We start from the raw sequence: 105,685 nt of genomic DNA on the forward strand, positions 1-105,685 counted from the left end.
ACTCTGCAGCTCAAGTAAAATGAAAAAATACACTGATCTTCAGCAAAAATAAGGCCTGCAATACAAAATATTAATTTATTTGTTTTGCACATAGCTTTTTAAAAAGAAGGAAAAAGAGGAGAGAAAACCAATTTTGCTTGCACCTTTAGGATCTAAATGGGAGATTTACAGTAGGGCCCGATATACTTGCTTCTTGAAAATCAGATTTTCTTACTGTGCCTTGGCTGAAACTTCTTGATATCAAATGCTTCCACATCATTAATCTTGTTTAAAAACATTGGCTTAAACTTTTTAAGGTGTGTGGGGTTTTCTTATGGCATTTTAAGTTAATAAATCAGTCATGGACAAACCTGTGAATTTCACCTTAAATTGAGATATGTTGTTACGAATATTATATATATGAATTCCTGACAGCTCTTTCTCTCTCTACATAGATGTCTGTCTGTAAAGATTACTACATGCTTGTTTTTCTGTTTTAAAGAATATGGACACAATTCTTTAAGCATATTTAAAATGGAACAAATCTTTTCTGTATTAGACAAACTCAGGCCTGACAGAGGGGGAAGTTAAGAGATTATTCAGCCCTGGTGTTCCCTACAACAATCCCTGATTCCCAGGGTTTAAGCTGGCTGCTGTCCTCACTTGCCCTGTAGTCCCAGTGCTGGGGGGAACCAGCACACTGCTCAATACTACTGCAATGTCATTTTTGATCTGTGGCAAGGGCAGAAAGCAAGCATCAGGGACCCCAAGGGATAAAACAATCCCCATGGCTGCTCCATGACCTCTAACCCCCCCCCAACCCAGCTCAGTCCAAAGTGCCAGCTCTCCGCTTGCAATCTCACCACCTCACTAATGACCTCATAACTCCCCTTTCTCTCCAGCCTCCTGCTTTCAATCTCAAACTCTTTCCATCTGAATTTGTTTCCCTGGATCTCAGTGTGCAGTCCTGTCCCCAGAGCACCGAGCAGCACAATGGGAGCCGGGTCCTGTGGACAAGGATGCTGAGAAATAGATAGAGAGATAGAGAGATGGATAGATAAATGGATGGATGGGTAGGTAGGTAACTAGATGGATAGGTAGGTAGATAAATAAATGACATAGATGGATGAGCAGATAGATAGATAGATAGATAATAAAGAGACCTGCCTCTGTCCGGGGACCGTGTCTCTTGCCCCAGCCGGACCCGAGTCGCTGCCGAGCCCGGCTGTTTCTCAGCCGTTTGCTGTCGGTCCTTTCCGTGACTTGCACATTTCTCCGCTCGTTTTTTTTCCCTGGTCCCGGCTGCCCTCCGCTGGCGCGGAGCTGGGATTGCAGCCGGATCCCAGCCCGCTGCTTCTGCTCCTCCCCGGGCAGAACTCTTTGCAGGGGCAAACTTGCTGGTGGACTAAAAACTGCATTTAAGTGATCCCAAGGTGTGCCCAGGTCTCATCACCTTTTTTTGTGAGGCTTGAGCAGATAATATTTTTGTATGTGAGAGTGCTAATGGACTACAGGTTGTTTTCTATTTGCCTTCCCCATCATTGATGGAATCCACTATCTTCACAATAAAAATAGATTACTTTCTTATTTTTATTCTTTATTATTTTTTATTTTTCCCCCAGATTAGTGAACCCAGCAGTAGGAGAATCTTGACATCAGAAGTGTGCTGCACCTGTCCAGGTATAAACTCTTTAGAAAGTAAATCAGCTGTGATGCAGCTTCAGCAGTACCTGCTAAATGCATTGCTTTTGTAACTGTGTGATTTATAATTATTCACTAGGAATTGTGTGTGTGCATCTATCTTTAGGTTGCTGTTCATTTTTTCATTGCTAGTCTGTCCACTCCATCAGTAAATGTGATATTGGTGTGAGTATATGTCTGTCGCCTAAGCAGTGAATAAACCCTTTTGGGATTTCTCCCCACAGGATGAATATTTTCTGTTCTGGAAGTCTCCCTTTTTTTCAGAGTATCTGTGTGTCTCTGGTCAGCAGTTTTGAACACATCAAAACACTGTCTGACAGAAATACTGCTTTTCATAGCTCAGCTTTTAGAAGATGCAACATGTATAAAACAAAACAGTCCAGACGCAAAGGCATGTTAGGATACTGAGAGCCTAAACTCCACTACTTTGTGTTACAGGCATCCCGGGAAGTTCACTGATCACTCGGTTTTTCTGGGAATGGCTTAGTTGTGTCAGAGACACAAGAGTCATCTTGTTGGCCTGGTCTGCAGTTGCTGGTGGAACCATAATGTGAGAGGAAGGGACCTGCAGCTGAGGGCAGAAGGTGTTAAACAGAAGGTATAAAAGCCTTCTTTTTTTTTTTTTTTTTTTTTTTTTCCCCCTCAGGTATCATCCCAGAAAGTCTCTGCTGCTTCTGTAAAGCATAGGCCAGGTTTCTCTTATGCTGGGCTGATACCGCCCGTATCATTTAGCTGGATTTAGTTTACTAACTGTGCTGGCCACTTAATTAACCACTGGACTGGTCACTGTGTTTTCAGAAACACTAGACGTGAAGTGGGTGGTGGTCCCTCACATTGACCCAGGTCCCTGTTCATCTCTGACATGAGTAAACATGACAACTCCCTCGATCTCCCTGTCTCCTTTGAAAGCCTCAGTTCAGAAACTCTGTTTTCCTCCCAGGCAGTGACCACACTGTCCATGAGGTTCTACTTGAATCACTTCTCCATTGATTTCCCTTTTAGGTGGCAATTGGACCAGGTGTTTCCACCTTCTCAACATGTTCATACCATCTAAGGGTTACAGCATTGGGACCTTGGCTCAGAGATTTGCCAAGCCTGGCATTAGGAGACAGAAAGTTGGGCACTGAATATTGGTTTCTCTGGGCATTTCATCCTGTTAAATTCACAGAGATACCAGGATTCCCTTTGGTTTGCTGCTACCTTCTGATAATTTTCTTGCTTCCTGAGTGGAAAGGGAGGCATTCTGAGGAAGAAAGGTGGAAAAGAGGAAATCTAGGTCCTAAGCCAGACACTGAGAGTAGTAGAAAGATAGACACAAATGTAAAGGACCGTATCTACCCCTTTCTTCCTCTTACCTTCCTCTCCTGCCTGTTTTGTTTCTTCCTTGTTTATGGCCATTTTCACTCCTTTCCTGATCCATGCACTTTGTTTGTCTTTGAGCTGTATCTACCACCCTTCCTCATTTTCTCCAGAATTCCCCATACCCTTTTCACTCTGGCAAATTGGACCTCATTTTCCTTTTACTAGTGCCCATTCTGATTCTTTTCTTGTAAATGCTACACCAACAAGCTTCTCCTAAGTTGCCCTCAGGATTGATCCTACATGTATTTCTCTGTCCTTACCCTCCTTGGTCAGCTTTGTCAACAGAACAGATTCATGCTTGCTGACACCCTTTTCATAGCATTTTTCCCTCTTCTAACCCTTGCTCTTGCTCTTCTTGCTCTCTCTTTCTCTCCTTTGCTTCCAAATCTGCTTCTCAGTTCAAGTCCTGCTCCTTTCCTCAGGTGCCCAGCTAGAATTTCAAAATTAGCCCATCCAAGGCCAACCTCTCCCCAGATCCTTTCTTTTCTAGCCTATTAAAGAGAAAATGTATTATTCCTCTGCCCAGAACAATGTGTAGTCTGGCTATTTCTCACCTTACTAGATCACTCAACTGTTTTCCTTCAGTCACTTCTATTCATTATCTTCTGGTAGCCAACTGAAGAAACGTTTCATCACCAGCTGGAACTTTCTTGCTCTTGTTCACAAAATGCTTGTGTGGCACTTCTGTCCCTGAAGTCTCTTTTTCAAGGCTATCCAAATGTCACTGAGAAAATCACGTTATTCTTCTCTATTGCTTCATGAAAAGCACACAGAAAGCCAAGATTATTCACACAGTAGATTTGAATTGCCTGACAACCTTCTGTGGCTTGACTGTTCATCATGTGACTTTTCATGAGTATTTATCTCCTCCTAGTCAAAGAAAACAGCTACTGCAGAAAACTGGAAGGAGTCATACAGAAGTTGGACACAAGAACGTGAAAAATTAAATAGATGACACTTTCTCCCATAAAATACATCAACTTAGACCTAAAAATCAAAATATTATTTGTGGGCCATTTGAGACCTCAGGACACAAGAAAACACACAGTTCTTGGGATTTATGAAGAAAATTGCCTGCTGCATATTTGACCTAGGAGTCAGGTTGAGGATGGAAAAACTGGATCCCACTGGGCACAAGGCTTATGAAGATAACTACTTAGTTGGCTTCAAAGGCATTCATAGTAGCACAGTGTTGAAGCTGTGAAAGATTTGTTTTCAAGTGAGAAGTATTGAGATTGTCATGGCTGGAGAGAAGAGAGGAAGAATTCCTTGTCTTCAAATACATAGGATTGCAAAGGTCTGGGTGGACATCTGGCCACCATCTCCTGTCCAGCATTATCTCCGGAGACCAGAGAGTGAAGAATGACTCTGAGAAGGTTTGTGAACTCAGACTTTTGAAGCAGGGAATTTCCTTTTGTTCTTCTAAGTTGGCAAGTATGAAGGGGAGATTTTAGAGCATATAAGCTCACAAACTGATGTTAGTAGTAGGAAGTACTGTTACATAGGAAGAAATGTGGTCCACATTGTGTCTCAGGATAAGGAGCAACATGTCTGCCACAATCAGGACACGAGAGTCTGGATGGCAAAGGAGTTGCTGGACTGAGAGGAGATCTGTCCACAGAGCAATACCTGCACACTCTTCTCTAAAATATTATTTGAAAATCCATTGCAGCTGGTTTAAAGGGCAGTGGAGGTTTGTGCTGCTCTTAAGGCTGGATTGGCTCTTCAGATTATCCTAGGAGACCACATACAATAGCTGGAGATCTCCTTGCAAAACAGAAACCAGCCTGTGCTTGAAAACACCTCGATTGTTCCTCTGACTTCTGGAACATGTAGTGCACAACACATGAGCAATGCTTGCTACATTTGCCCTTAGCTTTCGTCTTTGTTAAGCACACTTAACAGAATGTTTGAATTGGACGCTTTCTGGACATTTCATACCTGCCTGGACTATTAGTGCCGAACCAAAAGCCTCAGTAAATACTAAGAAAGTGCGTTTATTTGTCAGAAGCTTCAAATGGGAAATATGTTGCATAATTTGCCCCAGCAATAGCCAGAACCTACCGGAGACAATTCGTTCTGAGACGGGGGGGGCGGACGCCCATGTGCAATTCCTGCGTTGGACGCCCAGTGCCGCTGTTGCCCAGCGCTGCATGCGTACTGGTGCTGCTGGGTGGGGACCAGTGAGCACCAGTCAGGTGCTGCATGGCTGACACTAGCCGAGATCCCAGCCGAAATGTCCAAAGCCTTTCCAAGGGATGTGATGGCAATTGCTGCATCGAGAACCGTCTGGAAACGCCAAAAGCACAAGGCAGAGCCGGGAATGTGAAGGAGGGAGATGGTATCCCAGGTCCATCCCTGGGGGATTTGGGAAGATTTCATTGCACGTCTGGGGTGACTCAGGCACAGCCCGTTGATCGGTAAGCACCGACTTAATACCGCGAGAAAAAAAACCTGTTTATACTTAACAGAGCGTTGCGGAAAGCGTTAACTGCATTGAATGCAGACAGACAGAGGTGGCCGGTTTTATCTCTCAGAAAACGAACCACAAATAGGACATGTACCAGTGGTATAACAGAGAGCCAGAAGGTTGGGAAACGGTTCTCCCGGTTTTTCTCACGTTTGTATCCAACTGAGAGCTCAGTTCCGCGGGAGAACTGGGAATCCAGGCGCTGATGCTGGAGGAGAGAGAAGTAATGCGTCCTGGCAGCTGGCTGGAAACCACAGGGACTGGGGGAAGCTTCTGTGCTTTTGATATGCAGCCAACTCCTCCTCTCAAACCATGTCATCCTCAGGGTTTGCTGGGGATGGATGGGCAGTGACCTCAGGGGTGGGGAAGAAGCCTTTATCCAGGGAGGAGAAGAACAAAACCCGGCTTGGAGCCTCTGAGATTTCACTCGGCGGATCCGAATTCCCAGCTGGAAGACCAAGAAGGTGATTTTGGAAACGGAAATTGCTCAGGCTACAGAAATCTGGGCAGAACCTTGTTTTCTGAAACACGCGGACACACCAGGAACTGAGCAGAATATGTTGCTGTAGCTCTTTTCTAGCATTAAGATGTTAATCTCAAAGAGGAGAACCGGGTTTCAGTCATTTTAAGCTACCTTCTTAGGATAAAGACATCATCACTAAACAAAAAACGAGGAAGCCTGCAAAATCACTACGTGCTCAAGGAAATAAGTGAATTCCCTGACACATTTATGCAAATTACATTCTTATTACGGCTATAGTTCCTTAGTCTGTCCTAAAACACAGTGTGCCTTCGCCTGGCAGTATGCATCTTATTTTTTCCATTCATACACGTCCATTTTAGTGTTGTGACTCAACAGAAAACACCAGCATTAGCTATCCAGTGGTGCACGGTAAGTGACCTTCTTTATTTCCCATTTCTCTAAAATCTGAAAGAATATGAGTTTCACTCTGAGAGCAGCGTCTTCTTATGTGCGAAGTTACTGTTATAGCCAAGACCTCCTTCAAGGATCACTGTTCCTCTTACACCTTTTTATACCTGAAGCTGAAGGACACCACTTCCCTTCTGAAATGAGGGAAGCAACAATTACCGAGTTACTGCAGTCAAGGTGGGAAGTGACTTTGCAATCTCTTCTCAGTTTGTGGCTGTTCCCTGCTGCACAATGGTGTTAAAGATTAGGTTATGGAGAAGCAAATCCACCTTCCTCTCTTGCATGTGCCGAGAGCTGAACAGGAGCACTGGCAAGAGAACATAGCAAATGCTTTCCAGGTGTCACTAATTTCTGCACGGCACAAATGAGGAGAGAAACCAAATTCCAAATGCATCTACTACTGTACGTGGCCTATGGTTTTTCCATCAAGCTTCTGTGTTGGTGATAACGACAGAAACTCGAGAGAGAGAGACACATCCCTGGAAGGAAAGAAAGGAAGGAAGATCTGACCTGGCATTTGATTCTATCACGCTTCCAAGTCAAAGGGTTGTAAAAAGAAATCACCAAAAATGGCTGCACCTGTGCAAAGTCCTCTAGTAGGTAAAATTCTGGGGAATCCTAAAGTCAACCCTGGTTGTTAATCTGGTCAGTATTGTGTGACAGTGTCAGCCCTTTTAGCAAACAAAAATAAGGGGGAAACATCCAGGAAAATAAAGGAAAGGTGTCCAAACCGAGGAGGTTAGGATACTTTCTGTATTAAAAAATAGCGTGGTTTCTTTTATAGTAAAAGCTGAATTAAAATTGTTTGAACCAACAGTAAGTAATGCAAGCCGTATTTTGACTTGCGCCTTTTACCGAACTTGCTCCTGCCTCTAATCATCCCTTAATAAGCTTTGCGTATTCCTAGAGCCCCCTTCAAACATCTCATAATCAGTTTGCTCTTTCCTATGAGCCTCTTTCTGTTAATCAGGTTTTTTTTTCCCCCTTATCGTTTACAAAGTTTCTGGTTGAACCTCTTGGGCTTTAGACTTGAATGGTTCCTTTAATCACGCATCGATCGGTGTCGCCAGATCCCTGGTCTTTGAAATTGTCTCCGTTATCTACTGCTCGTTAACATTTGCGTATCTGGGGGGTTAACTTATGAGGTCTCCTGTTTGTTTCTTTGTCTTTTATATTTAACAGCTATTGGCTGTATATCCATACACAGGTAGAGGAATTCAGTTTCGACCTCTAAGTACAGGGACCTTTAAAGTATTTCTAAAGCTGTGTGGTAACATCAGAGGAGAAAAGACTGTATACTTCCAAAACATCAATACAGCTTGCAGCATTTCGATGTTCGTGTGCATGTTTCACGAAGGTTTATACCTTATAATGGGTGCAAGGGTTAGCAGGCGTCAGGGGAGGATACTCCTGTCAATTAAGGAGAAAAACGCTTTTCATACAGACAAGCATTAAAGTTGTGTGTCCTTTGGGGGAGGTGTGATGCATAACGTGAAGAAAACAGTATTAGGATGATGTGTCCTAGAACAGCATTGTCATCTAGGGTGATGGTGAGCTAAGTAAAGATGAAGCATTTGATTCCGGGAACTTTCCCTGACAACAGCTCTCATACTTAATAGCGGTGCTTCTCTGACCCGCCCTACTTGCTCACTCTCCTTAACAAGTGGGGAAGAGAAGGAAAATCGCGCCATGGATTCTGTGGAAGTGGCAGATCTTGCGCTGCCTTCACAATGCAGAGGAAAGCCAGGAGTTGGGTATGGAGAGTTGGGCAGTGACACCCAGAGCAGCGCTCTGTATGGGGGGAGGGACCTTGCTTCTAGGCTAGGAGAGCATTAACACCGTACCTTTTGGCTTCGGTTAGGGATGGACAGTGCAGATTAAAATGCAAACTCCAAACCAGCAGCTCTGCCCCGAATAAGGCAGAAGAAATATTCCCCCTTGCGACGCTGGGTGGGGATGTTGGCCATGGAGAGGCTGGTTCCTCTGTCTGCACCGGATTTGCAGACACAAGGAGACAAAAAAATCCCTGTGAGCCGCTCGGGAAGGGCGGCGGGGCACGGAGCCGGGGTGCTCGGGGGCTTTCAGACCCGGATTTCTGATAAACACTGCTTTGCCTCGGACACTACATAAAAATGCTGGGAACCACGGAGGACGGTGGATGGCTTTTCTGGAGACTAATGGCGTGTGGGAGACAGAGCAGAGGCAGAAAGAGGCAAGTGATCTTGTTTATTCTGAGCGTTTGCGTGTGTCAGAGCGGGGCCGAAACCCTCCGCTATTCTCTGGCGGAGGAAATGGAGAGGGACTCGTTTGTCGCCAATATTTCAAAGGACCTGGGGGTTTCTCCGACCCAGCTCGCAGCTCGCAAGGCCCGCGTTGTGTCCGAGGGGAACGAGCAGCTTTTCCACCTCAATCAGAACACCGGAGTCCTGACGGCAAAGGAGTCTCTGGACCGAGAGGAGATCTGTCCGCAGAGCGATACCTGCACGCTCTTCTTTAAAATATTCTTTGAAAATCCGTTGCAGCTGATCCGAGGGGAGGTAGAGGTTCTTGACGTGAACGACAATTCCCCTGTGTTCCCGGAGAAGGAGATGGTTTTAGAGATTCTGGAAACGACACCTCCAGGGTTCCGTTTTCCTTTGCAAAGTGCCAGGGACAAGGACGTGGGTACTAACGGTTTGCAGAACTACAGCCTTGGGCCAAATTCGCATTTCTCCCTCGCTCTTGGATCAGGGAAAGACAGAGTAAAATATGTGGAGCTCGTCCTACAGCGCCAGTTGGACCGCGAAGAGCAGCGGGAGCTGAATTTACTCCTCACCGCCAGCGATGGAGGGTCGCCACCCAGATCGGGTACGGCTCAGGTCCGGATCGTGGTGCTGGATGCCAATGACAACATCCCGATCTTCGGCCGGGAGGTCTACGAGGTGCGTCTGGCCGAGAACAGCCCCGCGGGGCTGCTGGTGCTCCGAGTCGCGGCCGCGGATCCCGACGAAGGGTTCTACGGGAAAGTGCGGTACACCTTCACCCAGACACCGGAGCGGTCCCGCCAGCTCTTCGAGCTGAACCCGGACACCGGGGAGATACGGGTCGCGGGCAACCTGAACTTCGAGGAAGCGAAAAGCCATGAGATGGTGGTGAGAGCCACCGATGGCGGAGGACTGTCTGCGCATTGCAAAGTGCAGGTGGAAGTCCTAGACGTGAATGACAACGCCCCGGAGATAGCGCTCACCTCCCTCACCGCCTCCATTCCCGAGGACGCCCCGCCCCGCACCGTGGTGGCCTTGTTCAGTGTGCGGGACCGGGACTCCGGGGACAACGGCAGGACAGAGTGCACAATGGACGGAGACTTGCCCTTCAGCCTCACCCCCACTTTTGATAATTACTACGAGCTGAGGACAAATGCCGCGCTGGACAGGGAGAGGACGGCGGAATATAACATCACCATCACAGCTATGGACTGGGGAACGACGCGGCTGAGCTCTCGGGAAAGCATATTCGTGCAGATATCCGACGTAAACGACAATTCCCCAGAGTTCACCCAGGAGATTTACACCATGTCGGTCACGGAGAACAGCAGCCCCATGATCCGGATCGGCAGCGTGAACGCCACGGACGTCGACGCGGGAAAAAACGCCCAAGTGAGATACGCGCTGGTGCAGCAGGAGGGCAAGGAGCAGCTCGAAGTGTCGGTCAACTCTGAAAACGGGGACGTTTACATCCTCCGCCCGCTGGACTATGAGGAGGTGCGCGCCTTCGAGGTGGCGGTGCGCGCTGCCGACGGTGGCTCCCCGCCGCTCAGCGCCCAGGCGCTGCTGCGCGTGATAGTGCGGGACGAGAACGACAACGCGCCCGTCGTGCTGTACCCGCCCCACGACAGCAGCGCGGCGGCGGGCGAGCTGGTGCCGCGCTGGGCGCCGACAGGCTACCTGGTGGCTAAAGTGGTGGCGGTGGACGCGGACGCGGGGCAAAACGCGTGGCTGTCGTACGAGCTGGCCAAGGCTACCGAGCCGGCGTTGTTCCGCGTGGGGTTGCACAGCGGTGAGGTGCGCACGGCGCGGCCCGTGGCGGAACGCGATACACCCCGGCAGAGGCTCGTTGTGCTGGTGCGAGACCGCGGGCAACCGCCGCGCTCCGCCACCGTCACACTCGGCATCGTCCTGGTGGACGGCTTCTCCGAAGCCCATTTGCGAGTCAGCGAGGAGGCGCCGGCCGCCGAGCCCGACGGGCCGCTGACTTTGTACCTCATCGCCTCCCTGGCCTGCGTGTCGGCGCTGTTCCTGGCCACCGCGGTGGCCGCCGTGGTGGCGAAGGTGCGGCAGGCCAGGCGGAGCGAGGCGGAGACCTTGCCCACGTTCCCCAAGGCTGTCACGGAGAGCGACGCGGGTTCCCTGCCCCGCAGCTACGTGTACGACGTCTGCTTCGCCGCCGGGACCGTCAACAGCGAGTTTCGGTTCCTCAGGCCCCTCTTCCCCTGCTTCCCCGCCGGGCTGCCCCCCGGCCCGGGCGAACAGCGGAGCTCGGTGTGCTCGCAAGAGGCGGCCAACCTCGGAGCAGAAGGCGACTGGGCTGCACAGGTGAGGGACCTGGCCGGGCCGAGGCGATGGAGGAGAGGGGAGGGAGCAGCGCGGGATGTGTGTGTTTGTGGGGGACTGTTCACCCCGGCATTAAAACTACCAATGTTGCGGAGCTGGTGATGGAGAAGCCACTGGGGTTGGAGTAGAGGGTAGAGAGGGTGTCAGAGCCTTTAGCCCCCCAGGAGGATCCGTCACGGCTCAGCTGCTCCCCAAGTGCTTACTAACCTCACCCGCCACACCCTACTCTATGCTCTGAGTATTAGCTTTAGATCGTTTTTTGTGCGACCACGAGGCGGGACAGCTGGACCACAAGAAGATGAGAAGTATAGGTATAGATGTGTGAGGCACACAGTGGGTCCTGTCCACGCACGGTGTAGAACACGCAGGCACCCAGAGCAGGAGCAATACCGCTCCCAGGGACGCGTCCTCCCGGAGGCGGCAGCACCAGGAATGTAGTGGTCCTGCCCACTACTCTCCCTTTTCGGAGCTGGTGCTCGGCACTAGCAAGTGCCATTCACCAGGGTGGTGGCAAAGCTTAATTCAAGCTGTCTTCCAAGCTGTTGGAAGCCACGGGGGTGGGCACCTCTGCCATTAAATCCCCGTATTTTTGTGTCCCTTATTTTTCTGGCATTGGCCAGAAAACTCTGGTTATCAGGACTTTACAATGCAGTCCTTTCCTGACCCAGTTGGGTTCTCCCAGATAGTACCAGCACCTCTCTTATCAGTGCTGCTGTGAACTTGGAGTTACGTCTGAGACGTCCTTTAAACTTCCTTAAACGTCCTTTAAACTTGGGGACAACAAGAGGTGATAAGTGAAACGACTTCTTCTCCCCTCACTCTCCCACTGAGTTCAAATCCCCTCTAAACATGAGGTTACTAGTTTCCGGGGATCCACCCAGCAGTTCACAAGAGTCCGGACGATGAACATATATGATGCTGAAGACCCACAAACACCATCTTATGTTCCCTTAACATTTTTGTATTTCATAACCACTGATGACTTGGCCTCACTTTACTGCAGGTTCTCAGAACCACAGTCACAGTAGCCTCAGGGGACACAATGACCTATCTTGATACATCAATATTAAACCACATTTACTGTTTGTGAGAAAGTGGTTTTATTTTGGGCTCTTAACATCTTAAATGAAATTCAGACTCATGAAAGGTTTGCAGTAGTGCCTTTGTGATGGCCACAGTGGAGGATGGATTCTGGCTTTAGGTTTTCCCTGTTCAGGTCAGAGGCTCGCTTCCTGGTCCAGCCTCCTCTTTGGCTCTGGGTAGAGAACAATGATGTCACACCCGCAGTGATGTGACCATCACCTTCTCGCTGATGCCTTCTTACCTTCAACGCCCAAATAACAACATCCACTCTGTTCTTTCCAGGGCAGAACTCCCCTCTCTGAAGACATGGGTCGCAGAGCTGCAGAAGCAGCTTGCACTGCAAACACGGGCATGGAGCTAAATGCCAGTTCTGGTCAAAACCCTTGGCTCACCCATCAGTAAATGAAGAGTAAGACAAGCATGTCTGTCCTCACAGGCTAACGTCCTCACAGGGAAAAGAGGACGAAGAGACCAAATACCCACAAAAAAGTACCAGGGAGTTACAAGGCTTCTCTGTGAGGGAGTAAAAACTCTTGAGCAGTACTTTATTCATGTAGGTATTTTGTAATTGTGATATGGATGGAGGAGGAGGATTGTGTTGCATGTTGATTACAGAGGCTTGATGTACGATTGTGAGAGTGCTACTGCTTCTAAATGTTAAGGGAAGTACTGAAAACTGGAAGCAGACCTTCAAGATAACCCGTTAACCTTCTTCCTACATCACCTTTTCTCTCTTCTGTTGTTGTTGGGGTTTTTCCTTCGTTTTTTTTTTTTTTTTTTTTTCCCTTGGGAAGAGGGCTCTGTAATAATGTCTTAACTTTCTGCAGTTTGTTCAATGCCAGGCCAAACAGACATTAAGCAAAATTAAGTGGTGTTTGCAAAAGAAATCCTTAATAACAAGTAGAAGCTGATTACATTAGAAACAGCTGATACTGGCACACTTCGCATATATGACCAGGAGTTTTCAGGTTCTCCATAATATAAAGAGTGGGCTATGAGCAATAGTGTTTGGTTTGTTTGGGTTTTCTTTGGTTGGTTGCGGTTTTTTTGTGTGTTTTGTTTGTTTATTTGTTGTAACATAAGGTTGAAATGTACATTTCAGGATTTTTTGAGCATAAAGGTAGTAGAGAATTGAAAGTACTGTTTGTGGTTTTACAGTAAAATAGGCTAAACCATTTACAATAAAGTTAAGGCACTGTAGAATATAGAGCGTCAAGAAGCTTTCTGTTTAATTGTGTTCATCTATAGAGTAATGTGATATTTCCTGTCGCTCACACGTTTTTAAGAGTCAAATGCCTAATGACAGAAAACAATAAAACCTACTTGGAACTCCGTTGAGTGAGTGTGCTGTCTCGAAGATCACTTGCCACAGCCATTGCCGAGGAAACAGCCATCCCAAGAGCAGGATTTCGGGAATAAATCCGTGCTTCAGAGTGGATTTCATGCAGGGGAAATCACAGCGACCTGGAAAGTTGTCCATTCGCAGAAGACGGAGCAAGCTGGAGTAGGATGTTCTGAGCCAAGAGAGATGCTGCCCTTCTTGAAGGCTCCCAGCCTGAAACGTCGTGAATTGGGGGAACAATCTCGGTCCATTCCAGAAACACACCCGAGAATTACTACGGGGAACTACATGGCGATCACTGCCGTGGTTGATGGATCAGCTCACTCATGCTAGACATCTGCAACAATACGCAACTTCTAAAGCTAAACAGCCTGAAAGTAATTCCTTCACTCTGTACAAACCGTTATAGAGAGCGATATTAGTAAAAGCAGCTTTAAATAAATCTCGTTGTCAAATGAAAGGCAAACAGAAGCATTGCTCATTCAAGTGGTGGCCGTACTTCGAACAGGCTGGTAGGGTCCAGCCTGTATGCCTGGATTTCGAAAAAGAGAAATCGAGCGGTTTCTCGCCGTTTTGCAGGGTTTGCTCTGGGAAATCTCCACGTACTTCTGCAGATCGGCCGCCCGGTGCCGCTGCTGACCGCCGAGGCTCTGCGCAGCAGCCGGATCCGCCCCTCCCGGGACTGCGGGGCTGCACCAGCCCGGGCTGCTCCGCTCGGGGCTCGGCAGCTCCATCCAGCTCACAGGGGGAAGAGATCGGTTCGCTGGAAGAGAATGGAGCTGAGCAAGAGGGAAGAACCGCTCTCAGGGCGAGTGGTGGCTCTGTTCATGGTCCTCTGCGTGTCGGGGATGACAGCAGAAACCGCCCGGTACTCCGTACCCGAAGAGGCGGAGAGGGGCTACTTTGTGGCGAATATCGCGAAGGATTTGGGACTAACCGGCGAGGAATTATCGGCTCGACAGGCTCGGCTCGTTCCTGAAGGAGAAAAGCAGTATTTGCAGCTGAACCAACACACCGGGGACTTGGTAGTGCGAGAGCAGATGGACCGGGAGGAGCTGTGCGGGCAGAGCGAGCCCTGCCTGCTGCGTTTCGAGGTGCTGCTGGAGAGCCCACTGCAGTCCTTCCGAGCCGAGGTAAGCCTCATCGACATAAATGATCATGCTCCCATGTTCTTAAATAAAGAGATAGTTTTAAAGATTCCGGAAACCGCAATGCCAGAAGCTCGATTTTTATTGGAAAGCGCTCAGGATCCAGATGTAGGGAACAACAGTCTTCAGCATTACAGTATCAGCTCGAACGAGTATTTCCATATCTATACCCGGAGTCGGAGTGACGGCAGGACGTACCCCGAGCTGGTGTTGGACCGAGCGCTGGACAGGGAGCAGCAGGCAGAAGTGGCTTTCATTGTCACGGCTGTGGATGGTGGGTCTCCACCGCGCTCTGGTACAGCCTTAATCCGCATCGTAGTCCTAGATATAAATGACAACATCCCGGTATTTACCCGGAGTCTGTATAAAGTCCGGGTATTAGAAAATAGTTCCCCGGATACCTTAGTGGTGGCGGTGTCTGCTAGCGATTTAGACTCAGGAACGAACGGGGAAATAGCTTATTCCATAGTTCAAAATTCAGAGGAAAGTCACCAGACGTTTAAAATAAATTCAGATACAGGGCAGATTCGAATCAAAAAGCCGGTGGATTATGAAGAAACAAAAACCTACGAGATAGACGTGCAGGCCACAGACGGAGGAGGTCTGTCTGCACACTGCAAGGTGGAGGTGCAGGTGGAGGACATGAATGACAATGCCCCGGAGGTGATCATCACCTCCCTCACAAGCACCCTCTCAGAAGCTGCCCCGCCGAACACTGTGGTGGCCCTTTTCAACGTGCAGGACCGGGATTCGGGGGATAACGGCAGGACGAGCTGTGAGCTGGCAGGCGAACAGCCCTTCAGCATCACGCTGCTGGCGGCCGATGCGTACGCGCTGGTGACATCGGAGGCGCTGGATCGGGAGCAGGTGGCGGAGTACAATGTGACGGTGCAGGCCCGCGACGAGGGCCTCCCCGCGCTCTCGGTGTCCAAGACGCTATTCGTGCGGCTCTTGGACACGAACGACAACGCGCCCACCTTCACTCAGGCCATATACACCATGGTGCTGAGCGAAAACGAGCCAGCGGGTACGAGCCTGGGACGTCTGAGCGCTACGGACGCCGACGAGGGAAAAAACGCCCGAGTGAGATACACGCTGGAGCGGCCCTCATCGAAAGGCCACCCCGTCGCATCCTTCGTGTCGGTGGAGGCGGAAACTGGAATCGTGCGGGCGCTGTGCCCGCTGGACTATGAGGAGGTGCGCGCCTTCGAGGTGGCGGTGCGCGCTGCCGACGGTGGCTCCCCGCCGCTCAGCGCCCAGGCGCTGCTGCGCGTGATAGTGCGGGACGAGAACGACAACGCGCCCGTCGTGCTGTACCCGCCCCACAACAGCAGCGCGGCGGCGGACGAGCTGGTGCCGCGCTGGGCGCCGACGGGCTACCTGGTGGCTAAAGTGGTGGCGGTGGACGCGGACGCGGGGCAGAACGCGTGGCTGTCGTACGAACTCGCCAAAGCGACGGAACGGGCGTTGTTCCGCGTGGGGTTGCACAGCGGTGAGGTGCGCACGGCGCGAGCCGTGGCGGAACGTGACACACCGCGGCAGAGGCTCGTTGTGCTGGTGCGAGACCGCGGGCAACCGCCGCGCACCGCCACCACCACCCTCGGCATCACCCTAGTGCGCGACTTTTCCGACGCCTTCCTCCAGCTCAACCACGGTACTGAGAGGAAGAGGCAGCAGCAGCCGCAGGTGGCCGAGGAAGAACTGCTCACCACCTACCTCATCGCCTCCCTGGGCTGTGTCTCCTCGCTCTTCCTCCTTTCGGTCCTCGCTTTTTCGGCAGCCAAGCTCTGTCGTGGTCGCCTCCGGCCACGACCTCCTTCTGCCCGCTGCTACGCTCACGGCAACTTCCCCACCGACGGCGTGGACGCGTCCCGCACGGGCACTCTGTCACCGGCTTACCACTATGAAGCGTACCTGACCAGCGCCTCGGGGAGGAGCGAATTCCAGTTCCTGAAGCCCGACCTACCCTGCCCACCAAGCAGTGCTGAGGTGGGGGCAGGCAAGCAGAAAGAATCCCTGTGCAGATCGCGGCCGGCTGGCGAGAGGGAAGCAGAAACGGGCAGCTCAGACCTTCCTCTCGCTCAGCCGTTTGATTGTTCAGCCGGCAGGCGCGTCCATGCCTGAGCCTCGCCGGAACCCGTCTCCGTTCCCCGCCCTCAATCTGAGATTCACGTTTCCGTGTAGCTCCGAGTCCTGTTGTTCACTGCATGCTGCCCCGGCGGAGGCTTTTACACATTTTCTCCGGCCGGGGAGGGCGATTACATCCCACCGAGCTCAGCGCCGCCGAATGGTGTCATGAGAAACGCAATGTACTCGTCGTGCCGAAGGGCAGGGATTGGCCTCCCGGGAGCCAGGTGCGCACACAGCTGCTCCCGGGCTCGTGGCAGCGGGGGGTGGGGGATGATGCGGGGCAGGTGTCGGCGCTGTCCGTGCACTCGGGCTGACGCGGCGGCCCCGCAGGGCTCTCGGCGTTCCGGCCCTGCGCTTCTCCTGCGCTGTGTGCCCGTTCTGCCGCGGGACACCCAGGCGGGGGAGTGGCCGCGGCCGCGCGTGTGTGCGCGGGTACGTGTGCATGTGCGAGGCGGCAGCACGGGCAGCGAGCGGCGGCGGGCGCAGTCTGGCGGCGGGCCGCAGGGTGGCGCTCCCGGCCAAGGCGTCGCCGAGAGGCTGCGAGCGGGGAGACGGCCGAACTCCATCCGGCCCTGCTCAGCCCAGCCCGGCCGGGAAGCAGCGGCGGTGGCGAGCGGCGGTGAGCGGTGCCCCGTGCCATCCCCTGCCGGACCCCCCAGCCGGACTCGGCGGGAAGGAAGAAGGGAGGACGCCCTCCCGCCGCCGCGCTGCTGCCGGGCGCCGCTTTCCGCGGAGGGCTGCGCGGGCGATCCGCGAAACGGAGGCTGTACCGGGCTGGCCCGACATGGCGATCGCAAGGCAAGTGCTTTGTCTCTCTGCTTTCCTGTCCCTGCCGCACATTCGCTCCGAGCCCCTGCGCTACTCCGTAGCCGAGGAGAGGGAGAGCGGCTCGGTGGTAGGCAACGTGGCGGAGGACGCGGGGCTGGCCCCGGCGCAGCTCTCGGCTCGCCGCGCCCGCCTGGCCTCGGAGGACGGCCGGCAGCACTTTCGCTTAGAGCGCGGCACCGGCCGCCTGGTCCTGGCGGAGAGGCTGGACCGGGAGGAGCTGTGCGGGCAGGCCGCTACCTGCACGCTGCCCTTCGAGCTGGTGCTGGCCAACCCGCTGCAGTTCTTGCGGGTCGAGGTGGCCGTGGAGGACATTAATGACCATGCGCCCGTTTTCCCGGAGGAAGAAGTCACTTTTAAGATCCCGGAAAGGAGTGACCCGGGCTCGCGTTTCCCATTGGTGGGGGCTCGTGACCTGGATATTGGCAGCAACAGCATCCAGGCTTACAGCATCTCTCCCGAGAACGAGTACTTTAGTGTCAATTTTGGGAGTCGGATTAAGGGCAAGAAGTATGTTGAACTGGTCTTGCAAAAGCCGCTAGACAGAGAGGAGCAGGCTGAGATGGGTTTCAGTGTAATTGCAACAGATGGGGGCTATCCTCCCAGGAGTGGGACCACCGAAATCCGGATTGTTGTTCTGGATGTAAATGACAACTCTCCCATATTTGCGCAGGAGCTCTATGTTGGGCAGGTTTTGGAAAATGCACCAGAGGGCTCTGTAGTTCTCAGTGTGCTGGCCACTGACCTGGATGTTGGACCTAATGGGGACATCTCCTATGAGTTCAGCCAAGGAATGGGCCAGAGTGACTCTGCATTTGTGATTGACCCTGTCAGTGGGGAAATTAAACTGACAAAGCCTCTGGACTTTGAGGATGCAGAGAATCATGAGCTCCTTGTGCAGGCCAGGGACGGTGGTGGTCTGTCTGCAATCTGCAAGGTGTTGGTGGAGGTGGTGGATGTGAACGACAATGCACCGGAGCTGGTCGTCAGTTCCTTCAGCAGCCCCCTTCCTGAGAATGCATTGCCTGGGACAGTGGTCACCCTCTTTACTGTCAGGGACAGGGATTCTGGAGCCAACGGGAAGATCTCCTGTGCCCTTGAGGATCAGCTGTCATTTTCCCTGCGTCCAGCCTATAAGAATTATTATGAGCTGGTGACTGTGAGCACGTTAGATCGGGAAGAGACTGCACAGTACATCCTCAGTGTCACAGCAGCAGACGCGGGGTCACCTCCTCTCACAACCACCCAGACCTTCACAGTGGACATCTCAGATGTGAATGACAATGCTCCTGTCTTCAACCAGACATCATACACCATGTATGTGCATGAAAACAATGTCCCCACGGTGCTTGTTGGAGCTGTTAGTGCTGCAGATGCCGACCTAGGGTCCAATGCCAAGGTGACCTATTCCCTTTCACTGGCCCACCTCACAGAGCAGCCTCCCTGCTCCTGTATCTCTGTGAACTCTGAGAATGGGGATGTGTTTGTCCTACGGCCTCTGGACTATGAGCAGGTAAAGCAGATTGAGGTCTTGGTGAGCGCCTCCGATGCTGGGTCTCCTCCCCTCAGTACCAACGTCACTGTCTGCCTCGTCGTGGTGGATGAGAATGACAATGCGCCACTGGTGCTGTACCCCTCGCAGGATAGCAACCCACCATCCAGTGAACTGGTGCCCATGTCGTCTGAGGTGGGGTACCTGGTCACCAAAGTGGTGGCTGTTGATGTCGACTCGGGGCAGAATTCGTGGCTCTCATACCACCTGTTGAGGGCCACTGACCCTGGGCTGTTTGTGGTGGGTGCCCAAAGTGGGGAGGTGCGGCTGAGGAGGGTTGTGACAGAGAGAGATGCTGTGAAGCAGAAACTCATTGTCCTGGTGCGAGACAACGGGCGGTCACCACTGTCAGCCACAGCAACACTGAGTGTGCTCTTGCTCAGTGACTTCTCAGATGTCCGCCTGCCGCACAGCAGCCTGGCCACAGAGGATGAGGCTGATTCCTTAACAATGTATTTAATAATTTCATTGGTCTTTGTCTCACTCCTCTTCCTCGCATCCATGGCAGCCTTTGTCACTCTCAAGGTGTGCAAGAGAAAGGAGCTGAAGGGTGGGCACATGCTTTATGGTGCTGGCAACTTGCAGAGTGACCTGGCTGATGTGGCTGCTGCAGGGACCCTTCCTCACCCCTATTGCTATGAGATCAGCCTCACAACAGGTTCGGGCAACAGTGAGTTCAAGTTTCTGAAGCCCATCCTTCCCAGCGTGCCACCACAGCATTGCACCATGGGCAGGGGAACTGACTATGAACAGGATTTCCCCCATGGACCTATCACCATGGAGGAGGTGGCACCAGACAAACCAGGGACACTCTCTGCGGAGCAGTTCAGTAGTCTTTCCTTTAAGTAGTGTGGAGTCAGCACAGCCAGAGGCCTCTTGCCTACCGATACAAAGAGACATGGGCTATAACATGTGGAAATGATTCCTTCGAAGTAACCTGCATTATCAGTTGGCAACATTGTTTTCCTTTAAATTTTTCGTCAGATGAAGACTTGTCTCCTCCTTGAAAAACAAACCTGAAGGCTTTGTCAGACAGTTCATCATATGTGTCAGCTCTGTTACAGCCATTTCTGAAATCTTTCAAGAGTGGGGTTAGTTCTAGAGTCCCTAGCTAACTTCTTGTCTCACTTGCTGTTAGGCAAGACCATGGCCCTCTTCTCCTGTGCTGTAACTCAAAGCGAAGGTCGAACAGACAATTCACCTGCTTGCTGAACTGCACGTACACTTTTTCCAGGTCAGGAGGGCAAGGAACTTGTGAGTACTGTGTTAAGATGTGGTGCTGAGATATGTGGGCTCTGTGTGTTTTGCCTTCTGGTCACTATATCTGTCTCTACAGCCATTCTGTGTCTGCATATGCTGCCCTAGTGCTGCCCTGTGCAGCAGGGAGTTGGTCACATCCAGCCATTATGATTCATGCAATTTCAACTCAACAGGCAAAAAAGATATTTTGACCCTTGGAGAACAACAGTCTCATCTTCTAGAAGGGCAGAACAACAAAATACACCATGAGATTTTCCTTTACTACATGAAAGAGAGGTGGGTGGAAGGGCTTTCTCCCTGGAATTGCCTTGAAATTACAGCAGCACAGATGATCTTGACACAGACTGTAACTGTAGAGAGTTGTGAAAACACATTCATTGTCTTTGAGTGTACTGCAAGGAAACTGCCCAAGTCACTTCAAAGGGCCTTATCTCAAGATAGATTCCAGATGAACTTGGAAATGGCCATTGAGTTTGGTCCTGTCATTGTTGTTCCTGAATTCAGAGTCTTCTTGATGGGAGTGAAAAGTTGTTCTGAGAATATTTTTTGGGTTTGTGTAGAGCTTTTGCATGCTCCTTTTTGTCCTCTCTCCTACTCTGTGAACCATCTTGAGCATTATCTGACATATTCCTCTTAAGGTGGACTGTCACCCCATGTATAATAACAGATGGTTTGAGTGAAGGCAGTGTGGCAGAGTATTTGGAAACCCTTGTACTGTCTTGAGCTTAATTTATAAACTCTGCCTTTGTGAATTGTGATACATTTGTGTGTAAAACTTCAATAAAAAGGACACCCACTTGTGTTGAAAGAGTAGTCTTTGTAGAGATGTTCTTTTTGGGCAAGCTCTGTCAAATTTTTCAACAGGCCTGGCGGGTTTTTTTCTATTTTTCCTCTGAGGTTTGAGTGGGTAACTTTATGTAGTTTGGAGATGCACAGATAGAGCTCTCAGGCAAATTGTAGGGAGAATGGAATTGCTGGCAGGTCTCTGGATCTTCGAAGCACTGAGCTTTGGGCTGCAAACTCAAGCAGTGAATTATCGACTATCCAATTTATCCGAGTAGAATAATAAAATCATTTAGGTTGGAACAGGTCCATGAGACCATCAAGTCCAACTGTTAACCTTAAGACTACCAAGTCCACCACTAAATCATGTCCCTGAGCACCACGTCCTGGGATGGTGACTCAAAGACTTCCCTGGGCAGCCTGTGCCACTGTTTGACAGTACTTTCAGTGAATAAATTTTTGCTCACATCCAATCTAAATCTCCCCTGGCAAAACTCAAAGCCATTTTTTCTCATCCTATCACTTGTTACTTGGGAAAAGAGACTGACAACAACCTCACAACAACGTCATTTCAGCACTGGCGTGTGCTGTCTCATGCTTGTTGTTCTGCACAAATTTTGTAGCAGAACAATAAACTCAAGTCATTGTAACAGAGGGATGTGCAGGCAGCTCTGATGTTGTACAGGTGAGAAAGCCACATATGAACGAGAAGTCTGCATGCAAATTTGTTCTATGGTGACAGTAGAAAAGATGAATAGCATTGCTTTCCTGCAGGGAAGTTCTATAATAACTTGAAAGACTGAAATGGGGCATCCTTTACTATGACCAGGATCTGCATGTCTTGCTGTGTGTGTGGAGTCCTGCGTGAAGTTCCTCTGCTCAGGGTTCTCCTCATCTAAAGGACATAGCATTGTCTGTGCTAATCTCTTTCAGCAGTGTGAGCTGCTTCTCCTGGGAACAAGCGTTTGAAGCTGCTGGAGTCCATTGGTGTTGGTCGCTTTTAAAGTACCACATTCTGAAAGTGCAGGACCAGCCAATTCCAAAATGTCAAAATTCAAGCAAGTGAGGCAAAAAGCTATCTTGGATGAGCAGGGCTCTTCTTGAACTACAGTGAGAAAAGGAATTACATGGTCAGTGGACACAAGGTCAGGCAGCATGGGAGGACTAGAGAGAGATGCTGTTCTCCACTGTAGGGAGGAAATGCATGTGGACAAAGCTCAATTAGAATTGGAGCTGGCCAGTAATGTGAGGGACAATAAATGCGGGTTTTCAAAATATGTTAACGGCAAAAGTCAAACCAGAAATAACATTTGCCCATTACTTGATGAGCATGGTGACCTTATAAACAGGGACATCGACAAATCTGAGACATTTAATGCTTTCTTCGCCTCGGTCTTCAACACTGAAGGTGGACTCCTGGGACACTATAGCCCTGAGCTAAACAATGATGGCTGCCGGAATGACAAACTCCCAATTAATCCAGAACTTGTGCAAAAAATGCTATTCCAGCTAGATCCCTACAAGTTGATGGAGCCTGATGGGATTCATCCAAGGGTACTGAAAGAACTGTCTGATGTCACCGTTAGACCTCTCTTCATGATTTTTCAGTGTTCCTGGGAATCAGAAGAGGTCCCAGTTGACTAGAAGCCAGCAAACATTGTTGCAGTCTACAGGAAGGGCAACAGGGATGACCCTGACAACTGCAGGCTACTCAGCCTCACCTCTGTGCCTGAATGACAATGCTGTCATTGGTCCCAGCCAGCACGAGTTTGTGAGGGGAAAGTCTTGCTTGACCAGCTTAATTTCTTTCTACAACAAGCTTACCCACCTAGTTGACCAAAGGAAGCCTGTCAATATGATCTTTTTGGATTTCAGTAAAGACTTTTATACTCGCTATCACAGTGTCTTCCCAGACAATTTGTCCAGCATGCAGCTGCATGAACACATAATGCAGTGGGTGGGCAATGGGCTGATGAGTCAGGCTCAAAGCGTTCTAGTAAATGGGGTTATATCAGGCCGGTGACCAGTCACTAGCGGGGTTCTACAGAGATCCATCTTAAGCCAGTGCTTTTTGATATCTTCATAAATTACTTGGACAAAGGCCTTGAGGGAATAGTAAGTTCACCAATGACACAGAATTGGGAGGAGCTGTTGACCCTCTCAAGGGCAGAGAGGCCCTGCAGAGGGCTCTAGACAAATTAGGGAACTGGGTAATCACCAACCACATGAAGTTTAACAAGGGCAAGTGCAGGTTTTGCACCTGGGACATGGCAACCCTGGCTTTACATACAGACTGGGGAATGAGATGCTGGAGAGCAGCTCTGTGGAGAGGGATCTGGGGGTTCTGGTCGATGGCAAGTTGAACATGAGGCAACAGTGTGCCCTGACAGCCAAGAGGGCCAACTGTGTCCTGGATGCATCCAGCAAAGCATTGCCAGTCAGGCAGGGAGGTGATTGTCCTGTTCTGCTCTGCACTGATGCAGCCTCACCAGGAGCACTTGGTGCAGTGCTGGGCACCACAGTATAAAAAAGATAAGCTACTGGAGTGTGTCCAGAAGAGGGCCATGGCGTTGGTGAAGGGTCCAGAAGGGAAGCCATATGAGGAGCAGCTAATGGCACTAGGTCTGTTCAGCCTGGAGGAGACCGAGGAGAGACCTTGTTGCAGTCTACAGCTTCCTCACAAAGGGAGGAGGAGGCGCAGGCCCCAGTCTTTTTTGTCTGGGAACCAACAATAGGACCTGAGGGAATGGCAGGAAGATGTGCTAGGGGTGGATTAGGTTAGACATTAGGAAAAGGTTCTTGACCCAGAGGGTGGAGGAGCGCTGGAACAGGCTCCTCAGGGACGTAGTCACGGCCCCAGTCCTGACAGTATTCAAGAAGAGACTGTAAAAGGCCCTAAGACACATGGTGTGAACAGTGGGGTTGTCCTATGCAGGGACAGGAGACGGACACGATGGTCCTTGTAGGTCCCTTCCAACTCAGGACATTCTATAATTCTATGAGCTATAATAGAGTTGTGCATAACATTTTAGAGAATCTGTGTGTCTGTCTGACATGACAAGGAACCAGACCCTCCTGGTGTAAAACTGCTGGCCTTTCGGGTTGTTCCACCTCGAGGATTCATGTGTCTGACGCGGTTCATCACTAGATGGTTTATTATGCTTTTTATGAGACAGGGAGGATGGTTTATTAAGGTTTTCACCCTGTGAGAGGGGGAGGCTGTTTCCGGCAGTGGAGGGCCTGAACATGCTGCTGAGCTTTCCCGAGGGGCTCATCAGAGGCGCAATTTAGAAAGCAATACAGTGGGCATGACTTGTAAGACAGACTCTTTTGGATGCACGCATGTCCCTGACTCTGTAAGCATTGTTGTCAGGGATGCTGCCTAGCGTGGGGCTGCAGTAGACGCTGTTGGCTGAGCAGGGGTGGGAGGGTGTCAAAGCGGAGGCCACCGCCAAGGGCCAGAACGCTGCAGTTGTTGTCGGCAGATGCGAGTGTCGCTCCCGTTACGTATGGAAAAGCCCTTCGAGGAATGTTACCGTAAGGTGACGGCGAGAAAATGGATCGGCAGAAGGTGTCAGGTACAACGTGACGGTGCGGTACGCGGCTGGCGGGTCGCCGGCGCTGTGGAGCAGCGCGGCGCTGTGGCTGCGAGTGCTGAAAGTGAACGACAACGCGCCGGTGTTCGCGGAGGCGCGCTACAGCGCCTGGCTGCCCGAGAACAACGCGGCGGGCGCACTGGTGCTGAGGGTGCGGGCGTGGGACGCGGACTGGGGGCAGAACGCGCGCGTGCGGTACCGGCGGGGGGAGGGGCGGGTGCAGGGCGCGCCGCTGTCGTCGTACGTGTCGGTGGAGGCGGAGACGGGCGCGCTGTACGCGCTGCGCTCGTTCGACTACGAGGAGGTGCGCGAGGTAGGGCTGTGGGTGCGGGCGGAGGACGGCGGCGCGCCGGCGCTGAGCAGCAACGTGTCGGTGCGGCTGGTGATCGTGGACGAGAACGACAACGCGCCGCAGGTGCTGTACCCGCCGGCGGCGCCGCTGCTTGTGCCGGGCGCGGGTTGGGCGGGCGTGGAGCCACCTGAATGCCCGGCCGGCAGGAGCGTCCACGCCTAAGCCTTGCCGGAACCCGCCTCACACTTCCTCAGGCTGAGACTCCTGGGTTCATGTGGCGCCGAGCCCTTCTGTCCCCTGCGTGCTGCCCCGTCGGAGGTCCTTACCCGGTTTCTCCAGCCGGGAAAGGCGGCGCCGGCCGGCCGGCCTCAGCGCCCATCGCACCGTACCGTGGGAAACACCCTGTGCTTGTCGTGCAGAAAGACACGAATTGGCCTCCCGGGAACCAAGCGCACACCCTTCTGGGCGCTGCAAGGAGCGGGGGAAGAGGCCGGGCACGTGCCGGCTCTGCCCGTGCGCTCGGGCTGAGCAAGCGGCCCCGCAGGGCTCTCCTGTCTCCGTCCCTGTGCTTCCCTCCCCGGCGCGCTGTGCTTGCGTCCTGCCGCAGGACCCCAGTCGGGCGAGCAGCCGCAGCCACGCGTGTGTGCGCGGGTCCGTGTGCCGGTGCGAGGCGGCAGCGCGGGCAGCGGGCGGCGGCGGCGGGCGCAGTCTGGCGGCGGGCCGCAGGGTGGCGCTCCCGGCCAAGGCGTCGCTGAGAGGCTGCGAGCGGGGAGGCGGTCGAGCCCGACCCGGCCCTGCCCAGCCCAGCCCAGCTGGGAAGCAGCGGCGGCGGTGATCGGGGGTGAGCGGTTCCCCTTGCCGACCGCTGCCGGGCCACGGCGGCCACGCTCCGGACCGCCAGCCGGACTCGACCAGAAGGAAGAAGGGGGAGAGGGAGGGCAGCCACTCTCCGCCGCGCCGCGCTGCTGCCGGGCGCCGCTTTCCGCGGAGGACTGCGCGGGCGATCCGCGAAACGGAGGCTATACCGGACAGTCCCGACATGGCGATCGCAAGGCAAGTGCTTTGTCTCTCTGCTTTCCTGTCCCTGCCGCACATTCGCTCCGAGCCCCTGCGCTACTCCGTAGCAGAGGAGGGGGAGAGCGGCTCGGTGGTAGGCAACGTGGCGGAGGACGCGGGGCTGGCCCCGGCGCAGCTCTCGGCTCGCCGCGCCCGCCTGGCCTCGGAGGACGGCCGGCAGCACTTTCGCTTAGAGCGCGGCACCGGCCGCCTGGTCCTGACGGAGAGGCTGGACCGGGAGGAGCTGTGCGGGCAGGCCGCTACCTGCACGCTGCCCTTCGAGCTGGTGCTGGCCAACCCGCTGCAGTTCTTTCGGGTCGAGGTGGCCGTGGAGGACATCAATGACCATGCGCCCGTTTTCCCGGAGGAACAAGTCACCATTAAGATTCCGGAACCGAGCAACCCGGGCTCGCGTTTCCCATTGGTGGGGGCTCGTGACCTGGATATTGGCAGCAACAGCATCCAGGCTTACAGCATCTCTCCCGAGAATGAGTACTTTAGTGTCTCTTTTGGTATTCACAGTGAGGATGAGAAGTATGTTGAACTGGTCTTGCAAAAGCCACTAGACAGAGAGGAGCAGGCGGAGATGGGTTTCAATCTCATTGCCATGGATGAGGGCTCTCCACCCAGGAGTGGGACCACCGAAATCCGGATTGTTGTTCTGGATGTAAATGACAATGCTCCAGTCTTCACACAGAAAGTGTATGTTGCGAAGGTATTTGAAAATGCACAAGAGGGTTCTGTGGTTCTCCGAGTGGTGGCAACTGATCTGGATGCGGGATCTAATGGGGACATCTCCTATCAGTTCAGCCAAGGAATGGGCCAGAGTGATTTGGCATTTGTGATTGACCCTGTCAGTGGTGAAATTAAACTGACAAAGCCTCTGGACTTTGAGGATGCAGAGAATCATGAGCTCCTTGTGCAGGCCAGGGACGGTGGTGGTCTGTCTGCAATCTGCAAGGTGCTGGTGGAGGTGGTGGATGTGAACGACAATGCACCGGAGGTGGTGGTCAGTTCCTTCAGCAGCCCCCTCCCTGAGAACACATTGCCTGGGACAGTGGTCGCCCTCTTTACTGTCAGGGACAGGGATTCTGGAGCCAACGGGAAGATTTCCTGTGCCCTTGAGGACCAGATGTTCTTCTCCCTGCGTCCGGCCTATAAGAATTACTATGAGCTGGTGACTGTGAGCACGCTGGACCGGGAAGAGACTGCACAGTACATCCTCAGTGTCACAGCAGCAGACGCGGGGTCACCTTCTCTCACAACCACCCAGACCTTCACAGTGGACATCTCAGATGTGAATGATAATGCTCCTGTCTTCAACCAGACATCATACACCATGTATGTGCGTGAGAACAATGTCCCCACGGTGCTTGTTGGAGCTGTGAGTGCTGCAGATGCAGATGTGGGGCCCAATGCCAAGGTGACCTATTCCTTGGCCCTGGCCAATGCCACGAAGGAGCCCCCCTGCTCCTGTATCTCTGTGGACTCTGAGAATGGGGACGTGTTTGTGCTGCGGCCTCTGGACTATGAGCAAGTGAAGCAGATCGAGGTCTTGGTGAGCGCCTCCGATGCTGGGTCTCCTCCCCTCAGTACCAACGTCACCATCCGTCTTGTCATGGTGGATGAGAATGACAATGCACCACTGGTGCTGTACCCCTCACAGGACAGCAGCCCGCCGTCCAGCGAGCTGGTGCCCATGTCGGCTGAGGCTGGGTACCTGGTCACCAAAGTGGTGGCCATTGATGCTGACTCAGGGCAGAATTCATGGCTCTCGTACCACCTGCTGAGGGCCACTGACCCCGGACTCTTTGTGGTGGGTGCCCAAAGTGGGGAGGTGCGGCTGAGGAGGCCTGTGACGGAGAAAGACACCGTGAAGCAGAAACTCGTTGTTCTGGTGCGAGACAACGGGCAGCCACCACTGTCAGCCACAGTGTCACTGAGTGTGCTCCTGCTCCATGACTTCTCAGATGTGCGTCTACCACATAGCAGCTTGGCCATGGAGGATGAAGGTGACTCCCTGACAACCTATTTAATAATTTCATTGGTCTTTGTCTCAGTCCTCTTCCTCGCATCCATGGCAGCCTTCGTCGCTCGCAAGGTGTGCATGAGAAGGGAGATGAAGGGTAGACACATGCTTTATGGTGCTGGCAACTTGCAGAGTGGCCTGGCCGATGCAGCTGCTGCAGGGACTCTGCCCCACCCCTATTGCTATGAGATCAGCCTCACAACAGGTTCAGGCAACAGTGAGTTCAAGTTCCTGAAGCCCATCCTTCCCAGCCTGCCACCAGAGCACTGCGCCACAGGCAGGGGCACTGATGATGAACAGGATTTCCCCCATGGCCCTATCACTATGCAGGATGTGGCAATAGACAACCCAGGGATGCTCTCTGCGGAGCAGTTCAATTGTCTTTCCTTTAAGTAGTGTGGAATCAGCACAGCCAGAGGCTTCAGACCTCATGATAGGAAGGGATGTGGGCTTCAACATGTGGCATGATTCCTCCGGAGTAAATCTGCATTTGCAATTGGCAACATTAATTTCCCTCAGATTTTTACTCAGGTGAAAACTCGTGTCCCCCTCAAAAAAGGAAACACAAGAATGTAAAGTCTTTCTCTGACAGTTAATGATATATTCCAGGTCTTTTTCAGCCATTTCTTTAGTGTTTCAAGAGTGGAGTTAGGTCCAGACCCCCAGCTGAGTTCTTGTTTTTCTGTTAGGCAAGACCATGGCCCTCTTCTTCTGTGCTGTAAGACAATGGCACAGTCATGCAGACCAATCACCTGCTCAATGAAATGCACTTAGCCCTTCTCTTGGATCAAGGGAGCAAGGAAGTTGTGAGTACTGTGTTACAATGTGGTGCAAGCACGGGGCTCTCTCTGCTCTGGGTTCTGGATGTCTCTGTCTCTGGGCTGTGTGAGCCTGTGTGTTTTGCCTTCTGGTCACTATGTCTGTCTGTACAGATTTTGTGTGTCTGCATATGCTGCCCTACTGCTGCCTGCTGAATCAGGGAGTTGCTTGCATTCAACCACTCTGATGCACAGAGTTCCAGCTTATCAGGGAAGAAAGGTATTTTGACGCATGTAAAAAAGCAGTCCCAGGTTCTCCAGGGGAGAGCAGTAACATGTAGAATGACAATTTGCTTTGGCATATGAAAAGGGAAGGATGAGAGGGCTTTCTCCTTGGGATTTCCCGGAAATTACAGCAGCACAAACAATGTTTGTATAGACTGTAACTGTACAGAGTTGTGAAGAAACACTTTGTTGTTGAGTACATTGTAAGGAAACTCCAAAAGTCACTTTGAAGGAGTTTGTCTGAAGGTAGAATCAGATGAACTGGGAAAGGATCGTTGAGTTTGGTCCTGTCATTGTTGTTCCTGAATTCAGAGGCTTCTTGATGGGAGTGGAAAGGTGCCTCAAGATGATTTGCAGAGTTTGTGTAGAGCTTTTTGCATTCTCTCTTTTGCCCTTTCTTCTTCTATGTTGTGAACTGTGTTTGAGCACTATCTTACCTATTCCTCTTAAGAATGACCGTCACGCCATGTAGAATAAGAGATTGTGTGAATGAAGGCAGTGTGGCACAGAGTATTTGGAAACCCTCATGCTGTATTGTGCTGCAGTTGTAAACTGTACTGTTGTGAATTGCGGTACATTTGTGTGTAAAAGTTAAATAAAAAGAACACCCAATTCATTTGAGTTGAGAGTGTAGTCTTTACAGAGATGTTCTTTTTGGTGAGGCCCTGTCAAAGTGTTCAAACAGCTGGGAGTTCTTTCCTGAATTTGTCCCCTGACTGAAGTAAGGTTGAGCAGGTACATTTCTGCAGTTTCGCTACGTGGCAAATAGAACATTGAGGAAAATCACAGGAGCAGGGCATTTTTGGCAGGCTTCTCTGGGTCATCTGAGTATGGATCTTATGTCTGCAACAGGGCCCAGTTTGATCAAGGTCAGGAGAAACACGCCCTTGCCCTAACAGTGGTCCTGGGTGTGCAAAGGCCTTGTCAAAGCAGTGAGGTGGGGAGAGTGACCTTTGGAACTCTTCCAACAGCTCCAGCTGCAGATGGGAACTGGGAGATGTTTGAGCACAAAACATTTGTGAAACTAAAGCTGTAGGAGTTTCAGAAGGTGGATGGCAGATGGACAGCACACTTGTTTCTTTGGGAAGCATTGGGGGAATGCCAGGAGGTAGCATTTGTTGGGTGAAGACAGCTACCAGGGAGACGATTTTCTCTTGAAAAATGCAGAGGACTACAGCCATCCCTTCCACAAGGCCTTGATGAAAAGCTAAGTCATGAGGTCAGCCTGATGTAGTGCTGCTGACCAGAAGATGGCTGTACATGCAGGAGTGAATATTCTACTATCCAGTTAACCTGAGTAGAACCACAGAATCATCTAGGTTGCAAAAAAATCCTTGAGACCATTGAGTCCAACTGTTAAGATAGCACTACCAAATCTCTGGGTTCTGGATGTTTCTGCCTCTGAGATGTGTGGGCTCTGTGTGTTTTGCCTTCTGATCACTATGTCTGTCCATACAGCCATTGTGTGTCTGCATATGCTGCATTAGTGCTGCCTGGTGAAGCAGCAAGCTGCTCGCATCCACCTATTTTGATCTGTGAACTTCCAGATCATCAGTATGAAAGACATCTTGACCTTCGAGTACAGCAGTCTCATCTTCTCTAGGGGAGAGCAGCAACATGCTGAGTGGGACTTTACTTTGGCATATGAAAGGGAGGCAGGTGGGTGGACTTTCTCCTTGGGATTGCCTTGAAATTACAGCAGCGCAAACAATGCTGGTAGAGACTGTAACTATAGTGAGTTGTGAAAATACATTCTTTGTCTTTGAGTGCATTGTAAGAAAACTCCACAAGTTGCTTGAAAAGAGTCTGTTTGAAGGTAGAATTGAGATGAACTGGAAAAGAGCCAATGAGTTTGGTGCTGTCATTGTTGTTCGCAAATTCAGAGGCTTCTTGATGGGAGTGGAAAGCTGTCCTGAGATGATTTTCTGGGTTTGTGTAGAGCTTTTGCGTTCTCTCTTTTGCCCTTTCTCCTTCTTTGTGAACTGTCTCTGACCTATTCCTCTTAAGAAGGACTGTCACCACATGTATAATAATGGATTGTGTGAATGAAGGCAGTGTGACGTGGAATATTTGGAAACCCTCATGCTGTCTTGTGCTGCAATTATAAACTCTACCATTGTGAACTACAATACATTTATGTCTAAAACTTAAATAAAAAGAACAACGTTGGCACAGACTGTAACTGTACAGTTGTAAAAACACATTCATTGTCTTTGAGTGCGTTGTAAGGAAACTTCACAAGTCACTTCAAAGGAGTGTGTCTGAAGGTAGAATCAAGATGAACTTGGAAAGGGGCTGCTGAGTTTGGTCTTGTCATTGTTGTTCCCTATTTCAGAGGCTTCGTGATGGGAACGCAAAGCTGTCCTGAGATAATTTCTGGGTTTGTGTAGAGCTTTTGCATTCTAATTTTTGCCCTTTCTCCTTGTGCTTTGTGAACTGTGTTTGAGCATTATCTTACCTGCTCCTCTAAAGAAGAACTGTCGCCCCATGTATAAGAACAGACTGAATGAATGCAGTGTGGCATGGAATATTTGGAAACCCTCACGCTGTGTTGTGCTGCACTTATAAACTGTACTATTGTTAGCCACAATGCCATTGTGTGTAAAAGTGAAATAAAGAGAACACATAAATGCCTTGTGTGGAGACAGTCTTGGTAGAGATGTTCTTTTTGGGAAAGTTCTCAGGAGGCTGCATTTTTTTTTCTCGTTTTGTTCCCTTATTGAGGTAAGGTTGAGCAGGTACATTTCGGCAGTTTGGAGATGCAGCCGATAGACCATTCTGGAAAGCTGTGGGAGAGGGAATTGCTGGCAAGTCTCTACAGGTCTTCAGAGCACTGAGCTTCTGGCTGCGACAGGGCCCAGTTTGATCCAGGTCAGGGGAAACTGACATCTGCCCTAAGAGTGACCCCAGGTGTGCAAAGGCCTCGTCAAAGCAGTGAGGTGGGGGTAGTGACCTTTCCAAGTCTCCTGACAGCTGCAGCTGCAGATGGGAACTCTGAGGTGTTTGAGCACAATTTTTTGGTGATGCTAAATGTGTAGGAGTTTCAGAAGATAGATGGCAGATAGACAGCACACTTGTTCCTTTGGTAAGTATTTGGGGGAGCACCAGGAGGTGGCATTTGGTGGGTGAAAGCAGCTACCAGGGAGAGGCTTTGCTCTCAGGAAATGCGGAGAACCACAGCCATCCCTTCCACAATGCCCTGATGAAAAGGTAAGTCCTGAGGACAGGGTGGTGAAGTGCTGCTGACCACAAGACCACTGCATATGGAGGAGCGAATGGACCACTATCCACCTAACCTCAGTAGAATCATAGGATTGTTTCAGTTCAAAAAGATCCTTGAGACCATTGAGTCCAACTGTAAACAGAGAACTACCAAGACCATCACTAAACAAGGTGCCTGAGTACGACATCGAGGGATTGTGACTCAACTGCTTCCCTGGGGAGCTTGTTCCAGTGCTTGACAATCCTTTTGATGAAGAAATTTTTCTTAATATCCAATCTAAACTTCTTCTGGTGCTACTTAAGCAAATTTACTCTTGTCCTATCACTTGCTACTTGGGAAGAGACTGACATCCACTTCCTTACAGCCTCCTTTCAGGCGCAGACCCTACACTGTGCTGTCCTGTACTTTGTTGTGCTGCACAAATCCTGTGGTGGAAGGATAAACTCAACTCATTGTAACCAAGGAATGCGCAAGCATCTCCCATGAGTGAGAAAGCCCTCTGCAAGCAAAAAGTCTACATGGGAACTTCTTTTACTGTGACATCAGAAATGACAAAGAGAATTTCTTTCTTGCAGGAAAATCCTAAAAGTGCATGAATGACTGAAACAGGGGAACTCTTTCTTTTCTATGATGAAGGTCTGCATCTAGATCATTGACGAAAATATTAAACAAAGCTGGGCCTAGGCATGTACCCTAAGGAACACCTGTGCCAACTGGTCACCAGCGAGAGATCACCATAGTTATTACAGCTCTACACTTCAGCCACTTCTTCACTCAGAGCACCATGAACCTGCTTATCTCACAGTTGGACAATGTATCCAGAAGGATGCTGTGAGGGACAGTATCTAAAGCCTTACTAAAACCTAGGAAAACTAAAGCCACCACCTTCATCCATGAGGCAGGTGAGCTTATCATAAAAGATGTCAAATTAAACAGGACCTTCCCTGGGTGAGCCCATGTTGACTGTGCCTGAACATTGTGTTGTTCTTTAAATGCGTTTCAGTAGTACCCACTATGATTGTCACCATAATTTTTCCAATAACTGAGGTTAGACAAACAGGTCTGCAGTTTCCTGAGTGTGCCCTCACGCCGTTCTTGTAAATTGGAAGAACACTGGCCAGCTTCAGGTCAGCAGGGACATCTGCAGACTTCCAAGACCTTTGGCAGATGATCAAGAGGGGTCCTCCTGTAACATCCACCAGCTCTTTCAGTACTCTGGAATGAATCCCATCAGCCCCATGGACTTATGAACATTCAGCTGATAGAGCAGGTCCCTTACAACTTCAGCGTCTACCAATGGCAAGTCACTGTTCCCAAACTTGTGGTTCTCCGACTCAGTAGATGGGACAGCACAAGGTCTATCAGTATAACTGAAGCCTGAGGCAAGAAAAGCATTCGGTGCATCCACTTCTTCTTCATCCCTGCTAGTCAAGTGACCAGCTTCAACAACTATCAAGCCAATGTTTTCTTTAGACCTCCTCTTGCTATTAGTGTACTTTAAAAAGCCTTTCTTGTTGTCCGCACACCTCTGGCCAGTTTCATCTCTACTCATCTGTGGCCTTTCATGTCTTTTCCCTGTCCCACTTGTTAAATTTTGATGCACTGGAATTGCCTGCTAAAAGGTGGTAAGTATACAGAGTTGTGAAAACACATTCATTGTCTTTGACTGTGTTTTAAGGAAGCTCCACATGTTCCTTCAAGGGATTTTGTCTAAAGGCAGAATCAAGATGAACTTGGAAAGGAGCCATTGATTTTGGTCATATCATTGTTGCTCCCAAATTCAGAGGCTTCTTGGTGGGAGTGGAAAACTGTCGTGAGATTATTTTCTAGGTTTGTGTTAGAGCATTTGCATCCTCCTTTCTGCCTGTTCTGCTTCTGCTCTAAGAACCATCTTTGAGCATTGTCTTACGTATTTCTCTTAAGAATGACTGTCACCCTGTGTATAATAACAGATTGTTTGAATGAAGGCAGTGTGGCACAGAACATCTGGAAACCCACATGCTGTGTTGTGCTATAGTCATAAACTGTGCCCTTCTGAACTGCAATAGAGTTATGTGTAAAAGTGAAATAAAAAGAACACCCACTTGAGTTGAGATTCCCTCTTTGTAGAGGGAATCTTTGTAGAGGGAGTCTTTGTAGAGATGTTCTTTTTGGGAAACCTCTGTCAAAGCTTTCAAGAGGCTGGGAGTTTTTTTCTCATTTGGTCTCCTGGCTGAGGAAGGTAGAGTGGGTACATTTCTGCAGTTTGGAGATGCAGCCAATAGAATATCGAGGATAAATGTGGGGAGGAGGGAATTGCTGGCAGGCCTCTACAGGTCTCCTAAACCTTGAGGTTCTGGCTGTGACATGGAGGTGTAAATGATACACTAGAGACTTAGACGTAGTAGAATCATAGAATCATTTCAGTTGGAACAGGTGCCTGAGATCACCAAGTCCAATTGTTAACCTGAAGACTACCAAGTCCACCGGTAAACCATGTTCCTGAGCATCACATCCTGGGAATCCATGTGAATGAAGTTTCCTTGGCATCTAATCTAACCTCCCCTGGTGCATCTTGAGGCTATTTCCTCTCATGCTATCACCTGTTCCTTGGGAAGACACTGACACCCAGCTCCTTCCAACCTGCATTCAGGCACAGACCTGAGATGTCCTGCACTGTGTTGTGCTGCAGAAATTTTGTAGCAGAACAATAAACTCCGCTCATTGTAAACGAGGAAAATGGAGGGAGCTCCCACTTGGTTCTGATGAGACCACCACCTGCGATAAAGGGATCCATATGGGAACTTCATTTAATGTGACACTCAAAATAATTAAGAGAATTCCTTTCTTGTAAGGAAGTAGTGTAATATCTTGAACGACTGAAATGGGGATGCTCATTATTTTCTATGACCAGGGTCTGCATGGTATGCTGTGTGTGGCTGGAGCCCTGTGTGATGCTCCTCTGCTCAGGTTTCTGCACATCTAAAGGAGCTTTGGTTTATCTGTGATAATCTCTTCCGATGGTGTGAGACAGAGATGTGAATGAGACTTAATCAGACTTAATGTGTCCCTTAGAGAGATGACAAGGAACCAGCCCCTCCTGGTGTAAAACTGTTGGCCTTTCAGGTTGTTCCAGCTCAACAGTTCGTGTGTCTCATAGAGTTCATAAACAGATGGCTTATTACTATCTTTACCCTATGAGAGAGGGAGGGTGTTTTCTGCACTGCAGGGCCTGAACACGCTGCTGAGGTTTCCCGAGGCGCTCGTCGGAGATGCCGTTTAGGGAGAAACGTGGTGGGCAGGACTTGTCAGAGAGACTCTCCTGGATGCACGCATGTCCTTGCTTCTGTAAGCAATGTTGTCAGGGATGCTGGGAAGTGCAGGGCTGCAGAAGGCGCTGTTAGCTGAGCAGTAGTGGGAGGGCGGCGAAGCAGATGTTGCTGCCCAGGGCCTGAGCGTTGCAGTTGCTGTCGGTAATGGCGAATGTTGCTCCCCTTCCGTCTGGAACAGTCCTTCAAGGAATTTTCCCTGTGATGATGGCGAGAAAATGGACCGGGAGGTGTCGGAGTACAAGGTGACAGTGCGGGCGGCGGACGGCGGGTCGCTGGCGCTGGGCAGCAGCGTGGTGTTGTGGCTGCCAGTGCTGGACGAGAACGACAACGCGCCGCAGGTGCTGTACCCGCCGGCGGCGACGCTTGCGCCGGGGGAGGGCTGGGCGGGCGTGGAACAGGAGTCGCGCTCGGCGGAGCCCGGGGCGCTGGTGGCCAAGGTGGTTGCGGTGGACGCGGGGCAGAAGGCGTGGCTGTCGTACGAGCTGGCCAAGGCGACGGAGCCGGGGCTGTTCCGCGTGGGGCTGCACAGCGGCAAGGTGCCCACGGCGAGGCGGACCGCCGATGTGTCCCGGCAAAGGCACTGGTGCGTGGCTTCGTTTTTCTTCAGCTCAACCGCGCTCCTGAGCGGAGGAGGCTCCAGCAGCCGCTGGCGACCAGGGGCACTTGCGCACCCTCTACCACATCGCCTCCTTGGGCTGAGCCGACTCGCTCTTGAACCTCTCTGTCGTCGCCTTTTCGGCGGTCAAGTAGTATCAGTCTCACCTCTGCGCACGACTTTTGCCTCCCTCTGCCCTCTGCGACACTAACAGTGACTTCCACACCGACGGCGTAGGCGGGGTTGGCACGGGCACTCTGTCTCCGGCTTACCGCTATGAATCGTGCCTGACCAGCGGCTCGAGGAAGAGCGAGTTCCAGTTCCTTAGCAGCGCTAAAGCAGATGCGGGCAAGGACGTAGAACCGCTGCGCAGCTTCAGGCTGCTGGTGAGAGCACAGCCCCTCCTCCCTCTCAGTCACTTCACTGGCCGGCTGGCAGGCATATCCACTGAGCCTTGCTGGGACCCGTCTCCGTTCCCGGTTAGCAGCCTGAGATCCCTGTGTCCATCTAGCGCCGTGCTCAGCTTTCCCTGGGTGCTGCCTCAGCGGAGGCTCTTGCCCAATTTCTCCGGCCGGATAGAGCAGCGCCCTCCCTTCGGGCTCAGACTCCGCTTCACGATGCTGTGGGAAACGTCCTGTGCTGGCCTTGTCCCCGTGTTTCTCCAAGCACACGGATTGGCCTTCCGGGAGTCAGTCGCACACAGGCGCCCACGGGCTCTGGGCAGTGGGGGGGGACTGGGAGCAGGTGCTGGCGCTGCTCATGCACACGGGCTGATGCGGCGGCCCGCTGGTCTCTCCTGTCTCCGTTCCTGTGCTTTTCTCCCCGATGCGCTGTGCACCCGTTCTGCACCGGAACCCCAGGCGGGCGAGCGGCCGCAGCCGCGTGAGTGCGCGCGGGTCCGTGTGCCGGTGCGAGGCGAGCAGCGGGCGGCGGCGGGCGCAGTCTGGCGGCGGGCCGCAGGGTGGCGCTCCCGGCCAAGACGTCGCGGAGAGGCTGCGAGCGGGGAGGCGGCCGAGCCCAGCCCGGCCCTGCCCAGCCCTACCCAGCCCGGCCAGGCAGCAGCGTCGGCGGCGAGCGGTGCCCCTTGCCGACCGCTGCCGGGCCACGGCAGCCGCGCTTAGGACGCCCCAGCCGGACTCGACCAGAAGGAAAAAGGGGGAGAGGGAGGGCAGCAGCTCTCCGTCGCGCCGCGCTGCTGCCGGGCGCCGCTTTCCGCGGAGGACTGCGCGGGCGATCCGCGAAACGGAGGCTGTACCGGACCGGCCCGACATGGCGATCGCAAGGCAAGTGCTTTGTCTCTCTGCTTTCCTGTCCCTGCCGCACATTCGCTCCGAGCCCCTGCGCTACTCCGTAGCCGAGGAGGGGGAGAGCGGCTCGGTGGTAGGCAACGTGGCGGAGGACGCGGGGCTGGCCCCGGCGCAGCTCTCGGCTCGCCGCGCCCGCCTGGCCTCGGAGGACGGCCGGCAGCACTTTCGCTTAGAGCGCGGCACCGGCCGCCTGGTCCTGGCGGAGAGGCTGGACCGGGAGGAGCTGTGCGGGCAGGCCGCTACCTGCACGCTGCCCTTCGAGCTGGTGCTGGCCAACCCGCTGCAGTTCTTTCGGGTCGAGGTGGCCGTGGAGGACATCAATGACCATGCGCCCGTTTTCCCGGAGGAACAAGTCACTTTTAAGATTCCGGAAAGGAGCGACCCGGGCTCGCGTTTCCCATTGGTGGGGGCTCGGGACCTGGATATTGGCAGCAACAGCATCCAGGCTTACAGCATCTCTCCCGAGAACGAGTACTTTAGTGTCAACTTTGGTAGTCGGAGTAATGGTGACAAATATGTGGAACTGGTCTTGGAAAAGCCGCTAGACAGAGAGGAGCAGTCAGAAATGGGTTACATTTTCATTGCCATGGATGGTGGCTCTCCACCCAGGAGTGGGAGCACCCAAATCCACATTATTGTTCTAGATGTAAATGACAATGCACCAGTCTTCACACAAGATCGGTATGTTGGGAAGGTTTTTGAAAATGCGCCGGAGGGCTCTGTGGTTCTCAGTGTGGTAGCAACTGACCTGGATGCGGGATCTAATGGGGACATCTCCTATCAGTTCAGCCAAGGAGTGGGCCAGAGTGACTCTGCATTTGTGATTGACCCTGTTAGTGGGGAAATTAAACTCTCAAAGCCTCTAGACTTTGAGGCAGCAGACAAATATGAACTCAGTGTACAGGCCACGGATGGGGGTGGTCTGTCTGCAATCTGCAAGGTGCTGGTGGAGGTGGTGGATGTGAACGACAATGCACCAGAGCTGGTCGTCAGTTCCTTCAGCAGCCCCCTTCCTGAGAACGCATTGCCTGGGACAGTGGTCGCCCTCTTTGCTGTTAGGGACAGGGATTCTGGAGCCAATGGGAAGATCTCTTGTGCCCTTGAGGACCAGATGTCATTCTCCCTGCATCCGGCCTATAAGAATTACTATGAGCTGGTGACTGTGAGCATGCTGGACCGGGAAGAGACTGCACAGTACATCCTCAGTGTCACAGCAGCAGACGCGGGGTCACCTTCTCTCACAACCACCCAGACCTTCACAGTGGACATCTCAGATGTGAATGACAATGCTCCTGTCTTCAACCAGACATCATACACCATGTATGTGCGTGAGAACAATGTCCCCACAGTGCTTGTTGGAGCTGTGAGTGCTGCAGATGCCGATGTGGGGTCCAATGCCAAGGTGGCCTATTCCCTGGTACCAGCCCACCCCACAGAGCAGCCTCCCTGCTCCTGTATCTCTGTGAACTCTGAGAATGGGGACGTGTTTGTGCTGCGGCCTCTGGACTATGAGCAGGTGAAGCAGATAGAGGTCTTGGTGAGTGCTTCTGACGCAGGGTCTCCTGCCCTCAGTGCCAATGTCACTGTCCGCCTTGTTGTGGTGGATGAGAATGACAATGCACCACTGGTGCTGTACCCCTCACAGGACAGCAACCCACCATCCAGCGAGGTAGTGCCTCTGTCAGCTGAGGCAGGGTACCTGGTCACCAAAGTGGTGGCCGTTGATGCTGACTCGGGGCAGAACTCATGGCTCTCATACCACCTGTTGAGGGCCACTGATCCTGGGCTGTTTGTGGTGGGTGCCCAAAGTGGGGAGGTACGGCTGAGGAGGCCTGTGACAGAGAGAGATGCCGTGAAGCAGAGGCTTATTGTCCTAGTGCGAGACAATGGGCAGCCACCACTGTCAGCCACAGCATCACTGAGTGCGCTTCTGCTCAGTGACTTCTCAGATGTGCACCTATCGCACAACAGCCTGGCCACGGAGGATGAGGGTGACTCCCTAACAACGTATTTAATCATTTCATTGGTCTTTGTCTCAATCCTCTTCCTCGCATCAATGGCAGCCTTCGTTGCTCTCAAGGTGTGCAAGAGAAATGAGCTGAAGGATAGGCATGTGCTTTATGGTGCTGGCACCTTGCAGAGTGGCCTTGCTGATGGAGGTGCTGCAGGGACCCTGCCCCACCCCTATTGCTATGAGATCAGCCTCACAACAGGTTCAGGCAACAGTGAGTTCAAGTTCCTGAAGCCCATCCTCCCCAGCCTGCCACCACAGCACTGCACCACAGGTGGGGCCACTGATGATGAACAGGATTTCAGCTGTGGCCCTATTACGCTGGAGGAGGTGGCACCAGCCCAGCCAGGGATGCTCTCTGCAGAGCAGTTCAATAGTCTTTCCTTTAAGTAGTGTGGATTCAGTACCCCAGAGGCTTCAGACCTCACAATAGGAAGGAATGTGGGCAAAAACATGTGGCAATGATTCCTTCATAGTTAATTTGCATTATTAATTGGCAACATTGTTCCCCTTTAAGTTTTTAGTCAGATGAAACTTGTCTCCTTGAAAAATGAATCTAAAGCCTTTGTCAAAAGTTCATCATATGTGTCAGGTCTGTTACAGCCATTTCTGAAGTGTTTCAAGAGAGGTTTATTTCCAGGGCCCCTCGCTAAGTTCTTGTCTCACTTGCTCTTAGGCAAGACCATGGCCCCCTTTTTCTGTGCTGTAATGCAATGGCAAGGTCAGGCAGACAAATGACCTGCTCACTGAAATGCACGTATGCTTTCTCCTGGGTCAAAAGAACAAGGAAGTTGTGAGTATTGTGTTACAATACGATGCAACCATGGGGCTCTTTCTGCTCTGGGTTCTGAATGTTTCTGTCTCTGGGATGTGTGGGCTCGGTGCGTTTTGCTTTCTGGTCACTACATCTGTCCGTACAGCCATTTTGTGTCTGTATATGCTGCCCTAGTGCTGCCCTGTGCAGCAGGGAGTTGGTTGCATCCATCCACTGTGATTCATGCAATTCCAGCTCATCAGGCAAAAATAAATTTTGACCCTTGGAGAACAACCATCTCATCTTCTGTAGGGGAGAACATCAAAATGGACCGTGAGATTTTTCCTGCATGAGAGAGGTGGGTGGAAGGGCTTTCTCCCTGGGATTGCCTTGAAATTGCAGCAGCACAAACAATGTTGGCATCAGCTGTAACTGTAGCGAGTTGTGAAAGCATGTTTGTTGTCTTTGAGTGCACTGTAAGGAAACTCCCCAAGTCACTTCAAAGGGCCTTATCTCAAGGTAGTTTTGCAGTGAACTTGGAAAGGGCCATTGATTTTAGTTTCATCATTGTTTTTCCTGGATTCACAGTCTTCTTGATGGGTGAGAAAAGGTGTTCTGAGATGATTTTCTGGGTTTGTGTAGAGCTTTTGCATGCTCCTTTTTGCCCTCTCTCCTACTCTGTGAACCATCTTGAGCATTATCTGACATATTCCTCTTAAGATGGACTGTCACCCCGTGTATAATAACAGATGGTTTGAGTGAAGGCAGTGTGGTATAGAATATTTGGAAACCCTTGTACTGTCTTGACCTTCATTTGTAAACTCTGCCTTTGTGAATCGTGATACCTTTATGTGTAAACCTTCAATAAAAAGGGCACCCACTTGACTTGAAATAGTAGTCTTTGTAGAGATGTTCTTTCTGGGCAAGCTCTGTCAAATTTTTCAACAGGCCTGGAGGTTTTTTTTTCTTTTTTTCCTCTGAGGTATGAGTGATTAATCTTCTGTAGTTTGGAGATGCAACAAGGAGAGTACTCAGGCAGATTGTGGGAAGGATGGAATTGCTAGAAGGCCCCTATAGGTCTTCGAAGCTCTGAGCTTCTGCTGCAAACTCGAGCAGTGAATTATTGACTATCCAGTTAACCTGAGTAGAATCATAGAATAATTTTGATTGTAAAAGGTCCTTGGCACCACTGAGCCCAGCCATTATCCTAGCACTACCAAATCCACTACTAAACCATGTCTCTGAGCACCATGTCCTGGGATGGCGAATCAAAGACTTCCCTGGGCAGCCTAAGCCAATGCCTGGCAATACTTTCAGTGAAGAAATTTTTGCTAATATCCAATCTAAAACTCCACTGGCACAACTCAAAGCCATTTCTTCTCATCCTATCACTTGTTGCTTGGGAAAAGAGACTGACACCAACCTAACTCCAGCCTCCTTTCAGCATGTCTCATGCTTGTTCTGCACAAATTTTGTAGTGAAACGATAAACTGAAGTCATTTTAACTGAGGGATGTGCAGGCAGCTCTGATGTGGTAGAGGTGAGAAAGCCACCTACGAGCAAGAAGTCTGCATGCAAATTTGTTTTATGGTAACAGTAGAAATGATGAATAGAATTGCTTTCCTGTAGGAAAGTTCTGTAATAGCTTGAAAAACTGAAATGGGTGCATTCATTCTTCTCCATGACTGACTGCAGTCCTGCGTGAAGCTCCTCTGCTCAGGGTTGTCTTCATTTAATGGGACTCAGGTTTATCTGTGCTAACCTCTTCCAAGAGTGTGAGGTATAATAGACTGAATTGTGAATGACACTTAGAGGGTTGCGTCTCTGTTACTGACATGACGAAGAACAAGCAGCTCCTCATGTACAACTGCTGCCTCTTAGGTTGTTCCAGCTCTAGGGTTTATGTATCTCATGTAGTTCATCACTAGATGTTTTATTACGGTTTTTGCTGTATGAGAGAGTTGGGGCTGTTTCCTGCACTGGAGGGCCTGAAAACACTGCTGAGCTTCCCCGAGTGGCTTGTCAGAGATGTCGTTTAGGAAGCAATGCGGTGGGCAAGACTTATCAGAGAGACTCTCCTGGATGCACGCATGTTCTTGTAAGCACCTTTATCAGGGATGCTGGCAAGCGCGGGGCTGCTGCAGGCGCTGCTGGCTGAGCAGGAGTGGGAGTGTGGCGATGCAGAGGCAGCTGCCCAGCGCCAGAACGCTGCCGTTGCTGTCGGCGGTTGCGAGTGTCGCTCCCGTTCTGTCTGGAGAAGTCCTTCGAGGAGTGTTACCGCGTGGTGATGGCGAGAAAATGGACTGGGAGCAAGTGTCGGAGTACAAGGTGACAGTGCGGCCGGCGGGTCGCCGACGCTGTGGAGCAGCGCGGTGCTGTGGCTGCGGGTGCTGGACGTGAACGACAACGCGCCGGTGTTCGCGGAGGCGCGCTACAGCGCCCGGCTGCCCGAGAACAACGCGGCGGGCGCGCTGGTGCTGAGGGTGCGGGCGTGGGACGCGGACTGGGGGCAGAACGCGCGCGTGCGGTGCCGGCTGGGGGTGGGGCGGGTGCGGGGCGCGCCGTTGTAGTCCTGCGTGTCGATGGAGGCGGAGACGGGCGCACTGTACGCGCTGCGCTCGTTCGACTACGAGGAGGTGCGCGAGGTGGGGCTGTGGGTGCGGGCGGAGGACGGCGGCGCGCCGGCGCTCAGCGGCAACGTGTCGGTGCGGCTGGTGATCGTGGACGAGAACGACAACGCGCCGCAGGTGCTGTACCCGCCGGCGGCGCCGCCGCTTGCGCCGGGCGCGGGCTGGGCGGGCGTGGAGCTGGCGGCGCGCTCGACGGAGCCCGGGGCGCTGCTGGCCAAGGTAGTGGCGGTGGACGCGGACACGGGGCAAAATGCGTGGCTGTCGTACGAGCTGGCCAAGGCGACGGAGCCGGGGCTGTTCCGCGTGGGGCTGCACAGCGGCGAGGTGCGCACGGCGGTATTCGGGGAGGAGCGGGACGTGCCCCAGCAGATGCTCGTCACGCTGGTGCCTGACCGCAGGCAGCCACCGCTCTCCGCCACCACTACCCTCGGCATCGCCCTGTTGCGCGGCTTCTCCAACGGCTTCCTCAAGCTCAACCACGTTCCCGAGCGGAGCAGGCAGCAGAAACCTCTGGCGGCCTGGGGGACCTGCTCACCACCTACCTCATCGCCTCCCTGGGCTGCGTCTCGTTCTGGGCTCTTCTTTCTCTCCGTCCTCGCCCGTTCTGCAGGCAAGCTCTGCCAGGCTCGCCTCCGGTCACGCCCTTTCCCCCCCAACTGCCTACTCCGACGCTCACGGCGACTTCTAAACTGACGGTGGGCACGGGGGCGGCAGCGGGCACTCTGGAGCCGGCCTACCAGTATGAATAGTGTATGACCAGCGTCTCGGACAGGAGCCAATATCCGTTCCTGAGTAGCGCTGAATCGGCATGGGCAAGGACGAAGAATCGCTGTGCAGGTCGCAGCCCGCAGGCGACAGGGAAACCGACCCAGGGAGCTCAGCCCTTCCTTCCGATCAGCCGATTGACTAGCCAGACGTCAGGCGCGTCCACGCCTGAGCCTTACTGGGACGTGCGTCCCTTCCCCTTCCTCAGGCTGAGACTCTTGAGTTCATGAAGCGCCGAGCCCTTCTGTTCCCTACGAGCTGCCCGGGCAGAGGCCCTTGCACGGTTTCTCTAGTCGGAGTAGGCTGTTCTGTCCGTCCGGGCTCAGCCTCCGTCTCACCGTACCGTGGGAAACACCTTGTGCTTGTCGTGCAGAAAGGCACGGAATGGCCTCCTGGGAACAAAGCTTATACCTGTCTGGGCGCTGCAGGGAGCGGGGGAAGACGTGGGGCAGATTTCGGCTCTGTTCGTGTGCTCGGGCTGACGCGGGGGCCCCGGAGGACTTTCGGTGCCGGTCGGTGCGCCTGTGCGAGGCGGCAGCGCGGGCAGCGGGCGGCTGCGGGCGCAGTCTGGCGGCGGGCCGCAGGGTGGCGCTCCCGGCCAAGGCGTCGCCGAGCGGCTGCGAGCGGGGAGGCGGCCGAGTGCGACCCGGCCCTGTCCAGGCCAGCCCGGCTGGGAAGCAGCGGCGGCGGCGACCGGCAGTGGGCGGTGCCCCGTGCTATCCGCGACCGGATCACGGCAACCGCACTCCGGACCGCCAGCCAGACTCGGCGAGAAAGAAACGAGGGAGAGAGAGAGGGAGCACGACCGCGCCCGCCGCGCTGCTGCCGGGCGCCGCTTTCTGCGGAGGACTGCGCGGGAGATCCGCGAAAAGGACGCTGTCCTGGGCAAACACGACATGGCGATCGCAAGGCAAGTGCTTTGTCTCTCTGCTTTCCTGTCCCTGCCGCACGCTTGCTCCCAGTCCCTCCGCTATTCCGTAGCCGAGGAGGGGGAGAGCGGCTCGGTGGTAGGCAACGTGGCGGAGGACGCGGGGCTGGCCCCGGCGCAGCTCTCGGCTCGCCGCGCCCGCCTGGCCTCGGAGGACGGCCGGCAGCACTTTCGCTTAGAGCGCGGCACCGGCCGCCTGGTCCTGGCGGAGAGGCTGGACCGGGAGGAGCTGTGCGGGCAGGCCGCTACATGCACGCTGCCCTTCGAGCTGGTGCTGGCCAACCCCCTGCAGTTCTTTCGGGTCGAGGTGGCCGTGGAGGACATCAATGACCATGCACCCGTTTTCCCGGAGGAACAAGTCACCATTAAGATTCCGGAGACGGGCAACTTGGGTTCGCATTTCCCATTGGTGGGAGCTCATGACCTGGATATTGGCAGCAACAGCATCCAGGCTTACAGCATCTCTCCCGAGAATAAGTACTTTAGCGTGTCCTTTGGGGGTCGGAGTGAGGGTGAGAAGTACGTTGAACTGGTCTTGGAAAAGGTACTAGACAGAGAGGAGCAGGCAGAGATGGATTTCAGTGTAATTGCCATGGATGGTGGCTCTCCACCCAGGAGTGGGAGCACCCAAATCCGCATTATTGTTCTAGATGTAAATGACAATGCTCCAGTCTTCACACAGAAACTGTACGTTGCCAGTCTTTTTGAAAATGCACCAGAGGGCTCTGTTGTTCTGCGAGTGGTGGCAACTGATTTGGATGCAGGACCTAATGGGGACATCTCCTATCAGTTCAGCCAAGCAGTGGGCCAGAGTGACTCTGCATTTGTGATTGACCCTGTCAGTGGGGAGATTAAACTAACAAAGCCTCTGGACTTCGAGGCAACAGAGAATCATGAGCTCACCGTGCAAGCCAAGGATGGTGGTGGTCTGTCTGCAATCTGCAAGGTGCTGGTGGAGGTGGTGGATGTGAACGACAATGCACCGGAGCTGGTGGTCAGTTCCTTCAGCAGCCCCCTCCCTGAGAATGCATTGCCTGGGACAGTGGTCGCCCTCTTTACTGTCAGGGACAGGGATTCTGGAGCCAATGGGAAGATTTCCTGTGCCCTTGAGGACCAGCTGTCATTCTCCTTGCATCTGGCCTATAAGAATTACTATGAGCTGGTGACTGTGAGCACACTGGACCGGGAGGAGACTGCACGGTACATCCTCAGTGTCGTAGCAGCAGATGCGGGGTCACCTTCTCTCACAACCACCCAAACCTTCACAGTGGACATCTCAGATGTGAATGACAATGCTCCTGTCTTCAGCCAAACCTTGTACACCATGTATGTGCGTGAGAATAATGTCCCCACAGTGCTTGTTGGAGCTGTGAGTGCTGCAGATGCAGATGTGGGGTCCAATGCCAAGGTGACCTATTCCCTGGTACCAGCCCACCCCACAGAGCAGCCTCCCTGCTCCTGTATCTCTGTGAACTCTGAGAATGGGGATGTGTTTGTGTTACGGCCTCTGGACTATGAGCAGCTGAAGCAGATTGAAGTCTTAGTGCTTGCCTCTGATGCAGGTTCTCCTGCCCTCAGTGCCAACATCACTGTCCGCCTTGTTGTGGTGGATGAGAATGACAATGCGCCACTGGTGCTGTACCCCTCACAGGACACCAGCTCACTGTCCAGTGAGCTAGTGCCCATGTCGGCTGAGACTGGGTACTTGGTCACCAAAGTGGTGGCCGTCGATGCCGACTCAGGGCAGAATTCGTGGCTTTCGTACCACCTGCTGAGGGCCACTGACCCTGGGCTGTTTGTGGTGGGTGTCCAAAGTGGGGAGGTGCGGCTGAGGAGGGTTGTGACAGAGAGAGATGCTGTGAAGCAGAAGCTTGTTGTCCTAGTGCGAGACAATGGGCAGCCACCACTGTCAGCCACAGCATCACTGATTGCACTTCTGCTCAGTGACTTCTCAGATGTCCGCCTACCACACAGCAGCCTGGCCACGGAGGATGAAGGTGACTCCCTAACAATGTATTTGATAATTTCCTTGGTCTTTGTCTCAATCCTCTTCCTCGCCTCCATGGCAGCCTTTGTCACTCTCAAGGTGTGCAAGAGAAAGGAGCTGAAAGGTGGGCACGTGCTTTATGGTGCTGGCACCTTGCAGAGTGGCCTTGCTGATGGAGGTGCTGCAGGGACCCTGCCCCACCCCTATTGCTATGAGATCAGCCTCACAACAGGTTCAGGCAACAGTGAGTTCAAGTTCCTGAAGCCCATCCTCCCCAGCCTTCCACCACAGAATTGCACTGTGGGTGGGGCCACTGATGATGAACAGGATTTCCCCCGTGGCTATATCACTATGGAGGACAGGGCACCAGCCCAGCCAGGGATGCTCTCTGCAGAGCAGTTCAATAGTCTTTCCTTTAAGTAGTGTGGAGTCAGCACAGCCAGAGGTTTCAGGCCTTATGATAGGAAGGGATGTGGGCTTCAACATGCGGCAGTAGTTCCTCCAGAGTAAATCTGCATTTGCAATTTGCAACATTGATTTTTCTGAGATTTTTACTCTGGTGAAAGCTTGTGCCCTCTCAGAAAAAGAGACAATATCATCTAAAGGCTCCCTCAGACAGTTAATATGTTCCAGTTCTCTTGGAGCCATTTCTTTAGTGTTTCAAGAGTAAAGTTAGTTCCAGGCCCCCAGCTGAGTTCTTGTTTTTCTGTTAGGCAAGACCGTGGCCCTCTTCTTCTGTGCTGTAAGACAATGGCACAGTCATGCAGACCAATCACCTGCTCAATGAAACGCACTTAGCCGTTCTCTTGTGAGTTCTCTTGTGAGTACTGTGTTGCAATATGGTGCAAGCAGGGGGCTCTTTCTGCTCTGGGTTCTGGATGTCTCTGTCTCTGGGATGTGTGAGCCTGTGTGTTTTGCCTTCTGGTCACTATGTCTGTCTGTACAGATTTTGTGTGTCTGCATATGCTGCCCTACTGCTGCCTGCTGAATCAGGGAGTTGCTTGCATTCAACCACTCTGATGCACAGTGTTCCAGCTCATCAGGCAAGAAAGGTCTTTTGATGCATGTAAAAAAGCAGTCCCAGATTCTTCAGAGGAGAGCAGCAACATGCAGAATGAGACTTTGCTTTGGCACATGAAAGGGAGGGGAGCGGGAGGGCTTTCTCCTTGTGGTTGCCTTGAAATTACAGCAGCACAAATAATGTCGGTAGAGACTGTAACTGTACAGAATTGTGAAGAAACATTCTTTGTCTCTGAGTACATTGTAAGGAAACTCCAAAAGTCACCTCAAAGGAGTTTGTCTGAAGGTAGAATCAGACGAACTTGGAAAGGGTCATTGAGTTTGGTCCTGTCATTGTTGTTCCTGAATTCAGAGGCTTGTTGATGGGACTGGAAAGGTGTCTTGAGATGATTTGCAGAGTTTGTGTAGAGCTTTTTGCATTCTCCTGTTTGCCCTTTCTCCTTCTTTGTGAACCGTCTTTGACCTATTCCTCTTAAGAAGGACTGTCATCCTATGTATAGTAACGGATTGTGTGAATGAGGGCAGTGTGACACAGAATTTTCGGAAAACCCCAAGCTGTCTTGTGCTGCAATTATAAACTGTACCATTGTGAACTGCAATACATTTATGTCTAAAACTTAAAAAGAACTATGTTGGCATAGACTATAACTGTACAGTTGTAAAAACACATTCATTGTCTTTGAGTGCATTGTAAGGAAACTCCACAAGTCATTTTAAAGGAGTGTGTCTGAAGGTAGAATCAAGATGAACTTGAAAAGGAGCTGTTGGGTCTGGTCTTGTCATTGTTGTTCCCTATTTCAGAGGCTTTGTGATGGGAATGCAAAGCTTTTCTGAGATGATTTTCTGGGTTTGTGTAGAGCTTTTGCATTCAAATTTTTGCCCTTTCTCCTTGTGCTTTGTGAACTATGTTTGAGTATTATCTTACCTATTCCTCATAAGAAGGACTGTCGCCCCATGTATAACAACAGCCTGTTTGAAAGAATGCAGTGTGGCATGGAATATTTGGAAACCATTGTGCTATGTTGTGCTGCACTTATAAACTGTACCACTGTTAACCATGATACCGTTGTGTGTAAAAGTGAAATAAAGAGAACACCTAAATGCCTTGTGTGGAACAGTCTTTGTAGAGATGTACATTTTGGGAAGGATTTCAGGAGGTTGGAATTCTTTTTCTCATTTTGTTCCCTTTCTGAATTAAGGTTGAGCAGGTACATTTCTGCATTTTGGAGATACAGCCGATAGAGCATTCTGGAAAACTGCAGGAGAAGGGAATTGCTGGCAGGTCTCTACAGGTCTTCAGAGCACTGAGCTCCTGGGTGAGACAATACCCAGTTTCATTCACATCAGGGGAAACTGGCATCTTCCCTAAGAGTGGACCTGGGTGTGCAAAGGCCTCGTCAAAGCAGTGAGGTGGGGGTAGTGACCTTTCCAACTCTCTTGACAGCTCCAGATGCAGATGAGAACTCTGAGGTGTTTGAGCATGAAGTGTTCGTGACACTAAAGGCATAGGCATTTCAGAAGATGGATGGCAGATGGACAGCACACTTGTTCCTTTGGGAAGCATTGGGGGAGCGCCATGAGGTGGGCATCTGGTGGGTGAAAACAGCTACCAGGGAGTGGCTTGTTGCTTGGGAAATGCAGAGGACTACAGCTGTCCTTTCCACAAGGCCCCAATGAAAATGTAAGTCCTGAAGACAGACTTTTTAAGTGCTGCTGACAACAAAATGATTTCACATAGAGGAGCAAATGGTCCAGTATCCAGTTAACCTGAGTAGACTCATGGAATCATTTAGGTTGGAAAGGATCCTTGAGACAATTGAGTCCAACTGTAAACATAGATCTACCAAGTCCATCACTAAACCATGTCCCTAAGTGTTACATCGAGGGATTGTGACTCAACTGCTTCCCTGGAGAGCTTGTTCCAGTGCTTGACAATCCTTTTGATGAAGAAATTTTTCTTAATATCCAATCTAAACTTCTCCTGGTGCTACTTAAGCAGATTTACTCTTGTCCTATCACTTGCTACTTGGGAAGAGACTGACATCCACTTCCTTACAGCCTCCTTTCAGGCGCAGACCCTACACTGTGCTGTCCTGTACTTTGTTGTGCTGCACAAATCCTGTGGTGGAAGGATAAACTCAACTCATTGTAACCAAGGAATGTGCAAGCATCTCCCATGTGGTACTAGTGAGAAAGCCCTCTGCAAGCAAGAAGTCTACATGGGAACTTCTTTTACTGTGATATCGGAAATGATGAAGAGAATTTCTTTCGTGCATGAAAGTCCTAAAATGGCTTGAATGACTGAAATGGGGGGCACTCTTTCTTTTCTATGACAAGGATCTGCATCTAGATCATTGATAAAAATATTAAACAGAGCTAGGTCTAGAAATGTACCCGATGGAACACCTGTGGTGATTGGTCAGCAGCGAGAGATCACTTCATTCCTTACAGCTCTCTATGAGCTCTACACTTCAGCCACTTCTTCATTCAGTGCACCATGAACCTGCTCATCTCACGATTGGACCATGTGTCCAGAAGGATGCTGTGAAGCGCAGTATCTAAAGCCTTACTAAAATCTAGGAAAACTAGAGCCACCACCTCCCCTTCATCTGTGAGGCAGGTGAGCTTATCATAAAAGATGTCAAATTAAACAGGACCTTCCCTGGGTCAGCCCATGTTGACCATGCCTGATTATTGTGTTCTTTAAATGTTCTTTCAGTAGTACCCACTATGATCATCACCAGAAACTGAGGTTAGACAAACAGGTTTGTATTTTCCTAGGTCTGCCCTCACACCTTTCTTGTAAACTGGAAGAACACTGGCCAGCTTCCAGTCAGCAGGGACCTCTGCAGACTCCCAAGAACTTTGGCAGATGATCAAGAGGGCTCTGCAATCTTCCTGCATAAGCCTGACCTTGTTTCTAGAAATGATACGATTTCTTTTTCCTCATTAGCTCTATGAGGAGTTCCCTGCTTTGCCAAGCTGTTCTTCTGTCCCACTTGTTACATTTTGATGCATTGGAATTGCCTGCTAAATGGTGGTAAGTATACAGAGTTGTGAAAACACATTCATTGTCTTTGAGTGCATTGTAAGGAAACTCCACAAGTTGCTTTAAAGGAGTTTCTCTGAAGGCAGAATCAAGATGAACTTGGAAATGAGCCATTGATTTTCGTCTTGTCATTGTTGTTCCCAAATTCAGAGGTTTCTTGATGGGAATGCAAAGCTGTCCTGAGATTATTTTCAGGGTTAATGTTAGAGCATTTGCATTCTCCTTTCTGCCTGTTCTGCTTCTACTCTAAGAACCATCTTTGAGCATTGTCTTACATATTTCTCTTAAGAATGATTGTCACCCTGTGTATAATAACAGATTGTTTGAATGAAGGCAGTGTGGCACAGAACATCTGGAAACCCTCAGGCTGTGTTGTGCTATAGTCATAAACTGTGCCCTTCTGAACTGCAATAGAGTTATGTGTAAAAGAACGCCAACTTAAGTTGAGGGAGTAGTCTTTGTAGAGAGGTTCTTACTGGGAAACCTCTGTCAAAGCTTTCAAGAGGCTGGGAGTTTTTTTCTCATTTGGTCCCCTGGCTGAGGAAGGTGGAGTGGGTACATTTCTGCAGTTTGGAGATGCAGCCAATAGAGCACTGAGGAAAAATGTGGGGAGGAGGTAATTGCTGGCAGGCCTTTATATGCTAAACACTGAACTTCTGGCTGTGACATCGAGGTGTGAATGATTGACTATCCAGTTAGTCTGAGTAGAATCATAGAATCATTTCAGTTGGAAAAGGTCCCTGAGATCACCAAGTCCAACTGCTAACCTGAAGACTACCAAGTCCACCAGCAAACCATGTCCCTGAGCACCACGTCCTGGCATGGCAACTCAACCACTTCCCTGGGCAGCCTGTGCCAATGCTTGACAATACTTCATGTGAATGAAGTTCTCCTGGCATCCAAATCTAAACTTCCCCTGGTGCAACTTGAGGCTATTTCCTCTCATGCTATCACCTTGGGAAGTGACTGACACCCAGCTCCTTACAATCTCCATCCAGGCACAGGCCTGAGATGTGCTGTACTGTGTTGTGCTGCAGAAATTTTGTAGCAGAATGATAAACTCAGCTCATTGTAAACAAGGAGCATTGCAGGGATCTCCCATTTGGTACTGGTGAGAAAGCACCTGTCATAGAGAGGTCCATGTGGGAATTATTTTACTGTGACAGAAAACAATTAAGGGAATTGCTTTCTTGCGAAGAAGTATTGTAATGTCTTGAATGACTGAAACACGAGTGCTCATTCTTTCCTGTGACCAGGGTCTGCATGGCATGCTCTGTATGGCCAGAGTGCTGTTTGATGCTCCTCTGCTCATGGTTCTGCACATCTAAAGGGACGTTGGTTTGTCTGTGCTAATCTCTAGTAATGGTGTGAGCTATAATAGACAGAGATATGAATGAGACTTAATCAGACTTAATGTGTCTCTTAGTGAGATGACAAGGAACCAGGCCCTCCTGGTGTAAAACTGCTGGCCTTTCGGGGTGATCCAGTTTGATGGTTTGTATATCTCTTGAAGTTCACAACCCGCAGGCTTATTCCTGTTTTTACCCTATGAGAGGGGGAGACTATTTTCTGCACTGCAGGGCCTGAACACACTGTTGACCATTCCCGAGGGACTCGTCGGAGGTGCAGTTTAGGAAGTAATGCGGTGGGCAGGACTTGTCAGAGAGACTTTCCTGAACGCACGCATGTTCCTGGCTGTGTAAGCACTGCTGTCAGGGATGCTGGCAAGCGCAGGGCTGCAGCAGGTGCTGTTGGCTGAGCAGTAGTGGGAGAGCGACGATGCAGTGGCCGCTACCCAGCGCCAGAGCGCTGCAGTTGCTATCGGCAGATAGTATTTCCACCATTCCCTCTGGATAAGTCCTTCGCGTGGTGATGGCGAGACAGCTGGACCAGGAGGAACTCTTGTGGAACAACGTGCCAGTGCAGACGGCGGACGGCGAGTCTCCAGCGCTGTGGAACAGGGTGGTGCTGTGGCTGCGGGTGCTGAACGTGAACGACAACGCGTCCGTGTTCACGGAGGCGCGCTAGAGCGCCCAGCTGCCCGAGAACAACGCGGTGGGCGCCCTGATGCTGAGGGTGCGGGCGTGGGAAGCGGACTGGGGGCAGAACGCGCGCGTGCGGTACCGGCTGGGGTGGGTGCGGGGCGCGCCGCTGTCGTCCTACGTGTCGGTGGAGGCGGAGACGGGCGCGCTGTACGCGCTGCGCTCGTTCGACTACTAGGAGGTGCGCGAGGTGGGGCTGTGGGTGCGGGCGGAGGACGGCGGCGCGCCGGCGCTGAGCAGCAACGTGTCGGTGCGGCTGGTGATCGTGGACGAGAACGACAACGCGCCGCAGGTGCTGTACCTGCTGCCAGCGTCGGTTGTGCTGGTGCAAGAGCGCGGCCAGCTGCCGCTCTCCGACACTTTCTCCGGCATCACGCTGCTTTCTCCAGCTCAGATACGCTACTGACGAAGCAGTAACAGCTGGCGTCCACCGCTCAGTGGGGACGGGCAAGGACGAAGAATCGCTGTGCAGCTCGCAGCCCTCTAGTGACAGGGAAAACGACCCAGGGAGCTCAGGCCGGCCTCCCTCTCGGCCGCTTGACTAGCCAGCTGGCAGGCGCATCCGCGCCTAAGCCTTCCCTTCCCGGTCCTCAGGCTGAGATTCCTGAATCCATGTGTCGCCGAGCCCTTCTGTTCCCTGCGTGCTGCCCCGGCGGAGGCCCTTGCTGGTTTCCCTAGCCGGGGAAGGAGGCTCCGTCCCTCCGGGCTCAGCCTTCGTCGTACCATGGGAAACACCTTGCGTTTGTCGTGCAGGAAGGCACGGACTGGCTGGGCGCTGCACTGAGAGCGGGGGTCCGGGCTCGGGCTGACGCGGTGGCCCCGCAGGGCTCCCGTATCTCCGTCCCTCTGCTTCCCTCCCCGGCATGCTGTGCGCGCGTCCTGCCGCGGGACCCCAGGCGGGCGAGCAGCCGAGCGTGTCCGCGCGGGTCCGTGTGCCGGTGCGAGGCGGCAGCGCGGGCAGCGGCGGGCGCAGTCTGGCGGCGGGCCGCAGGGTGGCGCTCCCGGCCAAGGCGTCGCCGAGAGGCTGCGAGCGGGGAGGCGGCCGAGCCCAGCCCGGCCCTGCCCAGCCCAGCCCGGTCGGGCAGCAGCGGCAGCGGTGAGCGGCCGAGAGTGGTGCCCCGTGCCATCCGGTAACGGACCGCGGCAGCCGCCCTCCGAACCCAGCAGCTGGGCTCGGCGAGAAGCAGGAAGAAGGAAGGGAAGGCGGCCGCAAGCCGCCCCGCCGCGCTGACGCCGGGCGTCGCTTTCCGCGGAGGACTGCGCGGGCGATCAGCGAGACGGAGGCTGTCCCGGACTGGCCCGACATGGCGATCGCAAGGCAAGTGCTTTGTCTCTCTGCTTTCCTGTCCCTGCCGCACGCTCGTTCTGAGCCCCTGCGCTACTCCGTAGTCGAGGAGGGGGAGAGCGGCTCGGTGGTAGGCAACGTGGCGGAGGACGCGGGGCTGGCCCCGGCGCAGCTCTCGGCTCGCCGCGCCCGCCTGGCCTCGGAGGACGGCCGGCAGCACTTTCGCTTAGAGCGCGGCACCGGCCGCCTGGTCCTGGCGGAGAGGCTGGACCGGGAGGAGCTGTGCGGGCAGGCCGCTACCTGCACGCTGCCCTTCGAGCTGGTGCTCGCCAACCCCCTGCAGTTCTTGCGGGTCGAGGTGGCCCTGGAGGACATCAATGACCATGCGCCCGTTTTCCCGGAGGAACAAGTCACCATTAAGATTCCGGAACCGGGCAACCCGGGCTCGCGTTTCCCCCTGGAGGGAGCTCGTGACCTGGATATTGGCAGCAACAGCATCCAGGCTTACAGCATCTCCCCCGAGAATGAGTACTTTACTGTCTCCTTTGGGAGTCGAACCAACGGTGACAAATATGTGGAACTGGTCTTGGAAAAGCCACTAGACAGAGAGGAGCAGGCAGAAATGGGTTTCACTGTAACTGCAATGGATCGGGGCACTCCTCCCAGGACTGGGGCTACACAAATCCATATTGTAGTTCTAGATGTAAATGACAATGCGCCAGTCTTCACACAAGATCGGTATGTTGGGAAGGTTTTGGAAAATGCCCCAGAGGGGTCTGTGGTTCTCAGTGTGGTGGCAACTGATCAGGATGCAGGATCTAATGGGGACATCTCCTATCAGTTCAGCCAAGGAGTGGGCCAGAGTGACTCTGCATTTGTGATTGACCCTGTCAGTGGGGAAATTAAGCTCACAAAGCCTCTGGACTTCGAGGCTGCAGAGAAATACGAGCTTAGTGTGCGAGCCACTGATGGTGGTGGCCTCTCAGCAATCTGCAAGGTGCTGGTGGAGGTGGTGGATGTGAACGACAATGCTCCAGAGCTGGTGGTCAGTTCCTTCAGCAGCCCCCTCCCTGAGAACACATTACCCGGGACTGTGGTTGCCCTCTTTGCTGTCAGGGACAGGGATTCTGGAGCCAATGGGAAGATTTCCTGTGCCCTTGAGGAACAGATGTTCTTCTCCCTGCGTCCGGCCTATAAGAATTACTATGAGCTGGTGACTGTGAGCACACTGGACCGGGAAGAGACTGCACAGTACATCCTCAGTGTCACAGCAGCAGATGCGGGGTCACCTTCTCTCACAACCACCCAGACCTTCACAGTGGACATCTCAGATGTGAATGACAATGCACCTGTCTTCAACCAGACATCATACACCATGTATGTGCGTGAAAACAATGTCCCCACAGTGCTCGTTGGAGCTGTCAGTGCTGCAGATGCCGATGTGGGGTCCAATGCCAAGGTGACCTATTCCCTGGTACCAGCCCACCCCACAGAGCAGCCTCCCTGCTCCTGCATCTCTGTGAACTCTGAGAATGGGGACGTGTTTGTGCTGCGGCCTCTGGATTATGAGCAGGTGAAGCAGATTGAAGTCTTAGTGCGTGCCTCTGATGCAGGGTCTCCTGCCCTCAGTGCCAACGTTACTGTCCGCCTTGTTGTGGTGGATGAGAATGACAATGCACCACTGGTGCTGTACCCCTCACAGGACAGCAACCCACCATCCAGCGAGCTGGTGCCCATGTCAGCTGAGGTAGGGTACCTTGTCACCAAAGTGGTGGCCGTTGATGCTGACTCGGGGCAGAATTCATGGCTTTCGTACCACCTGCTGAGGGCCACTGACCCTGGGCTGTTTGTGGTGGGTGCCCAAAGTGGGGAGGTGCAGCTGAAGAGGCCTGTGACGGAGAGAGATGCCGTGAAGCAGAAACTAGTTGTCCTGGTGCGAGATAATGGGCAGCCACCACTGTCATCCACAGCATCACTGGGTGTGCTCCTGCTCAGTGACTTCTCAGATGTGCACCTATCGCACAACAGCCTGGCCACGGAGGATGAGGGTGACTCCCTAACAATGTATTTAATCATTTCATTGGTCTCTGTCTCAATCCTCTTCTTCACATCCATGGCAGCCTTCGTTGCTCTCAAGGTGTGCAAGAGAAATGAGCTGAAGGATAGGCACGTGCTTTACAGTGCTGGCACCTTGCAGAGTGGCCTTGCTGATGGAGGTGCTGCAGGGACCCTGCCCCACCCCTATTGCTATGAGATCAGCCTCACAACAGGTTCAGGCAACAGTGAGTTCAAGTTCCTGAAGCCCATCTTCCCCAGCCTGCCACCACAGCACTGCACCACAGGTGGGGCCACTGATGATGAACAGGATTTCAGCTGTGGCCCTATTACGCTGGAGGAGGTGGTACCAGCCCAGCCAGGGATGCTCTCTGCAGAGCAGTTCAATAGTCTTTCCTTTAAGTAGTGTGGATTCAGTACCCCAGAGGCTTCAGACCTCACAATAGGAAGGAATGTGGGCAAAAACATGTGGCAATGATTCCTTCATAGTTAATTTGCATTATTAATTGGCAACATTGTTTCCCTTTAAGTTTTTAGTCAGATGAAACTTGTCTCCTTGAAAAATGAATCTAAAGCCTTTGTCAAAAGTTCATCATATGTGTCAGGTCTGTTACAGCCATTTCTGAAGTGTTTCAAGAGAGGTTTATTTCCAGGGCCCCTAGCTAAGTTCTTGTCTCACTTGCTCTTAGGCAAGACCATGGCCCCCTTTTTCTGTGCTGTAATGCAATGGCAAGGTCAGGCAGACAAATGACCTGCTCACTGAAATGCACGTAGCCTTTCTCCTGGGTCAAAAGAACAAGGAAGTTGTGAGTATTGCGTTACAATATGGTGCAACCATGGGGCTCTTTCTGCTCTGGGTTCTGAATGTTTCTGTCTCTGGGATGTGCGGGCTCGGTGCGTTTTGCCTTCCGGTCACTACATCTGTCCGTACAGCCATTTTGTGTCTGTATATGCTGCCCTAGTGCTGCCCTGTGCAGCAGGGAGTTGGTTGCATCCATCCACTGTGATTCATGCAATTCCAGCTCATCAGGCAAAAATAAATTTTGACCCTTGGAGAACAACCATCTCATCTTCTGTAGGGGAGAACATCAAAATGGACCGTGAGATTTTTCCTGCATGACAGAGGTGGGTGGAAGGGCTTTCTCCCTGGGATTGCCTTGAAATTGCAGCAGCACAAACAATGTTGGCATCAACTGTAACTGTAGCGAGTTGTGAAAGCATGTTTGTTGTCTTTGAGTGCACGGTAAGGAAACTCCCCAAGTTACTTCAAAGGGCCTTATCTCAAGGTAGTTTTGCAGTGAACTTGGAAAGGGCCATTGATTTTACTTTCATCATTGTTTTTCCTGGATTCACAGTCTTCTTGATGGGAGTGAAAAGGTGTTCTGAGATGATTTTCTGGGTTTGTGTAGAGCTTTTGCATGCTCCTTTTTGCCCTCTCTCCTACTCTGTGAACCATCTTGAGCATTATCTGACATATTCTTCTTAAGATGGACTGTCACCCCATGTATAATAACAGATGGTTTGAGTGAAGGCAGTGTGGCACAGAATATTTGGAAACCCTTGTACTGTCTTGACCTTCATTTATAAACTCTGCCTTTGTGAATTGTGATACATTTGTGTGTAAACCTTCAATAAAAAGGGCACCCACTTGACTTGAAATAGTAGTCTTTGTAGAGATGTTCTTTCTGGGCAAGCTCTGTCAAATTTTTCAACAGGCCTGGAGGTTTTTTTTTCTTTTTTTCCTCTGAGGTATGAGTGATTAATTTTCTGTAGTTTGGAAACACAGCAAGGAGAGTACTCAGGCAAATTGTGGGGAGGATGGAATTGCTGGCAGGACTCTGGATGTTCAAAGCTCTGAGCTTCTGGCTGCAAACTCAAGCAGTGAATTATCGACTATCCAGTTAACCTGAGTAGAATCATAGAATCATTTTGATTGTAAAAAGTCCTTGGCACCACTGAGTCCAACTATTAACCTAGCACTACCAAATCCACTACTAAACCATGTCTCTGAGCATCATGTCCTGGGATGGCGAATCAAAGACTTCCCCAGGCAGCCTAGGCCAATGCTTGGTGATACTTTCAGTGATAAATGTTTACTAATATCCAGTCTAAAACTCCTCTGCCATAACTCGAAGCCTTTTCTTCTCATCCTATCACTAGTTGCTTGGGAAAAGAGACTGACACCAACCTAACTCCAGCCTCCTTTCAGCATGTCTCATGCTTGTTCTGCACAAATTTTGTAGTGAAACGATAAACTGAAGTCATTTTAACTGAGGGATGTGCAGGCAGCTCTGATGTGGTAGAGGTGAGAAAGCAACCTATGAGCAAGAAGTCTGCATGCAAGTTTGTTTTATGGTGACAGTAGAAATGATGAATAGCATTGCTTTCCTGTAGGAAAGTTCTGTAATAGCTTGAAAAACTGAAATGGGTGCATTCAGTCTTCTCTCCGACTGAGGTCTGCATGGCACGCTCTGTGTGGCTGCAGTCCTGTGTGAAGCTCCTCTGCTCAGGTTTCTCCGCATTTAATGGGACTCAGGTTTATCTGTGCTAACCTCTTCCAAGAGCGTGAGCTATAATAGACTGAATTGTGAATGACACTTAGAGAGTTGCATGTCTGTTACTGACATGATGAAGAACAAGCAGCTCCTCATATACAACTTCTGCCTCTCAGGTTGTTCCAGCTCGAGGGTTTGTGTATTTCACGCAGTTCATCACTAGATGTTTTATTACGGTTTTTGCTGTATGAGAGATTTGGGGCTGTTTCCTGCACTGGAGGGCCTGAAAACACTGCTGAGCTTCCCCGAGTGGATTGTCAGAGATGTCGTTTAGGAAGCAATGCGGTGGGCAAGACTTATCAGAGAGACTCTCCTGGATGCACGCATGTTCTTGTAAGCACTGTTGTCAGGGGTGCTGGCAAGTATGGGGCTACATCATGGCCTTTCATATCTTCTTTCTACATATAGGAACTAAAGCTCTGCAATCTTCCTGCAAAGCCTGACCTTTCTTCCAGAGATGATACAATTTCTTCTTCCTCATGAACTCTATGAGGAGTTCACTGTTTTGCCAAGCTGGTCTTCTGTCCCACTTGCTAAAATTTAATGTAGTGGAAGTGCCTGCTAAAAGACGGTAACTGTACGGAGTTCTGAAAACACATTCATTGTCTTTGAGTGCGTTTTAAGGAAACTCCACAAGTTCCTTCAAAATATTTTGTCTAAAGGAAGAATCAAGATGTACTTGGAAAGGGACCATTGGTTTTGGTCTTATCATTGTTGCTCCCAAATTCAGAGGCTTCTTGGTGGGAATGCAAAGCTGTCCTGAGATTATTTTCAGGGTTTATGTTAGAGCTTTTGCATCCTCCTTTTTGCCTGTTCTGCTTCTACTCTAAGAACCATCTTTGAGCATTGTCTTACATATTTCTCCTAAGAATGATTGTCACCCTGTGTATAATAACAGATTGTTTGAATGAAGGCAGTGTGGCACAGAACATCTGGAAACCCTCAGGGTATGTTGTGCTATAGTCATAAACTGTGCCCTTCTGAACTGCAGTAGAGTTATGTGTAAAACTGAAATAAAAATAATGCCTACTTGAGTTGAGAGAGTAGTCTTTGTAGAGAGGTTCTTATTGGGAAACCTCTGTCAAAATTTTGGGAGTTTTTTGAAGTTTTTCAGAATTTTTTTCTTATTTGGTCCCCTGGCTGAGGAAGGTGGACTAGATACACTTCTGCTGTTTGGAGATGTGGCCAAAAGAGCGCTGAGGAAAATTGTGGAGAGGAGGGAATTGCTGGCAGGCCTCTATGGCTCTCCTAAACTCTGAACTTCTGGCCATGACATCGAGGTGTAAATGACCGACTATAGACTTAATCTGAGTAGAATTATAGAATCATTTCAGTTGGAACAGGTCCCTGTCCAGGAACAGATCCCAAGTCCAACTGTTAACCTGAAGACTACCAAGTCCACCAATAAACCATGTCCCTGAGCACCACATCATGGGATGGCAACTCAACCACTTCGCTAGGCAGCCTGTGCCAATTCTTGACTATACTTCATGTGGATGAAGTTTTCCTAGCATCCAATCTAAACGTCCCCCAATGCAACTTGAGGCTATTTCCTCTCATGCTATCACCTGTTCCTTTGGAAGTGACTGACACTCAGCTCCTTACAATCTCCATTCAGGCACACGCCTGAGATGTCCTGCACTGTGTTGTGCTGCAGAAATTTTGTAGCAGAACAATAAACTCCACTCATTGTAAACAAGGAGCATGCAGGGATCTCCCACTTGGTACTGGTGAAAAAGCACCTGTCATAGAGAGGTCCATATGGGAATTCTTTTACTGTGACACTCAAAATTGCTTTCTTGCAAGGAAGTACTGTAAAGTCTTGAAGGAGTGAAACAGGGATGCTCATTATTTTCTATGACCAGAGTCTGCATGGCATGCTGTGTGATGCTCCTCTGCTTAGGGTTTTCCTCATCTAAAGGGACGTCGGTTTATCTGTGTTAATCTCTAGCAATGGTGTGAGCTATAATAGACAGAGTTGTGAATGAGACTTAATCAGCATGTGTCTCTTAGTGAGATGACAAGGAACCAGGCCCTCCTGGTGTAAAACTGCTGGCCTTTCATGTTGTTCCAGCTCGATGTTTCGCGTGTCTCTTGAAGTTCATAACCCGAAGGCTTATTCCTGTTTTTACCCTATGAGAGGGGGAGAGTATTTTCTGCACTGCAGGGCCTGAACACACTGTTGACCATTCCCGAGTGGCTCGTCGGAGGTGCCGTTTAGCAAGCAATGCGGTGGGCAGGACTTGTCAGAGAGACTCTTCTGAATGCACGCATGTCCCTGATTCTGTAAGCAATGTTGTCAGGGATGCAGGCAAGCGTGGGGCTGCATCAGGCGCCGTTGTCTGAGCAGGAGTGGGAGGGGGGCGAGGCAGAGGCCGCTGTCGAGTGCCAGAGCGCTGCAGTTGCTGTCGGTGGCTGCGAGTGACGCTCCCGTTCCCTCTGGACCCGGAGGAGGTGCGAACGGCGGGGGCCGGGGTGGACCGCGGTGCTCCCCGGCAGAGCCTCTTCGTGCTGCTGCGGGACCGCGGGAAGGCGCCTCGCACTGCCACTGGCACCCTCAGCACCGCCCTCTGCGGGCCTTTGGCTTTCTCCAGCTCAACCACGCTTCTGAGGGGAGAAGGCTCCATAGGAGATGGCAGCCAAAGGCACCGCGTACTCTTTACCTCATCGCCTCCCTGAGATCATACTCTTCGTTCTCGAACCCCTCCGTCGTCGCCTTTTTGGCGGCCAAGCTGTCTAAGACTCGTCTCCGGGCACGACTTTCGCCTCCCTCTGCTCCCTTGCGGCGCTAACAGCTACTTCCACAACGAAGGCGTAGACGGGGTTGGCACGGGCACTCTACCTCCGGCTTACCGCTATCAATCGTGCCTGACCCGCGGCTCGAGGAAGAGCGAATTCCAGTTCCTGTTCAGCGCTGAGGCAGGGGCGGGCAAGGACGAAGAACCGCTGCATAGCTTCAGCCCGGCGGAGAGAGGGAAGCCGACCCAGGAAGCACAGCCTTTCCTCCCGCTCAGTTGCTTTACTGGCCGGCCGGCAGTCGCGTCTACGCCTGAGCCTTGCTGGGACTCGCCTCTGTTCCCTGTCCGCAGCCTGATATCCCAGAGTCCATCTAGCGCAGTGTCCTGCTATTCCCTGCATGCTACACCCGTGGAGACTCTTGCCGTGTTTCTCCGTCCAGGGAAGGCATCTCTGTCCCTCCGGGCTCAGTCTTCGCTTCACCGTGCCCGTGGAAAACGGCCTGTGCCGGCCTAATCTCCATATTTCTCCAAGGGCACGGATTGGCCGACCGACAGGCAGGCGCACACACGCTCGCGGGCTCTATGCAGCGGGGAGGGGAGAAAGACGCGGGGCAGGTGCCGGCGCGGCCCGTGCGCTCGGGTTTATGCGGCGGCCCCGCAGGGCTCTCGTGTCTCCGTCCGTCCTCTTGCCTCCATGGCGCGCTGTGCGCGCGTCCTGCCGCGGGACGCCAGACGGGCGAGGGGCCGCAGCCCCGCGTGTGCACGCGGGTGGGTGTGCCGGTGCGAGGCGGCAGCGCGGGCAGCGGCGGGCGCAGTCTGGCGGCGGGCCGCAGGGTGGCGCTCCTGGCCAAGGCGTTGACGAGCGGCTGTGAGCGGGGAGACGGCCGAGCCCAGCCCGGCCCTGCCCAGCCCAGCCCGGCCGGGCAGCAGCGGCGGCGAGCGGCGGAGAGCGGAGCCCCGTGCCGCTGCCTGACCAAAGCGGTCGCGCTCCGGACATCCCAGCCGGGCTCGGCGAGAAAGAAAGAGGGAGAGAGGAAGGGCGCACGACCGCGCCCGCCGCGCTGCTGCCGGGCGCCGCTTTCTGCGGAGGACTGCGCGGGCGATCCGCGAAACGGAGGCTGTCCCGGACCGGCCCGACATGGCGATCGCAAGGCAAGTGCTTTGTCTCTCTGCTTTCCTGTCCCTGCCGCACGCTCGTTCTGAGCCCCTGCGCTACTCCGTAGTAGAGGAGGGGGAGAGTGGCTCGGTGGTAGGCAACGTGGCGGAGGACGCGGGGCTGGCCCCGGCGCAGCTCTCGGCTCGCCGCGCCCGCCTGGCCTCGGAGGACGGCCGGCAGCACTTTCGCTTAGAGCGCGGCACCGGCCGCCTGGTCCTGGCGGAGAGGCTGGACCGGGAGGAGCTGTGCGGGCAGGCCGCTACCTGCACGCTGCCCTTCGAGCTGGTGCTGGCCAACCCCCTGCAGTTCTTGCGGGTCGAGGTGGCCGTGGAGGACATCAATGACCATGCGCCCGTTTTCCCGGAGGACCAAGTCACTTTTAAGATTCTGGAAACGAGCAACCCGGGCTCGCGTTTCCCCCTGGAGGGAGCTCGGGACCTGGATATTGGCAGCAACAGCATCCAGGCTTATAGCATCTCTCCCGAGAACGAGTACTTTATTGTGTCATTTGGGAGTCGGAGAAATGGTGACAAATATGTGGAACTGGTCTTGCAAAAGCAGCTAGACAGAGAGGAAGAGGGAGATATGCATTTCAGTCTCATTTCCACGGATGGAGGTGTTCCACCCAAGAGTGGGATCACCCAAGTCCATATTGTAGTTCTAGATGTAAATGACAACTATCCAGTCTTCACACAGGAATGGTACGTTGGGAAGGTTTTGGAAAATGCACCAGAGGGTTCTGTGGTTCTCAGAGTGGTGGCAGCTGATCTGGATGCAGGATCTAATGGGGACATCTCCTACCAATTCAGCCAAGCAATGAGTCAGAGTGACCCAGCATTTGTGATAGACACTATGACTGGTGAAATCAAACTCACAAAACCTCTGGACTTTGAGGCAGCAGAGAAATATGAACTCAGTGTGCGGGCCACGGACGGTGGTGGCCTCTCAGCACTCTGCAAGGTGTTGGTGGAGGTGGTGGATGTGAATGACAATGCTCCAGAGCTGGTGGTCAGTTCCTTCAGCAGCCCCCTCCCTGAGAATGCATTACCTGGGACAGTGGTCACCCTCTTTGCTGTCAGAGACAGGGATGCTGGAGCCAATGGGAAGATTTCCTGTGCCCTTGAGGAACAGATGTTCTTCTCCCTGCGTCCGGCCTATAAGAATTACTATGAGCTGGTGACTGTGAGCACGCTGGACCGGGAAGAGACTGCACAGTACATCCTCAGTGTCGTAGCAGCAGACGGGGGGTCACCTTCTCTCACAACCACCCAGACCTTCACAGTGGACATCTCAGATGTGAATGACAATGCACCTGTCTTCAACCAGACATCATACACCATGTATGTGTGTGAAAACAATGTCCCCACGGTGCTTGTTGGAGCTGTGAGTGCTGCAGATGCCGATGTGGGGCCGAATGCCAAGGTGACCTATTCCCTGGTACCAGCCCACCCCACAGAGCAGCCTCCCTGCTCCTGCATCTCTGTGAACTCTGAGAATGGGGATGTGTTTGTGCTGCGGCCTCTGGACTATGAGCAGCTGAAGCAGATTGAAATCTTAGTGCGTGCCTCTGATGCAGGGTCCCCTGCCCTCAGTGCCAACGTCACTGTCCACCTTGTCGTGGTGGATGAGAATGACAACGCACCATTGGTGCTGTACCCCTCACAGGACAGCAACCCACCATCCAGCGAGCTGGTGCCCATGTCAGCTGAGGCAGGGTACCTTGTCACCAAAGTGGTGGCTGTCGACGCTGACTCGGGGCAGAATTCATGGCTCTCATACCACCTGCTGAGGGCCACTGATCCTGGGCTGTTTGTGGTGGGTGTCCAAAGTGGGGAGGTGCGGCTGAGGAGGCCTGTGACGGAGAGAGATGCCGTGAAGCAGAAGCTTGTTGTCCTGGTGCGAGACAATGGGCAGCCATCACTGTCAGCCACAGCATCACTGGGTGTGCTCCTGCTCCGTGACTACTCAGACATGCAGATAACACACAGCAGCCTGGCTACGGAAGATGAGGGTGACTCCCTAACAATGTATTTAATCATTTCATTGGTCTTTGTCTCACTGCTCTTCTTCACATCCATGGCAGCCTTCGTTGCTCTCAAGGTGTGCAAGAGAAAGGAGCTGAAGGATGGGCATGTGCTTTATGGTGCTGGCAACTTGCAGAGTGACCTGGCCGATGTGGCAGCTGCAGGGACCCTGCCCCACCCCTACTGCTATGAGATCAGCCTCACAACAGGTTCGGGCAACAGCGATTTCAAGTTCCTGAAGCCTATCCTCCCCAGCCTGCCACCACAGCACTGTACCATGGGCAGGGGCACAGATGATGAACAAGATTTCCCCAGTGGCCCTATCACCGTGGAGGACGTGGCACCAGCCGAGGCAGGGATGCTCTCTGCAGAGCAGTTCAATAGTCTTTCCTTTAAGTAGTGTGGAGTCAGCACAGCCAGAGGCCTCATACCTTACAATGGGAAGTTATATGGGCTACAACAGGTGGGAATGGTTCCTTCAGAGTTAATCTACATTATCAATTGGCAACATTTTTTCCCTTTAAGTTTTAGTCAGATGAAACCCTTGAAAAATGTATCTAAAGGCTTTGTCGGACAGTTCATCCTATGTATCAGCTTTGTTATACCCATTTCTGAAATTCTTCAAGAGTGGCGTTAGTTCCAGGGTCCCCCAGCTAAGTTCTTGTCTCACTTGCTGTTGGGCAAGACCATGGCTCTCTTTTTGTGTGCTGTAATGCAATGCCATGGTCAAGCAGATAAATCACCTACTCACTGAAATGCACATAGCTCTTGTCCTCATCAGGAAAGCAAGGAAGTTGTGAATACTGTTTTACATTGCCGTGCAAGCATGAGGCTCTCTGTGCTCTGGGTTCTGGATACCTCTGCCTTTGAGATGTATGGGCTCTGTGTGTTTTGCTTTCTGGTCACTGCCTGTCTGTACAGCCATTGTGTGTCTGCATATGCTGCCTTAGTGCTGCCTGGTGCATCAGGGAGTTGCTCACATCCAGTGTTTTTGATGTGTGAGCTTCCAGATCAGAGAACAAGAAAGATATCTTGCATCTTTGAGTACAGCAGTCTCATCTTCTCTAGGGGAGAGCAGCAACATGCAGAATGAAACTTTACTTTGGCACGTGATAGGGAGGTGGCTGAGCAGACTTCCTCCTCGGGATTGCCTTGAAATTACAGCAGCAAAACAATGTTTGTATAGAGCATAACTGTACAGAATTGTGAAAACACATTCATTGTCTTCGAGTGCATTGTATGGAAACTCCACAAGTTGCTTCAAAAGACATTGTCTGAATGTAGAATCCAGATGAACTTGGAAAGAGGCTGTTGAGTTTGGTCTTGTCATTGTTGTTTCCAACTTCAGAGGCTTCTTGATGGGAGTGAAAATCTGTCCTGAGATTATTTTCTGGGTTTGTGTAGAGCTTTTGCATTCTTCTGTTTGCCCTTTCTCCTTCTCCTTTGTGAACTGTCTTTGAGCATTTTATTACCCGTTCCTCTTAAGAACGACTGTCACCCCATGTATAATAACGGATTGTGTGAATGAAGGTAGTGTGACACAGTATATTTGGAAACTCACGTACTGTTTCGAGCTTCAGTTATAACCTGTACTGTTGTGAACTGCAATACATTTCTGTCTAAAATGGAAATTAAAAAAAATACCTTCTTGAATAGAGAGAGCAGTCTTTGTAGAGAAGTTCTTTCTGGGAATGCTGTGTCAAAGTTTTCAAGAGGCTAGAAGTTTTTTTCGCTTTTTGACCTCTGAAATGGGTTTGTGGGGGTGCTTTTCTGCAGTTTGGAGATGTGGCTCATAGAGCACTCAGGAAAATTGTTGGGAGGAGGGAACTGCTGGAATACCTGTTTGGATGTTCTGAGCACTGAGTTTTTGGCTGCAAACTCAAGGAGTGAATGATCGACTATCCAGTTAACCTGAGTGGAGTCACAGAATCATTTGGGTTGGAAATGTCCGTGAGACCACCAAGTCCAACTGTTAACCCAGCACTACCAAGTCCACTACTAAACCATGTCCCTGAGCACCATGTCCTGGGATGGTGACTCCAAGAGTTGCCTGGGCAGCGCCTGGGCCAATGCTTGACAATACTTCCAGTGAATAATTTTTTACTAATAATGAATCTAAAACTCCCCTGGCACAACTCAAAGCCATTTTTTCTCATCCTATCACTTGTTACTTGGGAAAAGAGACTGACACCGACCTAACTCCAACCTCCTTTCAGCACGTCTGTGCTGTGTCATGCTTGTTGTTCTGCAGAAATTTTGTAGCAGAACAATAAACTCAAGTCTGAGGAATGTGCGGGCAACTCTGCTGTGGCAGAGGTGAGAAAGCCACAGATGAGCAAGAAATCTGCATGCAAAGTTCTTTTACTGTGACAGTAGAAATGACGAATAGAATTGCTTTCCTGCAGGAAAGTTTTATAACAGCTTGAAAAACTGAAGCGGGTGCATTCATTCTTCTCTCTGACTGGGGTTTGCATGGCACGCTCTGTGTGGCTGCAGTCCTGTGTGAAGCTCCTCTGCTCAGGATTCTCCCCATCTGGTGGGAGGTAGGCTTATCTCTGCTAATATCTTCCAACAGTTTGAGCTATAATGGACTGAATTGTGAATGACACTTAGAGAGTTGTGTCTCTCTTACTGATAGGATGAGGAGCAAGCAGCTCCTTGTGTATAACTGCTGCCTCTCAGGTTGTTTGAGCTCGAGGGTTTGTGTGTGTCACGCAGTTCATCACTAGGTGTTTTATTACGGTTTTTACCATATCAGAGGGTTGGGGCTGTTTCCTGTACTGGAGGGCCTGAACACGCTGCTGAGCTTTCTCGAGTGGCTCATCGGAGGTGTCGTTTAGGAAGCAATGCAGTGGGAAGGACTTGTCAGAGGGAGTCTCCTGAACGCACGCATGTCCCTGTAAGCACTGTTGTCAGGGATGAGGGCAAGCGCGGGGCGGCAGCTACCCAGCGCCAGAGCGCTGCAGTTGCTGTCGGCGGATGCGAATGTTGCTCCCGTTCTGTCTAGGGAAGTCCTTCGAGGACTGTTACGGCATGGTGATGGCGAGAAAATGGAGCGGGAGGAGGTCTCAGAGTATAGAGTGACGGTGCGGGCGGCGGAGGGCGGGTCGCCGGCGCTGTGGAGCAGTGCGGTGCTGTGGTTGCGGGTGCTGGACGTGAACGACAACGCGCCGGTGTTCGCGGAGGCGCGCTACAGCGCCCGTCTGCCCGAGAACAACGCGGCGGGCGCGCTGGTGCTGAGGGTGCGGGCGTGGGACGCGGACTGGGGGCAGAACGCGCGCGTGCGGTACCGACTGGGGGGAGGCGCGGGTGCGGGGCGCGCCGCTGTCGTCCTACGTGTCGGTGGAGGCAGAGACGGGCGCGCTGTACGCGCTGCGCTCGTTCGACTACGAGGAGGTGCGCGAGGTGGGGCTGTGGGTGCGGGCGGAGGACGGCGGCGCGCCGGCGCTGAGCAGCAACGTGTCGGTGCAGCTGGTGATCGCGGAAGAGAACGACAACGCGCCGCAGGTGCTGTACCTGCTGCCAGCGCCGGATGTGCTGGTGCGAGAGCGCGGCCAGCTGCCGCGCCCCAACACTGTTTTTCCGGCATCCCGCTGTTCTCTCCAGCTCAGATACGCTCCTGAGCAGAGGATGAAGCAGTAACCGCTGCCGTCCACTGCTGAGTCGGGGCGGACAAGGACGAAGAATCGCTGTGCAGGTCGCAGCCCGCTGACGACAGGGAAGCCGACCCAGGGAGCTCAGACCGTCCTCCCTCTCGGCCGCTTGACTAGCCGACCGGCAGGCGCGTCCACGCCTAAGCCTTGCTGTGACCCGCCTCCTTTCCCGTTCCTCAGGCTGAGATTCCTGAATCCATGTGTCGCCGATCCCTTCTGTTCCCTCCATATCGCCCCGGCAGAGGCCCTTGCCTGGTTTCCCCAGCCGGGGGAGGCGGCTCTGCCCGTTCGGGCTCAGCCTTCGTCGCACCGTGGGAAACACCTTGCATTTGTCGTGCAGAAAGGCAGGGATTGGCCGGGTGCTGCAAAGAGAGAGGGAAGACGGGGGGCAGGTGCCGGCGCTGCTAGTGCGCTCGGCCTGACACGGCGGTCCCGCAGGTCTCCCGTGTCTCCGTCCCTCTGCTTCCCTCCCCGGCATGCTGTGCGCGCGTCCTGCCGCGGGACCCCAGGCGGGCGAGCGACCGTAGCCTGCGTGTGTGCGCGGGTCCGTGTGCCGGTGCGAGGCGGCAGCGGGCGGCGGCGGGCGCAGTCTGGCGGCGGGCCGCAGGGTGGCGCTCCCGGCCAAGGCGTCGCCGAGAGGCTGCGAGCGGGGAGGCGACTGAGCCCAGCCCAGCCCAGCCCTGCCCAGCCCGGCCAGGCAGCAGCGGCAGCGGTGAGCGGCCGAGAGTGGTGCCCCGTGCCATCTGGTAACGGACCGCGGCAGCCGCCCTCCGAACCCAGCAGCCGGGCTCGGCGAGAAGCAGGAAGAAGGAAGGGAAGGCGGCCGCAAGCCGCCCCGCCGCGCTGACGCTGGGCGCCGCTTTCCGCGGAGGACTGCGCGGGCGATCAGCGAGACGGAGGCTGTCCCGGACCGGCCCGACATGGCGATCGCAAGGCAAGTGCTTTGTCTCTCTGCTTTCCTGTCCCTGCCGCACGCTCGCTCCGAGCCCCTGCGCTACTCCGTAGCCGAGGAGGGGGAGAGCGGTTCGGTGGTAGGCAACGTGGCGGAGGACGCGGGGCTGGCCCCGGCGCAGCTCTCGGCTCGCCGCGCCCGCCTGGCCTCGGAGGACGGCCGGCAGCACTTTCGCTTAGAGCGCGGCACCGGCCGCCTGGTCCTGGCGGAGAGGCTGGACCGGGAGGAGCTGTGCGGGCAGGCCGCTACCTGCACGCTGCCCTTCGAGCTGGTGCTGGCCAACCCGCTGCAGTTCTTGCGGGTCGAGGTGGCCGTGGAGGACATCAATGACCATGCGCCCGTTTTCCCGGAGGACCAAGTCACTTTTAAGATTCCGGAAACGAGCAACCCGGGCTCGCGTTTCCCCCTGGAGGGAGCTCGGGACCTGGATATTGGCAGCAACAGCATCCAGGCTTACAGCATCTCTCCAGAGAATGAGTACTTTAGTGTCACCTTTGGAACTCGGATTAAGGGGAAGAAGTACGTGGAACTGGTTTTGGAAAAACTGCTAGACAGAGAGGAGCAGTCAGAAATGGGTTTCACTGTAACTGCAATGGATGGGGGCTCTCCTCCCAGGAGTGGGGCTACACAAATCCACATTGTTGTTCTAGATGCCAATGACAATGCCCCGGTCTTCACACAGGAGCTTTATGTTGCGCAGATTTTGGAAAACGCACCAGAGGGGTCTGTGGTTCTCAGTGTGGTGGCAACCGATCAGGATGCGGGATCTAATGGGGACATCTCCTATCAGTTCAGCCAAGCAGTGAGCCAGAGTGACTTGGCATTTGTAATTGACCCTGTGAGTGGTGAAATTAAACTCACAAAGCCTGTGGACTTTGAGAAAGCAGAGAATCATGAGCTCAGCGTTCGAGCCACTGATGGTGGTGGCCTCTCAGCAATCTGCAAGGTGCTGGTGGAGGTGGTGGATGTGAACGACAATGCACCGGAGCTGGTGGTCAGTTCCTTCAGCAGCCCCCTCCCTGAGAACACATTACCCGGGACAGTGGTCGCCCTCTTTAATGTCAAGGATGCAGATTCTGGAGCCAACGGGAAGATCTCCTGTGCCCTTGAGGACCAGCTGTCATTCTCCCTGCGACCAGCCTATAAGAATTACTATGAGCTGGTGACTGTGAGCACGCTGGACCGGGAAGAGACTGCACAGTACATCCTCAGTGTCGTAGCAGCAGATGCGGGGTCACCTTCTCTCACAACCACCCAGACCTTCACAGTGGACATCTCAGATGTGAATGACAATGCACCTGTCTTCAACCAGACATCATACACCATGTATGTGCGTGAGAACAATGTCCCCACGGTGCTCGTTGGAGCTGTGAGTGCTGCAGATGCTGATGTGGGGTCCAATGCCAAGGTGACCTATTCCCTGGTACCAGCCCACCCCACAGAGCAGCCTTCCTGCTCCTGCATCTCTGTGAACTCTGAGAATGGGGATGTGTTTGTGCTGCGGCCTCTGGATTATGAGCAGGTGGAGCAGATTGAAGTCTTAGTGCGTGCCTCTGATGCAGGGTCCCCTGCCCTCAGTGCCAACGTCACTGTCCACCTTGTCGTGGTGGATGAGAATGACAATGCGCCACTGGTGCTGTACCCCTCACAGGACAGCAACCCACCATCCAGTGAGCTGGTGCCCATGTCAGCTGAGGCAGGGTACCTTGTCACCAAAGTGGTGGCCGTTGATGCCGACTCGGGGCAGAATTCATGGCTTTCGTACCACCTGCTGAGGGCCACTGATCCTGGGCTGTTTGTGGTGGGTGCCCAAAGTGGGGAGGTGCGGCTGAGGAGGCCTGTGACAGAGAGAGACCCTGTGAAGCAGAAGCTCGTTGTCCTGGTGCGAGACAACGGGCAGCCAGCACTGTCAGCCACAGCATCACTGAGCGCGCTCTTGCTCAGTGACTTCTCAGATGTCCGCCTACCACACAGCAGCCTAGCCACGGAGGATGAGGGTGACTCCCTAACAATGTATTTAATAATTTCATTGGTCTTTGTCTCACTCCTCTTCTTCACATCCATGGCAACCTTCGTCACTCTCAAGGTGTGCAAGAGAAATGAGCTGAAAGGTGGGCACGTGCTTTACAGTGCTGGCACCTTGCAGAGTGGCCTTGCTGATGGAGGTGCTGCAGGGACCCTGCCCCACCCCTATTGCTATGAGATCAGCCTCACAACAGGCTCAGGCAACAGTGAGTTCAAGTTCCTGAAGCCTGTCCTCCCCAGCCTGCCACCACAGCACTGCACCACAGGTGGGGCCACTGATGATGAACAGGATTTCACCTGTGGCCCTGTCACCCTGGAGGAGGTGGCACCAGCCCAGCCAGGGATGCTCTCTGCAGAGCGGTTCAATAGTCTTTCCTTTAAGTAGCGTGGAGTCAGCACAGTCAGAGGCTTCAGACCTCACAATAGGAAGGGATGTGGGCTATGATTCCTTCAGAGTTAATCTGCATTATCAATTGGCAGCATTTTTTACCTTTAAGTTTTTTGTCAGATGAAACTTGTCTCCCCCTTGAAAAATGAATCTAAAGCCTTTGTCAAAAGTTCATCATATGTGTCAGGTCTATTAGAGCCATTTCTGAAGTGTTTCAAGAGAGGTTTATTTCCAGGGCCCCTCGCTAAGTTCTTGTCTCACTTGCTCTTAGGCAAGACCATGGCCCCCTTTTTCTGTGCTGTAATGCAATGGCAAGGTCAGGCAGACAAATGACCTGCTCACTGAAATGCACATAGCCCTTCTGCTGCGTCAGGAGAACAAGGAAGTTGTGAGTATTGTGTTACAATATGGTGCAACCATGGGGCTCTTTCTCCTCTGGATTCTGGATGTCTCTGTTCCTGAGATATGTGGGCTCTGTGTGTTTTGAGTTCTGGTAACTATGTCCATTGTGTGCCTGCATATGCTGCCCTAGTGCTGCCCTGTGCAGCAGGGAGTTGGTTGCACCCAGCCTTGTAATTCACACAATTCCAACTCATCAGGCAGGAAAGCTATTTTGACCCTTGGAGAACAGTCTCATCTTCTGTAGGGGAGAACATCTAAATGCAGGATGAGATTTTCCTTTGGTACATGAGAGAGGTGGGTGGAAAGGCTTTCTCCCTGGGATTGCCTTGAAATTACAGCAGCAGAAATGATATTGGTACATACTGTAACTGTACAGTTGGAGAAACACATTCATTGGCCTTGAGTGCATTGTAAGGAAACTTCACAAGTCACTTCAAAGGAGTTTGTTTGAAGGTAGAATCAAGATGAATTTGAAAAGGGGCCATTGATTTTGGTCTTATCATTGTTGTTCCCAAATTCAGAGTCTTCTTGATGGGAATGGAAAGCTGTCCTGAGATGTTTTACAGAGTTTTTTAGGGCTTTTGCATCACACATGTGAACTGTGTTTGTGCAGTATCTTCCCTATTCCTCTTGAGAAGGACTGTCACCCCATGTATAATAACAGATTGTTTCAATGAAGGCAGTGTGGCACAAAATATTTGGAAACCCTCTTGCTGTGTTGTGCTGCAGTTATAAACTGTACCATTGTAAAATGGCATACCCTTGTGTGTAAAAGTGGAATAAAGAGGACACTCAAATGACTTGAGTTTAGAGTGTAGTCTTTTAATAAAGATGTTATTTCTGGGAAAGCTCTGGGAAAGTGTTAAAAAGGCCAGGAGATTTTTCTTGTTTTGTGTCATGACTGAGGTTGAGCAGGTTCATTTGTGCAATTTGTAGGCGTGGCCATTGGAACATTTGGAAAATTGTGGGAGAAAGGAGTTGTTGGCAGGCCTCTATGGCACTTCTGTGTACTGATCTTCTGCCTGCCACAAGGCCCAGTTCGATCCAGGTCAGGAGAAACACAAAACACACCCCTGCCCTAACAGTGGCCCTGGGTGTGCAAAGGCCTTGTCAAAGCAGTGAGGTGGGGCAGTGACCTTTGGAACTCTCCAGACAGCTCCAGTTGCAGATGGGAACTGGGAGGTGTTTGAGCACAAAGTGTTTGTGACACTAAAGCTGTAGGAGTTTCAGAAAATGTATGGCACACAGACATCACACTTTTTCCTTTGGTAAGTATTTGGGGGAGCCACAGGAGGTGGCATTTGTTGGGTGAAAACAGCTACCAGGGAGAGGCTTGGTTCTTGGGAAATGCAGAGGGCTACAGCTGTCCCTTCCACAAGGCCCTGATGAAAAGGTAAGTCCTGAGAACAGCCTGGTCTAGGGATGATGACCAGAAGACGGTTGTACATGGAAGAGTGAATATTCTACTATCCAGTTAACCTGAGAAGACTCATGGAATCATTTCAGTTGGAAAAGATCCTTGAGACTATTGAGTCCAACCATTAACATAGCACTGTCAAGTCTACCACTGACCCATATCCCTAAGTGCCACAACCAGGGATGGTGTGCTTGTTTGGTTGGGATAGGGTTAATTTTCACCAGAAGCTGATAATGTCCTGGCTTCAGCTCCAACAGGGCTAAGTTTCACTGGAAGATGGGAGCAGACACAAACCAGGACAGCTGACCCCAAGTAGTCAAAGGTAGATTTGACAGCATATGACATCATGCTCAGCAGAATCTGAGGGAGCTGACCATGAGAGGAACTAGCTTCTTTGGGAATCGCTGCTGTCTGGGTCTTTGTTTTCTGCTACTGGTGGTGTGGTGCGTTTATGTTTGAGTATGAAGTGGGCTCGGGTCTCTGGACTTCTGGCATCAGCTGAACGGGACTAGTGCTCAGGATCACTGCTCAGGAGCTGGGCATCAATTTTTCCAAGCTGGTGAGTGATTGCTTTGTGTATCCCTCACTTGTATAGTCTTTTATTGTTGTGGTTAATCTCTTCCTTTCCTGTTTTGTTAAACTGTTTTTATCTAAACCCACGAGTTTTACCTTTTGTTTCCCAATTCTTCTCCCATCCCACCAGGGTGGGTTAGGAGTGAGTGAGTGGCCACATGGACCTACTTACTGGCAGGGGCTAAACCACGGCAGCTGATAACTCCATCTCTTCCCCGAGCAGTCAATGCCAATTCTTGACAATTCTTTTGGTCAAGAAGTTTTTCCTAATATCCTATCTAGAGCTCCCCTGCCACACCATGAGGTCATTTCATGTTATCTTATCACTTCTAACTTGGGAAAAGAGACTGAAACCCACTGCCCCACAACCTCCTTTCAGGACAGACCTGTGCTGTCCCGTGCTTGATGCACTGCACAAATTTTGTAGCAAAAGGATAAATACAGCTCATTGTGACCAAGGAGAAAGCAGGGAGCTCCCACTTTGTACTGGTGAGGAAGCCACCTGCGAGCAAGAATTCTGCATGCAAACTTATTGCTTTCTTGCAGGAAAGTTCTATAATAGGTTGAAAGACTGAAATGGGGCACCCTTTCTTTCTATGACCATGGTCTCTGTGGTTTGCTGTGCGTGTCTGGAGTCCTGTATGAAGCTCCTCTGCACAGGGTTCTCCATATCTAGAAGGATGTAAGTTTATCTGTGCTAATCTCTTCCAATACTATGATGTCTAACAGACTGAGTTGTGAATGACAGAGAGTGGGCATGTCTGTCTTACTGAGATGATGAGAAACCAGCAGTTCCTGATGCAAAACTGTTGCCTATGGGGTCGTTCCAGCTCGAGGGTTCATGAGTCTCATGCAGTTCATCACTAGGTTTATTACAGTTGTTAGTCTATGAGAGGGGGAGGCTGTTTCCTGCACTGGACACACTGTTGACCATTCCTGAGCGAGTCGTCAGAGGTGTCGTTTGGGAAGCAATGCGGTGGGCAGGACTTGTCAGAGAGACTCTTCTGAACGCATGCGTATATCTCTGATTCTGTAAGCAGTGTTGTCAGGGATGCAGGCAAGCGCGGGGCTGCAGCACACGCTGTTGGCTGAGCAGGAGTGGGAAGGCAGCGAGACAGAGGCCGCTGCCCAGCGCAGAGCGCTGCAGTTGCTGTCGGTAGATGAATGTTTCCACCATTTCGTCTAGAAAAGTCCTTCGAGGGGTGTTACCGTGTAGTGACGGCAAGAAAATAGACTAGCGGGAGGTGTGGGAGTACAAGGTGACAGTGCGGCTGGCGGCCGGAGGGTCGCCGACGCTGTGGAGCAGCACGGTGCTGTGGCTGCGGGTGCTGGACGTGAACGACAACGCGCCGGTGTTCGCAGAAGCGCTAGGGCGCCCGGCTGCCCTGGAACAACGCGACGGGCGCGCTGGTGCTGAGGGTGCGGGCGTGGGACGCGGACTGGGGGCAGAACGCGCACGTGCGGTACCGGCTGGGGGAGGGGCGGGTGCGGGGCGCGCCGCTGTCGTTGTACGTGTCGGTGGAGACGGAGATGGGCGCACTGTATGCGCTGCGCTCGTTCGACTACGAGGAGATGCACGAGGTGGGGCTGTGGGTGCGGGCGGAGGACGGCGGCGCGCCGGCGCTGAGCAGCAACGTGTCGGTGCGGCTGGTGATCGTGGACGAGAACGACAACGCGCCGCAGGTGCTGTACCCGCCGGCGGCGTTGCTCGCGCCGGGCGCCGGCTGGGCAGGCGTGGAACCAAGGTGGTGGCGGTGGACGCGGACGCGGGGCAGAACGCGTGGCTGTCGTACGAGCTGGCCAAGGCGACGGAGCCAGGGCTGTTCCGCGTGGGGCTTCACAGCGGCGAGGTGCGCACAGCGGGGTCCAGAGCGGAGTGCGATACGGCCCGGCAGATTCTCGTCCTGCTCATGAAAGACCGCGGGAAGCCATCGTGCTCCGCCACTGGCACCCTCAGCATCGCCTTGATGCGGGGCTGAATCTTTCTCCAGCTCAACCACGCTCCTGAGGGGAGGAGGCACGAGTAGGCTCTGGCGGCCAGGGGCACCTGCGTACCTTCTACCTCATCACCTCCCTGGGCTGCTGCTCCTCGCTGTTAAACCACTCCGTCGCTGAGTTTTCGGCAGCCGAGCTGTGTCAGGCTTTCTTCCGGGTAAGATTTTTGCAGGGGCGGGCAAGGACGAAGAACCGCTGCGCAACTTCAGCCCGCTGGCGAGAAGGAAACAGACCCAGGGAGCACAGCATTCTTCCCGCTCGGCTGCTTGGCTGGCCGGCCTGCCGGCAGGTGGGTCACCGCTGGAGTCTTGCTGGGACCCGCCTCCATTCCCGGTCCGCAGCCTAAGGTCCCTTAGCCCATCTAGCACCGAGCACTGCTGTTCCCTGTGTGCTACCCCGACGGAGGTTCTTGCCCAGTTTCTCCGGCCGGCAAAGGTAGCTCCGTCCCTCCGGTCTCACACTCCACTGTGCAGTGGGAAACACCCTGTGCTTCTGTTGTCCCCGCGTTTCTCCAAGGGGACGGATTGGCGTCCCAGTAGCTAGGCGCGCACACGCCCGAGGGCTCTGGGCAGCGGGGAAGACGCGTGGCAGGTGCCGACGTTGCTCGTGCGCTCGGGCTGACGCAGGGGCCCCGCAGGTCTCTCGTTTCTCCGTCAATACGCTTCCCTCCCCGGCGCGCTGTGCACGTGTCCTGCCGCGGGACCCCAGGCGAGCGAGCAGCCGCAGCCGCGAGTGTCCGCGCGGGACCGTGTGCCGGCGCAAGGCGGCAGCGCGGGCGGCGGCGGGCGCAGTCTGGCGGTGGACCGCAGGGTGGCGCTCCTGGACAAGGCGTCGCCGAGCAGCTGCGAGTTGGGCGGCGGTCGATCCCGGCCCGGCGCTGCCCAGCCCAGCCCGGCCGGACAGCAGCAGCGAGCGGCGGCGAGTGGTGCCCCGTGCCATCCGCTGCCGGACCGCGGCAGCTGCGCTCCCGGTCTCCAGAAAGAAACGAGGGACAGAGGGCGATCGTCCGCGCCCGCCGCACTGCTGCGGGGCGCCGCTTTCCGCCGTACTGCTGCCGGGCGCCGCTTTCCGCGGAGGACTGCGCGGGCGATCCGCGAAACGGAGGCTGTCCCGGACCGGCCCGACATGGCGATCGCAAGGCAAGTGCTTTGTCTCTCTGCTTTCCTGTCCCTGCCGCACGCTCGCTCCGAGCCTCTGCGCTACTCCGTAGCCGAGGAGGGGGAGAGCGGCTCGGTGGTAGGCAACGTGGCGGAGGACGCGGGGCTGGCCCCGGCGCAGCTCTCGGCTCGCCGCGCCCGCCTGGCCTCGGAGGACGGCCGGCAGCACTTTCGCTTAGAGCGCGGCACCGGCCGCCTGGTCCTGGCGGAGAGGCTGGACCGGGAGGAGCTGTGCGGGCAGGCCGCTACCTGCACGCTGCCCTTCGAGCTGGTGCTGGCCAACCCCCTGCAGTTCTTGCGGGTCGAGGTGGCCGTGGAGGACATCAATGACCATGCACCCGTTTTCCCGGAGGACCAAGTCACTTTTAAGATTCCGGAAACGAGCAACCCGGGCTCGCGTTTCCCCCTGGAGGGAGCTCGGGACCTGGATATTGGCAGCAACAGCATCCAGGCTTACAGCATAACTCCCGAGAACGAGTACTTCAGTGTCAACTTTGGTTTTCACAGTGATTATGAGAACTATGTGGAACTGGTCTTGGAAAAGCCGCTAGACAGAGAGGAGCAGGCAGAAATGGGTTTCAGTGTAATTGCAACAGATGGGGGCTCTCCTCCCAGGAGTGGGACCACCGAAATCCGGATTGTTGTTCTGGATGTAAATGACAACTCTCCAGTCTTCACAAAGAGACTGTACATTGGGAAGGTTTTGGAAAATGCGCCAGAGGGCTCTGTTGTTCTCAGCGTGGTGGCTACAGATCTGGATGTGGGACCTCATGGGGACATCTCCTATCAGTTCAGCCAGGCAGTGAGCCAGAATGACTCTGGATTTTTTATTGACCCTGTCAGTGGTGAAATTAAACTAACAAAGCCTCTGGACTTCGAGTCAGCAGAGAAATATGAGCTCAGTGTGCGGGCCACTGATGGTGGTGGCCTCTCAGCACTCTGCAAGGTGTTGGTGGAGGTGGTGGATGTGAATGACAATGCACCGGAGCTGGTGGTCAGTTCCTTCAGCAGCCCCCTCCCTGAGAACACATTACCCGGGACTGTGGTTGCCCTCTTTGCTGTTAGGGACAGGGATTCTGGAGCCAACGGGAAGATTTCCTGTGCCCTTGAGGACCAGCTGTCATTCTTGCTGCGGCCAACCTATAAGAATTACTATGAGCTGGTGACTGTGAGCGCGCTGGACCGGGAAGAGACTGCACAGTACATTCTCAGTGTCACAGCAGCAGACGCGGGGTCACCTCCTCTCACAACCACCCAGACCTTCACAGTGGACATCTCAGATGTGAATGACAATGCACCTGTCTTCAACCAGACATCATACACCATGTATGTGCGTGAAAACAATGTCCCCACGGTGCTTGTTGGCGCTGTCAGTGCTGCAGATGCCGACGTGGGGCCCAATGCCAAGGTGACCTATTCCCTGGTACCTGCCCACCCCACAGAGCAGCCTCCCTGCTCCTGCATCTCTGTGAACTCTGAGAATGGGGATGTGTTTGTGCTGCGGCCTCTGGACTATGAGCAGGTGAAGCAGATAGAGGTCTTGGTGAGTGCTTCTGATGCAGGGTCTCCTGCCCTCAGTGCCAGTGTCACTGTCCACCTTGTCGTGGTGGATGAGAATGACAATGCACCACTGGTGCTGTACCCCTCGCAGGACAGCAGCTCACTGTCCAGCGAACTGGTGCCCATGTCAGCTGAGGCAGGGTACCTGGTCACCAAAGTGGTGGCCATCGATGCCGACTCAGGGCAGAACTCATGGCTTTCATACCACCTGTTGAGGGCCACTGACCCTGGGCTGTTTGTGGTGGGTGCCCAGAGTGGGGAGGTGCGGCTGAGGAGGCCTGTGACAGAGAAAGACCCTGTGAAGCAGAAGCTCATTGTTCTGGTGCGAGACAATGGGCAACCATCGCTGTCAGCTACAGCATCACTGGGTGCACTTCTGCTCAGTGACTTCTCAGATGTGCACCTACCGCACAGCAGCCTGGCCACGGAGGATGAGGGTGACTCCTTAACGATGTATTTAATAATTTCATTGGTCTTTGTCTCACTCCTCTTTCTCACATCCATGGCAGCCTTTGTTGTTCTCAAGGTGTGCAAGAGAAATGGTCTGAAGGGTGGGCATGTGCTTTACGGTGCTGGAACCTTGCAGAGTGGCCTGGCTAGTGCAGCAACTGCAGGGACCCTTCCTCACCCCTATTGCTATGAGATCAGCCTCACAACAGGTTCAGGCAACAGTGAGTTCAAGTTCCTGAAGCCCACCTTCCCCAGCCTGCCACCACAGCACTGCACCACAGGTGGGGCCACTGATGATGAACAGGATTTCACCTGTGGCCCTATCACCATGGAGGATGTGGCACCAGACAACCCAGGGATGCTCTCTGCAGAGCAGTTCAATAGTCTTTCATTTAGTTAAATGTGGAGTCAGCACAGCCAGGGGTTTCAGGCCTCATGATAGGAGGGGATGTGGTCTACAACACGTGGGAATGTTTCCTTCAGAGTTAATCTGCACTTGCAATTGGCAACATTGATTTCCCTCAAATTTTTATTCAGATGAAAGCTTTTCTTCCCCTCTAAAAAGAAAGAAAAGACACTAAGAGCCCTGTTACCCTGGAAACAACATGTTTAATTTCTAATACAGCCATTTCTGAAATTCTTCAAGAGTGGGGTTAGTTGCAGGGGCCCACAGCTACGTTCTTGTCTCACTGTTTGGCAAGATCGTGGACCTCTTTTTCTGTGCTGTAATGCTATGGCACGGTCGGGCAGAAAAATCACCTGCTTGCTGAAATGCACATAGCCCTCCTCCTGGGTCAGGAAAGCAAGGAAGTTGTGAGTACTGTGTTACAGTGGGGCACAAGCACTGCTCTCTTTCTGCTCTGGGTTCTGAATGCCTCTGTCTCTGGGATGTGTGGGCTCTGTGTGTTTTGCCTTCTGGTCACTATGCCTGTCCATACAGATTTTGTGTGTCTGCATATGATGCCCTAGTGCTGTCTGGTGCAGCAGGGAGCTGCTCATGTCAAACTGGTCACGATGCAATGTAGATATATTTACCCTTGGAGAACAGCAATCTTGTCTTCTCTAGGGTGAACAGCAACATGCAGAATGAGACTTTGCTTTGGCACGTGTGATAAAGGTGAACGGTCGGGTCGTCTGCTTGGGATTGGCTTGAAATTATAGCAACACAAACAATTTTGGTAGAGACTATAACTGTAAAGAGTTGTGAAAACACATTCATTTTCTTTGAGTGCATTGTAAGGAAACTCCAAAATTCACTTCAAAGGAGTTTGTCTGAAGGTAGAATCAAGATTGACTTGGAAAGGGGCTCTTGAATTTGTTCTTGTCATTGTTGTTCACAATTTCAGAGGCTTTGTGATGGGAATGCAAAGCTTTTCTGAGATGATTTTCTGGGTTTGTGTAGAGCTTTTGCATTCTAATTTTTGCCCTTTCTCCTTGTGCTTTGTGAACTGTATTTGAGCATTTCCTTACCTGTTCCTCATAAGAAGCATTGTCACCCCATGTATAACAACAGCCTGTTTGAAAGAATGCAGTGTGGCATGGAATATTTGGAAATCATCACGCTGTGTTGTGCTGGACTTATAAACTGTACCATTGTTAACCACAACACCATTGTGTGTAAAAGTGAAATAAAGAGAACACCTCAATACCTTGTGTGGAACAGGTCTTGCAGAGATGTTTTCTTTGGAAAAGTTCTCAGGAGGCTGGATATTTTTCTTTCTCATTTTGTTCCATTACTGAGGTAAGGTTGAGCAGGTACATGTCTTAATTTTGGAGATAGAGCTGATAGAGCATTCTGGAAGACTATGGGAGAAGGGAATTGCTGGCAGGTCTCTACAGGTCTTCAGAGCACTGAGCTTCTGACAGTGACAGGACCCAGTTCAATCCAGGTCAGGAGAAACACCACTGCCCTAAGAGTGACCCCAGGTGTGAAAAGGCCTTGTCAAAGCAGTGAGGTGGGGTTAGTGACCTTTCCAAGTCTCCTGGCAGCTGCAGCTGCAGAGGGGAACTCCGAGGTATTTGAGCACAAAGTGTTTGTGACGCTAAAGCTGTAGGAGTTTCAGAAGATGGATGGCAGATGGACAGCACACTTGTTCCTTTGGGAAGTATTAGGCGGAGCGTCAGGAGGTGGGCATTTGATGGATGAAAACAGCTACCAGAGAGAGGCTTTGCTCTCAGGAGATGCAGAGGACTACAGCCATCCCTTCCACAATGCCCTGATGAAAAGGTAAGTCCTGAGGACAGGGTGGTGAAGTGCTGCTGACCACAAGATGATTGCACATGGAGGAGCAAATGATCCATTATCCACTTAACATCAGTAGAATCATAGGATCATTTAGGTTGCAAAAGATCCTTGAGACCATTGAGTCCAACGGTAAACATTGAACTACCAAGTCCATCACTAAACCATGTCCCTGAGTGCTACATCGAGGGATCATGACTCAACCGCTTCCCTGGAGAGCTGGTTCCAGTGCTTGACAATCCTTTTGGTGAAGAAATTTTTCTTAATATCCAATCTAAACTTCTCCTGGTGCTACTTAAGCAAATTTACTCTTGTCCTATCACTTGCTACTTGGGAAGAGACTGACATCCACCTCCTTACAGGCTTCTTTCAGGCATAGGCCTGTGCTGTGCTGTCCTGTGCTTTGTTGTGCTGCACAAATCCTGTGGTGGAAGGATAAACTCAACTCATTGTAACCAAGGAATGTGCAAGCATCTCCCACGTGGTGCTGGTGAGAAAGCCTTCGGCAAGCAAAAAGTCTATATGTGAATTTCTTTTACTGTGACATTGGAAACGACAAAGAGAATTTCTTTCTTGCAGGAAAGTCCTAAAATGGCTTGAATGACTGAAATGGGGGGCACTCTTTCTTTTCTATGACAAGGATCTGCATCTAGATCATTGATGAAAATATTAAACAGAGCTGGGTCTAGAAATGTACCCCGAGGAACACCTGTGGTGACTGGTCACCAGCGAGAGATCACTTCATTCCTTACAGCTCTATAAGCTCTACACTTCAGCCACTTCTTCATTCAGAGCACCGTGAACCTGCTCATCTCACAATTGGACCATGTGTCCAGAAGGATGCTGTGAGGGACAGTCTCTAAAGCCTTATTACAATCCAGGAAAACTGCAGCCACCACATTCCCTTCATCCGTGAGGCAAGTGACCTTGTCATAGAAGAATGTCAAATTAGTTAAACAGGACCTTCCCTTGTTGAGCCCCTGTTGACTGTGCCTGATTATTGTGTTGTTCTTTAAATGCCTTTTCGTAGTACCCACTATGATCATCACCATAATTTTTCCAATAACTGAAGTTAGACAAACAGGTCTGTAGTTTCCTGGGTCTGCCTTTAGGCCCTTCTTGTAAATTGGAAGAACACTGACCAGCCTCCAGTCAGCAGGAACATCTGCAGACTCCCAAGAACTTTGGCAGACGATCAAGAAAGGTCCTCCTGTAATATCCTCCAGCCCTTTCAGTACTCTGGGACGAATCCCATTGTCCCCATGGACTTGTGAACATTCAGCTGATAGAGCTGGCCCCTTACAACTTCAGTGTCCACCAATGGCAAGTTACTGTTCCTGAACTTGTCATCCTCTGACTCAGTGGATGTGACAGCACAAGGTCTATCAATATAATTGAAGCCTGAGGCAAGAAAAGAATTCAATGCCTCCACTTTGCCTTCATCCATGATAGTCAAGTGACCACTAACAATCCAATGTTTTCTTTGGAACTCCTCTTGCTATTAGTGTACTTTAAAAAGTCTTTCTTGTTGTCCGACACACCACTGGCCAATTTCATTTCTACTGATCTCTGGCTTTTCATGTCTTCCCCCTGCATGTAGGAACCAAAGCTCTGCAATCTTCCTGCATAAGCCTGACCTTGTTTCTAGAAATGATACAATTTCTTTTTCCTCATGAGTTCTATGAGGAGTTCCCTGTTTTGCCAAGCTATTCTTCTGTCCCACTTGTTAAATTTTGATGCACTGGAATTGCCTGCTAAAAGGTGGTAAGTATACAGAGTTTCAAATACACATTGTCTTTGAGTGCATTGTAAGAAAACTCCAGAAGTTGCTTCAAAGGAGTGTGTCTGAAGGTAGAATCAAGATGAACTTGGAAAGGGGCCATTGATTTTGGTCTTATCATTGTTGTTCCCAAATTCAGAGGCTTCTTGATGAGAATAGAAAACTGTCCTGAGATGATTTTCTGGGTTTGTGATAGAGCATTTGCATTCTCCTTTTTGCCTGTTCTGCTTCTACTCTAAGAACCAACTTTGAGCACTGTCTTCCATATTTCTCTTAAGAATGACTGTCACACCATGTATAATAACAGATTCTTTGAATGAAGGCAGTGTGGCACAGAACATCTGGAAACCGTCATGCTGTGTTGTCCTGCATTTATAAACTGTGCCCTTCTGAACTGTTATGTGTAAAAGTGAAATAAAAAGAATGCCTACTTGAGTTGAGAGAGTAGTCTTTGTAGAGAGGTTCTTATTGGAAAACCTCTGTCAAAGCTTTCAAGAGGCTGGGAGTTTTTTTCTCATTTGGTCTCCTGGCTGAGGAAGGTAGAGTGGGTACATTTCTGCCGTTTGGAGATGCAGCCAATAGAGCACTGAGGAAAATTGTGGGGAGGACAGAATTGCTGGCAGGCCTCTATGGCTTTCCTAAACCCTGAACTTCTGGCTGTGACATAGAGGTGTAAATGATTGACTACTCAATTAACCTGGGTAGAACCATAGAATCATTTCAGTTGGAACAGGTCCTTGAGATCACCAAGTCCAACTGTTAATCTGAAGACTACCAAGTCCACCAATAAACCATGCCCCTGAGCACCAGCTCCTGGCATGGCAACTCAACCACTTCCCTGGGCAGCCTGTGCCAATGCTTGACAATACTTCATGTGAATGAAGTTTTCTTAGCATCAAATCTAAACTTCCCCTGGTGCAACTTGAGGCTATTTCCTCTCATGCTATCACTTGTTCTTTGGGAAGAAACTGACACTCAGCTCCTTACAATCTCCATTCAGGCACAGGCCTGAGATGTGCTGTACTGTGTTGTGCTGCAGAAATTTTGTAGCAGAACAATAAACTCCGCTCATTGTAAACAAGGAAAATGGAGGGAGCTCCCACTTGGTACTGATGAGACAGCCACCTGTGATAAAGGAGTCCATATGGGAACTTCATTTAATGTGACACTCAAAATAATTAAGCTAATTCCTTTCTTGTAAGGAAGTAGTGTAATATCTTGAACAACTGAAACGGGGATGCTCATTATTTTCTATGACCAGAGTCTGCATGTCATGCTGTGTGTGGCCGGAGTGCTGTGTGATGCTCCTCTGCTCAGGGTTCTCCACATCTAAAGGGACGTTGGTTTATCTGTGTTAATCTCTAGCAATGGTGTGAGCTATAATAGACAGAGTCGTGAATGAGACTTAATCAGACTTAATATGTCTCTTAGTGAGATGACAAGGAACCAGCCCCTCCTGGTGTAAGACTGCTGGCCTTTTCAGTTTGACGGTTCGTGCATCTCGTGCAGTTCATAACCCGAAGGCTTATTCCTGTTTTTACCCTATGAGAGAGAGAGACTATTTTCTGCACTGGAGGGCCTGAAGATGCTGCTCAGCTTTCCCGAGTGGCTCGTCGGAGGTGCCGTTTAGGAAGCAATGCGTTGGGAGGACTTGTCAGAGAGGCTCTCCTGGATGCACCCATGTCCCTGATTCTGTATGCACTGCTCTCAGGGATGCTGGCAAGCGCGGCGCTGCAGCAAGCGGTGTTGGCTGAGCAGGAGTGGGAGGGCGGCCGCTGCCCATCGTCAGAGCGCTGCAGTTGCTGTCGGCAGATGAGTGTTTCCACGGTTCCGTCTGGAGAAGTCCTTCGAGTACTATTACCGTGTGGAGACGGCGAGAGAGCTGGACCTGGAGGAGCTTTCGGAGAACAACGCGACAGTGCTGGCGGCGGACGGCGGGTCGCCGGCGCTATGGAGCACCGCTGTGGCTGCGGGTGCTGGACGTGAACGACAACGCGCCCGTGTTCGCGGAGGCGCGCTACGGGGCCCAGCTGCCCGAGAACAACGCGGCGGGCGCGCTGGTGCTGAGGGTGCGGAAGCGGAGACGGGCGCGCTGTACGCGCTGCGCTCGTTCGACTACTAGGAGGTGCGCGAGGTGGGGCTGTGGGTGCGGGCGGAGGATGGCGGCGCGCCGGCGCTGAGCAGCAACGTGTCGGTGCGGCTGGTGATCGCGGACGAGAACGACAACGCGCCGCAGGTGCTGTACCTGCTGCCAGCGCCGGATGTGCTGGTGAGAGAGCGCGGGCAGCTGCCGCGCTCCTACACTACTTCTACGGCATGACGCTGCTTTCTCCGGCTCAGATACGCTCCTGAGAGGAGGACGAAGCAGTAACCGCTGGCGTCCACCGCTGAGTCGGGGTGGGCAAGGACGAAGAATCGCTGTGCAGGTCGCAGCCCGCGGGTGAACAGGGAAGCCGACCCAGGGAGCTCAGCACGTCCTCCCTCTCGGCCGCTTGACTAGCCGACCGGCAGGCGCGTCCACGCCTAAGCCTTGCTGTGACCCGCCTCCCTTCCCGTTCCTCAGGCTGAGATTCCTGAGTCCATGTCTCGCCGAGCCCTTCTGTTCCCTGCGCGCTGCCCCGGCGGAGGCCCTTGCCCGATTTCTCCAGCCGGGGAAGGCGGCTCCGTCCGTCCGGGCTCAGCCTTCGTCGTACCGTGGGAAACACCTGGCATTTGTCGTGCAGGAAGGCAGGGATTGGCCTCCCGGGAACCAAGCACAGACGAGGCCCGGGGCTGCACAGAGAGGGAGAAGACGGGGGGGCAGGTGCCGGCGCTGCTCGTGCGCTCGGGTTTATGCGGCGGCCCCGCAGGGCTCTCGCGTCTCCGTCCCCGCGCTTCCCTCCCCGGCGCGCTGTACGCGCGTCCTGCCGCGGGACTCTCACGGAGGCGAGAGGCCGCAGCCGCGCGTGTGCGCGCGGGTCCGTGTTGCAGTGAGAGGCGGCAGCGCGGGAAGCGGGCAGCGGGCAGCGGCGGACGGAGTCTGGCGGCGGGCCGCGGGGTGGCGCTCCCGGCCAAGGCGTCGCCGAGAGGCTGCGAGCGGGGAGGCGGCCGACCTCGGTCTGACCAGTCCCGGCCCTGCCCAGCCCAGCCCGGCCGGGCAGGAGAGGCGGCGGCGAACGGACTGAGGCAGCCGCCCTCCGGACTCCGCAGGCGGACTCGGCGAGAAGCAGGAGGGAGGAAGGGAGGGCGGCCGCCAGCCGCTCCGCCGCGCTGCTGCCGGGAACCGCTTTCCGCGGAGGACTGCGCGGGCGATCCGCGAAACGGAGGATCCCGGACCGGCCCGACATGGCGATCGCAAGGCAAGTGCTTTGTTTCTCTGCTTTCCTGTCCCTGCCGCACGCTCGCTCCGAGCCTCTGCGCTACTCCGTAGCCGAGGAGGGGGAGAGCGGTTCGGTGGTAGGCAACGTGGCGGAGGACGCGGGGCTGGCCCCGGCGCAGCTCTCGGCTCACCGCGCCCGCCTGGCCTCAGAGGACGGCCGGCAGCACTTTCGCTTAGAGCGCGGCACCGGCCGCCTGGTCCTGGCGGAGAGGCTGGACCGGGAGGAGCTGTGCGGGCAGGCCGCTACCTGCACGCTGCCCTTCGAGCTGGTGCTGGCCAACCCGCTGCAGTTCTTGCGGGTCGAGGTGGCCGTGGAGGACATCAATGACCATGCGCCCGTTTTCCCGGAGGACCAAGTCACTTTTAAGATTCCGGAAACGAGCAACCCAGGCTCACGTTTCCCACTGGTGAGGGCTCAGGACCTGGATATTGGCAGCAACAGCATCCAGGCTTATAGCATCTCTCCCGAGAACGAGTACTTTAGTATCTCTTTTGAGAGTAGGACTAAGGGCAAGAAATACTTGGAACTGGTTTTGGAAAAGCTGCTAGACAGAGAGGAGCAGTCAGAAATGGGTTTCAGTCTCATTGCCAGAGATGGTGGCTCTCCTCCCAGGAGTGGGACCACACAAATCCGCATTGTTGTTTTAGATGTAAATGACAACTCTCCAGTCTTTGTGCAGGAGTTATATGTTGCGCGCGTTTTGGAAAATGCACCAGAGGGCTCTGTTATTCTCAGCGTGGTGGCAACTGATCTGGATGAAGGACCTAATGGAGACATCTCCTATCAGTTCCGCCAAGCAGTGGGCCAGAGTGACTCTGCATTTGTGATTGACCCTGTCAGTGGTGAAATTAAACTAACAAAGCCTCTGGACTTTGAGGCAGCAGAGAATCATGAGCTCAGCGTGCAGGGCACAGACGGTGGTGGCCTCTCAGCAATCTGCAAGGTGCTGGTGGAGGTGGTGGATGTGAACAACAATGCACCAGAGCTGGTCGTCAGTTCCTTCAGCAGCTCCCTCCCTGAGAACGTTTTACCTGGGACAGTGGTCGCCCTCTTTAATGTCAAGGACAGGGATTCTGGAGTCAATGGGAAGATCTCCTGTGCCCTTGAGGACCAGATGTCATTCTCCCTGCGTCCGGCCTATAAGAATTACTACGAGCTGGTGACTGTGACCGCGCTGGACCGGGAGGAGACATCAGGGTATATCCTCAGTGTCACAGCAGCAGATGCGGGGTCATCTCCTCTCACAACCACACAGACCTTCACGGTGGACATCTCAGATGTGAACGACAATGCACCTGTCTTCAACCAGACATCATACACCATGTATGTGCGTGAGAACAATGTCCCCACGGTGCTTGTTGGAGCTGTGAGTGCTGCAGATGCCGACGTGGGGCCCAATGCCAAGGTGACCTATTCCCTGGTACCAGCCCACCCCTCAGAGCAACCTTCCTGCTCCTGCATCTCTGTGAACTCTGAGAATGGGGATGTGTTTGTGCTACGGCCCCTGGACTATGAGCAGGTGAAGCAGATCGAGGTCTTGGTGAGTGCCTCTGACGCAGGGTCTCCTGCCCTCAGTGCCAATGTCACTGTCCGCCTTGTTGTGGTGGATGAGAATGACAATGCACCACTGGTGCTGTACCCCTCGCAGGACAGCAACCCACCATCCAGTGAACTGGTGCCCATGTCAGCTGATGCTGGGTACCTGTTCACCAAAGTGGTGGCCATTGATGCTGACTCAGGGCAGAATTCATGGCTCTCATACCACCTGTTGAGGGCCACTGACCCTGGGCTGTTTGTGGTGGGTGCCCAAAGCGGGGAAGTGCAGCTGAGGAGGCCAGTGATGGAGAGAGACCCTGTGAAGCAAAAGCTCATTGTTCTGGTGCGAGACAATGGGCAGCCACCACTGTCAGCCACAGCGTCTCTGAGTGTGCTTCTACTCAGTGACTTCTCAGATGTGCGTCTACCACACAGCAGCCTGGCCAGAGAGGGTGAGGGTGACTCCCTAACAATGTATTTAATGATTTCATTGGTCTTTGTCTCACTCCTCTTCCTTGCATCCATGGCAGCCTTTGTTGCTCTCAAGGTGTGCAAAAGAAAGGTGCTGAAGGGTGGGCAAGTACTCTACGGTGCTGGCAACTTGCAGGGTGGCCTGGCAGATGCAGCTGTTGCAGGGACCCTGCCCCACCCCTATTGCTATGCGATCAGCCTCACAACAGGCTCAGGCAACAGCGAGTTCAAGTTCCTGAAGCCCATCCTCCTCAGCCCGCCACCAGAGCACTGCACCACAGGTGGGGGCACAGACGATGAACAGGATTTCCTCTGTGGCCATATAACCGTGGATGATGTGGCACCAGACAACCCAGGGACACTCTCTGTGGAGCAGTTCAATAGTCTTTAAGTAGCGTGGAGTCAGAGCAGCCAGAGGCTTTAGGTCTCGTGATAGGAACAGATGTGGGCTATAATACGTGGCAACGTTTCCCTGAGAATTCTGCATTTACAGTTGTTTTCAGCAGTTTACCCTCAGATTTTTAGTCAGATGAAAGCTTTTCTCCCCCTGAAAATAGCAAACAGAGGAAGCCAAAGGCTTCCTCAGACAAGTAATAATATATTTTTGCTGCTACCGCCATTTCTGAAATGTTTCAAGAGGGGGGCTAGTCCTTGGGTGCCCAGCTATATTTTTGTCTCGCTGTTTGGCAAGACCATGGCCCTCTTATTCTCTGCTGTATCGCAGTGGCATGGCCAAGGAGACAAATCACCTGCTCACTGAAATGCATGTGGCCTTTCTTCTGGATCGAGAGAGCAAGGAAGTTGTGAGTACTGTGTTACAATGTGGTTCAAGCACGGGGCTCTTTCTGCTCTGAGTTCTGGATGTCTCTGTCTGAGATGTGTGGGCTCATTGTGTTGTGACTCTTGGTCACTATATCTCTCTGTACAGCCATTGTGTGTCTGTATATGCTGCCCTACTGCTTCCTAGTGAAGATGGGAGTTGCTCATACACAGTTCATCAGGCAAGAAAGATACTTTTACCCTTGGAGAACGGAAGTCTTAGTGTCTCTATGGGAGAGCCGCAAAAAGCAGATTGAGATTTCACTTTGGTGCATGAAAGGTGGGTGCGTGGGTGGACTTTCTCCTTGTGATTGCTTTGAAATGACAGCAGCACAAATGATGTTGGCACAGACTGTAACTGTACAGGGTTGTGAACACACATTCATTGTATTTGAGTGCTTTGTTAGGAAACTCCACAGATCACTTCAAAGGAGTTCATCTGAAGGTAGAATCAAGATGAACTTGTAAAGGGTCATTGTGTTTGGTCTTATCAGTGTTGTTCCCAAATTCAGAGGTTTCTTGATAGGAGTGGAAAGCTTTTTCTAGATTATTTTCTGGGTTTGTGTCAAGCTTTTACATTCTTCCTTTTGCCCTTTCTCCTTCTACTTTGTGTGCTGTGTTTGAGAATTTTCTTCTGTATTTCGTTTAAGGACTGCCACCCAATGTATGATAATGGATTTTTTGAATGAAGGTAGTGTGGCACAGAATTTTTGGGAACCCTTGTGCTGTTTTGTGCTGCAGTTATAAACTGTACTCCTGTGAAATGCGATACATTTCTGAGTAAAAGTGGAATAAAAAGAACACCCAACTGACTTGAGTTGTGAGAATACTCTTTGTAGAGATGTTTGTTCTGGGAAAGCTCTGTCAAAGTGCTAAAAATGGTGGGAGTTTTATCTCCTGACTGAGGTAAGGTTTAGCATTTTGGGGATGTGGCTGATGGAACATTAAGGGAAAATGTGGGCAGAAGGGAATTGCTGGCAGGTGTCTACAGGACTTCTGAGCACTGAGCTTCTGGCCGCGACAGGGCCCAGTTCGATCCAGGTCAGGGGATACTGGCCCCTGCCCTAACAGGTGCCCTGGTTTACAAAGGCCTCATCAAAATAGTGAGGTGGGGGGAGTGACCTTTCCAACTCTCCTGACAGCTCCAGCTGCAGATGGGAACTCTGAGGTATTTGAGCACAAAGTGTTTGTGACACTAAAGGTTTTGGGGGATGGATGGCGCAAAGACAGCACACTTGTTCCCTTGGGAGGTGTTTGGGGGAGAACCAGGATGTGGTGTTTGTTGGGTGAAAACAGTTACCAGGGAGAGGCTTTGGTCTCAGGAAATGCAGAGGACTACAGCCATCCCTTCCACAAGGCCCTGTTGAAAAGGTAAGTCCTGAGTACAGGCTGGTGTCATGATTGCGACCACATGCAATCTTCTTTTACTGTGACAGCAGAAATGATGAATAGAATTGCTTTATTGCATGAAAGTCCTAAATGGCTTGAAAGACTGAAACAGAAGCACTTGGGTTTTTTTCTATGACCGGGATCTGCATGGCATGCTGTGTGTGGCTGGAGTGCTGTGTGAAGCTCCTCTGCTCAGGGTTCTTCACATCTAAAGGGCTGTAGGTTTATCTGTGCTAATCTCTTCCAGTAGTGTGAGCTATAATAAACAGAGTAGTGAATGACATCTTAGAGAATCAGCATGTGTCTCTTCGTGAGATGACAAGGAACCAGCCCCTCCTGGTGTAAAACTGCTGCCTCTTCGGTTGTTCCAGTTTAAGGGTTTGTGTGCTGCAGCTCATCACTATATGGTTTATTATGGTTTTTACCTTATGAGAGGGGGAGGTGGTTTCCTGCATTGGACAGCCTGAACACACTGCTGAGCTTTCTTGAGGGGTTTGTCAGAGGTGCCCTTCAGATAGGATAACTTCTTAGGCCAGGTGATAGACAGCCCTGCCAGAGGAGATGCATTACTGGACCTGTTGGTCACCAACACAGGTGACATAATCAGACCCATCAAGATTGGACGCAGACTGGGCTGCAGTGATCACACACTGGTGGAGTTTACAGTCCTGAGGGTTACAGGACAGGTGAAGGTTAAAGTCAGTGTGCTGCTTTGATGGAAAGTGAGTTAATTTCCTTCATGCAGTTAGAAACAGTTCTTTTTTGTAGCTAGCATGGTAGTTGTTTTGATTTAGTTTTCCCCTCTACTCTGCCCTGGTGAGACCTCATCTGGAATATTGTGTCCAGTTCTGGGCCCCTCAGTTCAAGAAGGACAGGGAACTGCTGGAGAGAGTCCAGCGCAGGGCCACAAAGATGATTAAGGGAGTGGAGCATCTCCCTTATGAGGAAAGGCTGAGGGAGCTGGGTCTCTTTAGCTTGGAGAAGAGGAGACTGAGGGGTGACCTCATCAATGTTTATAAATATATAAAGGGTGCGTGTCACGAGGATGGAGCTAGGCTCTTCTCAGTGACAACCAACAGTAAGACAAGGGGTAATGGGTTCAAGCTGGAACACAAGAGGTTCCACTTAAATTTGAGAAGAAACTTCTTCTCAGTGAGGGTGACGGACCACTGGAACAGGCTGCCCAGGGAGGTTGTGGATTCTCCTTCTCTGGAGACATTCAAAACCCGCCTGGACGCCTTCCTGTGTAACCTCACCTAGGTGTTCCTGCTCTGGCAGGGGGATTGGACTAGATGATCTTTCGAGGTCCCTTCCAATCCCTAACATTCTGTGATTCTGTGATTCTGTGATTCTGTGATTCTGTGATTCTGTGATTCTGTGATTAGTTTGAGAACAAGAAGATAACGCCCTGGAACAGAGTTAATGTTTTTTTAGTTTTTGTCTGGGAGCCAAGGTCTCTGAGCTCTCTGTCTTCAGATGTGAGGTAGCTGTGAAGGGGGACATGGATGGGGCAGATCTTGACTGACATCCAGAATAATCAGTAAGAATATTCCATGCCATTAGAGTCACACTTCATATTTAAGGAGAGTGGGATTTTCTGGCTATGGAAGGAGATGGAGACCTGTTCTGGTTTATGCTCCATTTTGGTGGAGTTCTGATCAAGAGTTCTCCTAGTTTGGCCTTTTTGACATCCTGTTGTTTTGTAGTTGGCCTCTGGGCCTTTCTGCCTTTTTCTGTCCTCTGTCCCTGGGACTGGCTGTTCAGCACCTGGGTGCTCTCTCTCTTCCTGGGCCTGGCTGCTCAGCATGGATGGAGTTCATGAGGAATTGCTTTGAGTATCTGTTATTTTATATTCTGTTTCCATTCTATATATATTAGTAGTAGTAGTAGTGGTATCTTAGTATTATTTTGTTATTTTATTAAATTGTGTTTATCTCAGTCCCTGAGTTTCTCCCTTTCCCCTTTTGGGAGGTGGGAGTGGGGAGTGCACAAGCACCTATTGTAGTTTTGAATTTCTAGCTCAGTCTTTTTTGGCACTCAGCATAGGGCTTGAGACACTAAAATTTGGTAATAGAGGAGGGCTAAAATTTGAAGTTTTTTGTGTTTTAACTGTTGTGACTCGATTTCAGTTTTCTTGGCTAGGTGTCAAGTCACACGGTTGAGATAACCACAGGTCCATGCACTTCAGGGGTCATTTGGCAGTGTTAAAGCAGACCACATTTATTATATTGGTTTAAAAATACTGTGGCAAACATTTCAGCTACTCTCTATATTGTGTTCTGCAGTGCCTTATTTGTGCTGGATATATTTTACCAATAATCTTGTGCAGTCTGTCACCTCTGAAAATGGGTCTACAGTGGTGGTCTTGCTGTGTGGTTTACCAGTGACCTACTTCATCATACTTCAAACGATAGTGAATTTACATTCATTATTGTTGTATCTTGAGAGCCCTCTGGCAGAAATTAAAGAGAACTGTGCCTATGTTGTTTTCGATCGGATGAGCCAATCTATAGAAAAGCTACCTAACAACACCTTTCCATTTTTTGTTAGGACAAATTACAGATGTTTTTGACAATTTTGAATATCCCTGGGGATTTGATCATACCCTGTTGGTATTGTCATGTTTGCTGCATGTGCGTCAGTTATTGCTAGTGATAGGATTACTGAGGGAGATAAGGCTATTTAGGAGGACTGCAGCTACTCCAGCTCCTGCAGCATATGTTGTGTCTGCTTGAGCCTTGATGACATGCAGAGCAGCTACTAGGACTTCCAAGGCAGCTACTCCAGCCCCCACACCGGGCATTGCTGCTGCTTCAACCTCAACAACAGGCACTGCAGCTATGCCAATTCCAGTGACAGTCACTTCAGGCACTCAAACCCCTGTGATATGCACTGTGATTACCCAGACTCCAGAAATAAGAAGATGATGAGCCCATGTCAGCATCAGTTGCCCCTATAAAGAGAGTGACACAAAAGACTATTCATGCAGCAGATGAGGACAAGAGGGTGTTATCATCATTGCAAGGAAGAGAACAAGAGATAACCACTCAATCCTTTTCTCAAAGTGAGCTGTGGGACATGTGAAAATATTTCAGTCGTCGTGAAGGCAAGAACATTGTAACATGGCTGCTCCAATGCTGGGATAATGGGGCCAGTGGTCTGGAATGAGAGGGTAAGGAAGCCAAGCATCTGGGATCTCTGTTGAGGGCTGCAGCCATTGACAGAGCAATTGCAAGAGACAAAAAATCCTCCAGCCTCTGGAGTCGACTCCTGACAGCCATGAAGGCAAGATTTCCCTTCAAGGAAGACGTTGTATGTCATCCATGGAATTGGAACACTATGGAGAGAGGTATCCAGTGTCTGAGAGAATTAGCTGTGTAGGAGATAATTTATTTCAGCCCAAACAGTCAGGAGGTGACAGATCCAGATTGAGTCAATTGTAGACGACCCATGTGGCAGAATTTCATACAAAGCACACCACTGGCATATGCTAGATCATTGGCAGGAATGAGCTGGACAAGTAGAGGTGTACAAAACATGAATGATGTGGCTGACCAACTATGGAACTTCAAGGACAATCTTGCTACCTCTCTATGGGCCTGTGTCTTGACTGTAGAGAAACTGTCCAAAAAATCTGACGACTGGTTTGAAAAGCTGCTACTGGAAATCAAAGCACTCAGAGATGACAGGTTCCATTCACCACCTGTACAAACCAATATTTCAGTTATTAGGAATAAACATTTCCGATCTCAAGAAAGAGGACATAAAAATCACACAAAAAGAGGCACACTGCAGTTTTTCCTATGTGATAATGGAGAAAACATGAAGAGTTGGGACAGAATGCGTGAGTTGAAGGAAAAATTTGTAGGAAAATTGATGCTCCAGTTTCCAGAAGGGGTAGAAGAAATTCTGTTCTTCTTGAAGGAACTTCTAATTCATACCCACAGAAGGTGCATTACAAATTCATTCATTGATGCCTATTAGATGGGCCCTGCCTCCAGCCAGGCAGAGGAAAGGGACAACAGAGTTTACTGGACTGTGGAGATACGATGGCCTGGTACAACAGAGCCCCAGGAGCACAGAGCCTTGGTGGACACTAGCGCTCAGTGCACAATAATCCCATCAAACCATAAAGGAACAAAATCCATCAGTATTTCTGGAATGACTGGGGGACCCCAGGAGCTGACTGTATTAGCGGCTGAAATGAGTGTAACTGGGAAGGACTGGCAAAAGCATCCCATTGTGACTGGCCCAGATGCTCCGTGCATCCTTGGCATAGACTGCCTCAGGAGAGGGTGTTTTAAGGACCTGAAATGGTATTGGGGGGCTTTTGGCATAGCAGCTGTGGAGACAGAGGACATTGAACAGCTGTCTGCTTTGCCTGGTCTCTCAGACAACCCTTCTGTTGTAGGATTGCAGAGGGTCAAAGAACAGCAGGTTCCGATTGCTACCACAGCAGTGCATCACTGGCAATATCACACCAATAGAGACTTTCTGATTCCTTTCTATAAGTTAATTTGTCAACCAGAGAAACAGGGGGCGATCAGTAAGACTGACTCACCTTTTTACAGCCTGAAGTCAAATGAGGAGTGGAGACTAATAGTAGACTATCATGGCCTGAATTAAGTTATGCCACCATTAAATGCTGCTGTGCCAGACATGTTAGAACTGCAATTTGAACTGGAGTCCAAGGCAGCTCAGTGGTATGCCATGATTGACATTGCTAATGTGTTTTTCTCTATTCCTTCGGCAACAGAGTGCAGGCCACAGTTTGCTTTCACCTGGAGAGGCACCCAGTACATGTGGAATCAGCTGCCCCGGGGTGGAAACACAGCCTGACCATCTGCCATGCTGGAACAAGGTAAAGCTCCAGAACACCTGCAATACATTGATAATATTGTTGTATGGTGCAACACAGTGGAAGTTTTCAAAAAGGTGAGAGAATAATTCAAATTATTTTGAAAGCTGGTTTCACCATAAAATGAAGCAAGGTCAAGGGACCTGCATGAGAGACCCAGTTTTTAGTAATAAAATGGCAAGATGGGCGTCATCAGATCCCAATGGATGTGATCAACAAAATAGCAACTATGTCTCCACCAACTAATTAAAAGGAGACACAAACTTTCTTGGGCATTTTAGATTTTTGGCGAATGCACATTCCAGACCACAGTCAGATTGTGAACCCTCTCTGTCAAGTGACTCAGACAAAGAACAAATTTGAGTGGGGCCCTGAACAATGACAAGCCTTTGAACAAATTAAATGGGAGATAGTTCATGCAGTAGCCCTTGGGCCAGTCCAGACAGAACTAGATGTAAAAACATGCTCTGCACTGCAGCAGAGATAATGGATCTACCTGGAGTCTCTGGCAGAAAGCATCAGGGGAAACTCAAGGTCAGTCCTCTGGTTTTTGGAGTTGAGGATACAGAGGCTTGGAGGCCAACTACACTCCAGCTGAAAAAGCAATAGTAGCAGCATATGAAGGGGTCTGAGCTGCTTCAGAAGTGGTACTGAAGCACAGCTACTTCTGGAACCTTGAACGCCGGTGCTGGGCTGGATGTTCAAAGGGAAGGTCCTCTCTACACTTCATGCAACTGATGCTATGTGGAGGAAGTGGATCACACTGATCACACAATGGGCTCAAATGGGGAACCCTGAAGACCCAGGAATCTTAGAAGTGATCACAGATTGGCCAGAAGGCAAAAACTTCAGAATGTCACCAGGTGAAAAGGAAGAAGCCCCACCATATAATAAGCTACCAGAGAATGAAAGCAGTATGCCCTGTTCACCAATGGATCCTGCCATCTTGTAGGAAAGCATCAGAGGTGGAAAGCTGCTGTGTGGAGTCCCACATGACAAGTCACAGAAGACACCGAGAGACAAGGTGAATGAAGTCAATTTGCAGAGGTAAAAGCCATCCAGCTGGCTTTGGACATTGCTGAACAAGACAAGTGGCCAGTAGTTTATCTCTATCCTGACTCATGGATGGTGGCAAATGCCCTATGGGATCGTTACAGCAATGGAAGCAGAGCAACTGGCAACAAAGAGGCAAACCCATTTGGGCTGCTGCATTGTTGCAAGATATTGCTGCTTGGCTGGAGAACCTGCCTGTAAAAGTACATCATGTAGATGCCCCTGTGCCTAAAAGTTGGTCCACTGAAAAACATTAAAACAGATCAGGCTGCTAAGATTAAAGTAGCTGAGGTGGATTTGGACTGGCAACATGAAGGTGAACTTTTTCTAGCTTGATGGGCCCATGATGCTCCAGGTCATCAATGAAGGAATGCAACATATAAATGGGCTCGTGAGTGAGGGGTGGACTTAACTATGGGCAGTATGCACAGGTTATGCATGAAAGTGAAACATGCTCCACAATCAAAAAAGGTAAGTGGTTAAAGCTTGTGTGGTGTGGAGGGTGATGGTTAAAATATAAGTATGGAGAGGCTCGGGAGATTGATTTATTACACTTCCACAAACATGCCAAAAAAGTGCTATGTACTTAAGATGGTGGAAGCAATCACCGGATGACTGGAAACATGTACTGTAACCCATGCTGCTGCCCAGAACACTACCCTCGGTCTTGAAAAGCAAGACTTTGGTGACCTGGTACACTAGAAAGAATTGAGTCAGACAATGGGACTAATTTCAAAACCAATCTTATATACACTTGGGCCAAAGAGCATGGTATTGAGTGGGTATATCACATCCCATATCATGCACCAGCCTCTGGGAAAATTGAAAGGTAAAATGGCCGGTTAAAAACTACACTAAAGGCAATGGGGGGTGCAACCTTCAAAAACTGGGATTCAGATTTAGCAAAGGCCACTTGGTTGGTCAACACTAAAGGATCCATCAATTGAGCCAGGCCTGACCCATCAGAAGTTCTACATACTTCAGAAGGCGATAAAGTCCCTGTAGTGCACATGAAGAATGTGTTAAGAAAGGCAGTCTGGGTTATTTCTGCCTCAGGCAAAGGCAAATAATTCATAGGATTGTTTTCACCCAAGGATCTGGAAGCACTTGGTGGGTAATGCTGAAGGATGGTGAGGTCCGATGTGTACTTCAGGGGGATTTGATTCTGGGTGAGAATACTCAATATTGAACTGCATTATGTTAATTGCCACATAATACTACGTGCCATACTAACAGTGTTCAGTAAGTCTCTTTCAGGTTAATGCAGTGGGGATGAAACCAGAGCTGGCTTCAACAAGTGGCGCTTGACATCTTCCTTGAAGTTGACATCTTTAACCCACAAACCGTGGGCATGAGCTGCACTAGATACACCATCTTTCCTGCCCTGGGAGACTATTGTGATAAATGAAGCTCAAAGTCATCAACTAAATGAACTTAATGAACATTTCAAAAGGATGGCCCATGGATTAAGAGAATGATGGATGATATCTGTATGTATACACATGTGTATGTACATACGTATAGTAGTAGTAAATAGAGTGTATTGGTAAGGCCTCAGCAAATGGTACAAAATAAGGGGTGGAATGTGCTGGTTGACTGAAAGTGAGTTAATTTTCTTAATGCAATTAAAAACTTTCCCTTTTTGTAGCTAGCATGGTCATTATTTTGATTTAGTTTGAGAACTAGAAGATAACACCCCAGGACAGAGTTAATGTTTTGCTTCAAGTAACTTCCCAGTGTCTTTGAGTTAGAACCAAGAGAATGTAAGAGCTTGCTGTTATCTTAGTTTTTGCCTGGGAACCAAGGTCACTGACCTCTCTGGCTGCACGTGTGAGGCAGCTGGGAAAGGGGGAATAGATGTGGCAGACTTTGAGATCCAGAATGATCAATAAGAATATTCCACAGCAGTAGCATCATGCTTCATATTTAAGGAGAGTTGGGATTTTCCATCTAGGGAAGTGATATCAAGATGAACTTGAAAAGGGCCATTGAGTCTGGTCTTGTCATTGTTGTTCCAAAATTCAGAGGCTTCTTGCTGGGAGTGGAAAGCTGTCCGAAGACGATTTTCTGGTTTGTGTAGAGCTTTTGCATTCTCCTTTTTGCCCTTTCTCTCTCTACTCTGTGAACTGTGAGCACTGCCTCACTTATTCCCCATGTATGATAACAGATGGTTTGAATGAAGGCAGTGTGGCATGGAATATCTGGAAAACCTCAGGCTGTGTTGTGCTGCAGTTAAAAATTGTACCCTTGTGAAGTGTAAGACCCCTGTGTGTAAAAGCAAAATAAAGAGACCACCTCAATGCCTTGTGTGGAGACAGTCTTTATAGAGATGTTCTTTCTGAGAAAACTCTATGAAAGATTTCAAAACTCTGGGCTTTTTTTTTCTCATTTTGTCCTCTGACTGAGGCAAGGTTGAGCAGGTACATTTCTTCAGTTTGGAGATGTGGCTGATACAACATTTGCGAAAATTCTGTGGAGCACAGAATAGCTGGCAGATGTCTATGCATCTTCTAAGCACTGAGCTTCTGGCTGCAACAGGGCCCAGTTTGATCCAGGTCAGGGGAAACCAGCCCCTGCCCTAACAGGAACCTTGGGCATGCAAAGGCCTTGTCAAAGCAGTGAAGGGAAGGGAGTAACCTTTGCAGCTCTCCAGACAGCTCCAGTTGCAGATGGGAACTGTGAGGTGTGCGAGTGCAAAGTGTTTTGATTCTAAAGGTTTTGGGGGATGGACATCACAAAGACAGCACACTTGTTCCTTTGGGAAGTGTTTGGGGGAGTGCTAGGAGGTGGGCATTTGATGGATGAAAACAGCTACCAGGAAGAGGCTTTGCTCTCAGGAAATGCAGAAGAGTGCTGTCCCTTCCACAAGGCCCTGTTGAAAAGGTAAGTCCTGAGAACAGCCTGGTGTAGTGCTCCTGACCAGAAGACTGTTGTACATCAAGGACTGAGTGGTCCACTATCCACTAATATGGGAAGGCACAGGCCTGTGTTGTGCTGTCCAATTCTGTATTGTGCTGTGTAAATCACTGGTTGCTAGGATAAACTCAGTTTATTGTAACTGAGGAGGCTGCAGGCAGCTCCCACATGCTACTGGTGTGAAAGCCGCTTGTGAGTAAGAAGTCTGCATAGGAACTACTGTGACAGTAGAAATGATGAATAGAAGTGATTTCTTACATGAAAGTCCTAAAATGGCTTGAATGATTGAAACAGAGGCATTCTTTTCTATGTCCAGGGTCATAGATAGGATAACTTCTCAGACCAGGCGATAGCCCTACCAGAAGGGTGGTGTTTCTGGACCTGTTGGTCACCAACATAAGTGAGCTAATCAGAGATGTCAAGACTGGAGGCAACCTGGGCTGCAGTGATCATGCACTTGTGCAGTTCACAGTCCTGAGGGATACAGGACAAGCAAAGGGTAAAGCCAGGTCCCTGAATTTTTGGGAAGTGTGTTTCCAGCTATTTAAGGAGTTAGTCAATGGAACCCCCTGGGAAACTGTCCTCAAGGCCAAGGAAGCAGAACAGAGCTGGCAGATCTTTAAGGATGCTTTCCATAGAGCTCAAGACCTCTCAATCTTCACATGTAAGAAATTAGGAAATGAAGGCAAGAGGATGGTACGAGTGAAGATTTTCTGGTTGACGTAAAGGGCAAGAAGAAAATGCACATGCAGTGGAAGGAGGGACAGGTATCCTGGGAAGTGTAAGGGACATTGCCTGGTTGTGTAGGGATGGGCTTAGGAAGGCCAAGGTGCAACTGGAGCTGAACTCTGCAAGGGACACAAAGGAGGTCTTCTGCAGGTATGTCAGCCAGGAAGAGAAGCTCAAAGAAAGTGTACCCTCTCAAAGAATGTGATTGGCAAGCTGACAACAACAGACAAGAAGGCTGAGGTACTCAGCAAGTTTTTTGCCTCCATCTTCAAAGGTGATCTCTCTTTCTAAACCTCTTGAGTGGATAGACCTCAAGGCAGGGACTAGGGAGCAAAGCCTCTCCCATGGTTTAGCCCCAGCTCCCCCACACAGCCAGCATCTAAAACCACATGCTGCTCATTCACCCCTCTCTTGCCCCTAGTGGACGTGGAAGAGTATCAGGAAACAAAAGGCTAAACCCATGGGTTGGTATAGGAACAACTTAATGGAATAGCAAAAAAAAGAAAGAAACAAAAAACCAATAATAACAATAATAGTTAAAGAATATACAAAGCGATGGATACACAATGTGATCTCTCACCACGTGACAATCCCAACACTGCAGCTTGCCTCCTCCGAAGCAGCAAGTGTGGATTACTGATCGCAGCCCATGACTAAACTACCCCCCTGTCCTGGACAGCTGCTCACACCTGAAACACAATAGATCCAAAATGCACTGTCCAGAGAGAAGCAGAGAGAACCCAGAGCATCCTAGACTGCCCCACCCCCTGGCAGTGAGATAGAGACACCCGCCTGACCTTTTATAACTGAGCATGACCTTATATGTTATGAAATACCCCTTTGGCGAGTTTTGGGTCAGCTGCCCTGACTGTGTCATCCCCCAAACTACCTGTGGAAATGAATCGTATCTCAGCCAACCCAGCACACACTGTAAGAGGAGATCAGGTTCAAGACCACCTGAGGAACCTGAACATACACAAGTCCATGGGACTTGATGACATGCATCCCTGAGTCCTGAGAGAATTGACTGATGTAGTTGTGAAGCCACTCTCCATGATATTTGAAAAGTTGTGGCAGTGAGGTGGTCACCAGTGACTGGAAAAAGTGAAACATTGTACTCATTTCTAAAAAAGGTAGAAAGGAGGAGCCCAGGAACTACTGACTTGTCAGCCTTCCCTTCGGTGCCTGGGAAGTTCATGGAACAGATTTTCCTAGAAGCTATGCTGAGGCATATGGAGGGCAAGGTGGTGATTTGAGACAGCCAGCATATCTTCACCAAGGGCAACTCCTGCCTGACCAACCTAGTGACCTTCCATGATGGAGTGACTACATCTATGGATAAGGGAAATGCTGTGGATGTCATCTGTCTGGACATCTGTAAAGCCTTTGACATGGTCCCCCACAACATCCCTCTCTGCATTGGAAAGATATGTATTTGACGGGTGGACTATAAGGTGGATAAGGAATTGGGCAAACAGTTGCATTCACAGAAGAGTGGTCAATGACTCAATGTCCAGATGGAGATCAGTGACATGAGGTGTCCCACAGGGGTCCATATGGAACCAGTACTATTTAACATCATAGAATCATGAAATCACAGAATGTCCTGAGTTGGAAGGGACCAACAAGGATCATCGAGTCCAACTCTTGTCCCTGCATAGGACAACCCCACATTTCACACCATGTATCTGAGGATGTTGTCCAGTCTCTTCTTGAATACTGTCAGGCTTGGGGCTGTGACTACCTCCCTGGGGAGCCTGTTCCAGTGTCCAGCACCCTCTGGGTGAAGAACCTTTTCCTCATGTCCCACCTAAACCTCCCCTGGCACATCTTCCTGCCATTCCCTCAGGTTCTGTCATCGGTAGCCAGAGAGAAGAGATTCGTACCTACCCTTCCTCCTCCCCTTGTGAGGAAGCCACAGACCATGATGAGGTCTTCCCTCACTCTCCTCTTCTCCAGGCTGAACAAACCAGGTGATTTTAGCCACTCCTCATATGGGTTTCCCTCCAAACCCTTCACCAGCTTCTGGACACTCTTTAGCAGCTTTTTTTTCGGTATCTTTTTTATACTGTGGTGCCTGGAACTGCACCCAGTGCTCCAGGTGAGGTCACAGCCGGGGAAAATTAGAGCACGACAATCACCTCCCTCAAGCAGGTGGCAATACTGTGCTTGATGCACCTTCATCAACGACATAGACAGTGGGATCGAGTGCACCCTCAGCACATTTACAGATGACACCAAGCTGAGTGGTGTGGTTGACATGCCTGAGGGATGGGATGCCATTTAGAGCAACCTGAACAAGATCAGGAACTGGGCCCATGTGAACCTCATAAGGTTCATCAAGGTCAAATGCAAGATCCTGCACCTGTGTTGGGGCAACCCACAGTATACATTACAGCATATATTACAGGCTGGAGGATGAAGGGATTGAGAGCAGCCCTGTGGAGAAGGACTTCGGGGTGCTGGGGGATGAAAGACCGGATGTTAGCTGGCCATGTGTGCTTGTAGCCCAGAAGGCGGATCATGTCCTGGGCCGCATGAAAAGAAGCTTAACTAGTAGGTCAAGGGAGCTGATTCTGCCCCTCTACTCCACTGTAGTGAGGCTCCACCTGGAGTATTGTGTCCTGGGGTCCTCAGTACAAGAAAGACATGGATCTGTTGGAGAAGGTCCAGAGGATGGCTACAAAAATTATCAGAGGGATGGGAGACCTCTCCTATGAGAAAAGGTTGAGAGACTTGGGGTTGTTTAAACTAGAGAAGTGAAGGCTATGGGGAGACCTTCTTGCAGCCTTTTAATACTCAAAGTGGGCTTAGAAGATGGAGATAGACCTTTTAATAGCACATCTAGAGATAGGACAAAAGGTACTGGTTTAAAACTAAAAGAGGGTATATTCAGACTAGAAATGAGGTAACATGCAAGATCAGGTTGGATGTGGCTCTGAAAACCTAATCTAGTAGAAGATATCGCTGCTCATTGCAGCAGGGGTGAATTAAATGAACTTTAAAGGTCCCTTCCAACACACACTATTCTATAATTCTATGACTCTGTTCTGTCATTCTCTCTTCCTATGAAGCAATGCAGGGCGCCGAACTTGTCAGAGAGACTCTCCTGAACGCATGCACGTCTCCTAATTCTGTAAGCACTGTTATCAGGGATGCTGGCAATCGCGGGGCTGCAGCAGGTGCTGTCGACTGAGCAGGAGTGGGAGGGCGAAGAGGCGGAGGCCGTTGTCCAGCGCCAGAGCGCTGCAGTTGCTGTCGGCGGCTGCGGGTGTCGCTGGTGGCTCACGATGGGCTCAAAGGCGAGCGGCGGCCGCTGAAGCAACGGCGAGCGGGCGAGCGAGCGGCAGGTAGCACGACCCGATCCCGAAGTAGCGCGGTGGGAGCGAGCCGAACCGGGTTACTTGGGGGAAGGCTCAGCGGGAGGAGCGCGGAGACAGGAGGGAACCGCAGGCCGGCGCCGGTAGACGGAGGGGTGCGCGGACAGCTGCTGCCGGGCTCTGCAATGGTGGAGAGAGGAGGGCGCTGGGGCCGGCGGGGGCGAGCCCTGCTGTGGGGCGTGCTGGTGGCGGCGTGGGAGGCGGCGTGGGGGCAGCTGGGCTATTCGATTCCCGAGGAGCTGCCAAAAGGCTCGTTCGTGGGCGACGTGGCCAAGGACCTGGGGCTGCAGCTGCTGGGGCTCAGTGACAGCGGAGTCCGCATCTTGGACAAAGGTAGGACGCAGTATTTCGCCCTGCACGGGAAGACGGGACATTTAGTGACGGCGGAGAGGATAGACAGAGAGCAGCTCTGCGACAGTGTGCAGCAATGCGTGCTGCGCTGTGAAGTGATAGTGGAGGGGAAAATGAACATTTACGGAATCGAAGTGGAAATCACGGACATTAACGACAACTCCCCTAGCTTCCGAGAGGCAGAAAAAGAACTGAGACTGGGCGAGACGACAGCCCCGGGCTGGCGCTTTCCCCTGGCTGAGGCTCACGACCCGGACTCGGGACCGAATTCTGTGCAGAGCTACGAGCTGAGCGGAGACGAGCACTTCTCGCTGGCTGTGCAGGCGGGCCCCAGCGGGGATCAGCGTCCCGAGCTGGTGCTGGCGAAGGCGCTGGACCGGGAGGAAGCGGCGTTTCACGAGCTGGTGCTGAGGGCGAGCGACGGCGGCGAGCCGGCGCGGACGGGCACGGCGCGGATCCGCGTGGCCGTGCTGGACGCCAACGACAACGCGCCCGTGTTCAGCCAGGCGGAGTACACGGTGCGTGTGCCGGAGGACGTGCCCTTGGGCTCCACCCTCGCCATCGTCACGGCCACCGACGCCGACGAGGGACTCAACGGGCACGTGAAGTTCTCTTTGCAAAAGGTCTCCGCTAAAGCTTCTCAGATTTTCCACCTGGACGGTGAGTCAGGAGCGATCACTCTGGTGCGGAGCCTGGACTTCGAGGAAAGCGACTCGTACGAAATGGAAGTGCAGGCAGAAGACGGCAGCGGCCTTTCCGACACTGCAAAATTCGTGATAACAGTGACAGACGTCAACGACAACGCACCCCGGATTTCGTTACAGTCGGCGCTGAGCGAGATCTCTGAGGACGCCCCGTCGGGGACAGTAGTGGCTCTGCTGCACGTGAAGGACCGGGATTCAGGGGCGAACGGTGAGGTGTGGTGCAGCATCACCGACAGCCTCCCGTTCCGTCTGGAGAAGTCCTTCGAGGAGTACTACCGCGTGGTCACTGCTGAGGAGCTGGACCGGGAGCAGGTGTCGGAGTACAACGTGACGGTGCGGGCGGTGGACGGCGGGTCGCCGGCGCTGTGGAGCAGTGCGGTGCTGTGGCTGCGGGTGCTGGACGTGAACGACAACGCGCCGGTGTTCGTGGAGGCGCGCTACAGCGCTCGTCTGCCCGAGAACAACGCGGCGGGCGCGCTGGTGCTGAGGGTGCGGGCGTGGGACGCGGACTGGGGGCAGAACGCGCGCGTGCGGTACCGGCTGGCGGAGGGGCGGGTGCGGGGCGCGCCGCTGTCGTCGTACGTGTCGGTGGAGGCGGAGACGGGCGCGCTGTACGCGCTGCGCTCGTTCGACTACGAGGAGGTGCGCGAGGTGGGGCTGTGGGTGCGGGCGGAGGACGGCGGCGCGCCGGCGCTGAGCAGCAACGTGTCGGTGCGGCTGGTGATCGTGGACGAGAACGACAACGCGCCGCAGGTGCTGTACCCGCCGGCGGCGCCGCTGCTTGCGCCGGGCGCGGGCTGGGCGGGCGTGGAGCTGGCGCCGCGCTCGGCGGAGCCCGGGGCGCTGGTGGCCAAGGTGGTGGCGGTGGACGCGGACGCGGGGCAGAACGCGTGGCTGTCGTACGAGCTGGCCAAGGCGAC

At 51.9% G+C, this 105,685-nt stretch overlaps 12 protein-coding genes across 12 annotated transcripts in view; all 12 read left to right on the forward strand.

The window, feature by feature from the left end:
* The first annotated feature begins 8,399 nt into the window (after window positions 1-8,399).
* Window positions 8,400-12,857, forward strand: LOC135993716 (protocadherin beta-16-like). Its single transcript, XM_065643720.1, is given in 3 exon segments — window positions 8,400-8,568; window positions 8,571-11,014; window positions 12,398-12,857. Coding segments are annotated over 3 exon segments (2,733 nt in total). The 3' UTR covers window positions 12,518-12,857.
* A 1,373-nt stretch (window positions 12,858-14,230) lies between these two features.
* On the forward strand, window positions 14,231-16,729 carry LOC135993797 (protocadherin beta-16-like). Its single transcript, XM_065643881.1, has one exon. It carries the CDS (start codon window positions 14,231-14,233, stop codon window positions 16,727-16,729), a length of 2,499 nt encoding a protein of 832 aa, XP_065499953.1.
* A 790-nt stretch (window positions 16,730-17,519) lies between these two features.
* On the forward strand, window positions 17,520-20,128 carry LOC135993721 (protocadherin beta-15-like). The gene has a single exon (XM_065643742.1). It carries the CDS (start codon window positions 17,520-17,522, stop codon window positions 19,959-19,961), a length of 2,442 nt encoding a protein of 813 aa, XP_065499814.1. The 3' UTR covers window positions 19,962-20,128.
* A 5,954-nt stretch (window positions 20,129-26,082) lies between these two features.
* On the forward strand, window positions 26,083-28,562 carry LOC135993738 (protocadherin beta-15-like). Its single transcript, XM_065643769.1, has one exon. It carries the CDS (start codon window positions 26,083-26,085, stop codon window positions 28,522-28,524), a length of 2,442 nt encoding a protein of 813 aa, XP_065499841.1. The 3' UTR covers window positions 28,525-28,562.
* Window positions 28,563-37,412: 8,850 nt separating this feature from the next.
* LOC135993817 (protocadherin beta-15-like) lies at window positions 37,413-40,141 on the forward strand. Its single transcript, XM_065643924.1, has one exon. The coding sequence runs from the start codon at window positions 37,570-37,572 to the stop codon at window positions 40,009-40,011; it is 2,442 nt and encodes an 813-aa protein (XP_065499996.1). The 5' UTR covers window positions 37,413-37,569; the 3' UTR covers window positions 40,012-40,141.
* A 4,367-nt stretch (window positions 40,142-44,508) lies between these two features.
* Window positions 44,509-47,658, forward strand: LOC135993838 (protocadherin beta-15-like). The gene has a single exon (XM_065643953.1). The coding sequence runs from the start codon at window positions 44,664-44,666 to the stop codon at window positions 47,103-47,105; it is 2,442 nt and encodes an 813-aa protein (XP_065500025.1). The 5' UTR covers window positions 44,509-44,663; the 3' UTR covers window positions 47,106-47,658.
* Window positions 47,659-54,097: 6,439 nt separating this feature from the next.
* LOC135993758 (uncharacterized) lies at window positions 54,098-65,089 on the forward strand. The gene is given in 4 exon segments (XM_065643813.1): window positions 54,098-56,535; window positions 61,484-61,617; window positions 61,959-62,308; window positions 62,310-65,089. Coding segments are annotated over 4 exon segments (5,619 nt in total). The 3' UTR covers window positions 65,007-65,089.
* A 3,889-nt stretch (window positions 65,090-68,978) lies between these two features.
* Window positions 68,979-72,090, forward strand: LOC135993852 (protocadherin beta-15-like). The gene has a single exon (XM_065643977.1). It carries the CDS (start codon window positions 69,180-69,182, stop codon window positions 71,619-71,621), a length of 2,442 nt encoding a protein of 813 aa, XP_065500049.1. The 5' UTR covers window positions 68,979-69,179; the 3' UTR covers window positions 71,622-72,090.
* A 2,977-nt stretch (window positions 72,091-75,067) lies between these two features.
* On the forward strand, window positions 75,068-75,995 carry LOC135993759 (protocadherin gamma-A2-like). Its single transcript, XM_065643814.1, is given in 3 exon segments — window positions 75,068-75,172; window positions 75,388-75,751; window positions 75,754-75,995. Coding segments are annotated over 3 exon segments (711 nt in total).
* Window positions 75,996-77,133: 1,138 nt separating this feature from the next.
* Window positions 77,134-80,806, forward strand: LOC135993818 (protocadherin beta-15-like). The gene has a single exon (XM_065643925.1). It carries the CDS (start codon window positions 77,137-77,139, stop codon window positions 79,576-79,578), a length of 2,442 nt encoding a protein of 813 aa, XP_065499997.1. The 5' UTR covers window positions 77,134-77,136; the 3' UTR covers window positions 79,579-80,806.
* A 5,715-nt stretch (window positions 80,807-86,521) lies between these two features.
* LOC135993737 (protocadherin beta-15-like) lies at window positions 86,522-88,960 on the forward strand. Its single transcript, XM_065643767.1, has one exon. The coding sequence runs from the start codon at window positions 86,525-86,527 to the stop codon at window positions 88,955-88,957; it is 2,433 nt and encodes an 810-aa protein (XP_065499839.1). The 5' UTR covers window positions 86,522-86,524; the 3' UTR covers window positions 88,958-88,960.
* A 10,522-nt stretch (window positions 88,961-99,482) lies between these two features.
* The window catches only part of LOC135993760 (protocadherin gamma-A12-like), a 9,253-nt gene continuing 3,050 nt past the window's right edge, over window positions 99,483-105,685 (forward strand). The window contains exons 1-3 of the mRNA XM_065643815.1: window positions 99,483-99,568; window positions 102,741-102,886; window positions 103,573-105,685. The exon at window positions 103,573-105,685 is cut by the window's right edge and continues 595 nt beyond it. Coding sequence (XP_065499887.1) covers window positions 99,483-99,568; window positions 102,741-102,886; window positions 103,573-105,685 — 2,345 coding nt within the window. The remainder of the gene's footprint in view (window positions 99,569-102,740; window positions 102,887-103,572) is intronic.

The sequence above is a fragment of the Caloenas nicobarica genome, chromosome 13 (assembly GCF_036013445.1).
Source record: "Caloenas nicobarica isolate bCalNic1 chromosome 13, bCalNic1.hap1, whole genome shotgun sequence".
Lineage (NCBI taxonomy): Eukaryota > Metazoa > Chordata > Aves > Columbiformes > Columbidae > Caloenas > Caloenas nicobarica.

Bases quoted from the DNA above. Each gene is read 5' to 3' on its own strand.
- LOC135993852 (XM_065643977.1), top strand. From the start codon at position 69,180: ATGGCGATCGCAAGGCAAGTGCTTTGTCTCTCTGCTTTCCTGTCCCTG.
- LOC135993737 (XM_065643767.1), top strand. From the start codon at position 86,525: ATGGCGATCGCAAGGCAAGTGCTTTGTTTCTCTGCTTTCCTGTCCCTG.
- LOC135993738 (XM_065643769.1), top strand. From the start codon at position 26,083: ATGGCGATCGCAAGGCAAGTGCTTTGTCTCTCTGCTTTCCTGTCCCTG.
- LOC135993838 (XM_065643953.1), top strand. From the start codon at position 44,664: ATGGCGATCGCAAGGCAAGTGCTTTGTCTCTCTGCTTTCCTGTCCCTG.
- LOC135993721 (XM_065643742.1), top strand. From the start codon at position 17,520: ATGGCGATCGCAAGGCAAGTGCTTTGTCTCTCTGCTTTCCTGTCCCTG.
- LOC135993817 (XM_065643924.1), top strand. From the start codon at position 37,570: ATGGCGATCGCAAGGCAAGTGCTTTGTCTCTCTGCTTTCCTGTCCCTG.
- LOC135993818 (XM_065643925.1), top strand. From the start codon at position 77,137: ATGGCGATCGCAAGGCAAGTGCTTTGTCTCTCTGCTTTCCTGTCCCTG.
- LOC135993797 (XM_065643881.1), top strand. From the start codon at position 14,231: ATGGAGCTGAGCAAGAGGGAAGAACCGCTCTCAGGGCGAGTGGTGGCT.